Below are 144,179 nucleotides of genomic sequence, written 5' to 3'. Positions count from 1 at the left end.
CAGTCAAAGACCACTGAATTCAATTCTGCCTAGGAATGCATTGTCAATGCTTGTAACACGGATTGGCTTATTGTGCTTTTGGCAGTACTAAGACTTTATTGTGGTCTGATTGCACTATAGCAGTGATAATTTATAACTAGATTGTCTTGTCCTCATCATAAAAATCTAGTTGTCAAATACTGCTATAGCACAGCATCAACTATGTATGGAGGCAGCCCCAGATTGCTGTCATTTTGCAAGTAAATTTCATTAAAATTGTTCTTGAATTTGCAAATAAGTGGAGTTACCCATGGATATCTATTAAAACTTGCATTCTGAATGATAACATAATGTGTTGGATCCAGAGTTCCATTAGTAGAGCCTATTTTCTGCAAATGGTCCTTTCCCCCCACCCCTTCAGTCTAATGTACATCAATGCTGCGTTTGGGAGTCAAAAACAGTGCTGGGTGTGACGTCAGGGGTCTGCAGTGAAAATCACCCTCCCTTTACTGGTGGGAAATGAGGTTTCAATTCCACTCATTGTTTCTGTGGTGGGGAGATTGTTTTGCTGTTCTTCAAAATTTCACTATTGGAATGGTGGGAAGTTCTAAAGTTATCACAGGAAGGCAAAAATTCTGAGTTCATCTACTTAATTTGTGTTCTATCACAGGTTATGATGCATGACTATCACAGAAGAAGTTCATGTCTATAGCTTTTAAGGATTTGATTACATCGTTTTGAAGCCTGATAGTTTTGGAGTCATCCATTTAGAAGATACATCTCCCTGCATTTTTCCAAGCTTTTGTTCACTGAAGAAGGAACATAAATAAATTGACGTGCTCTATTAACACACAGCTGCATTACTGGAATATTTACAATCTTCTATTTACAAAATTACTGCGTATATTTAGTTGGTAAGCTTTTATTTAAATATGTGGACATGTATTATCAGTTCTTGGGACCTGAAGGGCTATAAAGTAGTTAACTGTGTTGTGGTGAAGAAGGTAGGTTTTGCCGAGGTTTTCATATATTCTGCTTTATCTGTCAATCCTTGTTTGGTTATAAAATAATTGTACTGAGCAAAATTTGATAATGGTTAGCGCATCGCAAAAATATGTCCACTTTTAATGTAAGCTGCTGTTCATCTGTAAAATACTACATAAAGAAGCCATAATATGTAAATAAATAGTCACCTCCACACATTCACACATTCCATCCTGTGAGGATATTTGTTCTAATGGGCTGCTGCTTCTTTCTGGAATTAAAGTGGGAAGGAGGCTCAAGATGTCACTAGTACTACACTGTTGAAAGAACATAGTGCTAAGACTGACTGTTTTGAATCTGCAGTCCCACAAGCTCTAAAGCTAGAAGTAAGAAGTAGAAGGTTCCATGCACAACTTCCACAGCATAACCTTGTATTAAACACACATTTAGCAGTAAGGCTAGCATTACTAAGGCTAGTGGATAGAATTACTGAAGGCTAGAAGGGAGAGAAAGTGCTATATAGGCACTTGTCATAGGGCTGCACTATGACAGCCATATGCAGGATTGTGTTTGAAGAGCACTGGGAATTTGCTGTTTGCTTGGATGCAATGTTTGTTTAACAAGTGGCAGACGTAAACTGAGAGCCCAAACTGTCATAGTTCAGTGCACATGTAAGATGGGAGGCCTGTGTATGCATGGCATATTGTCTTTGAGCTGAAATTACTTGTACGAGAGGGGCATGGGAGGCTTACCTGGAACTGGTCCTTGAAATTGTGGGGTCATTTGTGTGCATACACTGATGGAAGACACGAAGGCTATATGAGCTCTATAACAATTCCGCTGCTCTATAACAGTTCCTCTGCTGGCACTGCACTCAAACCTGGATGAATCATGCCTAAGTTCCAGTCCTAAGGCTAATGACAAAACATAATCATTTGTACATACTATCAAATTACTTGGATTTTACATTTTTTATTACTGTAGCATTAAATATTGCTTTAGTTAGTCTTCTGTTCAGCACAAGAAAACTGTGCCGTATTTCTAGTATTACTATAGAGCTTTAAATTTCCTATTGGGTATATTTAAGAACAAAAAATACCTTAGAAGGCTTTGTGTTATGGAAGTAGGGTTGTACTTAATTACATTAAATATAAACTATTTCCTTTTCAAAAACAGCAAGATGATTCCTAATGGCTATTTGATGTTTGAAGATGAAAACTTCATTGAATCATCTGTTGCCAAGCTAAATGCTTTGCGCAAAAGTGGCCAGTTCTGTGATGTTAGACTCCAGGTAATGTAAAATGACTGGGTATTTGTATTTTGAGGTTTTCAGTACAATGGAACATTCAGTTGTGGGACTACAGAATATCCACTTATTTCGGAAATAATCCTTTAATGTACAAAGTGGGAAGAAAGAAAAGTACTCATGTCCAAGGCCTTGAAAAACAAGAATATCTTTAACTGGTGTCTAAATCTCAAGAGAGTTGGGATCAAGTGAACAGATACAAGGAGCAAGTTTCACAGCTGTGAAGGCCCTGCCACTAGAAGCCACAAACACAAGCTTACAACAATAACATTCTTACAGTATTTTCTTTTATTTAACATTGTTTTAAGTATGTTTGTATTTTAAGTAAAAAAATTAAATATCATTAATTGACTTTGCATGTGTCTTCTATAAAGTGTGTATCTCTAGTCCCTGGCATTAATCTTTTAAAAATTTTAAACTGGGGGAGTGGCTGCCTTTGGCTGGCGAGCCCGCAGCGGACTCTGCCACTGCGGGGTGGCTGCCTTGGCTGGTGAGCCCACAGCAGACTCACAAGCCCAAATTTGGATGGGGAGATGGCTGCCTTGGCTGGCGAGCTCACAGCAGGCTCACCAGCCCAGATCTAGACTGGGGGCGGGGGACTGCCTTGACTGGCAAGCTCGCCACAGACTCACCAGCCCAGATCTGGCCAGGGAGGTGGCTGCCTTGACTGGTGAGCCTGTAGCCCTCTCCCAGCCCAGGAAGACAGGAAGAAAGGGAGACAGAAAGAGTGAAGCAGCTAGGAGAGAAAGAGGGGAAGAGAGAAAGAAAAAAAGGGAGAAAGAATAAAGATTTAAGTTTATCTTAAAAGTGCTTAATTTTCACTAGCATAAACTGAAAAGATCCAATCTTTTATCAGTCAGTAAATAACTTCATAGCTTTGTAATATATTCAGCAATATGAATCAACTTACATTTTAAACATGTTTTACTTTAATAAAGGTATGTGGACATGAGATGTTGGCACACAGAGCAGTACTAGCTTGCTGCAGTCCTTATCTGTTTGAAATCTTCAATAATGACAGCGACACTCACGGAGCTTCCCATGTGAAGTTTGATGATCTTAATCCAGAAGCTGTTGAAGTTGTGTTAAATTATGCCTATACAGCTCAGTAAGTGGTGGTTTTTGTTACATATATAATATGTATTTGATATTCTAATATTCAGAAAAAATACTAAACATAATTATATAACTTTAACAGATTGAAAGCTGACAAAGAACTGGTGAAAGATGTATACTCTGCAGCAAAGAAGCTGAAGATGGAGAGAGTCAAGCAGGTATAATTTCAAGCCTCTAGAAAGTGGTGTGGTAGCTATCCTTTTATGGCTTGAGGAAAAGCTTTATTTTAAATGAGCATCTAAGTGATTACGTGCTGGAAAAATATCTGAATAGGCACGTTAATATATGTTCTGAATACATAATCAGTGATTATATTGTATGGACTTCAGAATTCTTTGGATGAGTTTATATAACTCATGTCTATGAAAGCACTTCTGAATAAACTCAGCTGGATAAATATAGTATTTGAACTTTCACTCAGAAAAATACATGGCAGCGTTTGCTGTAACTTCAGCAGATAATACTATTTTATGTGAACTGCCCTTTAGTAGCAAAAATTATGAGGATTAGAACTTTTTAAAAAATTTCAACTAAATGTTGTAGAATGTTACATATATTTGAGTGGATGTTATGTAGATTTCCAAAAACATTTCTCTGTCATAAATAAAAACTACATCAGTTTCCCAGCAAGCAATGTCATCTATAAACATGAATAATACAAAATAGTAGGTTGGACTCAGAGCTCATGGAAGAGAGAGATGTGGCCCAACTCAAAGACAAGGATTGATCGCAATCTACCAATATAGTAAAGTGTTGCATTAATTTAAGAAGCTTAATAAAGCAGTGTTTTCTTCTTGTGGATTATTTTATAGCTTCATGATTGCAGAAGAGTCTCATAAAAATGGGATAATGTTCAAGCTATTTTAAATTAGTGGGAAATGTGATAATATGCAAAATGTAAGTTGTCTTGAATGCCATGGCAGATTCATATTTTATAGCCCACTAATATAAATAGAAAGTGTGCTCTTAGTGTAGGGAGCCTCCATTTAAATCAGCACATAACTGTTATGCCCTTTTTCAAGGTTTGTGGAGATTATTTGCTCTCCAAAATGAATGTTGAAAGCTGCATCTCGTATCGAAACTTTGCAAGCAACATGGGTGATTCACGCTTACTGAACAAAATTGATGGTTACATTCAGGAGCATTTGTTACCTATCTCTGAACAAGAAGAATTTCTGAAACTGCCACGCTTAAAGGTCAGCAATGTCCCCTCCTTCATTGTGATATAAATGCAGGTTAAATACATTAATATTTCTTGGAAACGTTAAATGGGACATTAAAGGATGTTGCCTAAAAGTAATAATAACAGGTTTTGTATATTTTGAATAGCTCTGTTCATCACAGTTACTGATTCTATGTCCTTTATCTAGAAGTAGCAAAGTGCATGCCATTAGAAGGAGGGAACTCTCCCCTGTGGATATTGTAAGGATCCCTGGGGTGCAAGGCACCTGTGTGCCCAGACCTGCAGTGTAGTTCCCTGAGAAGCCTAACACAGTGTGAGCGGTGAAGGACATATCTTGTCCTGGCTACAACAGTGTTCCCACGTGCAACATTGTATTATTCCTCAGATGGCTCCAAGCCACTGAGAAGGGTAAAAGAGTGCAATCAGAAACTCTTCTGGGAACTAATCTGCTTCCGTATACTTATGGACTCCAGTTGCTGGGATGGGGGAGTTCTAGCCTCCTGTCAACCTTGCCCCTGTCTGTATAGCCCTGTCCTAGATTCCATTTCTTGTGCATGCTAGAATGTTACAGGATATCATTTATATATAGAAAGATTCTATTCTTGGTTGTACATTTGTAGGGATTAGTTACACCTGACTGGTGAAATGGTATAGTTCCTTATGTTGGCTTAGTGATTGTATCGTAGAAGGGCATGTGTGATGAACATTAAACCCTCTGTTTTGTTTTTAATTCCAGCTGGAGGTCATGCTTGAAGACAACGTTAGCTTGCCTAGCAATGGCAAACTATACACAAAGGTAATCAACTGGGTGCAGCGCAGCATTTGGGAGAATGGAGACAGTCTAGAAGATCTTATGGAAGAGGTTAGTCTAAGAAAATGAGATGTTGGTAGTACATCATTAAGTTTTTTTCTCTGAAATTAAGGTTGATCCCTTTTCTTTTTTCTTTTTTTAAAAATGAAGAATTTAAATTTTACTATAGGTATCCCTAACCTGAGAAACTAGGGGGGTTCCAGGTGAGCTACTGCGTAAACTGTTAAGTCTGGACTTCTGATCTCCCTTTTTTTTTTTTTACTCATTATACTCAAATATAGCATGTAATTTTTTAAAGATGGGGCGGTGGTTCTAAGGATATATGTTCTTAATGTATTCCTTTACAGGGTTTTGCTTAAAGAGCAAAGTAGGTAAAAGGTTCTAATGGCTGTTCCTCCCCATTGATTTATCTCCCCATAGGTTTATTAACAAAACTAGGACACCCAAGGCTGAAGAACATAGAAGAAACTTCAAGTGTAATGACACGTAAAGAAGCAGCAGTCCTGCCCCAGTTCTCCTAAGAAAATCCGCTGTGGGCAGAGAACGATGATGATGTTTAATGGTGTTTACTTCTTTACAGGATATCTTTACTTTTGAAAAAGTGTTGTGTATAAAATGGCCTTACGCATAAGCCCAAGTTCTAAAATACCAGTGTTTAAAGAATTGCAATTGTGTTCTACATTTCAAACTATTTAGAGAAATTTAAGGGAAAAATATCTTTCCATGATGGCAAATTAGATATATCTCACACTCAACATTTTATTTATTAAACATCTTTACTCCACACTCATAGCCAAGGTTCTCAAGGCAGCTACTCCTGTACTTACAGTTCTGTGTAAGTAACACCTTTGTTTGCTACTTCACATATTCTGCTCTTTTATACTTTTCTTAGAATCCCAAGGGAATGGTCAAACTTCCAGTTGCAGTTCTGATACATTTTTCTGAAGGGCTAGTAGGACCCTTTTTATAAATCCAATTCTGCTTGATTTACATATTATAATTGAACAAAGAAAAATGTTGTATTGTGCAAATAAGAAACTTGTTTTTAGGTAATAACAAAAAAAATCTTGTTTGAGTTTGTTACCCTGTATAGTTTGTTCTTCTAGATAATGTACATTGTACTTGTCTCATTCCTTAATGTTACTGTACTGGGAAAACAGAAGTCAAGGAACCTGAAGATTTCTTTTGAGCTAAGAAAGCAAGGATCCATCACCTGATATTTGAAGATCTTATCATCATGAAATCAACTTCCCTTTTCAATTTTGCCATTCTGCTAGATTGAGATAAGATGACCTGAACCACACCAGAAACCTTGTGGAGTCTGTGTATTATGTGCCAGTAGTTAAGTAGCTGTGGAGACAGTAGCCACATGGGTGTTCTGTTGTTTTGCAGGTTCAAACGCTGTACTACTCAGCTGATCACAAGCTGCTTGATGGAAATCTACTAGATGGACAGGCTGAGGTGTATGGCAGTGATGATGACCACATTCAGTTTGTGCAGGTACAAATTGCACACAGTCTGAGGTAACCTCAGGTAAAATTGGAGAGAGTAGTGTGGCACAACTAAAAGGTTGTGTCCTACAGTAACAGCAGGAGGCAAGTGTTGAGCAGATGGGGAAATAGCTAATATAGATGGCTTTTGTGATCTCTGTTTAGTTTGAGCTGCAGTTTAACAAAACTAATTTGTGTTAAATGTGTAACAACCACGAGGCTAGTGATTGGAGATCAAGTACGTTTGCTGAATGTTTTGCAAAGTATGCGAATAACAAGCCAAAACAATAGGCTACAAACATAACTTGGGGAAAACGGGAATAAGGAGCGATGAAGCTTTTGTATTCAGTGCTTCAGTATATAATGCAGCCTGTGGAAATAATTTATTCAGTATGTGACTAGGAGGATATCCTGACATAACTCTAGAAATCTCTTTTCAGAAAACTAGTAAAAGGCACAAGCTGAATGTGAGCAGAGCAAATTTGTTATTTTGAGAATAGTTTCACATCTCGGATGAGCTGCTATTCCTGTCAGGAAGCAGTAGAAGAAATTTAATACTGTAGTGCTATGCACTGGTAACTTCATGAACGACGTTCACTTTCTGGATTTAGCCATTACTGCTGTTGTGTGTTGGTTTCAAAAGTAACATACTATTTTCAGTTACAAGTATAGAAGAACTGAGAAAATGGGAAACTAAAAAGAAAAGTAGAATCCAATTGAATGTCGATCATTGTTGAGTTTCAATGTAAATTGGTGTTGACCCAGGAATTTATAAGAAATTGAGAGAGATGGTTTTATAGTTATTGTACCAAGTAGGGATGTGCACCTCAATAAAATCAGTAGTTTTCAGATCTGGATATCAGGGAGCTGAAAAATAACGGTATTCCCAGTTATTCAGGTTCCATATACTGGTTTAGTATTTGGATCTGGGGTTTTGGGGGATTCTGATATTATTCACCTCCATTATTTCCTTGGGAGATGGGAGATTGGAAACTTGCAAAGGGTGGGTGGGAAAGGACCAAGTTGCCTTGAAGAGCTTTAAAGTTTAAACTGCTGGCTCCAAATATACCTGAATATATCTGTGATGGGATTTACCAGCTTTGGGAGAAATTCTGTGATGTGTGTTCAGATCTAGATATACCTAGAATATACCAATAAGGTTTTTTTTGGATTAGCTATATCCAAGTGCACATCCCTAGTAACAAGTATAGCTTAACTGTGATTTAGTGGTGCAAGCGCTTCACTTCAAATGGTAAAATCTTTCCTGGGAGATGCTGGTTAGAAGTCAATTAGTTACATTTTCTATTCGATATACATAGTAGAACTAAGGTGTAGATCTTTTGAAGATAAGCAAGAATTGTGACTTTGCTTTTAAAAAATTGCATCTTCAGATGTGCTACAAGTTATCTGTAAATCATGATGAAATAGACTAAGAAATCTTTGTGTTAATGGTTTTTAAAAAACCCAAGATGATTTGCAGTCCTTGTTGTGCAGACTGTAAATCATACATAATCTGTATTGACAAAGATGCTGTGCTATACAGCTTTGTTTCTTGAATATGAATAATACTTAGGTTTGCTTCTTTTTAGCAAGTGCTGTCCCTTGTGGAGTTTTAGGAAGAGCTTAGCAGGACTTTTGGGCCTGTACAGGGTTGCCTTTATTAATACAAGTATTTAAACAAAATATGTGCTTTATCTTTTTAAAAATATGGTGAATTCATGTAATTTGGTCTTCAGACTTATACAGGCACAGTTGGCATGGTTGTACATACTTGAAACTATTGTAGTGAGGATGGTCCACTGTTTACAGCTATATTTTGAAGCAATGTGAGGGTTTGTGTCCTTCACCAATACAAAGTATTACACGGCTTTAAACAAAGTCAGTCATTTGATTAAGAAACTAGGGAGTAATAGAGCAGGTAGAAAAAATAAGCGGAATACTGAGGAAATGTTTTTGTGAAGTAGAGGTCTAGAGTTCATCATGCTGCTAAAATGTTGGTTCATCATGTTCCTTCTATAGATGTACTATAAATAAGGCTTTACAGAGGGAGACCTTTTTTTCTTAGTTTGGTGGATTAATCCTGATCAGTAAAGGCAAACCAAGGTATGCTCCCTGGCTTTCTGTAGCTGCCTTTTGATTTTGCAGAAAAAACCACCACGTGAGAATGATCTCAAGCAGATAAGTAGCAGTTCTTCTGGAAGTCTTTCTCCAAATGCTGCTCTGCAGAGTCCTAAACACGAGTGGAAAATTGTTGCTTCAGAGAAGACCTCAAGTAAGCAGAATTTTGACTGAATGATGCTTTCCCTAGACCCATTATTGACATCTGTGTTAAAAACGTGCAAGTAGTGGAAGACAACAGCATGTCTTCAATTTGTACTTCATTAGTAAAATCTTGGCCCTCTCTTGTTGGAAACAAAATAAAACTTGGCCATTGGTATTGAATACAGTCTCATTTGTGTTCTTCAGATAACACCTACCTGTGTCTTGCTGTTCTGGATGGTGTGTTCTGTGTGATTTTCCTTCATGGGCGTAACAGTCCCCAGAGTTCTCCAACCAGCACTCCACGATTGCTGAAAAGTTTGAGTTTTGAGATTCAACCAGGTGACCTTGTAGAAAAGTCCATGTGTCCTATGCAGTATGCTCGATCTGGGCTGGGGACAGCAGAACTGAACAGAAAGCTCATAGCTGCAGGTAAGCAGTAGGTCTGCATTCCCAAGTGATAAAACATTTTGCATATTTAGACTATAATAGTTGTTTGGCTGACTAATTGTTATCTTTGGGCTTTCTCTGAGAAATTAGCATAATGTGATCTGTTCAGTATTGAACTACATCTTGCACACTTCATTTTATTATTAGGAGGCTATAACAGGGAAGAATGTCTGCGCACGGTGGAATGCTATGATCCCCAAAAGGATTGCTGGACTTTCATTGCACCAATGAGGACACCAAGAGCTCGGTTCCAGATGGCAGTTCTAATGGTATGTGTGGAGTGAAGAGCCCCCTGAAGAGCCCAATAACACACTGCTTCTGTTTATGTGCCGGATAGGTTCAGATTTGTTACAGACATTGAAAAGTATATCTCTTAAGGAATATAACATTCATCCTAAGCTAGTGTTACTCTGTAGCTTGGGAGACCCATGTGGCTCTTGGACATGCTACATGTTGCTCTTCCTCACTGTGGCACCCTTCCCATGTTCCAGAACATTGAACAAGATCATTAGCTGATAGGGCTTGGGCTTGGAAAGTGGTTCTCACCTTGAAACAGCTGCTGTTGTAGGGACTAGAGGACAGGGTAAGATTGTGGGCCTCCTTTCAAGGATGGAAGTAAAAGGTCCTTTTCTGCTCTCATCTCAGCACTGGAGCAGCTGCCAGGAAGAGAGCAAGCTTATTGTAGTGAAGAGAGAGTAAAACTACCACAGCAACCACCCAGGAAAAGAGAAAATTGGCCATAGTGAGCGTGAGGGAGTACTCTCCTTTCTCCACAGCCATCTGGTCCTTCTGGGCACACTGACAATCTCACTCGCGGAAAACTGAAAGCCAGCGATAAAAGTGCTTCCCTTCACTCCAGATAGACAAGGCTAGATAAGGTTCAACAATGATGGTTCAGCACAGATGTACATGCACAGATGTACTACAGTAATTAAAAAAGTTAAAAAGTTTTGAATCATAATAGTTGTATCTTATTGTATGTGTGTTTGTGGCAGCACACAGGGCATACAGTAATTGTTTGGCTCTTTTGGTTGCTGGTATCTGTGAATGTGGCTCTCTGTGACCTGTGGAGTATCACTCCCCTAAGACTTATAGAGCAGACATACAGGTTCATAGCAATTGTGTGCTTGTAATATAACTTTTCTTCGGAGATTTCCATAGCACTGATTGTTTACTAATAGAGCTGACTAAATTCTAAAAGGTCAAGGTCCCCTGTGCAAGCACTGGGTCATTCCTGACCCATGGGGTGACGTCACATCCTGACGTTTCCTAGGCAGACTTTGTTTACGGGGTGGTTTGCCACTGCCTTCCCCAGTCATCTTCCCTTTATCCCCAGCAAGCTGGGTGCTCATTTTATCGACCTCGGAAGGATGGAAGGCTGAGTCAACCTTGAGCCGGCTACCTGAAGCCAAATTCTGTTGAGATAGAACTCAGGTCGTGAGCAGAGTTTTTGACTGCAGTACTACTCTGCGCCATGGGGCTGCAGTACTACTCTGCGCCATGGGGCTCCTTGACTAAATTCTAAGCATGCATATTTCATCTGCATAATTTAATGGATTAATATTATAGTACTTGGGGTTTTTTTCCAACTAAGGGCCAGCTGTATGTTGTTGGTGGGTCAAATGGCCATTCAGATGACTTGAGCTGTGGAGAAATGTATGATCCAGAAATAGATGATTGGACTCCCATTCCTGAACTGAGAACCAACCGTTGCAATGCAGGTAGAATCTACAGATCTCTATAAAGCTTATTGTTTCTAAGTATTCAGATGATGAAGGTGGCTTACTGATTGTTTTTTCCATGCCTAAACAGGAGTATGTGCTTTGAATGGAAAGCTGTATATTGTTGGTGGCTCGGATCCTTATGGTCAGAAGGGATTGAAAAGCTGTGATGTCTTTGATCCAGTAACAAAATCATGGACAGGCTGTGCTTCACTTAACATTCGTAAGTCCATAACGTGGTGGTAGTTTGAAAGATTTTTACATAGTTCTTAAAACCAAAGGTATGTATAGTAATAAGTGGTAGTGTCTCAAGGGTTTCAGTTTCATTTGTTGCAGAGAAAAAGGTAATATCCAGTCAGAATCACTTTAAGCTTGATTATACTGATTGGTTACCTTGAGTATATTATTATTAATTGGCCAGTGCTGACTCCTACCATTCTTAACTCCTGTCAAAATGCCAAGAGTCATACCAGGCAAGTTGCTGGGAAGTATTGTGATTATATCTTTCCCTCAGTAGGGCAAGTACTGGTTTATTGGGGCTGTTCCTGGTCAGGAAAACAGCAGGGGAAGAGGTTTGATCATATGCACCCCAGCACATGTTGTGGTCCTGAAGGGAATCTTTTCCCAACATGCCTGATTATTGAATTTTTTAAAAAATGTGTCTTCATAGAATAGGCTTAGCCCTACCATAGCTGTTTTTAAGAGGCACTGGTGCATTAATATTTGAACTTTTATTTCTAAGCTCCTGTTTTGTTTTGATGTTATAGGTAGACATCAGTCTGCTGTAAGCGAACTTGGTGGATATTTATACATCATTGGGGGAGCGGAGTCTTGGAACTGCCTCAGTAGTGTGGAGCGCTACAATCCAGAAAATAATACCTGGACTGTAGTAGCATCTATGAATGTGGCTAGGCGTGGCGCAGGAGTTGCTGTACTTGATGGTAAGTCTAGGGAAGAACAAAAAGCAGCCCTCTGCCTGGGAAGAAAACATTTATTTTGTTGTGTGGTATCTCCGTAACTATCTTCAGAGTAGCCATAACTTGAGAATTCATGCCCTGTGTTTTGATGGTATAAAATTTCCAGAAATATTTTAGCTCCCAAAAGTTCTGATTTTGGGAAAAATTGGAATACATGTAATATTTTCTGATCAAAATTAATCTACTTTTACTGATTTAACAACATAAAATGCATCATTAATAGCTTAGCAAAGTACAGTTTATATCTGGTGGAATACTTATTTATTTGTTTTGTTTTCTATAAGAAAAATTTAAAATATACCCCATACTTTAGGTGTTGCAAACTGCTGCACCCTATGCTACCATAGTAAGCGTATCTTTAATTTTTGCCATCCGAGAGGTGGGAAAAATAAATATTGAAGGTAAAAAGCAAATTGTGTAATAAACAAAAGAAAGTGCAGTATTTGAACTCTCCCATGGATTCATGGTAGGTAGGACCACCAGCATGTTTGGATATTAAACTATACTTTATAACGTTTGAAAGGCTCCCCAGACAGCTAGCACAACAAATAAAAAAGATGTAAAATGAACTTTGGATTACTTACCGTAAAGGTTCCTTCTGCTCTGAGGTAAGGAGGGCATCTTGCAACATGGGGCGATTCCCACTGGTTGCTCGGAGGCCAGATCAAATTTCAGCTTCTTTTTTTCCTGGGCTGGAATTGCCCACTCCTCAGTTCAAAGACTTCCCAAGCAACAATGAGACAGGAGGGAATCAGAAGACATACCTAACTAGACAAAAACCAGTATAGGTGCCAACGTTTAGACGAAACAGAGTGAAGGACAATACAAGGACTATTCAGGATCACTAAATTGACCTAAGTTGTCCTTCTCCCTTTAAGTATTCTCAAACCTTGATTTGAGATTGTTCCATGGCCTGCATGTTGAGCTTTGCAACCATATTGCCAAATTTTAGTGACTTCTTTATCCACCGTATTCATTTTTGGGTGGGAAAGATACCCTCCTTACCTCAGAGCAGAAGGAACCTTCCCAGTAAGTAATCCAAGGTTCATTTCTCACTCTGAGGAAGAGGGCATCTTGCAACATTGGGACCTCCAAGAGCTGTTTTCTTCCACCATTTGCAGTGGAGCTCTTCATGCAAAGGCTGCATCCACTGAATCAAAGTAATGTAGTCAGTATTGCCTAACTAAGGTAATATGGGAGACCATGTTGCCGTAAGCATAGCTCCCTCATCAAGGCTTGGTTATCGAATGCTTAAGGAAAAGGAGGAATGTGCTAGGTGTAGAGTGCGCAGCGATGCCTGTTTGATACATTGCCCAAGAGACTTTGCCTTTTCCCTTCGTTCGGGATGGTCCAAGAAGAGATCGAAACATCGGACCTACTAATGGATTGGTTGCAATTTATATAAGTGCAAATAGAACCTGCAGATTGAACATGTGTCACACCTTCTTAATATGCTATGGCTGTGGACAGAATAAGGAAGATGGATTAGTTTATAAAAGGAGAAATTTTCCTTTAAGGATGAAGGTAGGAACAGGGCATGATACTATTTTTGTTTTTAAGAAATACATATAGACCCTTCCTAAACAATAGGGTAGCCTGTGGGTTGACATGACTGGATCGGGACAAGGCTTATCAGGAGCCACCTAAGTGTGACTTCCTTCAGTCTTTTTGAGGAATCAGCATGCAAGGCTGCGCCTCCCCCCCAGCTGCTGCTGGGGTTGGGGGGTACATTACCGAACGATGAAAAACTCAGCCGGAACTGTCTGTATCAGGAGCCTGCCCTCTGGAGAGCTAGGCGTACTCTCAAGGCTGCATAAGACTGAGCTGTTAGCCTGGTAGTCTATTTATTTGCCAGGCCTTTTCTGGCGCTCTTTCTTGTGGCTGCAGTCACCTTGCCTCCGCTGTCTTCCTTTTTGCCATGAAAACAGCTGCGAGAGGTTTCGTCAGTTCTCCATTTTGCCATGAAAACGGCTGAGGGAGGTTTTGTTGCTTTGCAGCTATTTTCCCAGTGGTAGGAAATGAACTGAGAAGTGGGTGATTCCAGGCCAGGAGACAGTAAATTGAAATTTGATCCTGCCTCCCTGAGCAACCAGTGAGAATTACCCAATGTAGCAAGATGCCCTCCTCCTCAGAGCAAGAACTTTTCTCTCTGTTGCAGTTTTTTATTTGCATGGTATTTTTAATGCAAAGGTATTCAAAGCTGGAAGCCTACTGCCATGTGTGTATGAATCAGGTTGTAGATGTTTTTTCTTTGTATCTTTTCCCCATCTCCAGGTGGTTGTAGCTGGGTAGAAAATGGGAGTGATTAAGGTGCTCAGTATTCTGACTTATTCATTCACTTCTCTAGTGACACACAAGAACAAAACTTGAGGCCCTCGTTTGGATTATGCCATCACCATCTTTAAAAAAAATATCAAAGGTTTCCTTTTCCTTTCCCTAGATTTAACAGCCACTAGCTATCCATCAACCACTTCACACTTTAAAAAGGGGAATGCTATAAAGTTAATGCTATAAAGTGAAAAGTTGAATCAAAGGTTCCATACTCTTAAGTATCATTTTTCTATTGCCATGTTCCCTTTTTATTCATTTTTCAAATGGTGCTAATTCTGGCTGTTTTGCCAATGATACGCATAAACCTATGCACAATTGAGGTTGTTTACGTGTCGGATCACAGCTGACTGGGATAAATGACAGGGGAAAATAGAGGCAGAAGTCCCTTAAAACTTGCAGGCCATTTCTACTGACGGCAGATAAAAATGTGCCGGGAAAGGTGGTGTGCAGGAGTGAGCCTAGGTGTGAAGCACAACAAGCATCTGCATGAAGTATCTGAGTTAGAGGCATCTGAAGGAAGTAGAACATTTAGCAAAATGTGCACTTCTGTAAACTACTACTAATTAAGAGTCTGTAATAAACTCTCTGAAAGGGGAAACGTTAAATGATGTATCGTCCACCGTGCTGTGTTCTAGGAAACTTTAGTACATAGAAATATTTGCCTGTGTGTGTGCTGTTGAGACTGTTGAATGCTCGTCTGCTAAACATTTACTCCCTTTCACTTCCTAGGAAAACTTTTTGTTGGTGGTGGCTTTGATGGTTCGCGTGCAGTCAGCTGTGTGGAGATGTATGACCCTGCCAAGAACGAGTGGAAGATGATGGGCAGTATGACCATTCCCAGAAGCAATGCAGGTTTCGCAAGTGTGGCCAACACTATCTATGCAGTGGGCGGATTTGATGGCAATGAGTTTCTGAACACAGTTGAAGTCTACAATCCAGAGACAAATGAATGGAGCCCATACACAAAGATTTACACATTCTGACTAACATAAGTCTCCTTAAAACTAACAGGCTTAGTGATGTAATTGTTTTAGTAGAGGTACACGTGTGAATAGGGGTGGGGAGGGTTTAAAACGTTGCCGCTAGCAACACAAAGCTTTTGCATACTATTAACATGCTGTACATACTTTTGTTTAGAATACATAATTGGTGTTTTGTGTATTAGAATTTGTTACTTTTGTCTCTGGAAGTTGGTAATCCTGATAATTAAAAGTGATGACATAGAGTTTCAAGAGCTTCCCCCAATGTCTGTTTTGCCAATTTGCACACATAAATACTTTACCTTGTTTCTGGTGCAGAAGTAGTATTCAATGTGAGCAACTGCTTTTTAGGCCTTGTTTGGGTTTTTATCTTCAGTAACTGGAACAATCTAACAAGCCTTATTTAAATAGATAAATGGCTTTATTAAAAAAGCTGTCACACCTGCCAATTTGACTGCCTTTTATAATATTTTATATGTGTATGTGTATAGTCAGACTATAATATCCAGAAATGAAATATGAGATAAATGGATTGAAGCAAAGAGACAATCTCAAAGTTTATAGACTGGAGTGAGACTTCATTTTCCACTGTGTGAGAAAGCTTTTAAGTTTTTCCCCTCTGCTATAATATTGTATGAATAGTATGCAATATTGATTTTCAACAGATCAGAGTAGAATTTCTGAACATAGCTGCAATGCGAGTGGAGAAAAATCTGGCTTTGAAATCTGGCAACTATAGAGTGGTTTTCTGTATGGCTGTTTTTGTTACAACTAAAAATAACACTTAAAGCTGCAAAATGTGTGGTGTGTTAGCAAGGGTACCTATCTGAAATCTTATTGGATAAGTTTGTATCTTTCTACTGCAAGTTGGAAATGTGTTAATACAATTATGCTTTCACTTGTTTAAAAATGGCTGTTTGTATTCTTGTATTTTTCCTTTTTTATCCTATTGTAACCTTGTACATCTTCATGGGTGCCATGTTAGCACTTGTGTTTTGCATAACCTTAGACATACTCTAAGGTGTAAAGAAATATTATATAGCACAGGCTTTGCTACACCAGTTGCATTTCTTTCCTGAATCAGGTAATATATTAAATAATTTTCTGGAATACTACATAGCGTTGTTGCAGTTATATAGAACTCGTCTTCTTCCATGCTCCTCTGCACATCTCAAATTTATGCTTTCTTTTCTACCCACACTTATGTACTTGTACTGTTATAGCTGCAAAGGCAGTTCCCTTTTCTATTTAGATATACATAAAAGAATAGGGTAAATCCCTACCCCAGTTACATTTGTTTGTTTTTGGTGGAATGTAGAGAGAAATGGAAGTACAACTCTTTCTTCTTCATACATTGTTTACTAATGTGCAAGTGACAATATCCTCGTTTTGATTTGCCACTTAGTTTTCTTCGTATACACAGAAGCACCTGGTGCACAAATTGGCCCCCACATTTTTTCTTTCCTTTAAAAAAAACCTTAAGAATAGACATAAAGACAAAAATATATCAGTGGTGGTGGCTCTAGACATAAGTTTCTATAAATGGTTTCCAAATATCTAAAAACAAGTCCATGTGCAATTGCCATCTATATGCCATACGTTCCAATGTTGATAAGAGTTCGAAGGTCCTCAATCCGTTGTTTACATGAGGTGGGTTTTTATCTTTCCAGTGTTGCACAGAGGGTTCATTTTCATTGACCATCAGTTAGCTGCCATATAGTTAAAAAGACATCCTAAAAAAAATGGACATTCTAATACAAAATTTGATGAGTAATAACCAGAAAAACCAAATCACTGGACACGCCCAAAACATATGTTTAAGGGACATATCTGGTGAATTACAATGCTGAGACTACTCATTCCTTTGCTAAAGAGTCTAGTATATCTTGGACATAATTTTTTTGTTGAATTACTCTCGGCTTAAGATCCATGGAGAGAGCAGGTATAAGCTTTAAGGCCATATCCCATTACTTTGGCAAAACGGTGATTTAGCTCCTTACTCCATTCATTCCTGAGACATCGTGTTTACTATTAATTGACATCAAATATTTATAAACATTGTAGATTTTGTTTTCTGGCTTGCTTCAAAATGACCCCCCAAATATACTGAATGTGATATTTGGATGCCCCTTTATCCCTATTCATAAATGTATTTGTAGGGGAAACCCCCCTCCCCTTTGAGTTTTCTCAGAAACCACTGTTGAAGGTCTGGGGAGAGGCAGTCCCTCCTAATGCTTTGGGGAACATCAGCCTCACCACAGAGATGTTCTTGGAGGTAGAAAAATACCACAGGCATAAAATTTGCAATTTTAAATGTTTTTACTGTAGTGTTTTTCCTTGTCAAGGTATGTGTTCAGACTCCGGCTATTTGAGTATTGTCTAACAATGTGTTCTGTAACCATGAACTTCTTGTGTGACAGTTTTCTATCTTTCCATTGCATGTAAGAGAGATTCTAGATGATCCTTTACCATCGGCTGTTTTGGAAGGGAAATATAAGAAGATCCCTAGATCAGAGAGGTTATATCCATGTGGAACAGGGGACATTGAAACCATTGAACATGCACTAATATGTTGCCCATTTTACCATGAAGTTAGATCAAAGCTTATTTCCCCCCTACTTGATAAATTCCCTGATGAGTCAGTTGAGCTTTTGGCAAAGAAGCTCCTATTGGGAGAAGACCCTCAGCTTATGCTCCAAACTGCCATGTTCTGCGCTGTTGCTATTAAAATACTCAAAGCTTTATTAGAGAATGATTGTTAGAATATTTTACAATTTTATTAATGTGATAATTTTAACCAGGGGTTGCTTTTATTGATCGTACACTTTTATATGTACGAGCAGTCTGTGATTCTGCGGTGCAAAACTATTGTCTGAAAATTTTGATGGGTTGGCATGTGATTGGTCAGTCAACCGTATTAATAAACTTGACTACTGCTTTTCAAAAAGAATACGAGAAAACTGGCTCGGTAAACAAATTGTTCTCGCTCTGGTAAGGAGGGCGTCCTGCAACATTGGGTGATTTCCACTGGTTGCTCAGGGAGGCAGGATCAAATTTCAACTTCCTGTCTCGGGCTGGAATTGCCCCTTCCTCAGTTCATTTCCTGCCTTGCAAAGGGAAAGCAGCTTCTGTGCAGCTCTCTGCTGTCTTAGGCCTTCTCTTATGAAACCCTTTATTTTTTCTACTTCTATTCCTATAGGCCTCTGTCTCTCATCTATACCTTTTTTCTCCTCCAGCTTACTAAATTTCTCCTCTGCTCTATTTTTTTTTGTTGGATCCTTATCTGACAAACTATTTCCCGTCAAAACAAGGTGGTAGACGTGCTATTCGACTGATAACATTTCTCGAGAATTTGGGCCTGGGCTTACTCGTGGCTATGCCTCAGCCCCAAGACACGCCTTATGGAGCAGAGCAAGGAAAGAGGAGCTGAAGCCACTAAAAGGAAGAGAGTTGGCTCGACACAAAAAGGCCCCAGCCTCCAGTCACTTCCAGAGAGTTGACTCATTAAAAAGGCAGAAGAAAAAAAAGGGGCTACAGCCTTTGGCTACTTCTCAAACCTTTCCATCCGCCAGGAGCAACAAAAACCTCCCACAGCTATCTTTACAGCTAAACGGAGGAGGAGAGCCAGGACCAGCAGCGAGGAAACCTCCCACAGCCATTCTTAAGGTAAAATAGAGGAAGAAAGCGGGGGCGAGCTGACTGAGGCCACAGGAAAGAGCGCAGACATGGCAACTGGCACAGGCCTACCAAATAAAGCACCCCCTGGCTAACAGCACGGTCCTGTGCGCCTTGAAAGTTCACCTGGCTCTCCAGAGGGCAACATTTTGAAGCAGATGGCTCTGGCTGAGTTTTTCATCATCAAATGGTCATGTACCACCGCCTCTCTCCGGCAGCGGCCATTGTGGGGGGGGGGCACCCAGCCTTGCATGCCAAGCTCCCCCTGCAAAGACCTTCTGATCAGGAAGGCATAACAATGGGACCTCATGCTTATCAAAGCCAGTCCCGTGGATAAGGGTCTTGTAAGGCGGCTAGGAAGTTTATCCCTTTGGACACCCATGCCAGCCATATGGCGCAGTATGCTCCCTTCCCCCTCCCACCCCTCATGATGAGGTAAGGGGGTTAGGAAAGTTCCTTTCAATGGGACAAACCAACAAATTGAGGAATAATAACCAATTTCTCTATGAAGAGAAGTTACTATTCCCTGCTGGGCACGGCCCTTAAGGCACAGCTCTGGCCGAAACCTTGAACTCTGGAGGAACCAGAGCAAGGTGTCTTGGCCTAGGGCTCTAATGTTTTCACATACCACATAGCCTCAGTCAAACTAGTTCCACTTTCACCATGTCTGAGTCCCTGGACAAGGCTGAAAACAAAACAAAAACCCCTGAGCAGATCACTGCTAACATTACCAAAGGGCCTTATACTTTGGTTCCCTGTGTCATGGCTATGCCATAGGTGACTTTGGGGAGGCGCCTCCCTAGGGGAGCTCCCCAGCAGAAAAGGGTTTAATAAGGCAGCTAGGAAGCTTATCCCCTTGGGAACCCACCCCAGCTGCATGACACACCTTGCTTTCTACCCCCTCCCATCATTAATAACGAGGTAAGGGAGGGAGGAAAGTTCCTTTCAAAAGGGTCGAACTGCAAAATTGAGGTGTAATCACCAGCCTCTTCTACAAAGAGGAGTACTGTTCCCTGCCAGGCATGGCCCTTATGGCACTGGTCCTGTAGAAAACTCCAGATTCAGAGGAGGAGCCACAGCAAGGCATTTTGGCCAAGAGCTCTAAGGTTTTCACATACGGATAGCCGCAGTTAAAATAGTCCAGCTTCCAGCATGTCTAAGTCACTACTTAAGGCCAAATGGGGGAAAACCCTGGCAAAGATCACTACTAACACTACCAAAAGGGCCTTATATCTTGGTCCCCTGTGCCATGGCTATACCGCCGGTAACCTTTGGGGTGGCGTCCCCTAGAGGAGCTCCAATATCAGGCTTACTAACAGTAGATGTCTGGGGTTCAACCAAGCCTCCTTTGTTAGGAGAGCAGTCTTAGCTCCTGAGAAGGCACACAGGCACCAGTTTCTGCCATTCAAACAACAGTGTCCTCAGCCATTATCACTAGAGTTGCACCACAGATAATCAGTTAAACCCAAGACTGTTGCCCAAGGGCAAATCTTGATCTTACAAGGGTCACCTTCCTTGATGTATCCCTGACATCATGATTTATTTACCCTTCTCAGCCACTTTTCCAATATCAAGGGATTCCATATCTAGGGACAAGAGTAAGACCGTGCCCACACATTTGTAGGGAGACCAGGGTTTTCCACCCACAGTATCTTTTCACCATTTCTATCTCTCCCTACCCCAGCAATTACCAGAATAGGGGATATACAGTGGTGAAACAGCAAGGGTCCCCCCCTTGGGGGGGGTTTCCTTAAGGATAAGCTCTCTCTTAAGGATTTGCTCTGATTGAACTGTCAGAGCTTGCCGTACATTGAAGCAGTGATGTCAGGTCACCCGAGATGAGGGGAAGATTAAACCAGTCTCTACATTTTTGGCTTTGTCTCCTTCCTGACCCCTAGACTCACCCAATAATCAAATTCAGTCATCTCTCAGAGCTCCATTCTCCATTAGGACCGCTTCATTTGATCCTGGCGGTCATTCAAACACTGGAAGGGGCCCTCCGCTTATTGCTATATGGAGCAATCAAGCCAGTACTCTATCGAACACACATTAGGTGAAGAGACTCTGCCTTTTCTCTGTTATTAAGACAAATGTAGATTGACGTGACATACTAAACTTTAAAAGCACCAACATGTCCATAGTACAGAAGTACTTCCATAGGGAGACTTGGTAGGTCAATCACTGCAGTTCTTCACCCAAGTGTAGTCCTGTCATCATTTGACCTCTGAAAGGTTTTTTGTTTACACGACATAATTCGCAGCAACCACTGCAGGTTTTCCTTGGTTCAATTGCCGGGACCAGCCCTTTTCATCCTGCCCTTCTTCCCAGCATTCGTAGTCCTCCATTTTATCTTCACTGCGACCCAATGCACACTGCTGGCTTTCAATGCAACTTATATAAACATTATTTGGCAAGACAGTTTAGCAGAGAATTGCAATTTACTGGAAGACTGGCTCAAATTACAAATATTTTAAAATGTTAAAAACAACTGCTATACAAATAAATATCTTCACTTAATTGGGTGGCTTGCTTTAAGATAAAAATCAATTATGTTCCTGTACAGGTAACATCAGTAAAGCAATGGCTAAAAAATATTTCTTTTATATAGAAGAGAGTAGGCCAGTTTTTATTCAGGCTTCACAGACATATAAATACAAAAATGTTAGGTAGGTATCTTGTACGGGATTACACTCCCCCCACCCCCAGCATTCAGCTCAAGTTGAGAGAACAGCCATGTGACCTGCACAGGAAGATAACAGGAAATACAACATTCATTTTGAATAGACCAGAATGTAAAATATTTAAAAGACCAGAGAAATAACATGTTATACTGTACACACATGGCACACAAAGGGCGAAAACACTTTAGCCTCCTTTATTCCGTTTCAGCCAGGATTCAGCCAGGATCAAACGCATGTTCGGCGAAAGACATGCATTTGAACTTGGCTAAATCCTGGCTGAAACAGAGTAAAGGAGGCTAAAGCGACCATGCGTTTTCACCCAAAGTTACCTCAGATCCAGGTATCCAGAGTTCTGGGTACTTGGATGACAAGAATTCAGCCACAGTTAAGAATTTTTAAAACTGGCCCATGCTGAATTTTCCCATTGAAATCAATGGATCTGAATCAAAAGAAAGTTTGGCCCAACTCAAGAACTCATGTCTACCTTTATTTATATGAGATAATGTCATAAGAAACTTTTCTTTGTACAGATTAGTGTAGGCTACAAATAAAAAAAATAGCAGTGAATGTGTCAATAAATAGCAAAAAGCTGAATTAAACATTTTTACAGTAAATTATTTTTAAGAGGTGCAAAAAGCATAGAAGCTTTTTACTCTTGCATCAATTCCTTGAACAAATGTTCCCCAGACAAATCAGTTACTGCTGCTCTTGTAAATCAAGCAGAAATCTTTGTAAAAATATAATTTTTTTTCTGAAGCAAGGGACTGCAATCCTATGCATGTTTACTCAGGAAAATAAATCTCACTAAATTCAACTGGATTTATTCCCAAGGAATTATGCATAAATATGCCTTAGGCTAACAGAAAAAAAACCTGTTCCTTCATTAAGCTTCAGATGACTGCAGGATCAGAGCCATCCTCTGTTTTTGGCTTCCAAACCAACAGCTTCGTGGCACTGTTTAATAGCGTGTTCCAGTTGAACTAGTTGGCTACAACCAATTGACAACCGTTCCCTGGAAAGGGTGAAAAAAGAAAAGTTGCAAGTCCAAGCAAATAGCGCTTTTTCAAGAGTGACAACAATTTGACTTTTTTTTGGTTCAAAGTTAACTCCTATCAGGAGATAAGTCTACAATTACATACGCTTAATTTCATGAATCAAAGTAACTAGAGTTGTGTCCAATACCCCAACAAGATTTTTGGGGTATGAGATTTTAAGAGTCAAAGCTCCCTTCATCTGAGACAATCTAGCTCATATCCCAAAAACCTCACTGATCTCTAAAGCGCTACTAGATTCAGACCTAGTGGTTCTACTGCAGACTAATATGGCTACCCTGTGAAATAATCAAAATAGTGTACAATATGCCTTGGACCATTTTCTGTGCTTACCATGGCTTCACTGTAAATGAAGATAAAGCCACGAGAACATTTAAAAGCAACAATAAGTAAGAGGTAATTGTTAGTTGCTGTTGCAGGTATGTAACTCTTGACCTTATAGTTCCACACCTCCTCTTCCAGACACTCATTTAGAATCACCTCTAAACATGTACAAAATGCCATTCCCTCCCCACTGGGTAAGGGCAACTCTCGTGACATACTTGGAATTAAGGAGTACAGGACTTCCTTTCAGAGTAGGGCTCCATCTAGCCATCACAATTTTACACCACCCTTCCTCAAAGGAGCTCAGGCCGGCATACATTATTCCCCTCTCCTCTATTTTATCCTCTCAAGAACCCTGCAAGGTAGGCCAGTGAATACTGTGTGTGACTGGACAAATTTCACCCAGTTTACTCTATGGTTGCGTGGATATACGAATGCAGTGTCTTACTCCGATATTGTCATTATGTCACTCTGGTTCTCTGTGCCGCGTCTGCTTAAAAATAAATATTGCTGCCATGTCCTTTGACAGAATTTTGAGGGAAAATGCTGAGATTTTATTTACTTCATTTATACCTCACCTTCCCCCCACCCCCTGCATGAGGACCCAAAATAGTTTACATCTTTCTCCTCACCTCCATTTTATCATCCCAACCAAACCTGTGAGGGAGGTTAAGCTGATAGTATGCGACTGGTCCAAGGTAATCCAGGGAGCTTCCATGGCAGAGTGAGGATTTAACCTGGATCTCCCACATCCTAGTCTGGCACTCTAACCCCTATACCACACTGGCTGATCAGTGGTATGATGGTATTCCCTTCTTCTTCTTCTTCTTCTTACTTTTGTCACAACTGACTTATGGCGACCCCGTAGGGGTTTCAAGGCAAGAGACATTCAGAGGTGGTTTGCCATTGCCTGCCTCCACACTTCACGTCCCTGGTATTCACTGGAGGTCCCCCATCCAAATACTAGCCAGGGTCGAGGCTGAGAGTGTGTGACTGGTCCAAGGTCACCCAGCAAGAGTGGGGATTCGAACCTGGGTTTCCCAGATCCTAGTCTGACACTTTAACCACTACATCACTATACGCTAAAAATGCATAGAAGAAACAGCCACAGAACAAATGTTGGAGCAGTGGACTCTGATCTGGAGAACCGGGTTTGATTCCCCACTCCTCCACATGAGCGGTGGATGCTAATCTGGTGAACTGGATTTGTTTCGCCACTCCTACACACGAAGCCAGCTGGGTGACCTTGGGCTAGCCACACTCTCTCAGCCCCACCTACCTCACAGGGTGTCTGTTGTGGGGAAGGGAAGGTGACTGTAAGCCGGTTTGAGTCTCCCTTAAGTGGTAGAGAAAGTCAGCATATAAAAACCAACTCTTCTTTTTCGTCTTTGTGGCTTCTGTGCAGTCCCACATGGGAACTGCGTATGTGCAGGACAGCCATGGAGAGTAACTACAAAGCTTCTAGAAAGATCGGCTCCAAAGCAGTGCTCCCCGCTCCCCTCCCTGCGTGACCCAGCCTTAATGGCTTTTCCTGCCCAAAGGGACACAAGTTGAAGGGGTGGGGGAGCATTCTTCAGTTCTCTTTCTGCTGCCACGGTGAGAGGATGTACTTTGAGCTTCTCTTGCCTCGGTCACTTTCTGAGGTGATTTCTTCTCTTTGCTGTCAGCTTTCGTGATTTGGATTGTGCTTCGACTCATTGTTCAAAAAATGCCAGGGCTACAGAACAATGGCATTTAACAGCAAACACCAGGATTGCCTCCTCTGCCTGGGTAAGGGCCACGTTATGGCTTCTTGCTACGCTTGCCACACCCAAGGCCAGGCAGGAGATGGCCACGAGGCTAAAGACTTCCTTGTATGATAAGTCCTTCCAGCTGGACCATCCAGAGGAGCATCCCAGGAGGCCTCGTTCCCCCTCAGTCCCCTCAGTGCCTCCTCCTCCTCTGGCTACTCAGCCTCAGGGGCAAGCTTCGGGTGGTCAGTGTGCCTCTTCAGAGCCTCTCACAAAGAAGGCCAAGAAGAAATCAAAGCACAACACCCCCTAAGCCAAACTCTCTTCGGAGGACAAGTCTGCAACTTCGAAATGGTCTGGGACCACTCAGGTCACTTCCAAACTTTCATCATTGGGTGACCCTCGTAGTTGTTCGGCTTCGAAGTCCCCTCTATATTACTTACCAGTCTCCATCTATATTACTTACCTTCCTGAAGTGGTCTGAACATGATCACCGTTCTTCTTGGCTGCATACACCATCACCTCAACACTGGTGCCGATCGCGGCTGAACAACGCGATACTTGGTACTGTTTCTCATCCCAGTGCCAATCTGACTCACCTCATAGGCGCTCTTCTTTGCCTCATTGCTGCACATTGCCTTGTCGCCATTGGGAGTCTCTAGACCGCAGGAGTGATTCTCCTCCCCCTTGCCATTGAGATTGCAGTCCATCTTGTCACGAGAGTAATCCAGGCTTGTCTACTCGGAGGAGGCTTTGTACACTTTCCCTGTCAGGTCCAGACATGCGCTTTTCTTTGTCGGAGAATGATGTTGTCGAGGTACTGGCGATACCATCAAATACTGAGCAGCATTCTCAGGAGTCCCATTTCTCGGCTCCATATTCTGGCCACACTGTGTGGTCCTCTGGCAGGAGCTGCTCCCCACCGTACACTATCCTCAGTGTGTGTGCTTCACCCACCATCACTCAAGTCAACCAGCGGATCTGCTTCGGCACTGAAGAGGAAGTCTACGGATCGGACTACTTCGTCATCATGCAAGACACAAGTCCAAACATGCCACAACTCCCCCTCCGATTGGGCTGTCACTTCAGGTATGTGGCTTCACTGAAGTGGCAAATGGAGAACATAGGGAAGAGTACTCCCCCACCCCTCCATCATGTATCCCTTTGGGCTGGAAAAGCCATTAAGGCTGGAATGTGCATGAAGGAGAGGGGGAGCGTTTCTTTCTGAGCCAATCTTTCTAGAAGCTTTGTAGTCGATCTTCATGGCTGGCCTGCACATGCGCAGTTCCCATATGTGCCTGCACAGAAGATGACTTATTGAACAAGAGTTACAGTTTGTTTTTTTAAGTAACCAGTGTTTACTCCCCTGATGCATAAATCTTCTGGTCAAGTTTCAACAGTAACAAAAACCTACACTTCTGAACTTAATATCCCACTGTTTTCTACTCCAGAGCAGCTGTACTAAAAAAAACTAGCAATAGAATGTTTGGTGACTGGTGCCAATACAAATCCTGAACTTGGAAAGCAAGCCGAATGTTTGACAACACAGCCTAACAGACTGCCTGTTTGAAAGAATCTCAAGAAACTTCCATGCTGTACAAAGGCATTTATATTTAACATGTCTCCTAATTAATTCTAACCTACTTCAAAGACTGGAAGACTAATTAACTGCTTGATGGCAAGATAACAAAAAGGTCTGACATAGCCTATGTTTCACAAAAATTTAAACGAAGTCTTTTGAAAGAGCACTCTGGCATCACAGGAAAATTGGTTCATTTACTCTAGTGAATTCATGCACTTCACAGGGCAAGCAGAAGCTCCAAAACTCACCTGTGTGCATGCATGCACACAAATCATTAAGCTGCCACTTCAAAATGTTGAGGTAATAAAGAGGAAAGCAGCTACAGATGTTTAAAAAATGTTACCTGTACATCCCCTGGGAAACACAGTCATAGAACTCTTCAGCAGTAAATGTTATGCTACTGTTGACCTAAGGAGGGGGGGGGGAGACAACAGTGACGCTTTCCAAGCATTTCAACATCTCAAATGGCTGATATTGCTTAATGGGACACATTCATCTTGGTTAAAAAGAAAAAAAGTCAGGGACTGCTTCGGATGTCTTTTATTGAAAAGAGGGTTGTACTAAAAGTCACTTTCCAACAGGAAATAGAGTAGGGGAGAATTAGCTTTCTTTCCCCTGGGTTACCAGCAAAAAAAAATGGTGGCAATGAAAATGGGGGCTGAAAAGGTGTATCCCAAATAATGCCAAACTCTGCATTATTCAGGGCCGCTATGGCCCCGCTGCCATTTATTAGCCTCCCTCTCCCTCCCCCCCTCATCCCTTACCTGCATTTAGTTTTGACTCTGCTGCCACGCTGAAGGACTGGAGGCAGGGCTGGCAGCAGAGAGCTCTGCCGCCCAGCCGAAACAAACCAGGGGCGTGGCTGGCTGGGAGTTCTCTGAAAGCAATCCAGGCTGGGTCCAGTGCAAGCTCTGCTGCTGCGCCAAAGCACACTGAAGATGGGGCTGGACACAGCCTGGATTGCTTTCAGATCCACCCCCCTGGCCTTCTCTGGACCCAGGAGAAGGCTGGCAGGGTGGATCTGAAAAGTGCAGAGGGTGGGGTTTCGATCTTTTTCGGGTTCAGATTTATTACCCTGAAAATTTTCAAAACATCTGGGTTTTCCGATTTTTCAAAAATGTCCTGGTTTGATAAACCGAAACCCAAAAAATACCGGAAAAAAATTGTGCACACCCGCTACCTGCGTGGTCCTCCTGCCAGAGGAAGAAAAGGACATTGGTAGAAATGCTTATTTGATGTGAACTAGCTTAGCTTCCAATTCAGTACACACACACCACAAGATTTGCCTATATTACAAAATTTAATTTGTTTTATACCAATTTAATTCTAATGTCCTCCTCCAAAGAATACGGGAGATAGGTATTTACTTCCCAATTTTAAATTTCTTTCTTGTTAACCAAAGCAGAAAGCCTAACTAACTTCACTGTCTCCCAAGCTTTCCTTAACTAATCCCTTTTGCTTGGAAGATACTTTGAATTACAAAAATGAGCCAAGACCAGCCTTGCAGCTGTTAATAAGTATTTAATCACTTCTTGTATTGATGCATCTAGCACATTAACATAATTCAGTCTCAGGGGCCTTGGGTAGTACTACTCTCAAGACCTTTAAAATTGTATCAGCCACCATATTCCAATATTTCTGTGCATGCTTACATGACCAATGTAGGCAACAATGAGCTTTGTCCTTTCAACAAAACTAGCACGCGCCTGAGAAATTTGAATAAATCTTTGATAACTTCAAAGCTTTCCCAAGCAGAACAAAGGATTACACGTCCAGTTTTAAATAATGTAGAGGATTACAATTTCACGCTAGTAAATTTCATCAATTAGCTCCTAGCCCTCACTATGTAAAGGTAAGATCCTGTGTAAACACCGGGTCATTATTGAACCATGGGGTGATGTCACATCACAACATTTACTAGGCAAACTATGTTTAAGGGGTGGTTTGCCTCTTCTTCACAAGAGCTGCCCTGGTCATGACTTTGGCTGGCTCTGTATCACACTCCTGAAAACCTGATCTGAAACTGAAGGTCACCCAGAGTAGAGGCTTCGGTTCCCCGCACCATGCCCATCTCCTGAAATCAGATTTTTGATGACTCTAAGAAAGGACTCTTCACAGGATGTCACTTGCCACCAAATGTTTTCCGTGCCTTATTTTTCTTGCAATTAAGCCATGCCATTTCCCTCTGTTTGGAAGCTAATTTGCATGGACATCATGCTATGCGCCCCAGATTCAAACGGAGCCCCCAGACTTTGAGGTGCCAGCCTGCCAATTGGATCTTTCTGCCAGTCCTCAGCTACACTGAACTTCTGAACCTGAAAACCAATGGACAGCTTGGCTTGCAAATACCTGGAGGATGGGGTGACCCCTTTGCAGGACCATAAAATTGGACCCCCGTCCCAATGTTCACCAAACTTTGGTGTCCGTCTAAGGAGTCCCTTGCAGCTATGCTGCAAATTTGGTGACCTTCAAAAATGCCCCCACAGGAGCTTCGAAAAAAATCCCCATAGGCTATAATGGACCCGAATTTTTTCAATAAACTCAGAAACAAAGCCAAAATATTCCTTTATCTGTATGAGTATTCGGCTTATTCCAGGTTTACAGAAAAAAAATGGGCCCAATAAACCCGAACCTGAAATTTACCAGGGGTTTATTTATTTATTTATTTTGCATGACCCTAGTCGTGAGCAGAGCTTTGACTGCAGTACTGCAGCTTACCACTCTGCCCCACAGGGCTCTCCAGGCCCAATATACAAGGCTGTGATTTGTTTGCACACGTGCTAGCTCTGCCAATAGTTAACTGCCATTGTCTCCTGAAAATATTTTCTTCATTTTGTTTCTGATAAGCTGCTTTGAATTACTGGTATTTCTCTCTGTTGTGATCAACTAACAAATATTAAACCATAAAGGGGGGGGGGAATAAGAGAAGCCCTGATAGTCCATCTACTCCAGCATCCCTTTTCCAACAAGCTGCATCAAAAGGCCCACATGATGGTACAAAGACCAAAGAAAAGTAATGTCTCTAAATATGGAGGACCCATTTCACCAACAATTACAGATTGACCTATCCTCCATTTATTTATTGCACCCCTTTTTAAGCAGTCTTAACTAGTAGCCGTAAACACATTCCATGGTAATGAGCCCTCCTTCCCGCCCTATGTTTTAATTGTTGTTTTTATGTTTTCATAAGTGTATTTTAGGCTTGGTTTAATTGTTTTAATGATGTATTTGGTTTGGCTTTAATAGTTTTTAAGATGCTTTTATTATCCATGTTTTTAATGTGTCAGCCACCTTGGTGGGCAGAAAGGCGAGGTATAAGTTTTCTAAAGAAAGAAAGAAAATATAAGGAGCCACACTAGCTCTTTTGTACCCATTAGCTAATGAAACCAGGCTAGTTGCTCTAGATTTCTCTGTGGAAGTCTATAAGAGGAAGAACTAGTTGCTAGCCAACAAGTATAACTGGCAGTACTATAGATTATGTAATTATTATATACTTATTTTTATTTTATTTATTAAAAGTTGCCGCCTTTCCACTCAGAGTCATTTAGGCAGATCACATAAAAACATTAAAACAATTAACAATAACATTTAAAATTATAAAATAATTCAATAAAAACACAAGTTCAGTTTGTATTCAACAAGCATGGATTCAAGTTCAGTTCCAGGATAGATCCAGCTGCCTCAGAAGTCTTTGGACTGAAAGGCAGTGTAAATATTCTTTCAGCCAATAAGTGGAGATGCAAATGCTTCCTGACTTCTACTGGAAATCCCAAGACTGATTCAAGAGTGTAAAGAGGCAATAGAACACCCACATGCCAACATGTTGTCTCATGTTGATATCTATTGTGGCAATACCATTAAGCCTTGTCAACTGATCTTAAAAGTTGACTGAATCCTCCCTCCCCACACAACTCTGCCTGAATCAGTCAGACTTCAGCAGCTGGTGTGCTAGATTAATACTGTAAGCAGATTTCTAAAGTTTCAACTGTCTAACTCAGGGGTGTCAAACATACGGCCCATGGGCTGGATTCAGCTCCTTGAGAGCTCTTATCCAGCCCACAAGCCAGCCATGGCAGCACCCCCCCTCGATCTGGGCTGCCACCCACCCCCAGTCCCCGATCTGGGCTGGCAAGGCATGGCCCGGCCCAGCCCGACCAAGTGACATTTATGTCATGTCCAGCCATAACAAATGAGTTCGACACTCCTGGTCTAACTAGTGTGTCAACCCCTCAGCTGTTTTGGGGGCCCACTTAATGTTCCCCTTTTCAAGGAAGACATATTCAAATCTCAAGTTTTGGGGCACTCTCTCAAAATCCAAGTATCTGTTCCACATTTCAAGTTTCTGAGTTGTGTGGAAGTTTTCTGATCCCTTCTCCTCAGCATGCACATATAGAATAAAAATACTGCCAATCAAATATTTTGAAAAATTAACCCACCTTGTTTTCAGTTAAGAAGTTATAGAGTGTCCAGATATCCTGAAAGCTACTGTTTGGCATTAAAACTCTGGGGGGGGGGGGAGATAAAAAATAGGCATCAAAACTCCTCATTAAAAGTATTTTAATGCAAATATTCATAGAGTTCAAGTTAGCATTTAGACTAAATATTAAGAATGATAGTGATATTAGCATGTGAAAAGAATAGGAGAAAAGAGGAAAAGAACTGAAAGAGTTTGCATTTCTGAAGGGAATGAATGCATAGCTCAAGGAATGTTAACCACAGTAAGGCCTAATGGCAGGAATCCATGCTTGTGTTAGACATTTCCTTGCACATTCCTTGAGCCACTTTAAGTATGTGAGAGTTTGAGGCTATTTCCACTCAAAGGATTGAGAACAGACTTCCTTTATATATGCAAGGGGGTGGAGTAAGAGAACCCAGATACGATGAGAACTTTAATACACTAGTTTTTCTGCTGGAGCAGTTTCAGTCTCCAACATAACTTACAGTGAAAACTGTACTCCAACCGAAATCTGTCAAAGAATGCAGTGACGGATACGTTATGAGTAGGATTTCAGCATGTACATGCAACCCCGCTTGCATTGCAGCTCCAATGTCATAACCATTCATCCAGCATGGCTCTTTTTGTGAGCAAACTTTACTATTTTCAACTCTTTAGGAAGAGGGACAGGGAAATCCCAAGTATTGCACTGAAATTTCGTTAATATGCTTCAGTGTTTGGCTTCTTAGCCATACAAAGGTATTAGTTCAACCCTTATATAATTCAGTTCTATCCATACTTCTCTTCTTGATGCCAAACTGCCACTTGCACAAATATTCATTCATTTGAACATTCTAAATTCTACAAAAATGACAAACTTCAGAAAAAAAGTGCAAATGGAACCAATTTGTACATGATATGCAAATGTGCATGCATTTTGGAGATCAGTAAACAGAATTCTGGGGGTAGAATTTATATTCTATTAACGTTGTTAATAGTCCACCTTTCTCACCGGGCCTTATAGGCAAGGAAAATCTACAGCAGTCCATCACCAATAGGTACTAGTGGAAACCATTTCTTCCTTATTGTAGACTCCTCGTCAGCAGTCTGCTCAAACATTTCTATGCTTAAATTGCACAATCCAACATAAAGCCTATTTTTATTTCAATTAAGGAATAGACTGGTCAAAGGGAAAAGCCACACTCTGATATTTTTCTACTGTCGCCCTAAATTGCCATTAGATGGCAGCAGACATTTATGTTCCATTAATCTACAAAGAACAATTCTTTTTAAAAAGGTAATACCATATGGGTAGCCAGGTTAGTCATCATCCAGCAAAATAAAAGAGGATTCCAGTAAGCACCATTAAAAACTAAGGAAATTTATTCCGGCATAAGCTTTCATGAACCAGATGTGATGAAGATGAGCTCAGATTGATGAACGCTTACCCCTGCAATGCAAAACATTGCATCAGTTCTGACCCAAATTTTTAATTCTAGCTGGGCCTATCACGCCACCAAACAGCCAGACCTGTGACAATAAAAACTGCGCTGGCCCAGTAACTGTTGCCAACAGAGTTTGTATTAGAAGGCATCTGTTTATATTTGATACAAAACAGAACCGTGGATACTTACCGTGAAGGTCCTTTCTGCTCTGAGGTATGGAGGGCATCTTCTAGCTTGGGTGTTTCCTGCTCATTGCTTAGGGAGGCAGGACTGAAAACGTTGACTTCCTGTCTCCTAGGTGGGGAACTCCCCTTTCCTTCAGTTTGGAGACTTTCTGAGCTATAGGACAGGACAAATAACTAGAAGACAGTCAACGCGGTAGTAAACCATTAAAGGAACAGCAATAGGTGTGAAAGGACAATGCAACTGGTAAACCAGAAGCATGGAATTCTTTCTATTGTTGCCTGTGGCCACTCCGCTTCTTCTCTCATCTGTTCTTCTCTTGCTACTGTGGTGGTTTTTATAAGGTTTTTATTGTTGGTGGTGTGGGGTTTTTTTGGTAGTCATCATGTCAAATCCTTGGAATTTGCTTCTTCTTGGGCAGGTAAGATGTCGTCCATACCTCAGAACAGAAGGGACCTTCACAGTAAGTAATCAAGGTTCCTTTCTCGCTCTGAGGGGGAGGGCATCTTCTTGCTTGAGACTTCTAAAAGCTTCTTATTTACTTGGGTGGGTCTCATTCATCATCCAGGACCTGCTGTAGCACCCTTCAGCCAAAGGCTGAGTCTGCAGAGAAAAAAGACATTTAACTTGTAATGTCTCATGAAAATTGAAATTGAAGACCATGTGACAGCCTTGCAGATCTGTTTGACCGATGCTTGCATGTCAAAGGCCGCTGATGTTGCTGTGCTCCTGATCGAATGTGTGGTGATGCCCCTTGGACTGGAACATTGCTAGAAAAAGTAGGCCTGTTCTATGCAGAGCTTGATGGTGTGGCTGATTGCCACCCTGGACATGTCTTTACCCATTTGGAGCAGCCAAGGATATGAAAAGTGCATCAGACTTTCTTAAGGACTCAGTCCGACAAATGTGGCTCCTCAGTGCTCTCTTAAGATCTAACGTGGGCCACTGCTTTTCTCTATGATGGATTGGCTGAGAGCAGAAGGAGGGCAAGTGAATCTCCTGTGAACAGTGAAAGGAGGAGTTTACCTTGGGCACGAAGGTGGGGTTGGGACAAAGGACGACCTTGTCTTTGTGGAAAATGCAGAGCCCCTTATTGACTGACAGAGCTCCCAACTCAGACACCCTTCTAGCTGATGTCACTGCCATGAGAAACAGCACCTTCATGCGCATCCACCTAAGGGAATTTATCTGAGTGGCTTGAAGGGGGGGGGTTAAGCTGTGATATGACCCTCAGAAAGGATCTAATGTGAGGGTGCCTTGTGAGTATGAAGCCAGAGATAACGGGAACCACTGTGGAAATAGCCACCACCTGCCTACACAGGTTGGGGTCCTTCAGGTTTTGTCTTAGCCCATCTTGCAAAAAGGCTAGGGGTTGTCCTGTAGTAGGATTCAGTGGGTCCACACCCTTTCGCCAGCACCACTGGACCAAGGCCTTCCAGGAGGTATTGTAGTTCCTCCTAGTGGACATTCTTCTGGAGGCTAGGATGGTTTCAGCTACCTCTGGGTCATATCTGAGGTCAAGGAGCCATCTCCTTTCAATGCCAAGATAGTCAGACACAGCCAGCCTGGGTCTGGATGCCAGCCTGGGCCCCAGTGATGCATGTCCGAAGATACTGGTAGTTGCCATGGCTTCTGCATCGACATTTCCATCAGGGATGCAAACCATGGCCTCCTGGGTCATTCGGGAACTATGAGGATAACTGATGCTTTTTCTTGTTGTATCTTTCTGATCACCCTCAGGATGGTGGCCCTGGGGCCATCTGGAGTTGAGTGTGTTGGTCTGTCCTGCTGATGGGTGACGGTACCTGCTAAAGAATATTTGGAACTGACAATTATCCGCTGATGCAAACAGGTCCACTGTGGGCATGCCGAACCTTTCTGTAATAATCTGAAACAGTTCTCTTTTGATTGCCCACTTGTTCTCGTCGATGCTCGATGGCTCAGCCAGTCTGCTTGGATGTTAAGTGTCCCTTTGTCCTTGGGAAGGAAAATCTTATTCAGGCCAGTATCTATAATCACTCCCAGGTGCTGCAGACACTGTAATGGGTTCAGGTGGCTCTTTTCCGTGCTGACTAAGTAACCGTGGTCTTGCAAGATCTGGACCACTTGGTTTGTGTTACTCACCTCTAGGTGCTTGGAGAGTGCACAAACCAGGATGTCAATGAGATACAGGTGTATTTGAATCACTCTTTGATGTGCCAATGCTACCAGCATCACCAGCACCTTGGTGAAGACCCTCGGGGCGAATGCTAGGCCAAAGGGGTGTGCCTGGAACTGGTAACGCTTGTCCATGTAGCTGAATTGAAGGAACTTGTGATGGCCCTTGACTACTGGAACATGCAGGTATGCTTCTGTCAGAGGACAGGAAGGTGCCTGGACACAGAGCTTCTGTGAGGGAACACAGTGTTTCAACCCTGAAGTGTTCTTGAATGATGAACTTGTTGATGTACTTGAGGTCCAGGATCGCCCTCCAGTCCCCATTCTTTTTTGGAATGGTGAAAATGATGGAGTAGACTCCTGAGAAGCGTTCTGATGGCTCAACCTCTTCTATGGCTTGAATCTGGATTAGATGTGATATCGCATCCAAGATCCTTGCATGCTGCTCTGTCCTGAACAATCTGAGGGAAGAAACAAATCTGTCCAGGGGAGTGTGTGAAATTCTATAGCTGTATTGTATTATTTGTAGGACCCATGAGTCTGGGTGAGATAGGGACCACTAGTCCTGGAATAAGTTGTAGCCATCCCCCCACCACATGTGACCTAGCGTCACTGTTTCTCCTGTCTGAAGGGCTTTTTGTTCCTGTCTACATGGTGGTGGAACTGTAAGGGTCTGGAAAATTTGTCCCTCTCTAAAAAGAGCCTCTGCTGTTGCTCTGCCACTGAGGCTTCCTCTGTTCCAACCGGTAATGGGGCAGTGTATAAAAGGAACTAAAGAACGCCTGCTATCCCTACGGAGGTATTTAGGCATGGACTTCTTCTTCTCTTTCATTTCCACCAATATCTTATCTAGTGTTTTTATTATTATTTATTAGGAAAAGGGTACAGAAATAAAGCGAAGGAGGGGGAAATTGGCAATACAAATACAGTATTACATTGTCATACACGTTTGCATGGTTACAGAATCAGAGTTACTTTCCTGGCTTATGAATATAATTAATAATGTTTTTCATAACCTGATAGTCATTATGACCAACTACCATCTACTTTTCTATTACTTAGTCTTGTTTTCAAACCCTAACATACTGATAAAATAGTTTCCATTTTTCATGGGATAATTCATAATTCTGATAATTATTTGCCAGATTGGTCATTTTAGCCATAATTGAATATTCAAAAATGTTTTTCTTTCCATTCTTCCATGTCAAGAAGCGTGGCCTGCTTCCATTTTATTGCTAAAACAGTTCTCGCAGCAGTTGTAGCATATTTAAACAGGTCTTTATATTGCACTGATAATTCCAGTGGAATGACACCTAACAACATGTTTTTTGGATCTAAAGTGAATTTCAATTGGCATGGTTTTTGGAGTTCATGATGCAGATTTCTCCAATAAAGTTGTAACTTCAGGCCAATTAAAGTTGTAACTTGGCATCTTACTCCAAAAAAATTACGTCTATAAAACATCTTATACCAATTTTTGCTTATATCTTGATTGGGTGTAAATTTTAACTCTTTGGTAATAACGATTCTCATTTTTCCATTGGAATAATTTCTCCAAAATTCTGCATCCACTTGATCATGTTTGTCTTTACTTGTTCCATTTCAGAAGTAGCTTGAAGATTCTCCCAAACAGGTGGTCTTGATGTGTCATTATGATAGTTTCAAAGTCTGTTTGTGCCCTAAGAGCACCTGTTTTGAGACAGTCTTGATCTTAATTGTAGATATGTTAACCAATTTAAGTCCTTGTTCTCTTTTTTAAAGTTGATAATTGTTTGATTTCTCCAAATTCATCGATAAGATCTTGATAGGTGAGATATTTATAACATTTCCAAATAGATGGATTGTAGTAAGCTTCAAGAGGAGACATCATGGTGTGGATGTGAGGGCGATCTGGCTGTGACATCATGGTGAGTGGGGATGGACTTATACTTTTTAAATACTTATTCCATACTTTTAAAAGTGCAGGCTTCACATTACATTCTTGAGAGCTCAATTTGATTGTAGATAGAGTTTTATATATTTTTGAAGACCAAAGCAAGCTATGAAATCCAACTAGAAGATCTGCTTTTTCTAATGACAATCTTCTGTCAATGGGGTATTTGATCCAATCTGTTATCCAGACCAAGCAAGAGGCATGGTAATATAGCTTTAGGTTAGGTAAGTGCAAGTCCTCCTCTTTTCTTATCATCCTGAAAATATCTTATCTAGTTTGTCCCCAAAGAGACGGCCCCCCTGAAACGGTTAGAGCATGAGTGCGGAGCTGTCTGCCAGGTTCTTAACCATAGGGTCCTTCGGGTGGCCACATTAGAGGCCATGGATTTGGCTGCAAATACATCTGCCATGAAGGTGACCGCCTTCAGCATTCTAATGGCACCTTCTAAAGCTCCCGTTTTCAGGTGGGATCAATTGTACTAGCTTGCGCCCCCATGTAAAGCATCCCTGGCGATCAGAGAGTTGGTTACCATGGCACTAACCGCTAGGGCGGCCACCTCATGGGTTCTTTTGGTGCCAAAGTCAGCCTTCCTGTCTAGAGGATTCCGGATTGACCCCATGCCATCCTCAGAGACTAGGTCAGAGGTTTGCAGAGCCGCTACTGGAGTGTCGACCAAAGGTAATTGTAGCATCTCACACAGCTTCCTGGTGGAACCTGAAAATTGCCTATTGGACATGGTTTTTTCCCCATTCTGCTTTAACCCGAGTCGCAAAATACTCTGGGAAGGGCACTGAGCATTCATTGTGGCCCTTTTGGCCAGCTGGCTCCTCGCCTGAGTCGAGGTCTTCTGTGAGATCTAAGGCCTGGATTGCCTTGGCCAGGAGAGACTGGTAGTCCTCTCCATTAAGGAGCCTATTCTGCTGCTCCTCCACTGGGGGTTCCTCTTTCTCTGAGGAGAATTCTCCCTCCTCCCTATCCCCCTCCTTGGGCATCAGGGAGTTGTGTGGCGCACTTTCCTGTGATTGGGTATACTGCGCATCTGTGGGAATGGTGTGCATTGCCTCAGCAGGGGGCCATTGCCTTCGAACACCCCCCAGGTTGGACTCCTGTGACTCCCCCAGGCAGGCCTGGAGAATTGGTTCATTATGGGGACAGCATTGGTATGAACCCTGTGAACCTAGTCCCGTTGCAGACCTGTTCTCTCCAGGATCAGAGGAGCCAGGCCCACTATGGTAGGTGCTGTGGAGCACAGGCAGGATAAATGCTGCCGCAGTCTTGCTTGCTTGGGGGCTTCCTGGAGGCACCTGGTTGGCCACTGTGTGAACAGACTGCCAGACTGGATGGGCCTTGGCCTGATTCGGCAGGGCCTTTCTTATGTTCTTATGTTCTTATAAAACCCCAAAGAGATGGAGCCAGAGAGGGCGGCCAAAACATTTGCAACCCCTCCCTAAAGGCACTCCGAACCATCTCCGCCAGCTTGTTCAGAAAGCTGGTTTGGCCCAACCCAGGGTGGACGCAAGAGGTAGATGTATTACCCCTCAGCGAAGTCTGCTCCAGACAGAGATTCTCCAATGTGAGGGTCTTGAGTGGCCTTTCCATGCCTGCTTGTCCTCCCCCATTTTTACCTCCTTTTGGCTGTGGCTGCTGGAGGCCTCTATGACTTGCTGCTCCCTTTTTAGCGGCTGCCGCTTCTCCCCTTCATTTCCTCCCAGTTCTCCACAGCCTTGATCTGTGTGTGAGAGGAGACCTGCCACCTGGTCTCCCTGGGTGAAGAACTTGTCGGCGTCACTCTCTTGGCTGGCCACCATCTTGAATTTCCCTTCCCAGCAGGATTAGGAGGAAAATAGAGGGGAGAGCAGGGTGAGCAGAGTTTGAGAGAAATAGAGAAAGGGTAACAAAGAGGGGGGAAAGGTGTGAGTCATAGTCAAAGTTAGCTGTGGAGCAAACTACTGTGTCCTCTCCCTAGTGAAGCAGGAAAAGAACTGAAGGAAAGGGGAGTTTCCCACCTAGGAGACAGTGTCACAGGCCTAGAGATATGAAAGCCGTTTATTCTCTGCACCTGCTCTGTATTTCTTTCACCAGATAAGCACAATGAGGATTTTTATGCATATATTCAGCATTCTTAACTCAGTTTGATTTTGGAAGGTATGTCCTCATCTTTTAATGATAGGAGAAAACATTTCCTCATTTAAGTCTTGTCTGATACCCTGTACTAATGATTTAATATAAGGTACCTCCTCAACTGGGCTTTCAGCCAATAAGTTACATCAAAGCATAACAACACAGTTCATAGTTCTTATCTCTAAACTGGTCGGAGTCAATACCAGAATAAGACCTGTTCCATTCTCACAAATAAGAAAATAAACGGTCAGCCTGAGATAAGGAGGCTTGTCCTGTTTTTAGATGTTAGGTCCTAACTTTTATCATTTAATTAATTATATAACACACACACATATATAGATAGATACAGAAACCATAATAGGCAGGCTTCTCTAATCTATTGTGTTAGATTACAGAGTCTCGAAAACCCACTTATTGGTAAGTATGGATGATTAATATCTTACACTTTGTAACAGGCATTTGAATCAGATCTGTCAAACTATCTTATTTGACTTGGAACTTGTTTGTATTTTGTTACATTATTTTTAAATTTTATATATTCTTCTAGTTCATATATTCTGTTTGAAACTATTACAATAAAAAGAACTTTGTCTAAGTTCAAATAAGTTGTGTCCTGCTTATAGTAGGTGTTTAAGCTAAGTAAGATAAAATATCACTTCTTAGGAAGGGATTCATTCTAGAAGCTTATTCACTGAACAGCAGAGACTGCTTCAACAGGAAGCTGATGTTTTCAGTCCTGCCTCCCTAAGCAATGAGCAGGAAACACCCAAGCTAGAAGATGCCCTCCCCCTCAGAGAAAGAACATTAACCTTAGGCACATCACACCTTCCTGCAGAAACACTAGTTCCTCTGCATTACAGTGAAGTTCCTTTTATGGCAAAGGCCAAGGACCAGCACTGAAAAGCAGATAGTTGCTAGCCAACAAACCATAATAGGACAACAAATATTTCAGATGACTGAAATTAACCCATCACCACAAGCACCAACACATAACTGTGACACTGCTATACTGAACCTCAGCAAGCATTCCACTATGCTCATTTTATGTACCCACACATAACACACACACACACTTACTGCTGGATTCCTGCAAGAATTTCACTCACAGCTGCCATTAATTTCTGCAGACCTAAGAAAGCTTCTTTGAACAATGACCTGTACTGAGCGGTGTCTATTGCACTGAGATCCAGCTTCTGGAAAACTTCAAGCCTAAGGAAGGAAACAGGGTGAGATTGATTTTGAAGAGGCAAGGTACTACATATAGACAGAGGTAGGGAGGGAAGGAGACAGACAAGCCTGTTTCACTTGCTGACAAAGGCCAGCAGTTCATCTTCCATTAATGTTCTGGTGAATTAGTTTACTGCTGCAGTCACCGTAGGGCTGCTTCTTCGACAATTTTATCTTGTGGTTGTTTATTCAAGGTATTTGTAGGCTGCTTTTCCATACACCTCAAAGCAGTTCCCATATAAGACACAGCCAATATCATCATAAACCCCAACCCAAAACCACCACCACAAATGAGAATTTTAAAAAATCTAACCAATTAAAACAAAAGCTGTCTTTAAAAGCTCTGCTTTATGCCTGTTTCTGAAAAGTGGGTGAAGATGTCACAGTCCTCATTTCTCAGAGCAGCCCATTTTTTAAAGATGGGGCTACCGCAAACTTGAGCCTGCAAAAACCATGACGCAGCCCCGTGTAATTAAATGGGGCAGTTACACGGGGTTTCAGGGAAACATTTATTTAGTGATTTATAGCCTGCCCTCCCCGGTCGAAGCTGGCTAACAGCGGGTAACATCATACAAAGCATTAATACAACGATAATAAAATTAACCACAAAAACTAAATTTAAAACAATAAAATCCCAATTAAAACTTAAAAAATACAAAGTTACAGATGGCGCCTAACCACTACTTGTGCAGCCGGATATTTGCAGCAGGTTTCCCTTCTGTTGACATTAATAATATAACAGGAGGGGGAGAATAGGGAGGCCAGCAGATGATATTCGCGGCTGTCCTCAGCCATAGGCCTGGAGGAATAGCTCTGTCTTACAGGCCCTGCGGAACTCTTTAAGATCGCACAGGGCCCTGATGTCACAAGACAGAACATTCTACCAGGCCGGTGTCAGGGCTGAAAAGGCCCTGGCTCTCATCAAGGACAGCATCACACTCTTCCCCCTTTTGCACCAGACCACATTTCCTCCTTCTGCACCAGACCACCAAGTTGCTCGGCAAGCAAAACAGCTGCACTGTCCCCGAGCCCACCGTCAATACCCCCCTTAGGATTGTGCTGTAAGGTATTTAGAACTTTAAAATTCTCCATAAATATTTCAAATATTGCAATTTTATATGCTAAGTAAGTTATAAATGATGCATTTTCTGTTGTTAAAACAGTAAAATTATTTTAGGCTTGATAGGAAAGCAAGTATTGAATGTATTTCACATTTTCCTGGGGGGGGGGGGGAATGCAAGAAACAAGTTTTTCCCATGGCTTCAAAATTTCCAGAAATTTTACGTCTCTAGTCTGGAATCGACTGTAAGATAAATAGATAAATAATATAAATAAATTTTATTTGCGGCTAATATGCCAGATAAAACAGGTAAAACAGAAACTGGCCATACAGAGTAGATATTTATAGCCAAGGCCAACAAAATTAGGAATCACCCAATTTTACGTTTCCACAGATTAAGGAAGTACATTAAGGCAACGTAGCTTCATTGCTACTGCATAATATTCTGCAACCTGGGTGGTGATTGGTGAGCTGTCTCCCAGCAAAACCCTTTTGGTCCATTCAGCAACTGTAAGACATTTTGCATTGTACACCTTAAATGTCAATGTTAATAGGGCTTGCAATCACATAGGTAAAGCCAGCAAATGAAAGGTTTGCTACAGCATTCTGTATGCTCAGGTAGATATACATTATGGGAGAAACAGCTCTTAGGCATGCAAAGTAGAGAAGGTTGTGCAAAATTAGAACAAGCATACCGTGACACCAAGTGGTTAGGAACAGCTCCAATCTCAGATGATGGTGTCTATCCCTACTTAAAATTATTTTCAGTCTGCTGGTGTTGCTACTGCATGCAGAAATATTATTTACACAACACTATTGGTGCATACAGCACCTTACAGAAGGACAGAGGCATAACAAAAAAAAATCTCAACGAATTAACCAACAGGACTCTTCAACGAGAAGCTTACATGCTAAATACTGACCTGCGGAAAATTTGAGAGGGGCACAAAAGCAAGGTTTAGGTGTGTTGCTGTAATCCAACTAGCCTGCTAAAAGGTAAGCTTAAAAAATGCCAGGTCCATGGTCACTGGGAGAAAAAAGGGTTTATTACCTGTATAGGTTGATTGTATTCCAGACACTTTCAAGGACAGACCAGATTTCTTGGTGCCTATTTCCTTGAGCCGTTGGCTCTGTTGGCAGTGACTTGGCTCCTGCCTCGGTGTGTTGAGTTAAAGTCACATCTTCCATTTTTTCACAGGCAGCGTCTGAAGAATTCTGTCCAGTACCTGACTGAATCTCAGGAAAAACGAACAAGCAAGCAGTAAACGTACTGGGTTTGAAGAGATTTACAATACTGCCACGGTTAAACTAACAGCAGAGAAATCCAAAGCAAGGGCTTTGAAAGAAAGGCTTTCACCCAATACTTGACTAATGCATGTCAAGAATAGCCCATTTTTAAAATAAAAAATAAGACTTTTATGAAGCACTAACTTCTGTTAGTCAAGGGGGAAAGATGTGTATCTATTTATAGTTATGAAGCAGCTACTACAACATGAGCTTTCCTTAATATTTAAAATATCACACACATGCCACAAAGTTAACACATTTACACTCAGCTGGTATTTGAAAGAGTTGCACTTTTCAAAGGAGCTACAAACCTCCAAGCACCCTCTTACACATTGCTTGTGAAGGGTTTATTACTGTTGGTTTTAAGTAACTGACAAAGCAGCTAGAGGTAAAAAAAGGGGGGATAAATAAAGTAATTTCCACCCCCGATGTAGCGGGGGGGGGGGGGGATGCAGAGAATGAGGAGAGGCTCCAGCAAACTCCACAAACTTCATAAAGAATTACAGTCACGTAGGAACCTGGCAATAATTTTATTGCAACCAAAGCTAAAAATGTCCCATCCAGGAGTGCAGATGGCAGCATCCAAGAAGCCTCCCATAGTAGTGCAATAAGCATGGCCTGCCTGCTTTTCTTCAGCCCATCTGCCTGGGGCAATTGTCAGCAGATCAGAGGTACTCAAAGAGAGCAGCACATAATGCCACAGCTAGCAGCCCCCTTTGCTTCATTTTAGGTGAACCTCTGGAGGAGGATTTCCCCCACTTTAGCCAAGGCCTGAGAGAGCTGAGGAAAAGGCCACTCCTCCTCACTCACCCCACCCCATTCCCAGCTCTGAACTTCCAATACGTCATCCAAGAAGGGGGCTAACCTAAGGGGTACAGCCAGTGTGTACAGTCATACAACAAGCTCTCCCAACCCCCTCCACACACCCTGTGCCTAAGGGAGAGCTAGGGTTGCCAGGTCCCTCTTCACCACCGGGGGGAGGTTTTTGGAGCGGAGCTTGAGGAGGGCGGGGTTTGGGGAGGGGAGGAACTTCAATGCCACATAATCCAATTGCCAAAGCGGCCATTTTCTCCAGGCGAACTGATCTCTATAGGCTGGAGATGAGTTGTAATAGCAGGAGATCTCCAGCTAGTACCTGGAGGTTGGCAACTGTAGGGTTGTGCAGACTTGTAAAAAAAAAGAATAATGTACTTATTTCAGAGATGACAATGAAATCGCAATATTCAAATTCCTTAAAGCAAAACAAAAAAGACAGACTTTTACTCTGAACAATTCTAAAGCAGCACAGGCATTATGATCAGGATCCGCCCCTGTAAAAGAACTATAGCTCATTACATGCATAACGCCAAACCATCCCCTTATTTGGATTTCCTCTCATGCTGCTTGTCTTTTGGCAAACCACAGTGTCCTGTACCATCCAAACCAAGCAAATTCTGGCTTTACGGGTTCAGCTGGAACAGCAAATGCTTGCTTGAAAGCACAATCACTGTATTACAGGAGACTCAAGAAGGAATCTGAGAAGGGAGAATGTGCAAGCCCAAGGCTTAGACATGAAAACAGTTTGCTGTTATGTGTGAACTGCACTTATGTCAAAACCATCTCTAACCTTCTCAAGAGTCTCACACAGTTTATTCACTGAAGCAAAGGCCTGCGGAAGGACACCATCATAGTTTGATCTTGAGCTGAACATCTCCAACAGCATTTTGGTTTCCCGAAGCACCTGCTTGGTTGTTGCGTGGCTAGCCTTTTCAGCTGAGTCATTAAAGAGAAGAAATAGAAGAACAGGCAGTGAAAAGCACATATGACCAAAAACAATTCTCAGATGAGTTACATTTAACCACCACTTCAAGAGCAGCAATGCAAAAGTAAGATGCTCACACTGTGCTTTGCCACTACCTGATGGAGTGATTCCCAGCAAGGCACCTGCCAATGTATTTCCTGGTGCCTTTTTGCTACTCAGACAATTCATCTCCCACCAAAACAAAGAGCCAGCCCTGGCTTTCCTTCATCATGCCCCCTTACCTGCATGGTTATTAATCCATGCGGCTCCCGTAACCTCCAGAATCTACAAAGCAAAGATCAGCATTCCTTCCACTGGCAGCAGGTTGGATCAAAACCATAATATTTAACTCAGCGTTAGACATGTAATATACAGTTGGAATCTGCAGAATTGTTGAGACATCAGTAGATAACTCTGTATCAGGAGTGCATTTCCCAAGACCACCTCCAACTTTTATTCAAGAATGTGTACTCTACAAATTTATACCAGTTTGAAACCTGTTTTATGACCTCTGCAGAGTAACTCTGGGATTTTAGTATTTTGTAGGTGCTGGGAATTTCTAGAGACATATAGCTCCCTCACTAAACCACAGTTCTGTGGGAAAGCCATCATAAACAAATTTTAGGTAAGTATATTAAGCATGTCTTTTGATTCAGACTTGTAACTATAGAACATAGAGCATTCTCACGAGTCAATGCAAACATTTCTACCTTTACAGAGCTGCGTTGACAGATATTCAATGGTTGAAAGAAAGCTCCTTGGTATGATCTGTCCAAAAACAGCTATCCAGTGCTTTTTGTAGCACTCGAGTAGGGCTGCTAACGTCCATGGAGGCGTTCGATACACTACCTAGAATAGAAAAAATTAAACTTGGTGATAAGATTTGCATTCTAGAACTGAGTCAGATAGTGTCAGAACCCTATTACTAAGATAACAATTATTCTCTCCTCCTGCCTCGGGGGGGGGGAAGGGTTTGTACATCAAAACAATTCAAAACCTCATCTCTGATCACTGCAATCAAGGGTGCTACTTTTGGCGGAACCCCACGCAGCACAGACTCCTCCCCTCTCAACGGAAATTACATTGTAGAGACGCGAATGACACTGTCCCTAAAATGCTTTGGAATAGGTAATTGAAGCATCCAATGTTGCCCATTATCTGAAATCCTTGAGGGATCAAGGAAATGCTCAGATTTACACCCTCTCATATTGTATTCATTAAAATATTTAAGTCCAGCCTTTCCTCATGGCTCAAGGTGGCTTACAAGTCACAACCAAAATTTTACCATTTCAAACCGATAGAATACAACCCCAGCCACCCCCCTCACCCACCCCAAGAAAGATGCTTGCAGTTTTTACCCTGTTGCAAGGGTTGTGGAATTTATTGATAAGAAGTTACAGGCACACAGGATAGAAGCACCTTGCACCCGGAAATGTGTCAGAGCCACAATTCCTTGAGAGCAAAGACAAAGGACAGAATGTAATATTAAATGCAGAATTCAGTGTTCTGAGAATCATCACTTTTATTTAAAGCTGTGAGGTATGGCTTGACAGTGTTGTTGGTAACACGTGCTGAAATCTAAGCAGCTAGACAGGGTGCTTGAGTAAGATTCCCAGTGGCTGGAGCAGAGGCTTGCTAGCAACAGGGAGGGGCAGGACAATGACTAGTGAAACTAAGAATTATTCCAGACAGCAAGTAAGAATTATCCAGAATAAAATACATTTTACAATTTTGCTCAATTTACTTCATGCTGTGCAGGTTGCTGAATTCCGTTTTTCTTACTGAAGATCTTCGATTGATAACAAGACAAAATGTTTTTTTTCAGCCCACATAATTCATTTTGCAGCACAGACTTCTCTAAAGGAAAATCTTGATGAAGACAGCTGATCAACTCTTACATCTTAGCGCTTTAACAGCATTAGAAACTCCCTAGTTTGGAAGGATTTAGTTTTTAAGGGAGCACAGCCAGAAGAAACACATATGTTACTCTCCCTAGAGTACAACTGAATTCAAGTGGTTTAAGCTAATAATCAGCTTCAAACTTTTTTTTAATGTGCTCTGGAGAGCAAACACTACCTGTATCTTGCCAGTTGTAATGATAAACTATAGTCGTCCGTAAAATAAGCAGTCAAGGAGAGAATCAGAGTACACAGTGGGAGGGAGAAAGCACACATACCTAAGTCTCCATAGTGTAACACCAAACTGTGGTCTGGCATTAACTCTGAGCCAGCTCACTGCCATCAGAATACCACGCGCATTGCAAAAGCATCAAAAGCAAAAAAGATAAGCCCTTGCCCTGCAGAACTTTCACTAAAGATCAAACATCCTAGATTTAACTTTCTAGATTCAAGCAGATGCTTACCATTTGCCCTGTTTTGCTAGAACTGATGTGAACTACTAATAAAAGCATATACTTTAACAATTGTCTGTAACTAAATTGTTACATTTGTATCTGTAACATTCATGCTGTTCTTTTTAATCACGTTTACTTTGTTTGCACGCAAAAAGACAATAACCTCTGTCCACAGGTCTCCATAAGCAATCTTCATTTCTGTTTGCAATATAGATGACAAAACTTCTCCCAAGCTTTTTTCAAGGTCACGAATAATGCCTGAAAGAGGCTCAGCAGACTTCTCCCTAAGGTCCTTGGGCTCTGCCTCTGTTAAGCAAGCACAATGGATATTAAACTTATTCAACTGAAGGCGTTAACAGTTCAGGTAAGAGAATGAATAATTCCATTCCATTCATAGAGCTGCCATCAATGCTGGCTTGCTTTAAAGATTCTCTTTCAAATTTTAGAAATGGATTAACTACAGAGGTCCCTGTTGTCTGAGGGAAAAGCAAGCTTACCAGTGTTTTAAAAATTGAGCTCATACAGTTTCGAACACGCCACTAAGCTAAAAATAACTGAATTTGGCACAATGCACATACAATCGGATAAAGGTACAAGGAACAGCTTGTACCATAGTACTATTTTTAAGACCCAAATATAGTTCCCTGTAGGACTTTGGTACTGTTTAATTAATTTCTTCATCTTACTACAGAGTAGATGGGCCACCCTCTTGTGAAATGTCTTTACAGCCTTTTGATCCATGAAAGACATGGCGGCTAGGGTGATGCTCCACCAGCTATTACAGAGTAAGGGGTGAGAAGTTTTTGCAGACGCCACATCGCTGTACTCCAGTTGCAGCAGCAGCGGAATCAATTACTTGCTCTTCTGCAGATAGAGCTGCTTTTCTTCCCGTTCTTTGAGGCTGCAAGCTAGACAGTTGGTAACTGCTATAATGTCTTCTCCTTTAACCATATATAAGCCCTTAGGAGGCATAATGGCTATCACATACATCTAACACCTAAGTGGCCGGGCACCGTGGCATTCAGAAAAATAGCAAAGCCATTCACAGGCAAAGTGTAGTGTCTCTCCACATTCAGGGGATAGTCCAGATACGTAGAAAAATATGATTTTGTAAATTGACCAAAAGAAAGACAAGGTAGCCTGGTGAGGAATGAATATACTCCAGGAGGCATAAAATGTTGGCAGCAGCCAAGCATCAGTCAAAGGTGTATGTGTGTGAGAAATCAGCCTGTTCAAGCCCCTAAACCAGGGATGGGGAACCTCAGGCGTATGCGCCCCCCGAGGACATATTTTGTGGCCCTCGGGAGTTCCAGGGGGGCCTGCCACAGAGGCGCAGCATAGGACGGCCCTCCCTGAGGATGTTCCTTGGGCCATTACTTGCAGGGGTGCTGCGGCGCCCTTTGGACCTCCTCTCACCGACTGACGGCTGTCGGTTGGCAAGAGGAGGGAGAGGGACTCTTCCCCCAAGGTTGCCCCCTATAGCCGCAGCGTGCAGGAATGCCGGGGCACACTGTAAGCCCCCCTTGCTGCCTGTCAGCTGTTGAGCAGCGAGGGGAGGGAAACAGGCTCGCGGCTCCCAGCGGCAGAGCATGCACGCAGGAGCCGATCGAGCTTCAGGGGGCCTTTTGTGGACTCTGGGGCAGGGAGGGCATGAAGCCTGGGGGCAGGGAGGGCATGGAGGCTGGGGCCAGGTTGCGTGGGGCCGGTGTGTGTGTGTGTGTGGGGGGGGAGGAAGGCTTTTCTCTCTCCCTCTCTGTCTCTTTCTTTGTCTGTCTCCCTTTGTCCGTTTCTTTCTCCCCATCTTTCCATTTCTTTCTCCCTTTTCCTCTTTCTCTGTTTTCCTTCCTTCCTCCCTTGCTGATCCACCGCAGGCTGCGCCTCCCTGGCACCTTGTTTGCTCGGGCCCACCGCTGGCTGCCCTCCCGCCTGGGGTGGGGAGGACCAGGGGAGCCCTCCAGGCCTTCTCTGCGTGGCCTCCCCTGGGGTTGCCAACCTCCAGGTGGGGGCCGGAGACCTGGCAACCCTAGCCTTCCCCCCCCCCCACCGGGAGATCTACACCTGGTATGGCCCCCGAATGATAATATAAATGTGTAAATGGCCCTTGGCAGGAAAGAGGTTCCCCACCCCTGTTTTAAATGCTTACAGAATATTGGAGGATGAGAGATTGGAAGGAATGCAGTAGGATTTCTAATTTATTCCCCTCTCTTGTAATTTTTAAACAACTCCTAGCGTATGTCAACAAAACCTATGATTTCCATTCCTTGTGCTCTAACATCTGGTAGAATTATTAACACTGTAGGAAACAATGAAGGTTACTGGGCAGATAGAAACTTTTATCCCACATATAGAATTTCCAGACCACAAAAAAAGGTCAATCAGGTAGTTTGCAAACTAAAACATTAGGTCACTTTAGATTGTTTTGCCACTAAAACAATGGCCTAAGAAAAACTAACCTTTTTCTGACAGTAGCTGAGTTCTGCAAGCTGCACTATTTACAGCCAGTTTCTGGAGTGCAGCAACCATCTCTGCTTTGCAAAGTGCCTTTACTTCACTCACCAGGGCTTTATTGCACAAGTTTTTATCATCCCTGTGGAAAGAAATCTGCTTTTGTTTTGTGTTCTTGGAATGAGAAGGAAGACAGCACTGTTGTATCTTACCCTGTGGCAAATGTGAGCCAAGGTCCATTATGTTAACTTTCTCTATAAACACTTGAAGCCAATTTAAGAAAGAACTTCAACAGAATCAACATGACTTGCAGTTGACAATCCCATTCTTTAAGCCAGGGATGGGGAACCTCAGGCCCGGGGGCCGTATGCGGCCCCTGAGGACATTTTCTGCGGCCCTCGGGAGCTCCGGGGCCGGGGGTGTTGGGGGGGGAGGCGTGGCGTGGAGGTTGGGGCCTGGTCGCGTGGGGCCGGCGTGCACAGGTGTGTGTGTGGGGGGGAAAGGCTTTTCTTTCTTTTCTTCTTTTTCTGTCACTCTCCTTTCTCTCCCTCTCTCCCTCTTTTTCTGTCTCTTTGTCTGTCTCCCTCCGTCCTTTTCTTTCTTTCTCTCCCTCCCTCCATTTCTTTCTCCCTTTCTCTCTCTTTTCCCCTCCCTCCCTTTTCCTCTTTCTCTGTTTTCTTTCCTTCCTCCCTTCCTTCCCTGTGGATCGGCTGCTTCCTGGCGCCTCATTTGCTCAGGCCTACCGCTGGCTGCCCTCCCGCCTGGGAGGGGGGGAGGATGAGGGAGCGGGGGCGCCCTCCAGGCCTTCTCTGCGTGGTCTCCCCTGTGGTTGCCAACCTCCAGGTGGTGGCTGGAGACCTGGAAACCGTAGTCTCTCCCCCCCCCCGGGAGATCTACACCTGGTTATGGCCCCCGAATAATAAATGCGCAAATGGCCCTTGGCAGGAAAAAGGTTCCCCACCCCTGCTTTAAGCGATACACATTTCTGTGCTCCGCAAGAGGCAGAGATCATGTGTACAAGCCATGTACTTTGTTAGCTGCCTGATCAGATTTTTCAAAGATGGAGAATCCCAAATTCTGCCCCAAAATCATTTTATTTATTGTTTTGTACAGTTTTATACATTTTCAAAACAGTTCACAAAGCAATCCTAAATAAAAATTAAACACACATTGATATCATCTTTAAAAAACACGGAAACAAAGTCACAGAAGTCAGCAACAGATGTATCTTCAGACCTTCAGCTCATTTAACACCAAAGGCCTGGGGAAAAGAGTAGTTTTACTTGCCTTCAAAATGATACCAATGAAGGGGACATACAAATTCCTCCCAGGAAAACCAGTTCCAATCAGCAATTAATGAAAAGGCCCTGCTGCAGATGAATGCTAATATTGTACCCATTCTAAAGCGATATCCTATTGAGTGGAAGGATCCCTATGGAAGCAAGCACCATCTAAGGCAGTTTGGGCCCAAGCTGTTGCAAACTTTAAACAGTAAAAAAACCAGTACCTTCAATTGTGCCTAGAAAGGTATTGATAAACAATATAATTGCTGGAACACTGGTCTGATGTGCTCCCTTCTGCAATTATCTCAAAATCTGGTTGAAGGTCAATTGAAATAGATCAAGATAATCACTGCCATCCAAAAGAAACTGCAGCTGATCCATCAGCATCTTGCCCCAAACAGCAAGTTGGGTATATCATTATTTAGATTAGTTAGATCTATGGATTTTCTGTTTCCAGCTGCAGCCTCTCCACCACTTCCTTCAAAATAGGAACAGTGATAATAATAAATTTACCACTTAACTGAACAAATACATAAAGAGCTCATGGCTGGTGGTATCAAAAGGATCAAGTGGGCAAGTAGCAGATTGGACCTGACAACAGTCTCGGATGACGTCAACTGAAACTCATCCAAGCAACTGCAACTCGCTGAGTCCAACATGACTTCTGGCTACAGGTTTTCTTACCAACAGGGAGTCATACCATCCTGTTCTGAGGGTGCAACCTAGTTCTCAGCACTGTCCCTCGGGGCGGTGCCACAGGGAAGGGCCTGCACCCTCTAAAATCATCGTGCCATCCTTTCAAGATTCAGGGATCATACCCTAGTTGCCAAGATTTTAACTCATAAGAGGGGAAACATCTTGGCTTTTCTCTCTCTCCAAGTCTGTACAAGAAGGATCTCAAATTCTTTGGACTCTTTCTGCAGCAGACCTGGAACTGCCACAGGCAAGGCAAACCACACACCTGCCAAGGCCCTCCTCCTCTTAACACAGAAGTGGGGATAAACACAGGAATTTATTAAGGGATAAAAAAATAGGGGCCAGAACAAATTACCATAGATAAATACCTAAAGGGTTTGCAGGAATTCAAGCACTGAATAATATCAAGGTGTTAAAGCTACAAAGAGGACACTCAAAAGAACACATAACCCCTAACACATCTAGCTTCCTGCTGTTATGATTCCTGTCACCTTTCTTCCTCTCCTTGAAAACGACAGGAAACCAAAACCAACCCTGGCTTTTCTAATCGAGACTCCAGAAACTGAATAAAAATGAACAGGTTTCTTTCCTCCATCACAACAAGATTCTAAATCAAAACGAATACGAGCAATCTGTAAAACATTTAGCAAACAAGTCCACTTTTTGATATTTGTTTAGATTATATTCTATAAGCTTTATAATGGACCTATTGCTGGGTAAAAAGGTAAAGGTCTCCTGTGCAAGCACCGGGTCATTCCTGACCCGTGGGGTGACGTCACATCCTGATGTTTACTAGGCAGACTTTGTTTATGGGGTGGTTTGCCAGTGCCTTCCTGTCAGGCCTCAGCAAGTCGATGCGTTCCTGGCAATAACTTTCCTCCAGACGATGCGAGTTAAAAAGTTTATTTCAGAATAACAGCGATTTCAGCAGGTCAAAGACTTAAGGCTAGCATACAGGTATGGGGAATACAGAAACATATATAGGGTGGATACAATGGGGTTGATTGGATTATTGGAAACAACGGCACAATGCCCAAGCAAACTACCGGTAACGACTTGAGCAAAAGTATGCAGAGTAAAATGCGTGCGTTAAGTGGCAGATCTTCCCGGGCTCCCAGTATTGTATTGCGGGACCTGGTATCTGATCAGCCATTACCAGGGTGGGTCTCCATTGAGCTGCAGATCTTGGGCAGGAGACCAGGTGCAAATGGAGAGGGACGGAGTGCAAAAGGACCCCATTTTGTCCGTGGGGGAAACCATCTTGTTTCTCTCCGGGGCCGGCGGAGAGCCTATCTGACACTTCCCCAGTCATCTTCCCTTTACCCCCAGCAAACTGGGTACTCATTTGACCAACCTCGGAAGGATGGAAGGCTGAGTCAACCTTGAGCCGGCTACCTGAAACCAACTTCCATTGGGATCGAACTCAGGTCGTTAGCAGAGCTTTTGACTGCAGTACTGCAGCTTTACCACTCTGCGCCACGGGGCTCTTTTTTACTGCTGGGTACAGGCCATTTATTTTTATATGCCATGATTACATTTAACAGTCTTGCTCACAGTGATTCAGGCAAGTGTTTGGATCTTAATTCTATCCTAGTTTGAGTATGTGTTAATTTCACACACTCTCAGCCTAACCTACATTACAGGGGTATTTTGAAAATAAAACAGAGAATGATATAAGTGCAGTTGGTTAAAGGACACATGTTTCCTTTTGGCTATCAGAAAGATTGCACCAACACTCCTAAAGGACCTGCACACTTTTCAGATAAGCATTACAAAAACGAGTTTCATTTGTTAGCTATGATGGGACTCCAGAATTTAGCAGTACAGAAAGAACTACTTTTCTCTATCTGAAAACAGCTCTCCAACTGGAAAACAAATGTGTAATGTTTACAGGACTTACGTCAGTAATACAACTTCAGCTTTAGGGAAAAGTTTCTGGTACTGCAGGCAGCATTGCAATACACGATCATCGTTGTTCTCAGCACTGATACCATCTACAAATTCAACAAAAATAGATCAGTATGTTCTAAAAGAAGCTGTGTACTTAATACAGAAGAACGTATTTAAGGAGCTCTAGAAAGTCAGATAATACTTTGTCCTCTAGTTTCCCCTCTTGCAGTATTATGGAGACACCATGTTCAGAAACAATAGACTCTCCCCGATTCATTCAGTAAGTTGTTCCTATAAGAAAAATGGCAGAAGGAACATGCAAACCTGAATCCTGCTTGAAGTCTCTCCCAAGGAAAAATATGTGAGCACTGTTTGAACAGGCACAGAATCTTTTTTGTCATTTCTCACAGTACTTTCTCCATACTGTTACATATCCAAAATGGTTTGCATGGAGCAAATATAACCTGAAAGACCCTGAAAACTAACCACTTGATTCTATCCAAGTTTACTCAGAAGCATCCCTTTTTATTTCCCAATGACTCTTTAGAGTTCCACTTGTCGGCTGTGATTTGACAGCACGTTACAAACACACATTCACGAAGACATGCTTCACACTCCCGGATAGGCATGATTTGGGCAGGTAAATCAATTTTTACACAGTTAAAGTACATGTTGTACCAAGAACCTTTTCAGACCATAACCCGGTCTCTTTTGAGTGGAATAATAGACAAGCTTTTAGATGGAGATTAAACAACAGACTGCTGAAAGATGAGAAATTACAAGCGGAAGTATCTACTTTAATTAAAGATTTCTTTGAAATAAATATGAATGGAGAAACCACCTTAAATATAATTTGGGATGCTTTCAAAGCTGTGGTTAGAGGTTTTATGATTCAGAAAAATACAGCATGGAGAAAACAACAGTTATTATTGACTAATAATATACTTTGGGATCTACAAAAACTGGAATGAGAATTGACTTCGGAATTACAAAAGGAACAGAGAACTATTATTTTGCAGAAAATAGATGCTCTTAAACATCAATTAAACTGGTGGTTTCTGAAGAAATGAATAGAAATCTGAAATATGCAAAACAAAGATACTTTGAACGTGCAAATCGACCTGGCAAGTTTTTGGCCAGTCAATTGAGAGACTCTTTTCAAAAAAGAATTATTGCTAAATTGCATACCTCAAAAGGACTACAACGGAAATACAGAGAGAATTCGTATCTTTTTATACTAAATTATATCAAAAAGACGACATATCAAACAAGAAGATGGAAAAAAATTTTACATTCTACAAATATTAAAAAACTGACACTAGCCCAACAAGAATCTATAGAGGAACCAATCTCATCAGAAGAATTAGAAGAAGCTTTTATTAAACAAAAAACCGACAAAACCCCTGGACCAGATGGAATAACCTCTTTATTTTACAAAACATTTAGACCATATCTGCTAAATCCATTTTTGATAGTTTGCAATACAATATTAGATACTGGTTCATCTCCTGAAACATGGACACATGCCTTCATTTCTTTAATTCATAAGACTGGAAGAGACCCTGAAAAAGTAACTAACTATAGACCTATTTCACTGTTGAATGTAGATTATAAAATATATGCCTCTGTTTTATCGGCAAGAATTCAAAAAATAATTAAAGAGTTGATACATGAAGACCAAGCAGGTTTTGTTTTGGGAAGACAAATAAGAGACAATCTTAGGGTACTTCTAGATGCTCTAGAGTACTATGAACATAATATACAACATAAGGCGGCTTTTGTTTTCCTTGACGCTGAGAAAGCGTTTGACATCGTATCTTGGGACCATGAAAAAAACCTTGAAAGAAATGAACTTTGGTGAAAAATTTAGAAGAGGCATAGATGCTATATATACTAAACAACAGGCAAAAATATTGGTTAATTAGTCAATGTCACAAAATTGTAGTATACAGAAAGGGACAAGACAGGGGTGTCCGCTTTCTCCTTTACTTTTTATTTTGATTTTGGAAACATTGTGTTGTAGAATCCGTGATTCAGGGGACATACATGGTCTGAAAATAAATAAACATGAATTTAAATTAAGAGCATTTGCCGACGATCTTCTATTGATTCTAGATGATCCCAATCAATCTATAAATAAACTGAACGAACTATTGGATTCTTATAGTAAGGTTTCAGGATTTAAGATTAATCAAGAGAAAACGCAAACAATATTCAAAAACCTCTCTGGAGCAGAACAACAAGATTTCACAACCAAGACAGGTTGGGAGAAAACCAACAAAGTGAAATATCTTGGAATTTGGATTTCTACTAAAAATGCGGACTTGATTTCAAATAATTACACTAAGTTATGGGAAGCAATAAAAAAAGATGCTGATATGGACAAACAAAACACTCTCTTTGTTGGGACGTATTTCAACAATACAAATGAATATACTACCAAGATTATTATTTTTATTTCAAAATCTCCCTATAATATCTCAAGTAAAATACTTTAATATTGTCGAAGGCTTTCACAGTCAGAGTTCATTGGTTCTTGTAGATTATCCGGGCTGTGTGACCATGGTCTTAGTATTTTCTTTCCTGACGTTTCGCCAGCAGCTGTGGCAGGCATCTTCAGAGGAGTGACACTGTCCTTCAGTGTTACTCCTCTGAAGATGCCTGCCACAGCTGCTGGCGAAAAGTCAGGAAAGAAAATACCAAGACCACGGTCACACAGCCCAGATAACCTACAAGAACCAAAATACTTTAATGTTTGGAAGAAAGATATATTGAATTTCATCTGGCAAGGAAAAAAACCAAGAATTACTTATAAATATTTGGTGGATTCAAAAGACAGGGGAGGCTTTGCACTTCCTAATTTTAAAATATATGCTGAAGCGGCTGCTTTAGTATGGCTGAAAGACTGGATGGATTTAACCAACACACTTCTACTGGATTTGGAGGGCTTTGACAACAGAAGTGGTTGGCATGGATATCTGTGGTATGAGAAAACTAAAACTCACGCATCATTTCTGCAACACAAGGTTAAGTCATCTCTTTATAGAATATGGACTAGATATAAACACCTACTGGAAGAGAAAACTCCACTATGGATTTCATCACAAGAAATGTTAACATTACGCCCATTAAGACCAGCCCAATTTCTTACTTTCCAAGACCTTTTAAAGTGGGAAGGTACAAAATGTTCACTTAAAGAATATGAAGAAGGATTTATTAACCTGGTTTCAGTATCATCAAATTAACTCTGTTTTTCTCCAAGATATGAAGAGAGTTTTTTGTAAAAGTAAATCAACTTTCCAGAAACTTTTATTGGATACTAATGACCACCTAATATCTAAAATATACAAGTTATTGTTGGAAATTTGTTGTGAACAAGAACGGATAAAGCCAACTATGATTAGTTGGGCACAGATGTTAGGTCATGATATAATGTTAGATAAATGGGAAAGACTCTGGTCACGAGATATGAAATCCATTCTTTCACAATCATTAAGAGAAAATATATATAAAATGATGTATCGATGGTTTTTAACACCGAAAAGACTTGCAATGTCCTATGACTCAATATCACCAAAATGTTGGAAATGCAATAAAGACATAGGCTCGTTTCATCATATGTGGTGGACTTGTGAAAAAGCCAAGACTTATTGGGATATGATATATAAAGAAATACGACTGATTTTACAGTGTAATGTAACTAAGACACCGGAGATGATGTTATTAAGTATGATACTGGACACTGTAATTACTCAAAGGACATTTTTGATATATGCCACCACTGCAGCAAGGTTGGTATATGCAGCTAAGTGGAAGGCGACGGAAATGCCAGATAAAATGACTGGATACAAAAGATGCTGGAATTGACGAAGATGGCGAAACTTACAGCACTGATAAACCAGAAAGACAATTTGCAGTTTTGGGGGGAATGGGAGGCATGGAGAATGTATTGTGAAAACAAATTTCAAATGGGGATGTTTAAAGGTTATTCCTTAATCTAATCCTTTAGTTACAATCCTTTTATTTGGTATTATTATTAGGTAACCTTATGTTATTATTTTAATTGATAAGATTTTAGTGTTTAATATAATATCAGGATTAGTACCTTTAGGCAAAAGAGTACACTTTCTATAATTAGATGGAAGGGGTGGAGGGGAAGTCAACATATGTTCAATTTAGATTTAAATTTGTTTAATTTAGATTACTAAATATGATTATTATTAACAACGCTAATTGTGTTTTTTAAATTATCTCTTTTTTTATAGTTGTTAAATTGTTGGATTAACATATGAAAACAATAAAAAAATCTTAAAAACAAACAAACACACATTCACGGAATATGTCCCAATTTCAATGGAGCTTTCCCAAGTGTGTAGAGAATTGTGACCAAAAGTTTTCAAAGATTGAACAGTTAGTTACTTTAACAGATATCTGTACCATCTTCTTCCCAACATGGGATCCAAGATAGCTGGACAACTTCAAGCTTTCCTGGATGAAGTGAATTGTTTAGATCCTTTCCAATCTGGGTTTAGGCCTGGTTATGGGACTTAAACAGCCTTGGTCGCCCTGGCAGAAGACCTCCATTGGGAGACGGACAGAGACTGCCTGTTGATTCTCCTGGATCGTTCTCTCAGTGGCTTTCAATACCATTAATCATGGACCACCCTTCTGGGATCGCATTGGGAGGCACCATTCTGTGATGGTTCCAGTCCTACCTGGAGGACAGGTTTCAGAAGGTGGTGCTGGGAAATTGCTGCTCAGCCCCTTGGCCCATGGGGTCCCACAAGGTTCCATCTTGTCCCCTATGTGTTTTAACATCTACATGAAGCTATCGGGTGAGGGCAACTGGAGATTATCACCAATATGTGGATAACACCCAGCTCTATCTTGCACTTCTAGCTAATCCAGGGGAGGCTGCAGACATCCTGAACCAGTGCCTGGAGGCAGCTTTGGAATACACACACACACACAATAAACTGAAGCTTAATCCCAACAAAATGGAAATGCTACCGGTGGATGGAAGGTCTGACCCGGGATTAAGGTGTCACCCATTCTGGATGGGGCTGCGTTCCCCTTGAATGATCAGGTCCATAGTCTGGGGGTGCTCCTGGATCTTAAAGATAAGCAGGGGGTAGCTATGCCAGGAGTGCCTTTAAGTAGCTTCAAATGGTTAGCCAACTGAGACTTTTTCTGGGCAGAAAAGATCTGGCCATTGTGATGCATGCCCTGGTTACACTTTGGTTAGATTACTGCAATGCACTCTATGTGTGGCTGTCCTTGAGCAGTGTTCAGAAACTTCAACTGGTACAAAACGCTGCAGCCAGGATGCTGACTGGAAGGGGTCATAGGGACCATATCACTCCAGTCTTGTGCCATCTACATGGTCTCAATTTGCTTCCAGGTACAATTCAAGGGCTGCTGTTAACCTTCAAAGCCATATATGGTTTAAGACTAACATAGCTGGGGATTAAGGCTTTTAAAATGCAATTTTAGTATGTATGGTTCGATTTGTGAACTGCCATGGGTAAAAAGCAGGATATAAATTTTGTAAAATAAGTAAAGACAGCTTACTAATCACCAATAAAAACTATTAAGCAAACTAATGCACAAGTATAAAATGATAAACTGCTTAAAATACAACTAGCAGCAGTAGAACAACCAGATTGCCATAGAGTGGGCAATAACAGAAAAGGTGGTAGAGAAAAGAACCTTTAAAAAAAGATCTTTAAAAGCTTGGGTTCCTGTACATTCAAAAACACTAAAACCTACACTGTAAGCCTAATCTTTATGGGGAGGTGCAGCTCCTTCACAGAAGTTTCATGACCAGATGTACCACCCACCAACGGTATCTTGGTGTTAGCGGATCCAGCTTCAGTTTATTAGTCCCCCACCAATAAAACACCATCTTCATGTACCTATTCAAAATCTCCACTGTTCCCCATGACTTTAATGAAAAGGAGACACAGAGCTGCATTTCATCAGCATATTTATTTATTTAGCTTATTTAAAGCCTGTCTTTCTCACTGAAACTCAAGGCAGATTACAGAGTACCGAGAGAGACAGAGACAATGTAATCACACAGGACATTATCTATTTATTTTATTTACTTCATTTATACCCTGCCTTCTCTCCCCAATAGGGACCCAAAGCAGCTTACATTGTTCTCCTCTCCTCAGTTTTATCCTCACAGCAACCCTGTGAGGCAGGTTGGGCTGGGGTGAGCGGCCCAAGGTCTCCCCAACAAGCTCCCATGACAGAGTGGGGATTCCAACCTGGATCTTCCAGATCCTAGTCCAACACTCTAACCACTACATTACACTGGCTCTGGGCACTGAATTGACCATGCTATAAGACTAAGGGCACAAAATTGAATACAGCAAGCTACAATATGGCCACATCGCATAAGAGATACAGTAAACAATGCAAGTGAACAATGCAACAGGACTAGGAATACAAAATTAAGTGACAATGTGAGCCGTCAACTGCCCACGCTGGCACAGTGAAAGCAATGCAGAAAGTGGGATTACAAAGGTATAAGCAATGCAGTACCCTCTCCCCACTCCCACATGCAGGGGCACCCACTGGAATGCAATGCCTCCTAGCCTCATCCCTGGCAAGATATCCAGAAGGCATAAAGTTATACTGTGATTACAAACAAAACTGAAAGAAAATACGTTCCATTATTCAGATTAGATAGGGAGGTGCCAACTTTCACATTAGCCAGACTATGCTGCACATTTTTGACAGAACCCACCACCTTCGGTACGGCTTACGTGTTTGCTGAGAAGCAAGTTGCATAGATTGTCCCCACAACTTCGAATCCTGGTTTTTCAGGCACGTGTGGATGAAGTGTACAGCAGGGATTGCTTTTTGGGCAACATTTGCCAATATTCTTCCTTTCTTTAAATGGTCCAGTTCTTGTAAGACCACCCAGGGGATGACAAGCCCAAATTTGCCAATACCTGAAACAGAAGAAAAATGCTGTTTTCTTCCTTATAAACATACACTACTAAGCATGGTATTGTTTTTATATTAAAAACTGGTTCAGCTATAGACCAGCCACCCGCTTTGAACATTTTTAAATAACTCCTGCTTCCAATATGTCCATTTAACTACAGATATTATAGGCACTATTTAATATTCTTCCATTTCCGGTATATCAATACTGTTCTGTCTAATCAATAGAAAACCAAATTAGAACAAGATAATGCCACATATTAGTCAGTAAATACACCCCTTTCTTCCTATTCTCCTCACAGTTTAAAAGAAAAGCCGTTTTCAGAATGTATCAAACTCACTCCTCAGAATGCAACAGGTTTGAAAAGTCAGTGTTCTACCAGAGAGTTTTGTAGTCTCACAGAAATATGGAAGCAGAGCAAGGGTTTTCATGTTATTAAGCTCTGCCTCCCTAACTGAAGAACAGAAAATATTTCAACCTTCTCAAGTCAAGCTTGTAGCCAGGGAGAGGTTAGGGGGTGCCGAGCCCCACTTGGACACTAACTCGTCCCACCTTTTCTTTTCATTGTTTTGGTTTGCAACATGACAGTTTGCCTGTTTTCAGGAAAATTAATGACTAAAACTCAGTAAAGATTTTAAACCTCTCCCCCCTGACTGAACACCGGAAAGAGTTATTGCAGGATGCAGAGAAAAGATCCTCTCTAGCCCCCTGCCAATCTCAGACCGGGGGGGGGGGAGTTACAAGAGCAAGTGCTCTGCTTCTTCTCTCTGGATGCCTCTTCCAATGAAAGTGAGAAATAAGGCATCAAAAACTTGAGGGGCTGTAGCTCAGTAGCAGAACATCTGCTTGGCATGCAGAAGGTCCCAGGTTCAATCCGTGGCATCTCCAGTTAAAGGGACTAGGCAAGTAGGTGATGTGAAAGACCTCTACCTGAGACCCTGGAGAGCCGCTGCTGGTCTGAGTAGACAATACTGACTTTGATGGACCAAGGGTCTGATTCAGTATAAGGCAGCTTCATGTGTTCAGCTCAACAGTGAAGGAGCCATGCAACTCAACTTTGTCTGTTCAAGGGCCAGAGAGCTAAGCCTATTGAAAAAGGCAGTGGCTTTAACTCTATTACACAGAAATAAAAGCTGCTTTGTCTGTTAGAGAAGGTGCAAGATAAAATGTTTAACTAGCAATACAAGTGGGAGAGAAGATGCTTAATCATCAGTTTGAATGTACAAATTGATTTTTGACTAGCAACCTAAACAAAGGACTAGGAAACTTTTAATGACTTGCCTGATCACTACACATCTAAGACAGAACATGCCAGTTCTAAAGACACACTACGTATGATAGACTCCGTTTATTTTATCTTTCAGCATCACATTCTAAGGACCAGAATCAAGAAAGCTAAACTACACAGATGCCCCCAAAGCAAATGAGATGGGTTTCAGGACTGTAGACTGTACTTCTTGTTCCAGTGATTACATGGACACTTAGTTTTATCTTTAGAGTAAGGAATAAGACCAAAAATTACTACTTTAATCAGTCTGTTGTGCTGAAACTCAGCTTTGTGTAGTTTGTATTTTTGAAAGAGAAGAAACCAAATGCCTGTGTCCTTCTGTAGTAAAAAGAGGAAAGGAGGAATAGAGAGACAGCAAAGTTGCCACCTTGTGTGCATCCCTTTGCCTGTCAAATCTGGGCACACCCTTCTCAAATTTGGAAATAGTCCTATCCCACATAAATCTAAAAAAAAACCCCAGGCAATTATTCTGCTGATTGAGCTTTGAAAGTAACAGCAAGTAAACCAGAGAGCAAGGCACAAAGGCTAATTTATCATTTGAAATGACCTTATAAGGTGAAATTTAGGGTATTTTCTTCTAGCAGAAGCAAAGTGCACCCAACGGGGTATGGAGCAACAATATGGAATACCTAATTCATGCAAAGCAACAGCTATTGGACAAGATACATATTCTCTATGTATTTCAGCTATGCAGCTAAGTCCACGCACCTGGGATATCTGTATTCTTCAAAGACTTGATGAGCTCTAGGTGGCTGATCAGTATGTTAGTATCAATCACAATCAAAGTATTCATGTCAGAAAGGCTCCCTGTTTCAAGAACAAGCAGCACAGTAATTAGACATTTAATCATTTGGATTCCATGTTTATTCCTCTTTCCCATAAAGGGAAAACACTTTACACAGGTATGCTTACTAGAAGACTTGTTTGCTTCCTCATCTGGAAGATCAATCTCCATGCTGGTCAACTCTCCACAAGTCTCCACCACAGGCAAAACTATCTTTCTGTCAACACGCGCAGCATGCAAGTCTTCTACTATCTGCATCTGTGAGAACAGCAATATAACTGTAAAATAAACAAACCATTTGCACATTTTAATCCATTAAGGCTAGGAGTTTAGATATAGGTGACCCTGCTTCAGGGTATTTTTAGATTCAAACAGGTTAACAACCTATCCACAGCCACAACCTTTGGCCATGGATAACAATCTTATTCACAGAAAGAAGCAGCTTTCTGTGCTCTTCCTGCCTCCTTCTCTCTGCTTTCCAAACTCAGAACTGGCACAGGAATAATTGGGAATGGGCGGGGGGGGGGATGGGAGAGGGAATCTATTAAGCATGGGTAAGCAATTTGGAGCAGGCCATGGGATCACATACTGCCTCCCCCATTCCCATCTGCTATGTCCAGCCTTAAATAAAAATTAAATATTTTTTCCCAGCACTAACATCAACCATAGTTAAAGATAACCACGTTCTCTTCTGAGCCACGATTCTTTTAACAGAATGATTAGATGAGTGGCAATGTTAACCTTGCTCAGTGGAAACAATTCATACAGGAAAGATTATGAGAGGGACAGGGAGAGAATGCAATCCCCTAACTATGCTTAAGCGATCATCCCGATTATGCTTGTACCAGCCCCACATATGCAAAACCTATGGTGTTTATTATTACTGGGATTATTTCTGCTGAATGTTCATTTAGACCTACGGTTGCCAACTTCCAAGTGGGGGCCTGGAGACCTCCTGGAATTAAAACTGATCTTTAGATTACCCTGGAGAAAATGGCTGCTTTGGAGGGTGGAATTTATGGCATTGTGCAATGCTGAGTTCCCTCCCCTCCCCAAACCCTGCTCCATCCAGACCCCATGGAGGGGGCCATGGCTCAGTGGTAGAGCATCTGCTTGGCATGCAGAAGGTCCCAGGTTCAGCCCCCGGCATCTCCAGTTAAAGGGACTAGGCGAGTAGGTGATGTGAAAGACCCCTGCCTGAGACCCTGGAGAGCTGCTGCCGGTCTGAGTAGACAATACTGACTTTGATGGGCCAAGGGTCTGATTCAGTATAAGGCAGCTTCATATGTTCACCTCCAAATCTCCAGGCATTGCCCAACCCGGAGCTGGCAATCCTTGGTAGGAGAATACTTGATCTAGGGGAACAAGCTACCTATGGCTAGTCACAGACACGTGATACTGCTACTAGATTTCTTTACAAACCTATTTATGCTTCTCGACAACAAGCTACAGAGCCAAGGACGAACAGTTGTGGCTCAGTGGGGGAGTGGCTGCTCTGCATGAAGAAGGTCCCAGATTCAATTCCCACATGTCCATTTAAAAGGATCACATGGTGATCCTTTCCAGGTAACAATAACTTGAAAAACCTCTACCTGAGGTCCTGTAAAGCTGCTGCCAGTCTGAGTAGACAACACCTACCTTGAAAGACCTATGACCTGACTCAATATAAGGCAGCTTGATGTGTTCATGTGATTGGAAAAGGTAGAGGTTTGGAATGGTGTGAGCAAAACACTGCAGCACAACATAGATGTATAAGACTAATAAAACTACATAGCCTCTAACCTCTTGGTCTGTACTGGTAGTTTCAGTAGGTTCAGCAAGGCGAGAGTGATGTAAATCTCTGGTGCTCTGTAAAGAAACAACAGTATTAGGATTTTATTTCATTAGGCTGCTTTATGTCTGTTAGCCAACTTCGGTATTTGGTTTCTGAACAGAAAGGGGTAATATAAATAAAGAAATATGTTGATGTCACACCAAAAATGTTATACCGTAGAAAACAGCCTGAACCCCTAAGATTGCGGGCCCGAAATTTTACCAGGAGCTTGAACCAATTTCCACATTGATTTCTGTTCTACAATAAAAGGAGCTACGAGGGGTGGGGGGTGTAGAGGCCTATGAAAACTTTCCAGCCTGCATGTTTATCATTTCTAGAGCACAGAAACAATAAGTGAAGTCTGTGAAATCTAGACAGTTGTGGCTTTCAAGTATTTCACTAAAGTCATGCTGATAAATAACCATTTCTTCACAGAGGCTGACGTGTTTTCTGTTGGTAGCAGGAATGTCTGCAAACATTGCATGACGTTATACCTGCTTGTAAATATTTCACTGAGTAAAGCACAATACAATGCTAGTCATGCACGTTTTTGCTGAAAATGGGAGAAGAGGGAATATTTTCCTACCAGAAACTGATAAACACAACACCAAGAAAATTATAAAAGGTCTTGCATTACTCAATATATAAGTACAGTAAGGAATTATAAAACTAGATAGTTGGATTTGTATGTATATTTATTTAATTAGACTTTTATTCCACCCCTCCCCCAGAATGTAGCTTGGGACAGCAGTACAGTAACAATAATAAAACCGTAATTTCAATAAAATCCAATTAAAAACTCAGCAAACAGCAAACTAATGCTTTTGGGATTAAAAAACCAACAGTGTTGACGTTAGAGTCCACCAAAATTACATTAGTGGAATGCCTGGTGGAATAACTCCTTCTTACATGTTCTATCACAGGCTCAGAAAATGGATTTAGACATGGTAAAACAGAGAAACCGCAAATATCATATCAGTGAAAGACGCGACTGTATGTGGTTGGTCACATTAGCAAGTGAGAAGGAGCTTGACTATTTCAGCTCTTCATATTTTGTTTTAGTTTACCTGATTCACATGCAAAACTGCTTCCTCCCATTTCTTTCTGCGAGTCCTTGCATTACAAATATCATCGACCGCATCAAGACGTTGCTGTTTCTTCTGCTTATGATACTTCCAACCTCTGGACTGTTCAGTCAAGGGAACATGTCTCACCTCCTTGTTGCTTTTTCTGGGTAGCTCTGGCGAAGTGTGCTTCGTTGTTTTCAGAAGCGTTTCTTTGCATTCTTGTATGAACATCTTCTGACCTGAGACATCATCAAAGGCTGAATTTGGGTTTTTGGAAGGTTTCTGTGGTCTGCTGAGCATACCCACATTGGAAGGCTTTTTCTTATGGTGGGAAGAGCACAGGGTAGGAAGCACGGTTTCCCCAGACTGCTCCAGGACACGCTTCACTATGATTTCTTTTAGTTTGGTACGTTCCACTCTGACCTTCTTTTTGTTCTTCTCCCAGCTGTTTAGGACCTTCAACTCCCTTTTCCTTCTTTGAGCATCAGATTCACTGCTGGCATTTGATTCACGGCCTTCATTGCTAGGAAAGGCTGCTGTAATATCCTTATGGCTTCTTCCATCTCCCTTACGTTTGGCCTTATTTTTAAAATGTAAAATGATCTTTTCATGCTCAGCAGGAAAGGAATTAAAACTACTGCTGCTGGTACCTTCTGAAGTCTCTTTTTCAAAATCTTTAGTAGTATCTTTGACATCAAGACTCCTTTTTGTTTTGGTATATCCAGCACCATCAACAAACCTGCAGAATCATCATGGAGAGGAACTATTACAAAGGAATTGGTGACAGTTGAGAATTTGGTTGAAATGCAGTTTCTCAAGGATCCAAACACAGAGTTTTGAAATATTAGTTACAAGAGGGTCGCCTGTGAGGTATGAAGGGGAAGGGATCAACAGCTGAGAGTATTTCCACCTCCTCCTATAGCGCAAGACAGCTCGGCAGCCTAGAGCAGCAATATAACACCTAGAACTATGGGCTTCAACTCTCCCAGAAACAGGACCCAAAGCCGAGCAAGCAGACCAAGAGTAGGAAACCAAGCCAAGCACCAGACAATATACTGCAGTGAGGAGTTCAAGGTCACTGCAGCATTTGAGGCCAAGCAAGCCGCAAGCTGTTAATCTGGCCCTGGACCTGAGTGGTACAGTGCAAAGAGGAGGATATTTTTTAATATCCCCTTCCTATGCTGCATTGGAGAGTTCGGGTGGAATGTGTACCTCCTCCTCCCTAAAGTGTCAGGGGCTCAAAGAGGGCCAATTCTCCCTCCTGCACTTTAGTTCACCAGCTCACAAACATTCTGTGACAGAAATCAGTGGGATTTCTTCTGTGGGGGGGTAGGCATTGACACAGTCTTGGCTTATAAATTTAATTTCATCAAATCAAACCAAATGTAAGGCGTACAAGTGAATAGCTTATAACTTAGCTTGCAGATGCCAGGCAAAGAAACACGAGGAGTCCCGGCACCCAGAGGGCAGAGAGAGATCAAGAAACAGGGATTCCATGGAGGGGAATAATGGACTGCCAGGACCCCCGCCTCTTCCACATTAACAGGCTACAAGCTGACCTAGCCAGTTGACTTGGTCAGCTCATGTGAGTGAATGGAAATTTGGTAATGGGATGTTTAAGATGCAACATCACCCTCAAGAAACTTGTACTTTGTCTGTGGGTCACCTTAGTTCACCACTCCTGAGAGGGGAAATTCATGGGTGCCTGCAACAAATTTTGCCCAGTGCTTAGAAGCTATAGAAATTCAGCCCCAACAATGTCTCCCAAAACTCAAAGATGCAGCCCTAGAGTGGTCAACTTGGGTTGAAGTAGCTGTTGCAGCCACATTAAAAGGCGTACTGTAGCAAATAGGCAAAACCCAATCCTCTTCCTCTATTGCCAAGAAGGGACAGGGTAGATCTCACACCCCATTTTGCTAGGAATAGTTTATCCTAAGGGCCCCTATGAGGCCCTCACAAAGACGAAGGGTGTTGATCATGCATCTCTCACTGCTGGGGCTCAGAAGAGATGCAGGCAAATGTGAGTCTGAAGAAAGGGGAGAAAAACTCCAAAATTTCCTTCGGACACAGTGCATGGTCAGGAGTGATTTTTTTCTTAAAAAGGAGTCTAACTTTGGATTTTACAGACTCACAAAAGCAGCCACCATTGGAGAACGGAAAGTTATGATTACTGTTTAAAAGCACAAGATGTCACTCTGACTCGGGGAAGGAAGCCAGCAAACAGTTTGCTTCCCTTCAGCCTGTACCCAAAATGGGGAAAAAATTAAGGTCCCTGCTCTTCCCTGAGCCAGAAGAAGAGTGGAGAAGCTTTCTTTCAGATGCTGCAGAGAGTAAACTTAACTGGATTAAAGCCAGACAACTACTAACTGAACTCCACTCTTTAATTATGTGAAATAGATTTGTCTAAACTTTAAAGCTGTATAGAGCCCCGTGGCGCAGAGTGGTAAACTGCAGTACTGCAGTACTCTGCTCACGACCTGAGTTCAATCCCAACGGAAGTCAGTTTCAGGTAGCCGGCTCCACTCAGCCTTCCATCCTTTCAAGCTCGGTAAAATGAGTACCCAGCTTGCTGGGGGTAAAGTGTAGACAACTAGGAAGGCAAACCGCCTTGTAAACATAGTCTGCCTAGTAAACATTGTGATGTGACGTCACCCAGCAATTGATATACCGTAATAATATTTTTAAGTTGCTGGCCTTAATGGCAAAGAACAGTTTACCTTTGACTCCACGGCAGTACCTTGGTATTACATTTACGGACTTCTGCCCCTTCATATTTCTGAAAGAGAATATTGACTGCAATTATAACAGCCTCATAATAAATATGTAGCAGCACTCCAGTCTTCCACAACAAATGCATCACAGCAGAGGGGCTGTGTGACAGGCCTTTTCTGACTACTGTGGGGACACACACAGTCACCTATGGTTTTCACAGAATCATAGAAACATAGAGTTGGAAGGGATCACCAGGGTCATCTAGTCCACCCCCTGCACAATGCAGGAAATTTACAACTATCTCCCCCCACACCCCCAGTAACCCCTAATCCATGCTCAGAAAGTGGCAACAGAAACCCTCCTGGACCCCAGGCCAATCTAGCCTAGAGGAAAATTGCTTCCTGACCTCAAAGTGGCGATTAGCATTACCCTGGGCATGTAAGAAAGGGCCACAAGAACAAAGCACTGATGCAACACTTTCTGCCATCCCTCTCATGATTTGCCTAAGTTCACAGAATCAGCATTGCTGTCAGAATGCCATCTAGCCTCTGCTCAAAAACCTGCAAAGAAGGAGAAACCACCGCCTCCTGAGGAAAACTGTTCCACTGAGGAACTGCTCTGTCAGGAAGTTCTTCCTAATGTTTACCCGAAAACAATTTTGATTTAATTTCAACCCGTTGGTTCTGGTCTGACCTTCTGGGGCAACAGAAAACAACTCTGCACCATCTTCTATATGAAAGCCCTTCAAGTACTTAAAGATTTTGGGGATCTAGGTTTCTTTTAAACTAGAAACCTTCCCCTCAGTTACCAGGTATTCTAAAGGTAGCAAGTGTATAGTCTTTGGGTACGCTGCCGTGAGGTAAGTTTTGAGGTGCACAAGGAGATTATTGAGGTCACTAAGGCAGTATTAGTACATAAAACAACTAAAAAAATAATTATTCATTTACAGGTTGGTTTAAAGGAACAAATCGGCAGCACGGGTCTCCAAGTAGTCAAAGGAAAAACCTAACAACTGGAAGGAGACCCTAACAAGTGGGATATTTATTTCCCATTCATTTTCACATGCAGAGCTGCTAAGTCTGAGAGCCTTGGTTACCGTCCACCTGAACTTGGGCGTCAGATCAGAGGGCCTCTGAGCTTAATGAGAGCAAACTGGGAAGGTGTGACAAGCACACAATGCCCAAAGAATGTGGCTGAGTACTTCTATAATTTGCAAAGCATGCTTTCATTCTGTTTTTCTTCAATTAATTCAGTTTGGCTTTAATTGACGCTATATATTGTGCATCACCTTAAAATTTACCCCAAACATTGCTAATATAAAGACTACCAGGAGCTTCCTTTTTGCTCTCAGGCTGTAAGGGAACTGTGTATCTCCATTGGCATTTGAATGATTTTTCAATTTGAATGGTTTCTCAGCTGGTCTCTGTATTTCCAGTGAGTGAAGGAAGAGTGGATGCCATCAAACTGATTCTTCCCAGAGAATGTACAGTAACCTAACACCAGCAATAGCTTTAAGCTATTTGTCTGCATGCATCTCACAGAGGATCACAGATTCATAGATTTGGAAGACCCAGCAGGGTCATTTAGTCCAATCCCCTGCACAATGCAGGATGTCTGCAAGATCAGATCCTAACATAGCCTGAAAAATCTGCCTCCCACCCCTCTATTTTTGAAATTTTATAACCACCAGCGTTATGAAGAGTTCTAGTGAGCTCAAAAGTACACACAATGCTTCACGTCAATTTGGTTGGTTCTCATAAAAGGACACAGATTTTGTTCCTGTCCTGTGTAGCCAGCTACTAAACCTCTGACAGTGCAGGCACTTAGAACAGGGCTCTGCAGATGAAGGAAATGCAAGGGAACTGGAAGAGGTGGTTTTTTACATAACCCGGAACAAGACTACTGTGGGCTTGAAACAAGTCTTACTCCTCATTCATTTCAACTTTTAATGGGAAAGACTCTAAGCCACAGGATAAGAGCTGTATACCGTAAACAAAAGAGCTACTGCAAACAGAACAAAAGCAAGACTGCTTCAAGTTACATGGGCAGAGAGGCAAGGTAAGGGGAGGGCAGGAACTTAGGCAATTGATCAAAAAACGCTCAACCCCAGAGACAAAATGAATATACCTCATTGTTTCAACTGTAAAAAGCCAGAGCAGCCAAAACCATTGAAAATTTGACTCTCAAACTGACTTCTGGGCTCATTAAGTTGTTTCAGAACAGGTCTTACATGCTCTACTTGGCTGGCTGCATGGTACAAATGGTGCATCTATGCCCTGGTGGTCCTCAGATTTGGACCAGCATTATTTGTTAAGTTTTATTAATTCAGGCAATAATAATTACGACATTTAGAACAAAGGAAAATACAAAGTTATCAGTGTATAAGTGGCATGGAGTTGTATTACTTCACTAAGCATGCAGACATTCAACTTACATTTCAGCATTTAAATTGAACAAAGCCTACAGTCATAGGGTAACTAAACAATTAAATTATCTAAGATCAGCAGGTGCAAGTAAATATAGATCACAACTAGACAGACATCTCTAGTATATTGTTCTTGACTTTTTTCTTCAAAAGGTCTAAAACTACAAGTGCATATTTTACAGTTTTTCATTCAATAACACCAAAAGCTCACTTTTGTAGCACTCTCTGAGGAAGATGAGCTGGAATGGCTTGACCTCCTGTCACTGGAACTCTTGGAATGCTAAAACACACACAAAACAGAAAACTTTTATCAATCTTTTTTTATCATAATAAGTTAAAACCAATCACAGCAGCGGTGAAACAATGCCACTAGCTCATATGAACAACAAAGCATCACAAATTCCATGTTTGCTAGCATTTACAGTGTACCAATGGCCTAGGAGGAGGGAGACACCAAGTTTATAAAAGCTTCCAAGTGTGGCTGCCCAAAGGCAACTCTTACCACAGGCAAGTGAGTGACTAGATCAATGGTTCTCAACCTGGGGCCATATGGCCCCCTGGGCCCCCCCAGGATATTCCAAGGGGTCAACAGGTGAAAATTGGGGGCCACGGCACGAGACTAGGGGGCCACAGAGGGCTGATTCCTTGGAAAGGAGTGACAAGAAAAAGTTTTATTGAAGCTGTGACCACGTTGCTGACTCTGTATCTAAACACAGGTTTCGTTTTGGAATACAATTTGTACCTTCAATGGACTGAAAACCTAACACATAACTTTCTTCATTGCACTTCTATTCATCATTTGCAACTATGGATTTTTGTATCGCTGAATGGTGGTAGAGGCTTTGTTCTCCCTTGTATGTGAACACTGTTGTTTATTAGCATGTTGTATTCCCTTTTTGTGGGGTATACAACATGCTATACAACATGCTTGCACAGGAGACCTTTACCTTACCTTTAAAAAGAAAATGGGGCTTTCCCCCACAAAGAAAACAGCTATGCTGCGCCAGGAAAAACCTGGCACAGCAACACTGTCATTCAAGGGGACGTTCCTGGGCTGGAGGGCCTTTGGAAGCTAACTACTGTCAGCTCCGCCCCTGGGAATGCCCCACCCCACTCCAGCGCTGCATCTCTCTTCTGGGATTTAGGTCCCAGAGAGACTGCGGCATCGGAGGAGTGGCATGCAGCAATGGAACTGACCCCACTGCCAGCATAAGTGCCTCTTATTCTGTAATAAGAGTCCACTTACCCTGGCGGCGGGGTCACGCCGCCTCCAGACCACTTTCAGCCCCCCACCTCAGGAATGGGCTGTAAGTCTCTAATATGTTACTAGATTTAAATTATAGAGACTAGGAGAAACTGATTGTCGCCTGTCATGACATTAAAGACCAGAGAAAAATTGGGGATTGAGAGAGAGATGGGACCACTGTTGGCTAGTGTTCTCCTATGGGCATTCAGAGTGGATTTTTCTCTTTAACACTAACGAGCACTTTAAGGAGGATATTGAGACGGGTTTTTTTTTAAGTTGAGTAGAATGTAACTCAACACAAATATTTAGGATGAAAAGGTTACTATGACATAAAGAACACATATACAGAAGCCTACAAGCAACGTAAAGTGGTAGAGAAGGCAGAGGAAAGTGATGTGAAGTGGGAAATCTGAGTTTTGGCAGAAGGAAGTGACTTCTCAGGAACAGGAGGAGTTGGATGACCTGCCCTTCAATCTGGACATGACAACCCTAATTCCCAAGGCTCCAGTTTTAGTTAACATAGGCAAGTGCAATGTGCTAAAAAAGAGGAATTACTAAAATTCAAAAAGTGTTTCAGATACCTGAAATACATTAATGTTATTATTTGTTAGTGATGGGATCAGATCCATTTGTGAGGTTATCTCAGCTTGTCTTCAGTAGTAGTCAATATTTCTACATTGTGACTGTAAACTAGTTACAAGTATAATTTTCAGCATTCACACTTTCTTACCTTGCCATCTGAAGTGTCACACTTTTTGTTGGATTTCCTGTTGTGTCTTTGGGACATGTTAAAATTTCAGAATCTAAAAAGACAATAGGATATGAGTTCCAAGATACATTTACAATTATTTCCAGGTAATATTATTTGAACAGCACTAGCCAAATACAAAATTTCTCATTACATGAAATTAAACTAATAATTAAAGCTGTTTTCTTGGGATCAATATTAAAGTTATTGATCAGTTTTCATCCTTATATATAACAGAATCAGACCCCTTGTGAGGGGGGAAAATCAGCTACATTGAGCCAGACTTGGGTCCTTTTTTAGGATTCTGCCTGTTATGATAAAGAGATGCAGGATTACTTAATTAATACTCAGGGAGGTCCTGATCTCAGAGAAAACATTATTTCTCTAGGGATGGAACCTTAAACATTTTCAAGTTCAGGCTAAGACAAATGGGTAGGGTGAGGGTGATCATTTGCCCACCTGCCAGGAAGAAGCAAGATAGATGGTTATTTGGATGTCCTGAACTGGGCAGTAAATGTTTGAGATGTGCACCTTAATGTAACTGGAGAACAGGTGAAGAGCAGCATATGTGGGACCCATTCCGAATTTCATGATAGGGCAAAGTGAAACCCTTCCAGTTGGAACAGAGAGGGTTAAAGGGTCTAGGCATCCTTTCAGAAGCGTGCCAGCCATAGCCCAGGGACAGGAAGCAAATGGAGTGAAGTCTGTCTTGACCAGCCTCTATTTTCAAAGTTCCTACGGGCTTGTGTCCATTCCAGGGAAGGGAATCCCAAGGTAACACCAATGACTGTACAACCTAGTTAGTTTCTTAATTTCTTTGCTTTTTTTTTTAGTTCTGTTAACAACCAGTAGTGCTTTTATATAGCTTTCAATTGTCCCTGTGCTCTAGTAAAATGAGACTGTATTTTGGTAAATAAAGATCTTGTCCTTTTAAAGATCGCCAACGGTGGCCAAAGGTCTCACCCAGGGTGCCTGGCTGCTCATCCACACAACAGACCAGAAATTCCTGACAAGGCTACAAACAATTAAACTGGCCAGACAGGAAGGGGTACATACACATGTGCAAATAGCCCCCCTCTGTGCCTCAATCGGTGCCTCAACCCACAGCAGAGAAATAAAGAGAAGAGCTTGGGTGATGGTGGCAACCAAAGAAAGAAGATTGCGAAGAGAGGGCAGGGGGAAGACAAAGCCCTCTCTCAGTGCATGCAGATCTCCCTGGGCAAAAGCAGCAGGAAGGAGAGGGTCAGAGTAATTTTTGCATTGTCAACTACACATCTGCACAAAAATATGATTCATTATTATTACTGGGGCAGGAAATGGCAAACCCCCTCTGATCATCTCTTTCCTTGAAAACCCTATGGGGTCACCATAAGTCAGCTGCAACCTGACAACGCTTTCCACCACCAAACTCCACCAAGGCTTAAAGAACAATCTGTATATACAGTAGGGATGCTAGGTCCCCCCTGGCAACCAGCAGGAGCTTTATGGGGGCAGGGCTGGGGGCAGCAATCCGTATGTGTGGCACAATAACATCACTTCCAGGTATATCTCAGAAGTGCCAGCATTGCATGGGACGTTCTAGCACTGTCCACCAAAAACTCTATAGAAACCACAGAGGTTTCGGGGGAGAGTGCTAGTGTCCCCATTACAATGCTGGCACTTCCAGGGTAAACCAAGAAGTGACATCACCGTGCCGCACACACAGATCTCTCCCCTATTTCAGCTGGCCTGCTTCCACCCATCAACCAGCTGAGGGTTGGTGGGGAGCCAGAATAATTGGCAGGCAATTGCCCACCATAACTGGGCAAATGGGAACCCTGATATGTAGACAAGACAAAAAATGCCAGATTGGGTTGCTACCTAAAATGGCACACGGAGGGGGAAGGAAGCGTAGTCAGAACTAGTGACAGTACAGGGAAGAAGAGTTCTGAATGAGCAATGGAGGAGATTTCCCCTTCTGTGAGTTGTCATAGGTTCACACTTGTTAATTCATAAAGTTCATAATACTACTCTCAAATATCACTTGGTTTCTCAGTGCAAACATTTGTATTAATACGCTCATCATTGGGCTATATGTATCCAGGACACAAACTCCTGGTAGGCATTACTCCACAGGTGAGTCTGTATAAATCAGACATATTGCTGTCCCTTCTACTGAGAGGAAGCCCCTCCCTATTCTAGTCCTGCCTGACCTCCCAACAGTAAGATTCCAAAACTGCTGCTTTGGTCTTATTTTTTATTTCCCCACCCCCCCCCAAAAAAGCAAGAAAATGGTAACATCATTTCTAGCCCTCCACCTTCCCTTTTTTGAGGTGTGAAAGAGGCCAGATTTCTCCTCCTAATGCCACTATGTCAGCCTACTAAGAGGGTGGCTGCTTCCACATCCTGTAACAAAACGAAACAAAACAAAACAGAAATCTAAAAATACAAACACAAATACAAATAAAAAACCTTTTTCTACACACACACAAAACAGAAACGTCAAATTCAGCTCCCTTCATTCTGAGGTCCATTTAGAGTATTAATAGTGATAGCAGAGTCAGTGAACTAACATTTAAAGTTACTATTAAGTCAAACAATAAACAATGAAGTAATGATGGGAATATGGAAATACAAGTAGGAACATTATTTCTATGCACCTAGCCTTTAGAGACCTGATTCAAGAATTCAATTAATAGAACACAAAAAGAAATCTCTCAAAATTGGCACCTACCCAGACATGAGCTCTTAAAACCTAAAACTGTTAGTGGCACAGAATTAGTAAATATTAAGGGGCTGAAATGCAATTTAATCTGCCTCTAGCTGTAAGGAAATAATAGGATCTCAAGTTACCAGCATCTCAAGTTATCATCATTATAATAACAATCTTATAAGAGCTTAGTATGTCTGTTCAGAACCCTTTAGACAATTTCCTTGTCATCTCTTCAGAGAATCTGCTTGCGGTAGATGCTATACAGAAATAAAGGGATCCCTGTCTGCAGGCTAACAATCTTAAAAAATGAGACAAAAGTAGGAAAAGACTTGAAAAAGAAATTATCTTGATCCACTAATGGACACAAAAATATAATTGCTAAAGACCTTTGTTGAGTGTAGTTTATGACCTTGAAGAGGAAAAAAGAAGATGCCTTTCAGTTAGTCACAGTGCGATAACACTTGTTTTCGAATCCAAAGACCGAAGGTTTATCTCTCATAGCCTTGTAAGTCTGGGATAAGCGAGGAATTGGAGTTTGCATCTGAATGTTGAAGGTCTTAAGTTAGTTTATTTTCTATCTCTTTATACGAGACTCTTCCAGACTTTATACTACATACGTTGTTCCACTAAAGGTCCCTTGCCTTTTTTTTTTTGCAGCATTTTATGACTGTTATTTTTACATTCCATGTTATCCACGTGTTGAAGACCTACTTTTCTGTTCCCTTGGCAGAAATATTTGTTGAACTGATTATATGTTTGGCGACACACTATGAAGCCAGTGTGTCCTTCATCTTGTATCGTTAACTCAAAAATTATCTGTATTCTGCTACAAGTATAATTACAGCAGGAGATCTAGCATGTCCAGTTATGCTGAAGCTAGCATTTTGTTTGGATGACACACTAATTTAGAGGCTGCTGGAATGTTTTGCCTTAAACCATTCTGCTCTGTCTCTTTGTCTGCTGCCTCTCCCATTTGTCTCCATGGAAAAGCCAAGATAATACCTCTAGATCAGTGTTAACCACCAATATTGGAATCAACCAAGTCAAAGAGTATCTTAAGGACCAACATAATTTTGGCACATTTTATGGACTGGAATTCGTTTTATACAGTGCATGAACAGGTTTAGAAAGTGAGATTTATGCGTTTATATAATACCAGTAGAGGCACATGAGGAACTCACAAGAAATGTCCTCACTGGTCCCTGCTTTGTCTTCTGTCTTCTGACACCAATCCCCAGCCACTTTCCCCTATACTTTCCCTCCATCACCTCCTCCCTGCTTCTTCTCTCCTTCTTACCAACCCTGGTCTCTTGCCCTCCAGCTGCCCTTCTTTCCTCATTTTGACCTACCCGTCACCTCACCACTCTGCATACTCAAACATCCCCATCCTCTCTACTTTGCCACCCAGCTCCCTCCTCACCACTCCCTCGATAGGCTGGCCACCCACCCAGCTGAAGCGCCGCTGCCATCTGCCTGCTACAGCGGCTCCCCCTCTCCCACCTGCCCCAAGCAGTGGAGGGTGCCAGCCGTGGCACCTCACCCACCCACAACATAACAACATAGTTATCAAATGGACACAACAGCCAGGATGCAAAGAGCTATGAAACTAGTTCCTTGAGACCAAAGTGGTTTGGGACACAGCCAACAGCTTTTTGAGTTTCAAAGCCGGTTTGACACATGTCATAGAGGTCAGCTGTGCCAAGCAAACAAATGATAGTAGCTCACTGGGCTTGCACAAGCACCTTGAAAACTTCAACAGCTCTTCAGATCCTGGCCCATCTCTCTTGTATGACAGCGCAAATCCTTGCCAGCTGGTGATATCAAGAGACAAGTCAATGGGAAGGGGAGAAACAAGAAGAAAATTAAACAATGATAATGGCTGACTGTTTTCCCCACTGAAGCACTCAATACACAGCAGCAAGCCCTTGGCTGATTCAAGTGGTAAAACCAAGAGTATTGTCTTAATAACAGAAAAATCATATGAAGGTAACTCATGCACAAAGCTCTCACCAATGACAGGTTATCACCACCAAAATTCTTGAACTGTAAGAATCACAACCGAACCCTTCATGCTTAATTAACCTTTTCATCTACATTAAACATTTACCAGGGTCCAAACCAAAAGATAGGAGAGGTTTGATACATTGTCAGGACCCAAGAGACTGCCTGAGCTATTCTCTTGAATACTGATTGATTGCTGGGATGGGTGCAAATATCGAGCCCTGATTAAATCACCTTAGGGTGACACGATGGAGATTAGCTGGCCCCGTTATCCTGCCAGGAACACCTTAGGGCCACGGGAAAAATACAGCTACCAACTGCCTTCCTGCCCAGGCTTGTCACCCAAGATAGATCCCAAAACCCTCTCAGAGGCATCCGTTTTGTGGGGAGCAGTGTCTTGGTGTGGGGAGCCAGAGTGGTGTAATGGTTTAAGAGCGGTAGTTTGGAGCACTGGACTCTAATCTGGAGAACTGGGTTTAATTCCTGACTCGTCCACATGAGCAGTGGACTCTAATCTGGTGAACCAGGTTTGTTTCTCCACTCCTACACATGAAGCCAGCTGGATGACCTTGGGCTAGTCACAGCTTTCTTACAGCTCTCTCAGTCACACCTACCTCACAGGGTGTCTGGGGGAGGGGAAGGAAAGGTAGTTGTAAGCCAATTTGATTCTTCCTTAAGTGGTAGAGAAAGTCAGCATATAAAAAACCTCACTTTTCTTCTCAACTCTTGAGAAGAGTTGCCATTGTGGCACCCCTTACTAGGAGGAGAGGTCTGACTGCTTACAATTGGGTGTGTGTGAAGAAAAACAGTTGTTTCAGGACATGGTTATAAGACCCCATTCCGCAGCTTCTAAAGCAGGGGTGTCAAACATTAGGCCTGTGGGCTCGATCTGACCCCTTGAAAGGTTTTATCCAGCCTGCAAGCCAGCCGAGGCAACCACCACCACCACGCTCCCAATCTGTGCCAGCCCGGCTGCTACGTGGTTAATGCTGAAAGACAACCATGGTGGATTCCTCGTTAACACAAAGCAACAAGTGAGAAGCAAACTTTGCCACAGCTTCCGCACCCTGGGGGCGAGGGCCAATTTCTGCCCTGCACAATCTTTCGCATGGCTCACCCCTTGTGCACTCTCACCACCCAGTCAGCCCTCTCTTTGTTCTCACACGGCTCCATACACCTTGGAAGCCCCAGGCCCAGGTTACCTAGGTGACGTTGTCAGCAACCTTCCATCCTAGTGCCGAGCACGGACGTTCTGAGCCCACCTCCTTTGGCCAGGAAACGCCAATCCGATACCCCAAATCACCACTCTCCGCATACGTATACTAGGTAAATGGGGGAAGGAAGAAGAGGCATTTCTTTAGCCACCTTTTCCTTTAAGCCCAGAAGACAACTGTGGCGCCCCAGTCTCCAAACGGGCCCCCCAAGATTAAGAAAATGGCCCTTTAAGCAGCACCCCAGGAAGAGCGAGAAAAGTAGCTCTCAGCCACCCATACCGAACTGGGCAGGGCTTTCCTCCCAAGGGAGGGGGAAAGGAGGGCAGCCTCCAATCCGATGCTGTGTATGGTTTATGTGGAAGTAAGTCTCATGGATCTCAATGGCACATATTTCCAAGGAAAGATGCCTAGGATTGGCTCGAAGCAAGGTGGCAGCCACTTCCAAAACTTGCTCATGTTCCCTCAGCCTGTCCTTCACTCTCCCCTCGTTTCCCTTGCCCAAGTTGGACTGACTCTTCTGGGGGGGGCCCTCAGGCGCCACCTGGACCACCATGCCAAGGGGGACACAACCTTCAGCCAAGCATCCACCCCGGCTGTTTGGTTGCACATGGGGCAAGCCTGCTTAACTAAAGCGGGGGAGAGAGTAGACCCTGGCCCAGGGGGCTGCAGCACTGGGAGGTCTGCATGTTCGGGGGGGGGATTGCTGTGGTGTGGGAGGGCTGGAGATGGAGGGGGGAGGATATTACTGTCTAGTGTTTTATTTGCCCCCTTTCTGTGCATGTCTAAAACAGGACTAGAGAAGGAGAGGGGAGGGAGGAAGGAACCCTGCCCTTAAAGCAGGGGTGGGGAACCTCAGGCCCGGGGGCCATATGCGGCCCCCGAGGACATTTTTGTGGCCCTCGTGAGCTCTGGGGCCCTGCTGCAGAGGCGGGGCGCAGGGTGGCCCTCCCAGAGAGTGTTCCTGGCGCCATGGCTTACAGCGGTGCTGCGGCGCCCTTTGGACCTCCTCTCGCCGACTGTCGGCTGTTGAGCAGCGAGGGAGGGGGAAAGAGGCTGGTGGCTCCCAGCAGCAGAGCATGCATGCAGGAGCCAATCGGGCTTCGGGGGGGCCCTTTTGTGGACTCTGGGGAGGAGAGGGCATGGAGACTGGGCCCGGTCACGTGGGGCTCTGTGCGCCGCCGTGTGTGTGTGTGTGTAGGCAGGGGAGGCTGGGGCCCGGTCGTGCGGGGCCAGCATGCGCATGTGTGTGTGTGTGGGGGAAAGGCTTTTCTCTCTTTTCTTCCTCTTTTTCTGTCACTCTTTCTCCTTTCTCTCCCTCTCTTTCTCCCTCTTTTTCTGTCTCTTTCTTTGTCTCCCTTCGTCCTTTTCTTTCTTTCTCCCTCTCTCTCCATTTCTTTCTCCCTTTCTCTCCCTTTCTCCCTCCCTCCTCCTCTTTCTCTGTTTTCCTTCCTCCCTTGCCGATCGACTGTGGGCTGCGCCCCCCTGGCACCTCGTTTGCTCGAGCCAACTGCTGGCTGCCCTTCCGCCTGGGAGGGGGTTTGGGGGCACCCTGCAGGCCTTCTCTATGTGGCCTCCCCTGGGGTTGCCAACCTCCAGGTGGTGGCTGGAGACCTGGCAACCCTAGCCTCTTCCCCACCCACACCGGGAGATCTACACCTGGTATGGCCCCTGAATGATGTCATAAATGTGCAAATGGCCCTTGGCAGGAAAAAGGTTCCCCACCCCTGCCTTAAAGGCACAGCAGCATTAGTAATTATTGCCATATTGATCCCACCATGAAATCTCTGTCTAGTGATCATATACCCACAGAGATGTACTGGGAAAAATTGCCAAACTCAGAAATGAATTCCAAGAAAGGTTTTCTGCCTTCAGAAACCTACACAGAGATTTTGGAATTTTCCATAATCTATTGGCTGTGTCCATGAGGTTTCAGAGGAGCTCCAAATGGAAATAATTGATCTGCAGTGTAAGGCTGTGCTCAAGGATAAATTTTCTGAAGTTGGCATTAGCAAATTTTACTAATTGTGGGGTACAAAATGACCCCCAACTTAAGACTTTTGCTGCTAATCTTTTGTCTATGTTTGGAACAACATATGCCTATAATAGCTCGTCTGTAATGAAATGTTAATAAATCAAAAGTACGTTCTTGGCTTACAGAGACACACCTGAACAGCACACTCAAAATTGCTACAGCAACAGACTTTGAGTCTAGATTTTGATGCAGTAGTTCAAAGCAAGAGGTTCCAATTATCAAAGACTGTCAAAAGAAAATACTGTAAAAGTGTTACTTTTTAAAGCACGTTTGTATTTTAAATGAAAAATAATATTAAATGACTTTACCTGTGTCTTCTATAAATTTTGTATCTCCAGTACCTGATATTAAATTTTATGGTACACATGCCCCGGCCCAACCAAGTGACATTTATGTCATATCTGGCCCTCCTAATAAATGAGTGTGACACCCCTTTTCTAGAGTCTTAGAAGCAGCAGGGTTGTTTTTTAAAAAAACAACTTTAAACAACTTAAAAACAACTTAAAACAACACTAAACAACTTTAAAATATTTTTAAGGCCGCAACCATTCTATATACCCATAAAATACACAAGGTACATAAAACATATGCTTTATTCTGTAGTATTTAAAGTTGCCTATGTTACATGTTTACAAAGAGGTAGCCATGCTAGTTTGTTCTAATAATAATAATAATAAAATTTATTTGCGGCTATTATGCCAGATAAAACAAACTAACCTTACAAAGAACAGATTTACAAACCAACGCTAGCTAAATTAAGAATCACCTGATTGTACATTTTCACAATTAGATCAAGGGGATACTCTAAGGTGACGTACATTCAATAACCACGCAGTATTTTGCAACCTGAGTGGAAACTGGGGAATTTATCTCCCAGCAGAAACCTTTTAGTCCATTGACCCTCTCCATCAGCGCCCATTTTCCCAATAAGAGGATCAATAATGTTGGAGAGGCTGTCTTATAGAAGGAACATCTGAAAAAACCATGCTCAATGGTTTCCAGTTCCCCTGAGTTGTAGGGGCAAAGTCTCTCCACCCTGGGGATCTTCTTAAATCTCCCTTCTAAAATGACAAAAGGTAAGGCTGCACTTCTAGCCAGTGTATAAGCTATAATACTATGTGTACAATGCTATGTGTATTCATTTCCAGGGAGTACAGATATGCTGCTGGTGCAGAAATATACCTGGAATGATGAGGTGCTATGAATGCAGGAGAACTCAATATGTCCGTTTGGCGCTCAACATCTTTAACCCTTTGATTTATAATTAGTCTAGCTTGGTCCATAAAGGTAAAAAGGTAAAGGTCCCCTGTGCAAGCACCAGGTCATTCCTGACCCATGGGGAGACGTCACATCCTGACGTTTTCTAGGCAGACTTTGTTTGCGGGGTGGTTTGTCAGTGCCTTCCCCAGTCATCTTCCCTTTACCCCCAGCAAGCTGGGTACTCATTTGACCGACCTTGGAAGGATGGAAGGCTGAGTCGACCTTGAGCCAGCTACCTGAAACCGACTTCCGTCGGGATCGAACTCAGGTCGTGAGCAGAGCTTTTGGATCGAACTCAGGTCGTGAGCAGAGCTTTTGACTGCAGTACTGCAGCTTAACACTCTGCGCCACGGGGCTCCTCACATACCCAGCTGCAAAAGTGCTGAAGGAGCAAGGCCGAAGCTGATTAGTTTATCTCCTATGGCAATGATCCACTTTGACCTGAAGGTATCATACAGTACTAGTGGCAGAAGACCCCTAGGGTTTAGATTAATCCTAAACCAGATATAAAGAGAGGATAAGCAGACCCTTACCTCCACTTTCATCATGCCAGTGACTAATGTCACCATTAAATTATTGGTGTGCATGCAGTGTATGTTTATACATTGTTCGCCTTGTTTTGACTTCATCAACAGCTGGGAGTGATTCACACCCTCGGTAACTGGATCTTGGACATTTTTCACTAAATCTTGTTTTCCATCGAGCTCTCTACAGTAACTGTATCTTCAACATGGAACTCTTCCCCGCCACTTCTGTTTGCCCCTCTCCCTGACACAGAGAACAAAATTTCATGAATCTGGCCAAATGGGCTGCAGCCCCCAAAAGTCTAGAGCCCCGTGATCAGTTCCTTTCTCCCAAAAGGATCTGCTCCATCCATCCTTTATTTGAGATGCAGTTAGTGCCATGACAGGCAAGGGCTCTTTCGGTAGAAGCACCTCTCCCTGCCTTGCCTACTAAAAGAGGCATGCGACTCCATCTCTGCTTTCCTTTTAGGAAACCGTGTAAAGTGGAAACAGTTTAGGGAGGCTTATCCTTGATCTTCTGAATACCCTCTGGGTTACTCTTTGGGTTCCTGATTTGTATTTTTGGATGATTTGTTGTTGGTATTTCACAGTGGGTAGCCGTGTTAGTCTGTCTGCAGTAGTAGAAAAGAGCAAGAGTCCAGTAGCACCTTAAAGACTAACAAAAATATTTTCTGGCAGGGTGTGAGCTTTCGTGAGCCACAGCTCACTTCTTCAGATACTGTGGCTCACAAAAGCTCATACCCTGCCAGAAAATATTTTTGTTAGTCTTTAAGGTGCTACTGGACTCCTGCTCTTTTCTACTCCAGAAAATATTTTTGTTAGTCTTTAAGGTGCTACTGGACTCTTGCCCTTTTCTACTATTGTTGTTGGTATGTTATTGGGAACCACTCTCGGCAGAACAGAAGCCTCATAAATAAAGCTGGCGACGTAACTAATTAATTGTAGGCTTTAAGATTCAAGGTTCTTTGTCGCTTTGAACTCGCTCCTCAGGTCTGCGAGCACCCAAAACAGACCACAGCCACTTGCGTTACAGCCCTATGCTATACTCCAGGCTAAGCCCCCTGATTTCAACGGGATCGGACTATAGTTACTGTGGAAGGGCCGAATTGGGCCGGTGCTTTCTCATAGCGTACTTCTCAGCCATGCGGCCCTGTCGCCTTTCTCAATTAGGAGGCCCTTCGAAGTTCCTGAGAGAACAAAGTTGGAAGAACTGCTCTAAAAAGTACCTTCCAATTAGGAATCATCCCTGAAACGCCGTAAAGAACTCCGCCGCCCCCCCCGAACTTCTCCCTCAGAGTCCCATCAAAACACACACAAACCCTTCGCCGCTTACCTTCTCTGCAGCACCTGACGCGGTCCACGCACCCCCTTTTCAAAACCGATTGCCTGGTCTCTACTCCTTACCCTCCTGGGTGGATTTGTTGTGTCCCGGTGTATGCTGGGAACTGTAGTTTTTTTTAAAAAAAAACCGTTACCACAATTCTCCGCCTCACCCGCGGCAGAAAAAGAAAGAAAGAAACGCTCGAGAACTAGATACCTTTCCTATTTCCCTAGGTGGTTTATTTATTATTATTATTTTAGATCTCTACGTATGTCAGCGTCTGCGTTCTTTTCGTTACGTGCCTTTTTTTTTTTTAGGCCTCCGAACCTTACAGCGGAGCATTCTGGGAGAGGACGTTATTTTTTATTTTTATTCACGTCTTCCGCAAGAAAAACCTTCGCGCTGCATTCTGGGTCATGTCGGGCGGCGGTTTCGCGCGCTGCATCTTGGGTGATGTAGTTTTCAACTTCCCGAGGCGTTACTCGGACGACAGCTGCGCTCCCACGCCGCGCGACCGTAGCCAGGTAGGCTTCTTCCGGCGGGAAGGATTCGTTGGAACGGCGCGCGCCCTTCTTGGAGGCGGGTCGTTTTTTCCTTTCGGTTATTTCCGTTGACCTGCTCGGAAGATGGCGGCCGAGCGAGTAGGGTTGCTACTGCTGCCCTGCGAGCAGGGACGTCTGGAAGAGGATGAGGAGGAAGAAGAGGAAACTGAGGAGCTTAGTAAGGACCGAAGGGAGGGGGGATTCTCCTCATTCTGCTGGGTTGAGGAAAGAGTTTAATCACGTACGCACATTACGTAGCTAGGTCAGGGGAGGGGCCGTGGCTCAGTGGTAGAGCCTCTGCTTGGCGTGCAGAAGGTCCCAGGTTCAATCCCCGGCATCTCCAGTTAAAGGGACCAGGCAGGTAGCTGATGTGAAAGACCCTTACCTGAGACCCTGGAGAGCTGAGTAGACAATACTGACTCTGATGGTCCAAAGGGCTGATTCTGTATAAGGCAGCTTCAGGTATTTCCCAAACATGTAGGTCAGGCACACCTTATTTTTTTGGGAGGCCGGGGGGCCTGCATTAAAACTGGAGGCATGCCACACTCTTTAAACTCAAAAAAAACCTTCATTTATCTGGTAGGGTATGAGCTTTCGTGAGCCGCAGGTCACTTCTTCAGAGACTGTGGCTCACGAAAGCTCATACCCTACGAGAAAATATTTTTCTTACTCTTTTAAGGTGCTACTGGACTCTTGCCCTTTTCTGCTACCGCAGACAGACTAACACTGCTACCCACTGTGAATTATCTTCATTTATCTGGTTATCGCTATTGATCGTGGGGGCGGGGGTTGAGAATGGTGCAGAGAAACAATGGACAACTGCTTTCTGAGGGACAGAAATTCTAGAGCATCTCTATTTTGGAGAGACTGCATGATCCAGTTATGCCTGGGTGTGGCAAAATTAGGTGGTGGAAGCTTATTGGAAAGGGGTGAATGTTTTAATTAATTAAATCTCCCTATCATATTGTTATCACTTGTCTTATACTGGAGTAACTACATACCATTGCTCTATGTGTGTCCTAATTCACAGTTTGAGAATTACTGACCTAGGTCAAATACTAAGTAGTGACTACTCTAAGGATGATGAGAAGGGGGGAGATGAACCCCTTCAAAAGCAATTTATTTATTTACTTAATTTATACCCTACTGTTTTCCCCAATGGGAACCCAAACTGGCTTACATGGTCTCCCAATTTTATATTCATAACAACCCTGTGAGGTAGGTTTGTTGAGTATGTGTGACTGGCCCAAGGTTACCCAGCAAGCTTCCATGGCAGAGCAGGGATTCCAACCGGAGTCTTCCGGATCCTAGTCTGACACTCTAACTACTACACCACACAACAGCTCTGTTTTTCAAGAAAAAACACACACAAAGTAGTAAGCCTAAAACTGATGTAGTGAAAAAACACCCTTGTTTATTTTTTGGTAAAATAAAAAAATCAGAGCCTGCCCACTGTGTTTAAACTTCATCAGGGGGCAACTATAAAAGGAAAAAATAACTTCTTGCCTTTGTAGACAATTCACTATATGTAGGTGCCCCAGAAGAAGATTGTGAAGGAAATTTTCCATGCTCCGTCTCCTCTAATGAGATGGTTGGTGGTGCATTTTCAAGCGTACTCTTTCTCCTCCACATTTACAACATGACAACAAAATCATTTACCTGTGCATACTAGGATTGTTGTCGCCTTTTTCTTTTTTTGCTAAACGGTTCTGATACCTCAAGCTGACTTCCTTTGAGCATGTGCAGAAAGACTTCTCCTTTGGGGGTGGATGGGTTAGAATTTTAGTTGAGTTTGAGGAACAATGTCTCTGAACATGTTTGAGGAACAGTGTCTCTGAACATGCACAGAGTATTAATTTTGGAAAAGGAACCAGCATCTATATTTTTAAAAAGAACTTAATGATGCAATTAATTGAAATGTATGCAGATTGCCTTTCCTGCTCCCACAATAGACAAACAACAACCTCTGAAAATAATTCACAGTGGGTAGCCGTGTTAGTCTGTCAGCAGTAGTAGAAAAGAGCAAGAGTCCAGTAGCACCTTAAAGACTAACAAAAATATTTTCTGGCAGGGTATGAGCTTTCGTGAGCCACAGCTCACTTCTTTAGATACAGCTAGAAAGTGAATCCATCTGTTTAAGTAGAGGAGAGTGAATTCAGACAAGCATTAGTATGTAAATATTAACAGTATGTAAATGTGAATAGCAGGCGTGATGGGATTAGGTGTGGTATGCAGAAGAGTCTGTGATGTCCAGGGGAGAGATGGGTGTGGAGAAATCAGCATTGGTAATGAGCCATGAATGCAAGATCTTTATTCAGCCCAGGTAAATGCATTGTCTTTAGTTTGAATATCAACTGTAATTCAGCAGTTTCTCTTTCCAATCTCCCTTTAAAATTGCTTTGTAAGAGAACTGCTACTCTTAAATCTGCAACAGAATGTCCTGGAAGGTTGAAATATTCTCCCACTGGTTTTTGAATATTGTGGTTTCTGATGTCAGACTTATGTCTATTTAATCTTTGTCTAAGAGACTGACCTGTTTGTCCATTGTAGATTGTGGAAGGGCATTGCTGGCATGTGATGGCATAAATCACATTAGAAGATGAGCAGGAGTATGAACCTGAGATAGTATGGCTGACATTGGTGGGTCCAGAGATGATGTTCCTAGAATCTATATGAGGGCAAAGTTGGCACCTTGGTTTGCTGCAGGCCTTGGTGCCAGAGTCCATGTTCCTGTTAAGTAGTTTATCATCATGGGTGAGAAGTTGTTTTAGGTTAGCCGGCTGTCTGTAAGCCAGAAAATATTTTTGTTAGTCTTTAAGGTGCTACTGGACTCTTGCTCTTTTCTACTCTGAAAATAAGTCTGCCTTAGGTCTCTCAAGTTTGTGTAGAATACCCACCCTCTGTGTGATAACATAATTTTAAAATAGTGTGTGTGTGATGTAAATACAAACCATTCTGTACACAATCCAGCCATTAACTGGTTGTTCATTACCTTATGAACCATTTGTAATTGTAGTTGTCTTAAAGGCATGTTAATATTGTTATGATACACATTGTTATGATACACATGATATAGAACATGTTTACTGTCAACAAAATTCTTAGAACAACAAATTAGTATTATAGTCTTTCAATGAATGGCTTATTATTGAGTTTTAGAAGGTGATGGAAATGGTGAAATTGACAGAGTATGTTCAGTTTTGAAATGGGCAAATATCAACAGACTTCTTTATTTCAGACCCCTTTAGCTGATTTTATATCAGTTGTAAGTATGAAAGTGTTTCATATTGTTTGATTTAAAAAAATCTTTGTAATATTTTGTTTTCTGCTTATGGCATATGACCTAATAAAATTGATTAAAAAACACTGAACACACATACACTTTTGGCTTTACATACTGTTTTTCCTGGCAACTGACCTGAATCGTGAAATTTTGCCAGTTACACTTATGGGAGGGGCTGTGGCTCAGTGGTAGAGCATCTGCTTGGCATGCAGCAGGTGTCAGTTCAATCCCCGGCATCTCCAGTTAAAGGGACTAGGCAAGTAGGTGATGTGAAAGACCCCTCCCTGAGACCCTGGAGAGCCGCTGCCAGCCTGAGTAGACAATACTGACTTGGATGGAGCAAGGGTCTGATTCAGTAGAAGGCAGCTTCATGTGTACAAAGGAATTTCTGCCAAAAGTCTATCAACTCTACCCTTGACCCACAAAATACCACACTGGGAGTATTTATAAACATATAAAATGTATAAATGCACCTATGAATAGGTTAGAGACAGATAAATTGAGATTCTTCTGGCTCAGTCTGATTGTTGTTCACATTGAAGGCATTAGGAAAGTGGGTTTTTTCATACCCTCCAGCATTTTTTCTCAGGTAAGAATAGATGCAAAGAAAGCAGTACAGTTAAGAATCAGCCTTCATAAAATCAGCCTATTGTTAACTGAAATAAGGCATAAACTTCAGGAGGCTGAAATTGGTTCCCAGTTCCCTATTCACATCTCCTAGTTCCTGAATGATATTGAGGATAATTTAAAGGCTTTTAATTGTTCTTTAATTATGCTAGCCCAAGTGGTAAGAATGGTACTGAAAATCTGTCAAGAAGTAACTGATATTAAGCCAGTGTGAAGATGCACTTCCTGTGAAATGTGTTTCAAAGAATTCCGGCTGGTGCCCTTTCTTCTCTTTTAAAAGACAAATATACTGAGCACATTTGATTCTTCCTGCTTTTATTGAGTTGGTCATGCTATTGGCTCAGTGGAATCATTTGGAGAGGAGTGGGAAGTTAAGGAATAAATAGTTAGCTTTCCCTATGAATAAAGCTGGTGCAGATGGAAAGCCATGGTGTGTGGAGGTGGAAACAGAGAGAAAATGCAGAGGGGAAACATGTAATCCTGCTATTTTATTAATGGTTAAAGATCAGGAATGTTACACTGATAGAAAGCCAGTCTCCAAGATGTCTGGCATGTACACATTACTTTTGGCTGCATATTAGCCACTATGTGAAATAATTAGATATGAGTCCAGAAGCACGTTAAAGAACAAGAATTTTGGGGTATACGCTTTCAAGAATCAAAGCTCCCTTCGTCAAATTGGTATCTAGCTATTTTACTGCAGACCAACACATCTACCCTCCAAAACTTTGTGAAATATTGTTTTTCTTATGATATGCAACCTTAGGCATGGTTCCTATTATCCTTTTCTCCTCTCTGTCCCACCTTCACTTAAGTACAGAACCATTAACAGAAACTTCTCCTTTGTTTCCCCTCTCCTGTCTTTTCTCAGCCCTGCATACTAAAGGACAGAACAATTTCCTGAACAATATACCAGCACATCCCTTTATACAAATGTTCTCCCATAGTAATCAGAATTGTTAATTGTGGATCATCTTCTCTGTTTTTTGATCTCCACTAACAACTGTCCCTTTTGTCTGGCAAATTCAGCTTGTTCTTATAGCTTGTGGGAACCTGTTTGCCCTGAGCTAATGCTGCATTTAAGCCTGGGTGTTCTCTTGTAGTATTTACATTTTCAAATAAAATATGCAACATAGCCATGCTATAGTCTGTGTATAGTTACTTAAAGAGGTAGGCTACCAAATTAGCAATAGGGGTAACATATTTCTGAGAAAATTCTTCTCTAATAATGGCTGTCCGTGACCATCCCAGCTGCTGAGTATTGAAGGAATACTGATCATCAGAGTTTTCTCAGATAGATATCCTTTTAACTGAAATTCAAGTGCCCCATGTAAGATTTGCTACTTTATTGCAAGCTTACAGATCAGGGATCTTGATTACCTAAATAATACAGTACATTTACTGTAAATGACTATGTCCTGTGTGCCTGGCATAAAGTGAAATGTCTTGGGGAAACCAAAGCCCATGACAAAAGGAATGGTAATTTTTCTTAATGATTGTAGATATTACTTCACTGAGTCTTCAGTGTTAGGAAATGACTCAATCCAGACAGTCCATTAGGGCTTGGTGGACATGACCCTGCTTTCAGCTGAGCAGATGGGACAAAGGTATTTCTGTGTGTGACAAAGCAGCAGGTTTAGATTTTAGCAAAGTTGGAGAATAACACAGATCCTGCTGTGAGCTGGCTAAAGCACCTGAAGGTCCCGGATCTCTGGAGATCTGACGTGGGGTAGCAGTAAATAAAGCAAATGCTACGAAAACAGCACAGGTCTCTTCCAGAGGAAACCAACCCAGGTAGGGTTTGCTCTTGTAACCTCTCACCTCTGCAAGAATGTAACACTATTTTCTAAATTATCCTTTTGCTCAGTTCAGCAAAGGTGGACAAATGTTATTCTTCTCAGCAATTGCTTCCAGTATCCAAACCTGGGCTTACGTGAAAGTGATTTTTCAGGATACTTCTGAGACTGTGTTAATAATTGTCTTTTGTTTTGGTAATAATGAGTAGAACCACAGCATTTCTTTAATGGTATAACATGCTTCTCATTTTTTGGTAACCAAATGCTTTTATGTATCTGTATTTGAAAGCTAATAATTCTTTTTTATTAAACATGTATTAAACATGTATTGATTATTCAGAATCTGAGTGTCTTCGATTTTGCAGTTTTAAGAAGCTAAACTGTAGAACTGGTACATGTAAATAGTACGGCACATAACTGGTTCCCCCCAGATCTAGTTTGTGGATGTCAAGCTTTTGTATCATTTTACATTGTATTCTGCATTAATAGTAATACACCTAAATTAAAATGTATGCTAAACATGGTTTTTAATTTTGCCCTAGATGTGTCCAGAAAAATGGAAATAACGCAGCATGGTATGGAAATGACTAAGAAAGAAATACAAATTAAAGAGGAAGAAACAGAAATACAAATTAAAGAGGAAGAAACAGAACAAGAAATTAGAAAAGAACCTAACAGAAACCTACTGGATATATCATCTGAATCTCCCAGAGGTTTGCTAACCCAATGCAGAAAACTTTGTGGTGTGTTGGGGATATTTGTAGGGATCTGGTTCTGGAAATACACTCTTTTAACACGCTTCCTCAGATGCAAATGAATAAAACAATGCAGTTATTGCTTCTTTCCCTGGGCTATGTTTTCTAGCAGACAATATTGAAAAAAATATACTTCCAGTCTTTATCCATACTTAAAATGTCTCTTCCAAAATTTGCAGGCAAAACATTAAAGGATAAATTAATGTACCACTTAATTAGTTTTCACACACACACTGTAGTCATGTAAACAGTGTTCAGACCATATTTTTCAAATTCTGCAAAAGTAGGCTAATAATTAGTTTTCACCATGCATGAACTGCTTTTCTATTAAAAATACCTGAATATGTTATTTTGTGCACGTTGTGAAAATTGGTCATAAGAAATAAAGATAAGAGATCATTAAAACCCTGGGGAATATTAACATTAAACCTTGCACTTGGGTAAGAAGGATCAGTAGAGAAAAGTTATGATGGACACGGATTTTACAAAAAAAAAAAAAGCTATGGCACTGATGCTATTTGGGAGAATTATAAGCTGGTCTACTCAAAACTAAGTCCTATTTTATTCAATAGGGCTTACTCTCAGAAAGAGTGTTCTTAGGATTGCAGCAGGAAAGGTTTTTTGACAACTTTTTGCTCAAATTCTTCAGACAAAGCCACACACTTTTGTTTCATGCAAAGCTTATGTAGTAGCAGCAGGCAGGAGAGCTATAAGTAAATGGTTTGGGATCATTGTACCTGCGGGACCGCCTCTCCTGGTATGCCCCCCAGAGAGTTTTAAGATCTGTGAACAGTAATTTACTGGTGGTCCCTGGCCTGAAGAATATGCTGCTGTCCTCAACAAGAGCCATGGCTTTTTCGGCCCTGGCCCCAGCCTGGTGGAATAGCCTTCCTGGTAACGTCAGGGCCCTGCGGGACCTTAAGGAGTTCCGCAGGGCCTGTAAAATGGAGCTATTCCGCCAGGCCTATTCCTGAGGACAGCCGCAAGAAGATCCATCTTTACTGGCCTCCCCATCCCGCCCCCCACTTTGAAATCTGGGGGGCTGATCTGCTGACATTTACTGCTGTTGCACCTAGGTATAGTTCTGCCATCTGTTTAGGGTTTTAAATGGTTTTAATGATTATGGTTTTAAGGATGTACTTTGTCTATATTGGATGTATTTATGTTTTAATTATTGTTAGCCGCCCTGAGCCTGGTTCTCTGGGGATGAGGGCGGGTTATAAATTTGGTAAATAAATAAATAAATGATAGTCCCGGGCTATGTGGTTAGGTCCATGTGCAGAATGTCATAGGTTGGGGGATGCAGAGTATGAAGCTTCCATTTGCTACAAAGCTGCTGAAGAAGTAACACTTGATTATTAACTGCCATGTAACAAAAAAAAACTTTAAAAAATTGAACTGTTTTGTTCTAGAGAAACACATTTCAATTCAAAGAACACTTTCTGATCTAGAAAAACTGGCTGGTCTGAAGGAAGGTGGCATAATCTCAACTGTTCCCCAGAATACAGACCCTCATGTGGCAGGTATTTAAGCTAACTCCAACAAAGAGAAAGGTATGGCTGGGAGAGAATCTGTGTGGTGCTGGACTCTGAGAAGTGCACCTATCCTAATGACTATAGCAAAACAGCTAATCCTGGATAATGAATAGCTGGGGAGGGTGCATCATTGACCTTAATCTGCAAGCCAGAAAAGGGGCCATGCAGGGTAGTGGGTAATGAGCTCTCATTAGGGATCTGCATGTATGGAACAGTGGCTGCATACGCGCTGGTGAATAACAATATTATATAAAACATTTGAGATAAACATAGTTTCATGCACCATTGTGGGGAACAACAGATGTGCCTTTATCCTCTCTACCTGTTGCAAGGTAGGTGATACACTTGAGTTAGTCCTGCTGGGAGAGGAAAATAACTGGCAATGGCATCAGCAGTACATGCATGTGTGGAGGGAGGAGAAGAGAGAGTGGGCATCATACCCCTGCCTAGTTCTGGGCATAGTCAGGTTTAGATTTAGCAAAGCGTACCTTAATTACCTTGTAAAAGAGGTAAGATTTAGCAGCTCAGATACAATGTAAGTAAAACTGCCCCTAAATTGAGACCAAAGTAAAGTAGTCCACATCAGCACTCATTTCCTTTGTAACCTAATTTGGTTACAAGGATGCTGAGTTGCTATGTTTTGATCCATCAAACTTAATTCTTGAACAGCTTGCTTAAAAAGCAAATATGATTGTCTAGGAAACCTCAGAATAGTGTCCACATTAACCCTGCCAAGCAGATGAGGGACAATGCCCTATAAAATGGGTATTTGTTAGGGTTACTGCATCTCTTCTTATTTTGATCTAATTTACATTACCAGGTGGCAAGAAGCCTTGTCCTCTTTGTCCTGAAGACAAGTTCAAAGCTTGCTATGGTCATAAGCTCCACCGCCATCTTCAGAATCTCCACTGGAAAGTGTCTGTTGAATTTGAAGGTAAAGATGGCTGAAATACCAATGTAGATGCTGTTGCGCCACACCGGCTTAAAGTAAAATTAGAGTCATAGCTTTTTGTTTCTTGCTTAGTGCTTCAGGTTCCAAGAAAACCCCCACAATTGTTGGGAAGCTTATTATGAATTAAAGTTTATCTTGACCAGTAAATCTGATTAGTGTTGATAAGATATTTTTCCATCTACAGTTGGCTTAAAATGAAGGCCGTGCAGCACAGAACTTACTGTCTGTGCATGTATCATTCTGAAGTGACCAAGCCCTTTCTACATTCCAGGCTACAGAATGTGCATCTGTCACTTACCTTGTCGCCCTGTGAAACCAACTGCTGCTGGAGACCAGGTACTACAGCTGTAGTTGTACAATGCTCATCTTTTTACAAAAGCTTGGCATAATTAAGAACGTTCAGTTTCAGTAATGACCTGACAGGTTTACAGAGTAGCTAACAATGACCATATACAAAAACAGGCTGATAAAGCCAATGACTGAAGGAAGCAACAAACCATGCCAAAGGCTAGAAATGAGAATCAATGAACAAACCACAGTATAAAACACCACAGATCAAGAAAAGAACTAATTAGCTCCAAAAACCTTCTGAAAAGAGGTATATTAATTAAGGCCTGCAAAGAAGGGGCAATTGGTCTTTCCTAGGCAAAGAATTCCATAATCTTGGCCTTCCACCTAAAATGTCCTATCCTGCATTACTGCCCACTATATCACAGATGGCAGGGATTAGGGAGAAAAACCTCTACTGATAATTTTATTTGTTAATTAAAATACTATGTGCTGCCCCTTCCTGTGGCTCAAGGTGGCTTACAAATCACAATTAAACCCTAATGATAACTTAAATTTACAAATGTGGTTTATGTAGGTGTGTGTGTAAAGTGCCTTCAAGTCGCAGCCGACTTATGGCGACCCCTTTTGGGGTTTTCATGGCAAGAGACTAACAGGTGGTTTGCCAGTGCCTTCCTCTGCACAGCAACCTTGGTATTCCTTGGTGGTCTCCCATCCAAATACTAACCAGGGCTGACCCTGCTTAGCTTCTGAGATCTGACGAGATCAGGCTAGCCTGGGCCATCCAGGTCAGGGCGGTTTATGTAGGAGAAGTCAGTAATTAACATATTCTGTTGAGTATTTTGGATGGCTTTCAAGGGGAAGACCAGACCGTGAATGAACCCAGAAACCAACTCTGAGCTAATGAATATGTTTTGGCATGAGGTTTTATCATTAAATTGGCCTTCCCCTGCTAATAGTTATTTATATAATTAAATTGGTCTCCTCCACCACTGTATTCTGAGCCAACTGTAAGAAATCATTAGTTAACCCAGAGACTAAGAGCTTTACTTTCAGACACTTCTCATCCATTCTCACCTACAAAATTAAGGGAGGAAAGGAAATGCTGAATACATGCATCCTTAATCATAATCTTTATACCAGTATCTTGTATTTATTTTTGGACAGGCTAGAGGGATGCTAGTGTGCCCATTTTATTGTTTGTCATTTATATAGATTGTTTACATTCTATAAGAAGTTACTTTAAAATCCTTACATTTACCCTACACTTTGCAGATTAATTAAATGGCTTGTCTAATAAGCATAGCCATTATACTTTGTCCTGTCTAAAATTATACCCTTTTGAAATGGGATAATAGCAGCATATTGGGAATTGTAGAAAGTAAGTTTTTATCGGCTTGTTAAAAAACCTATAACAGGTTGGCAAAACAAGATTAGAAGTCAAGTTATTTCTTTTCACCTTATACAGTTGTTACATTTAAATTAAGATAGGGAAAAACATGAAGAGAGACAATTCTGCTTCCTTTCATTCTACCACAAACCACTGAGTCCAGAAAGCTGAATCATGACCCACTAGTCAGATCACTGGACATTGTGGGTAAAACACTAGACAGACAGCCCAAAGTGGAGTAAGACTTCGTTTCTGGTTTTGAGACTGTAGCTAAGGGGTGGTTCCTGAATAAAGACAAAGTGTGTGTTTGCCCTTTTTAATGCATCAACATGGTAATGGTCTTTAGAAACCTGTGGGCAACTTACAGACAGTAAAAACTGAAACAATGAGATGTGTATGTGTGTGTAAAGTGCCATCAAGTCACAGCTGACTTATGGAGACCCAAGCAAGGAGCTTTCAAGGCAAGTGAGAAGCAGAGGTGGTTTGCCATTGCGTTCCTCTGCAGAGTCTTCCTTTGTGGTCTCCCTTCCAAGTACTAACCCTGCTTAGCTTCTGAGATCTGATGAGATCGGGCTATACCATTCCACCTTCCCACTCTCCAAACAATAAGATCATTATAAAACTCGAATGATGAAATTAAATATAACTAGCAGTGTGTAAATCGTTATCTAAAATAGTAAAATACACCATATTCCACTTCAAAAGTGGAATTCAAAGTGACCCCTCGTACACAAAGCCATCTTCTTAAAAGTCACGATAGAGCTGGTTGTTGATGAGCTTCTTGGTCAAAGGAGTTTCATCACAAGGTCAATACCATTGACCTTGCCTTGCTCCTAATTTTGCCAGTGTAAAGAAAGGTCTCATAGTAACACACAATCTTAAATATCAGTGTGCAGATGGGGTAGGTATTGCATAGGAGAAGATGCTTCCTGAAGTATCCTAGCCCAGCCATTTAGGGCTTTAACAATCATACCCTGTATATTGAATTGCATGCCCAGACGAACTGCAGATTAGTGGAATTCTTTCAGCACAGTTTTAGTGTGCAACTCAAACCCACTAATATATGGGAAGACACAATATGCAACATCAGTAGTTTCTGAACAGTCAGCTCCACATAGAACACACTGCAGTAGTCCAGCAAGACTTAAAAGAGTAGCAACTTTATTAAACAGTTTAGGACAGTTTATCTTAGAGGAGGGAACAAGTTAAATCCTCAGTATTAGAATAATAATTAAGAAATCTCATTAGATCTTGCTGCTAATGAAGATACTGTGTTCTTGATGACATCATCCACAGTTGAGTTCAATCAATCAATCTTTAATTTACAGTCACTTGACCAAATCAAAATAGCATATGATCACTATAAAACAATATTAATTACTCAACAAATCCATAGATAAAAATTATCAACACAATCCCAATAAAATCCCATTTCTGAAATAGACCATATTCTAACTTCTAAAAGGTTTATCTAATAGCATTTGCTATTTATAACTTACATCTTTCCGTGCCTTATATATAGCGGCACAAAGTTCAGACACACATCTCGAGATTAATGGGTTACTATCTTCCAAAAGTCGTTGAGTATGAATTTCATCAGAAATGAAGGAATATTAAACACTTTAGAAGCCTTAGAACTCTCTTTACACAGTTGCATTTAATGGTTGTTTATTCTTATCCTATGTAGTGTAATCATAATATTGAAAAGCTTTTCTGATAGACTTTATCTCTGCTTTCAATGTATGCTGTAGATATCCCTAAAGATGGGAGCCCATTACCACTGCATTATCTGTTCAGCAACCATTACCCGAAGAACTGATATGATAGGGCATGTTAGACGCCATGTTAATAAAGGAGAAACTGAATCTAGGTATAGCTCTGGTAAGTATTTAAGCATCCCCATTGCTTCATTATGAAGATCTTGCATTGTGTTCATTGCATGGTATAGATAGAATGTGTGATGCAGTTAGTGTGTGGGAATATATCATCCTGCCTAAATCAGCAAATTTGAAGCCATTTGAAAGGATTTTCCGTAGCTTCTAATATTATTTTAAAGACAAGGCATTTTGGTAGATCTTTCTTTATTCACCTCCTTTGTCCAACATAGATTAATTATTCTAAGATGTTGGAGAGCTGTGCACGATGAAGTAGTTCTAGTTTTGTATAGTATATGCAAGACAGAGCACAACAACCAAACCTCCTTTCATGGAAGGAGAAATGTCATGCAAGGATCATATTTCACAGCCAATTGCTTGCCCTCAGAGAGAGTATTGTCCCTAAATTATCATGCCATTGTTTTTCTTGTAGTACTCAAACTAATCTCCATGATCCAAAATAGGTTTGAAAGCCTTTGTCATTTAATATCCAATAGTGATCTGAAATACCTTCAAAACTTCAATTGCATATGATTACATTCCTGCCTCCCACACACACCGTGTACAGAAGGATATGCTTGAAGGTTTGAATCAAAATAAAATTTAAATAGCATGGAAGTTTCTCAGCATAAATCAGAATAGTTTATTTCTAATTTTGCTAATGTGATTAACAGTATTCTTATTGCCTAAGAAGTCCTTTTTATGACTGCTGTATTCTGGGTGACCACTAGCATAGATATAATAATCCTGGCTGCTTCTTGAACATCATAGAAAGTCTGCACACACATTCTGCTTAACACTGTTTCTTCCATTCTGAAAAATATTCTTAGCCCATGCTCCAAAGTCTACACATGAAGTTCTGAAAGAAGCAGACACAGATATACAAGTCCTTCCTAACTATTCTACACCACAGAAAACAGATTCCTATTTTAATCCCAAAATGAAGCTTAACAGGTAAGAGAAATCATGGGGGTTTAGGAAATTACTCTGGGGAGCATTTAAAAATATTTTCATTACACATTTTCAAAGTCACAGAAATCAGTAGATGGTTGTTGTTTCTGTAGTACAGAATCAGAGACTCTTGCCAAAGGCCAGTCAATGTGCCCATGGCTGAAGAATTATTTCAACCAAGATCACAGCTCATCAGGCACAACGTGGACATTGCTGGCAAAAAACTGTGGGTTGGCTCCCAGCTGTGGTGGCTGGTATCCATTAGGGCTGGTAGGGCAGAGGGCAGGGCAGTCAATAGTAGGCAGAGCCAACTAATTCTGTTTCTGTCCCCAGTTAAGCAGAGCAGTACAGTCCCTTAACACTTAACTGATCCCTATGCAGGTTCCAGTCTAATGCAACTTCTCCTTTAGCTGTGTTTGCAGCAACAGTGGGAATACCCAGTTCAAGAAAGAAATCCTGCCACATGCCCCCCACCTACCAATAAACACACTAATCAGAAGAGTAAGGTTTATGAGACAATGAAGGATATGAGATTAAATGGTGCTGGTTTCAGGGCAGAGACTCTCAGAGCCCCAGCATCTTTGCTTTCAGAAGGCAACATTTTCCAGAACCTCTGGCAGCAAAATGCTTGAGAACATGTGCAAAGTGCCTGTAATTGACTACTAATGGTGCAATCCTATGCATGTTTAACCAGTAGTAAGGCCTCTTGTAATCAATAGGATTCATTCTCAGGCAATTCCAAACTGGATTGAAGGAGGTTTGGTTTTCCTTGGGTAAGGAACTTTATATCGGGAGCAGGGTGCTCCTGCTTTCCATTCTACAAATGAGTTACTGAATGAGTTACTTTCCTTCACCCTTCTTAGAGCCAGGGAAAAAGCTGAGACTATTTTTTGCCCTCACACTAAGTTGCTGGTGCAGCAAAATTTCATTGTGAAACTCATCTGCATGAATCCTCCTCTCCTGAATTTAGTAAAAATAGTGGCCTCCTTCTCATTTGAAGAGGGAGGGCTAACTATCCTGAATGAAATAGGCATGTATAAAAAAAACCCACCCTGGATTTATTCTGTTGTGCAGGCCGGATCATGAATACAGAGGAAAATGGAGGCTTGAAAGAGACAGTAACTAGTTCATTGAGGTTTTGATAGACATAACATTTCTCCATCTGAAACAGTCCCTGATGACTCAATGTTTTCTTTCCCATCCCTCTTCCCTGAGAAAGAAGAAACATTAACAGGCCTAATAAGTGGATTCTCGTAGATCTATTGATCAGTCAGGCACTTGGAATCAACCACAAGGACCTTCCCAATGAACTAATGTACTGGTATGGATGGACCTGGCTTAAAGGGAAAGAAAAAACTTCTACCGCTATAGGGAGGGACTTGCTTGCCTGCAGTGCTCAGTTAAAAGACAAGACAGAGGCTGACTTAGCCAGCAACCTGCGCTCCCTGGACTGTCTAGTAAGGACAGTAAGGAGGCAGGCAGGAGGGGGTGGGGGCCGCCTTCGTAGATGGGCCATTGGCCCTGATCAGTGGGTCCTAATGGACAACTCTCTGTTGAATCCAATGGTTCCTTTCTGCTAAGTGAGAAGTCTTTCTGTTATCAGAAGATGTTGTACTAGATCCAATATCGTGCACTGTATTTGTGTTGCCATATTATTATTATTTTTGCCATCAAGTCACAGCTGACTTATTGCAACCCTGTAGGGTTTTTTCAAGGCAAGATATATTTAGAGGTGGTTTGCTGTTGCCTGCCTCCACATCCCGAGCATGGTATTCCTTGGAGGTCTCCCATCCAAATACTAGGTAGGGTCAGGCTGAGAAAGTGAGTGACTGGCCCAAGGTCACCCAGCAAGCTTCCATGATGTGAGTGGGGATTTGAATCTGGGTTTCCCAGGTCCTAATCCAACACCTTAATTGTGGGAGTTTATCAAAAACCTCAACCTGGTCAACTACCAGACTTAGCACGACAATAATAACAATATGATAACTATAGGGGGAACTTTTTTGATGTTATTCTGCGAACTCTTTTTAGAAAATGTCATTAAATATCAAGCAAGAATAAATAACAGATGTATATTTTTACAGTTTTCATCAGGATTCATTTTCTCTTCTTTTAGGCAATTGATAGTCTGTGCTTTAGCTGTTCTAGCTGAGGAGCGAAAACCTTTGGAGTGTCTGGATGCATTTGGAGCCACAGGTAGTATCTTGTTCTGGACTTGGATTCACTAAGTATTCTTTGTAAAAGTAGATTGTATTCACATTATGTCATATTCTTGGCCATCCCAGCAAAGGAGATACTAATAATGGAAATAAATGGAATAGAATTCGTAAAAGTCCTGTTGCTTTTGACAGCTGTACTCAGAGCAAATATCTCAATATTTTGTAGCCTTAGAGGAAGAAAACTCATTTTGTAGCATGTATGCAGAAGTTAGAAGAATTTGTTTTTCATTATATGTACTGAGTGTACATTTAGCTCTCTAGAAATTGGTTTAAAGAAACAGGAAAAATCTCTCACCATAGTGCATGCATATAACTGTATTACTGCATGTCATTTGCCTTCTAGGTATAATGGGATTACAGTGGGCAAAGCATCTTGGAAATTCTGTAAAGGTCACAATTAATGATTATAATGAGAATTCTGTAACGATGATACATGAGAACTGTCATTTAAATAAGATGAAGGTGGTGTCCAGCAGCAAAGAGGAAGATGACTGTGATGAAACAGTGGAAGAAGGGGAGGAAAACTTCCCTACCATTGAGGTGACACAAATGGACGCCAATGTCATCATGCACTTGAGAGCATTTGATTTCATGTAAGTTACCTCTCATATGAACACTTTCCTTCCCTGATGCTTCTCAGATCCTCAGAGGAGCATAGCCCAGTGTAGAAGATCAAAAATTATAATACTTTTGCAAAGACAACACTGGTTTATTGACATTGACAAAACTTGACATCTTATGGAATATCCAACTATTGAAAAAGGATATAAAATGGAATAAATTCATGAACTGGATATTGTAGTAGCATGTTGCCACACCGTAAGAAAGTTTGCAGAAATTAATTGGTAAGCTTTATTTATTTAGAATTATTTATATCCCTTTTTAAAAAATTGATTTGTCCAAAGGAGTGAACAGATGGAACAAATCAAGACAGTTAAGCAGTTCATACTGCTTCCATTGCTTCTGCACACTGTAGGCCTGCAGAACTCTTCCAGGTGGTCAGGGGCCTACTGGGTTCTAGCCTACAGGAAGAGGTGGACTGCCCTGCAGTTTGCCGTGATAATTGTACTAAGCACTGTGGATAAATCTCTCGCATCCATTACAAGTTGGACTCAACATTAGCAATGACTGGATTGGATAGTCCCAGGGTGCTGACTTGTCCAGCTGTATGGGATTCTTTCAGCTTGTTCAGTCATGAGACAGCATTCTTGGAAGTTTAAGAACTACTACCTGCTTGTACAACTCTTGCCCCTCATGGCTACCAGAGGGGAGGATGGGTCCAGATGACAGTAAATACCTACCAAAGTTATGGGGTGGTAGCCCCTGCCTTGAAGCGAGCAGTGGTGCATCCCCCAATACGCAGATGACACTCAGTTCTATCTCGCATTTCCAGCAGATCCCAGGGAGGCTGTGAAAACCGTGAACAGGTGCTTGGAGGCAGTTTAAATGGATGAGGGTTAACAAGCTGAAACTTAACCCTGACAAAATGGATGTGCTACTGGTGAAGGGGAGGTTTGACCCAGGAATTGTAATGTCTCCTGTTCTGGATGGGGTTGCACTCCCCCAAAAGAAGCAGGTTGGTAGTCTGGGGTTGCTGCTGGACCCAGGTCTCCTATTAGATAAACAGGTGGCAGCGGTGGCTAGGAGCACCTTTCATCAGCTTTGGCTCATGAGCCAGTTGCAGCCCTTCCTGGCTAGGGAAGATCTTGCGATTGTGGTGCCTGCCCTGGTAACATCTAGATTAGATTACTACAGTGTGCTCTATGTGGGGCTGCCCCTGAAGACTATCTGGAAGCTACAGAGCCCAAAGAGATGAAACAAATAGGTACTGTCCCTATATGACCTAAGTACATTTTGTTTGATTTCAGACAAGAGTATGTATATGATCAGATATGTGCATCTCTAAAGATTCTTACTTGGAAATTAGTTCTGTTGAAATAAGTGGGTTAAACCCTACAAACAAAATTTAAAGGGCAGTAAAGATAGTTTTCAGAGAGGAAAGGCGATCAGATGCCTGATTCCTCTTCTCTCTACATCCCCCACTTGCATGGCATTTTGTCCACAAAGATCCCCCAACTCCTCCCCCCCAGAGTATGAGCTGGGGGTATCACAATGGGCTACTGAGAGAACGAGAAGGTTTGGAACATCTTGCTGCTCCTTGCAATTTGTAAAACCCTACCCAGTGAGATTTACTTCTAAGTAAATTTGAATAAGATTGTTCTGTAAATCTTGTGTAGGAGTTTTAATGTATGTTTATATTCTCTTGCCCACCCTACTCAACAGACATCTGGACCCATTTGGATCGTCAGTGAATTATCTAGATGCAGCTTTCAGAAATGTAAGAAATCTTGGCATTGTGTCAGTGACATCAACAGATATCAGCTCTCTCTACGCCAAGGCTCAGCACGTGGCTCAGCGCTACTATGGTTGCAACATTGTCAGGACAGAGTATTACAAGGAACTGGCAGCTCGTATGGTAGTTGCTGCTGTGGCAAGGTAAGCTTACAGTTTCTGAAGGACAATTGTCTCACACTCTAGTATGAGATGGAAGAAGCATTCCCCCCTCCCTCCTCCAGTTGAATCCTCTCATATAGACTGCGGAAAATTGCATCTTGCTTTCCAACAGTCTTCAAGAATTAGCTAGAAAGGTGCACACTGTAAAAGCAAATTAAACAGTTCAGTTCAGGACTACACAACGTGGTATACGTTGCCAACTTGGAAGGCTTTAAGATGGGAGGGGACATGTTCATGGAGGATAGGGCTACTAGTCAAAATTACTGTATTTTTCACTCCATAAGATGCACTTTTTTCCTCCTCAAAAGTGAGGGGAAATGTCGGTGCGTCTTATGGAGCGAATGTGCAGACTCCCGCCAGCTGGCTAGGCGCGCCCGAACACAAGCCAGCGTTCTCCGCCCGGACGGCCAGCTGGGAGGCGAGGTATTTAAACAGCCTGAGGGGGAGACGCTGCCGTCACTCATCCTTCGCTCAGCTTGGGAGGGGGCGTTTCAGGGCCGGGAAGCGCGGGGGGGAGGTTTAAACCCCCACCGCCCCCCTTCCCGGGAGTCCTCACAGGAAGGAGGCCTGGGCCGGGGGTCGAAGATGGTGGTGCTGGGGCGGCTCCTGCTTCTGCTGGACTCCTGGGCGGCCGGCGCTGGAGGTAAGCGGACCAGCGGCCTGGTTTCTTTCGCCGGGCGGGAAGGAAGGAGTCTCCTCAGAAGGGGCTCCCCTCCCCCCGCCCCGGCTTCCCCTCCCCTACCATCCCCCCTCCCCCCGAGGGCGAAGGCGGCGTCTCCCCTTCAGGCCTACCCCACCCCCGGCCTCCCTTTCTTCCCTCTCCCACTTCCCGCTCGGCAATCCCTGCTGCACGGAGGTCGGGCGAGCGGAAGGGAAGGAGGGAGGGCCGGGCGGATTGTCCCGGCGGCGGGATCCGGCCTCGCTCTCCGCCCGCCCCGCCCAGCCTCCGTGCAGCGAGTGTGGGGGGGAGGCGGAGGCCTGGCAGTGCCGGGCTCACCTGGGCCAGGGGCAGGTGGGAGCAGAAGCGCCCTGCGGGGACTGAACCAGGGGCCTCCTGCTATGCCCAAGCAGAGGCTCTGCCACTGAGCCACGGGCCCCTCCTTGTGAAGCTGCCTTATGCTGAACCAGACCCCCCCCCCCTCGGTCCATCCAAGTCAGTCTTGTCTACTCAGACTGGCAGCGGCTCTCCAGTGTCTCAGGCAGAGGTCTTTCACATCAGCTACTTGCCTAGTCCCTTTAACTGGAGATGCTGCTGGGGATTGAACCTGGGACCTCCTGCATGCTGAGCAGAGGCTCCGCCACTGAGCTCACAGCCCCCTCCAAAATACACATGAACACATGAAGCTGCTTTCTAATGAATCAGACCCCCCACCTCGGTCCATCCAATTCAGTATTGTTTACTCAGACCGGCAGCAACTCTCCAGGGTCTCAGGCAGGGGGTCTTTCACATCACCTACCTGCCCGGGCTCTTTAACTGGAGATGCCGGAGATTGAACCTGGGGCCTTTCAAGACCCCCCCGGCCCTCTTCCAGGGAGTCCCTAGAAGCCAGTCGGGTCCCCGCCCAACAGCTGAACCTCGGACCGGGAAGTGGGGGGAGGAGGTAAAACTGTTCTGCGCTGCCTAGGCAGGCAGCGCAGAGCAGTTTAAAGACCCCCGCCCGGCCTCTAGGGACTCCCTGGAAACCGGACGGTGGTCTTTATTCGGCAGAATATTTTTTCTTGTTTTCCTTCCTCTAAAAACTAGTTGCGTCTTATGGAGCGAAAAATACAGTAATACTAGTCATGATGCACACAGTGTCAGAGGGCCATTATACCAGGTGCTGTGAAACACAGGCAGGATGTTGCTGCAGTCGTCTTGTTTGGGGGCTTCCTAGAGGCACCTGGCTGGCCACCGTGTGAACAGACTGCTGGACTTGATGGACCTTGGTCTGATCCAGCATGGCTTTTCTTATGTACACTAAGCTCAATACAGACCAAAAGCCATGTACTGGGACCTGCCAGGTACTCTACAGTCCTTTTTACAGTCCCCAACAGGCATTGAATGAACTCCTGGTGGATGCTGTATATGGCTTGTACATGGTGTTCAGCTTGATGGGTTACCAGTTCTGCAGGTCTGGAGAACAGCAGCGCAAACATCTGGGAGAGCTCTCTGCTTTTAACCTTGGCTAGTAGCAGGAAACAGCTGGCTCCTGATTGTTAGTAAAGAGATACTGTGAGTTCAACTTCAAATATTAGAGGTGAAGACTTGCCCCTCCCTGTTTGTTACAGCTTTCTCCTCCAGCTTGGAAATTTAATCAGACTTCCCACAGCTGCATGCCTAAGACAGGAGGAAGCTGTTAGAACCAAGTTCATCAACCCTCCTCCTTTTTATGCATGTCTTCACTGCAAGTTCACCTTCATTCCCCCCTCTCTCCAATTTCAACCACATGGCAAGACATTTAGAGCTGTTAAAATGTGTCAACCTGTCTAGTGTTGCAACATTTTTATCAGGGTATAATTGTAGGTGGTAGAACCACCTAGACAGCTGGCAAAAAGATAAGGCCAAGTCCCATCTCCCTGATGATTTATTTTATTCTTTGAATACTTCACCTCCAATCTGAAATTAAATAGCCCCAATATAGGATTTAGCAGCTCAATAAGGACTAGGGTCAGGGCATTTTTTGGACAGATTTTTAGTCATAGGTGCCATTTCAAGAATGGACTATGTATTTAAATAATCAGTTCTTAGGCTTTGGATTCCTGATATAGTACTCTTTTTATTGTACTCAAAGGGATGTGGAATGGTATAGCGTGATCTTGTCAGATCTTGGAAGCTAAGCAGTGCTGTTACTTGGATAGGAGACCACCAAGGAAGACTTTTCAGAAGAAGGCAATGGCAAACTACCTCTGTTTAATCACTTGCCTTGAAAACTCTGTGGGGTTGCCATAAGTCAGCTGCAACTTGACAGCACTTTACATGTACCCATTCTACTCAGAACCTAATCAGATGGAATTGGGGGCTGTCTACTTTATTGGACAGATGTTATAAACAAAAGCCAAGGAACCAGCACTTATGTATTTGTGGTATGCTAGCGCTGGAGGATTTAGCCCATTATATGTACAACCAAGGAGCAAGTTTCTCACTGGTATATTAGCTCGTTTAAGCCTTTATTCTGATAAAGAGAAAATAATATTTCTGCTATCAGATGTTGATGATCATATATCTTACAGAATGGCACTGTACGCCCTGGCAGCAAAGAAAATAAAGGCCAAGGCTGTCTCTTCAAGAGCAGTTACCGTATATACTCGCGTATAAGCCGAGTTTTTCAGCCCAAAAAAAGGGCTGAAAAAGCCGGCCTCAGCTTATACGCGGGTCAATACGGTAGATGGGGGAGGGAGGAGGGAACTTGCCATCGCCGCCGGGCGCGCGCGGCTCCCCCCGCCCGGGGGGGGCCCTCCTGCGGCCGCTGGAAGGCCGCGCCCCCGCCAGGACCGGCCTGGAAGGGCCTTCTGCGGCCGCGGGGGGAGGGGGGGCCGCTGCCGCCGCCTTCGCTGGGCCTGGAGCGAAGGTAAGCCTGCTGGGGGGGGGGGGAAGGGATTATAAGACGACCCTCGGCTTATACGCGGGTGCCTAATGTTTCCCCATTTTTGGGGAGAAATTAGGCGGGTCGGCTTATACACGGGTATATACGGTATGTAAAACTGATTTTGTTTGCAGCTGTTGTTTGTATTGTTTTATCAAAATTATTTATTTTAAGGTTGTTTATATTACTGTAATTCCAATTTTATAGCCTGACTTTTATTATGTATATTTATGTCATAATGTGTTATATTTGTTGGTGTTTTGTAATGGCCTATGGCCCTATACACATAAATATATTCATTTATTCAAAACCTAATCAGATGGCATTTATTGATGTAAAATGCAGTAAAAGTAGAAAATAAAAGATAGAAAGTCATGCAAGGAAATTGAGTAGCTGTGATCACGCAAGTTTCACAGTCATTATAGACATTCAAAACCAGCACAGTGTCTAGGAACTTCTAGGGATAGCCAGATCTGTGCACAAAATAGGATATCTAGGAAGAGTAAGTTTCCGCTGAATTCCCTTAGTGATGGCATGTCTTCTTTGCAGAGCTGCTGCACGATGTAATAAAGGCATTGAAGTTTTGCTTGCAGTGGCCTTGGAACATTTTGTTCTTGTGGAGGTGAGAGTATTGAGAGGACCCTCTCCTGCAGATGACACTGTCAAGAAAATTCGGTACCTCATCCATTGTCAGTGGTGTGAAGAGAGAGTATTTAAGAAAGAGGGAAACATGATAGAAGGTAACCATCTGTTTTAATATGCATGTAAAAACGATCACACTCTGTTTTGGTTCTGTGGTTGTTGAAAAACTAGTCTTAACCAAGTTGAATCACTGTTTTAATATTGTGGGTCGCATGATAGGCCATTCAACACAAATTAACGTTATTGTTTTTATCCTGCTCTTCCTTCAAGGTGCTCAGGACAGCAGTGCCCCTCCCCCATTTTATTACTGCAACAGCCTTGTGAGGTAGATTAGACCATGCATGTCTGTCAATGCTGATCAGGAATCCAAAACTCCTGTACAAGTCTATCATTATTCACTGTACCACACTTCCACCGAGGATAGGAATTGCCTACCTGTACACCTTACGTGAGGTGTAATGAAGAGAGAACTAATCCAACAAATCAGCTTTCCAGATTGGCTTTTCTGAATGGCCTCCCACTGGATTTTGAAAGAGCACCCTGATGTCATGGAATCCATTCTGAATCCTTCTGCGCTTAATAGCAGCTACTGCAGGCAATTTCTTCAGGCACACTTGATAGTGTTCTAACTTTGCATATCCACTATATTCATAATTTTTTGAAAACAAGAGTCACATGTTTGCTTATAAAATAAATGCTAATACTTTTTTCCCCTACAGATAACCTTTATCGGCAGCTCCCTTGTGACTGCAACAGTAGTATGACAGGAAAAACAGCAGTTGAACTCGGTCCTTTATGGTACGTAGTTTCTCAGTCTTCCAACAGCCAGGAAGGCATCACTGATGCCTGCCAAAGGGAAGTGAGATACTTAAAGGGTTATGAAAAGTCACTTGATCTCTTTTGAGCCCTGTACCGGGGAGACTCAAACATTTATTTCTTCGTCGAAGGCTTTCACGGTCAGAGTTCATTGGTTCTTGTAGGTTATCCGGGCTGTGTAACGGTGGTCTTGGTATTTTCTTTCATGACGTTTCGCCGGCAGCTGTGGCAGGCATCTTCAGAGGAGTAACACTGAAGGACAGTGTCTCTCAGTGTCAAGTGTGTAGGAAGAGTAATATATAGTCAGAAGGGGGGTTGGGTTTGAGCTGAGTCATTGTCCTGTAAGTATCAAGATAATGTGCTAATGAGGGTGTGGTATGTTAATGTGGAACCATTGTATCCTGAAGTGATCTGTTAACATGTGGAATCCAAGGCTAATCTGCATGGCTATTGTGGACTGTAGTCTTTGTTAGTCTGGAGGTTTTCAGGACAGGAAGCCAGGACTTATTCATTCTTAAAGTTGTGCTGATGTTTATGAATTTCAATGGCTTCTCTGTGCAATCTGACAATTCTACCAACTATTTGTATAAAGGGTATTTTTAGCTAACACCACAGTCTCTTTGCTTGTCAACGAAATATTTACGCTTATTGGTACAAAAATAGAAGGTTCATATGTGCTTTCCTGTATGTGTCATATGGAGCTGCCTTATGAGATGGACCAATGGTTCAGCAAGCTTAGAATTCTATCCTCTTGACTGGCAAGTGTTCCTCAAAGTCTCAGCCACAGACGTTTTATATAGGCGCTTCCCCTTCTCTATCTAGCAAAATGGTAGGCTGTATTTACCAGAAAGGAAGATGACTCTGAATGTAAGATCATCTCCCTTTAAAAGGTTATTCATAAAAGGGTTTTAATACTGTACATAACTGTAACTTGTATACAAATTTAAGACAGTACATGCGGAAAAACAGCTTCCATTTCAGATATTTTGCACAATCTCAGAGATAATTTTTTAAAGATTTCTAGCTCTTAACTGCTTCAGAGATCTTAAAGACATTGTTACATGAGGCCCAAGCAACGCTTGTGGAATTACTTCAAATCATATCCCCATTAGCCTTTGGAGAAGGTATAGGATCTGTTGGTACAGAAGCTGAAATCAGATGACTTGAATAAGCAGATAGATGTAAAATTGTACTATTTATCCAGGTTGCCAAATTCAGCTTTTTCTGGCTGTACAATTTAACTTTAAAAGTTGCAAATTATATACTTCACAAATACAGAATGTGTGATAGTAATGCATAAAAAAATTCCTGGTAGCCCTATTGGACTGAAGAAAAATCTAAAAATAAATTTATGTAATACCATTTATTTTGACCAAGCAAAATGACACAAAACAGTCTCCAAACTTTCCAGAACTTTTCTGTAGGGGGATGTTAAAATGATCTTGGGGACTTTTTGTCTGCTGCAGTTTGGGGAGGACTGCAGAATTAAGAAGTGTTGCAGTGCTTGGCACAGCTGGTACTAGGCATCCCTGCTCTGCAGGAAAGGAGGTGACAACATTGACAGCCTCCGTTGCAGATAAAAAAACCGTAGTTAATCAAAATTGTTTAGCACTAACTGGAACACACAGGACCCTTAAAAGGCCGAGAACAGAGGGAAAGTACATTACCTGGAAGTGTTTTCCTAGGTTGTCATCTTCCAGTTGAAGAATTTCAGCCTGTTTGTTGAATATAGGCTGTTCACTGGCTCCAGTTTTTAAATAAACCTCTCTAAAGAGATTCCATAGGGCCTGTATGAGAAAGTTGTTCTGCCAGGTGTTCTGTTGAAGATGGTTGAGGCCAGTTTTCTACTACCTATTATCAGCCCTGCCTGTTTTTGACAGCAGTCTGGAATATGTTGGTTGTCAGATGACAAATGATCATGTTTTCTTCTGATGCCTGAGCTAGGATACTATTTTATGGATCGTATTTTAAGATTTTGTATGTGTTATCTTTATAATTGTATGTTGTGAGCCACCAGGAATCCTAGGACCCAGGGAATGAGTCTAAAATAAATGAACGAAGAATAAAAGACTCAAATTGTTATTTTCCAGGTCAGGATCCCTCTTTAACACTGGATTTCTAAGAAGAATGTTGTTTGAAGCAGTTCAGTATGGTTTAGATGATATTCAGACCCTTCTAAAAACACTAATCTGTGAAGCAGAATGCACAACTCACAAGCAATTTTCAATACACGGCCCCAGCAGCCATAACAAACAAGGTGAGAAGATACAATGACAAAGTTTTTCAAAACCATTTAGGTTAAAAACTCCACCTGGATAAACTGTACAAAGCAGTGGGTAATTAACAGCAATAGACCCAATTATTATTACATAATCTTGTTAATTGGTTGGATGCTCATAAGCGTCAAATTCTGAAGTTTTTCAGCCTTGTCATGGTTGCTTTAGTTATTATTCAGCTAAGTCAGATGTTCTTACTCAAGACCATGTCCAGTCCAGTTTCCTGACACAGCAAAATGCTGCTGCGAACCCTCCATTCTGGCTGTAGTATCACCTTTCAGTAAAAGAAGTAACTTGCTCAGTTTTGAGCGCTTTGAGTAGAAAGGTACCATGGGTATGAAGGGGCATGTTTGTTGGTTAGTAAAGTGGACCTCTGTGAGCTACTCTACTAGCTTCATCCCTTCTATGTTCCCTTAGGATGAAGTTTATTCAAAAATACTCATAATTATGTTGACGCACTGTTGTGTGCTGACAAATACAATATGTATTACCATGTCTATCTACAGTAGTGATATAGCTACACAACCTGTTTTCAGCACACATGGCCAAAAGAACATGTCCCTGCCTACACGTGTGATCTTATTGCAAGAAAATGTCACATCATGCATTTTTCTGGAACTCAGTAAGCATCAACAGCAGACACGATCTTGACCAAACATCCCTTTCTGCAAGACTCAAGCAAAGGATCAGCCCTCAGCAACTTCTCATGTACTTGTATTAATCCTCTCTCCAGAACATTGGCTTCCTGCTGAATGCTGGAATAGTACACAGTGGAAGCTCTAACTACACCCACAAAGCACAACACTGATAGTAAGAGCCTGTGGCCCTCAGTTTGAGTACCTGGTGACATGCAATATATTAACATACATGGCACACAACCAGACAACTAGAAGTGTGTGAAGGCTTCTGAGAAATACAGGTGTCCCCCTAAATGGACAGAACTAAGATTTCAGCACACAGCACTCCAATGAAAGCACTAATGCATAGTGAGTATGCATTGGCAGCTGCTGAACTGGTTGTGGAATCTTAGCCCTTTTGTGGTAAAAAGTTGTGTTTTTTACATAAGCATTGTTTCAAAGACACTTCTCGTCCCCATGCAGACCCAAACTCATTCTGATCTCCTTGTATTTTAGAAGAGTGTGGTGTGTTTATCAAGACACCAGATGCTGCAACAGATTACTACGTTGTACACGGTAGGTTCCAGTTGGTAGAACATTTAACCGGGTGGCTAAATGAGGTTGCCAAAGGGATGGCATGCAGCCTTCTACAGTAACAAGTTAGCTATAAAGCATATGAATCATACAGATTTTCTGTTGGAGGGTAAAGCTGAGCCCCCACAGTACCAATCTGTACTTAAAAAGTTATTCTACCCTATTGCTGATACAACATCTTTAAATCTGTCCTATGTTCTAGGAAAAAGAAAAAGTAATGAAATGAGCCAAAATGAAACAAAACGACAAAAGCTCGAGAGTAACGTTGAACATCCTGCCTTTTATTACAATATCCACAGACACAGTATTAAAGGAATGAATATGCCAAAGTAAGTAACCTATTTTAAAAAATACAAGTGAGTGAATGGGGAGGAAGCATAAGAACATAAAAGCGTGGTCCAGCATTCTGTCACTCACAGCAGCCAACAGGTCACAGAGGCCAAGGCTTTCTCCTGATGCCCTTTCCTAGCACTGCTGTTCAGAGATTCTCTGGCACTTTATGGAGGTTTCCCTTTACTCACTAGGACTAGTAGCCACTGATAGACCTATTCTCCATGAAGCTAATTTCATCTTAAAGCTATCTATGCTTGTGCCCACTACTGCAATTTCACAATTTAATTACTGGTTGAGTAAAGAAATATTTCCTTTTGTCTGTCCTGAACCTATTTGCCCATCAACTTCATTGGGTACTTGCAAGTTCTAGTCTTATGGGAGCGCAACTCATGCATAATTTTATAAATATATTATTTTCTCCCTTAATCCCTTTTGTCTGAACTGAAAAACCCCAGATTTTTATCCTTTCCTTATAGGAAAGGCATGCCAACCATTGAATCAATAAGGGTGCGCTCTTCTGATATGTTTTTGCTCTGCAATATCCTTTTTGAAATACAGCAATCAGAACTGTACACAGTATTCCAAATGGAGCAACATCCTAACTCTATAAAAGGCCATTATAAGACTGGTCATTTAATTGGCAATCTCTTTTGTAATCATCCCCAGCATGGAGTCTGTCTTTTGCACTGCTGCTGCTGCGCACTGAGTTGACATTTTCATTGAGCTATCCACTTACAACCCCAAGATCTCTTTCAATCTTGGCCAGTTCAGACCCCATCAGCATGTGTTTAAAGATATGGTTTTTTTAATCACCTTACACTTGCCTGTATTGAACTTAATTTGCCACGTTGTTGTCCACTCACCCAGTTTAGACATATCCTCCTGTAGCTCTTCACAATCCACCTTGGTTTTCACCATCATGAATAATTTGGTATCATCCGCAGACCTGATTACTACACTGCTTACCACCAATCCACATCATTTATGAACATATAAGTAGCACCAGCCCCATTACTGATCCTTGTGGGAACCTCACTGTTTACTTCCCTCCATGACAAGAACTGTCCATTTATTCCTACTCTACTTCCTGGCATTTAACCAACTGTTATTCATCATACATATATTTTATCTTTTCTCCCCTCCAGGTTAAATAAATTCTTGCATTACCTCTCTCAAGCTGGGTATCGAGTAAGTCGAACTCATTTTGACCCCATGGGCGTTCGCACTGATGCCCCCCTGGTACACTTTAAATCTATTCTTGTGAAGTACAGCACACCCACTTACGTAGGAGGGCAGTCTGAAGGCTCTGTGCAGGCTTTGGAGGATTCCCAGGCAGGAACCGAAGGCAGCTTCACAGAAGAAAGCACGTAAAATGACACTTGCTAGAAAAGGTTTGATTTTTTGAATTGAACATCTATTTCACGAAGTACAGTTGAGCCAGTGATCTCTAGACAGTGTGACCTGCTGACCTATTTTAACTGTTGGATAGTTTTAGAACAGCACAGAAGAACAGGCACCTCTTACGCTCTCCGAAGATTGTAGTTCAAATTTAAGTCGTTATTTTATTTTAATGCTTGTTCTTTTTTCAGTTATTGAATTCTGCAGCTATCCTAAACCTTTCGTTCAGATGTATAATAATGTTTAAGAGGATGGCATAGCAGGGGCCCGGGATACCAAATATTTGTGTAATTACTAGAACTTAACTAATAAAGTGTTCTATCTTTTGTTGAGGATCAATTTATTAAGAGCTTGGAAATGGCAGAAGCCTCTCCTTTGGCATTATTTTGGGATTTCCAAGTAGCATACTTAGTAGCAACTTAACTCTCCTAAGAAGCAGTAGCTGGGGCAGCAAGACTGACTCTTCAAGTTTGTCTTGGTGTAAATAACCAAACAATGAATCATGCTTCCTTTTATTTTTACTTGTGCACTGCTTCATTTGGGCAACGTATGAAGCAATAATGATCATTTATTTTCTATATAATGAATTATGCAATAATGATGTTTCTTCAAATACAGCATCAAGAACATGTTTTTTCTAAATAACGTGGGTGCTCTGTTAGTGTACTAAAGATCAGATATTCAGTGACATCAGCAGTGCCATGTGATGAATATTGGCAGAAAATTCTGGCTGTTTCTGCTCAAATATAAGCAGCAGGAGGAAAACTTGCAAATGTGATGTGGATAGAAATTAGCGTACAGATGCTGTTTACATACTGCCTTATTTCTTCCTCTGAAGCAGAATGGTATATAGTACCAGCCTCAATTTAAAAGTACTTTATTTCCAGGCATGGTGACTGTATTGCTGTTAGATACCTTAAGTTAGCAGTTCTTGTGAACGTCATCCACTCCCTTCTGGACCTATGTTACTTGTTGGATCCCACAGTCTGTTCCACAGGTAAAAATCCTTGTGTGCAATTATATACATACAGACTGCCATTGAAAGTGGACTAGAACACGATCTTTAACCCCTTAAGCACACAGAGAAAACAAAGCAAGAGCCCTCTGAGCTCCATTCTTCTGCTCATATCATGTTTGGGTGATACAAACAAGACGAGGAAGAACCATTTGACTCTACAAATCCAATGTGGTTCCACAGCTGAGGGACAGCCTTTTATGCAGGTTTTGGTACTGGGGGGGGGGGGTTGTCAGCACTTGCATGTATCAGTTCCTGGAATCAGACTCCTATTTTATGTGCTCTGTGTCCCTGCATCACCATTTCAGCATCATTGCTCTAAATCTTACCACTCTATTGCAAAATACCAACCTTACCAAATATGGCCCCAACACCAACATCTACAAGTTGTTATCAAAGCTGCAATGAGGCACACAGCAATTAGGGCTTTTTTGATTAAAACAACTACTTTATGTATTTTAAGTAAATATAAATATTCAGTAAATTCACTGTAACATGTAAGTAAAAATTCACATTCTCCCATACTTTAAGTTGGGAACAATACACACCTTAGGTAAATAAACTTTCAAATTTTTACAGACACTATCCTGCTTATAGGGCTAAACCTTAGATAAAAATCACAATGCAAATTTATGGTTCTGCTGCAGCTGATGTTAGCCCATACAAAAGCATTTTTCACAAAAAGAAAACCGATTATATTTAGTGGACATGCACTATCAAGCTATATAAGTTGTACATTACACCAAAAGTACTCAACAAAAATCAAATTGACGTGGTACACCCTCCCTCCCCACTCCGACTTCTAGTAATTGTAATTTTCAGGGCACAAACTGCAAACATAATTTAGGAATACTCAATATTTTAGAGGTCTTAAAAATAAAAAGTACTGTAACAACTGAGCTCTCCTGCAAGACAAAAAAAAAATTGTTAAAAAATCATCTCCTCCCCTAAACTGTGTAGAGCCAGTTTAAGGGAAAGCATGATTTCTAATTACTTCACACACAAAAATCATAAGGAAGTAGAGGATTAGCCTCTCTTCCTAATTTCAAGAGGCAGAGACCCAGATACTGCACTTTTAGTAAAGAAGTCTCTGTTTTATCATCAGCCTTACAGAATGGTGACTCAGTAGATGAAGACAACAGCTATGGCTAAGATACATTCCCAATTCAACAAAGCCAATCACTGCTATGTCTAAGCCTCTACACAGAAACTAAATGCCAAGTTCAGACTGTTGAAAAAGTTGCAAACTAAAAGCCACCTAATACTTTTCCATAAGTGCCAGATGTTTATTAATATGGCTAAAATATTATATTTCTCGCACAAAGAGTTATCATGAGCATGATTGAGAAAGGTAAACATTTTGTGCTTTTAACTTTGCTTGTTTTGCTTTTAATTAGTTAGCTGCTTGATACTGAAGCATCCCAAGCTAGCATCAGGGATTGTTTTTCTGAACCCTTAAGAGGACAATTTTAGATATAACACTAGTTCCCTATTAAGCTGAGAGCCAGCTTCAGAAACATGTACTCCCTTCCCTGCAGTGTTACCCAGAACAAGTTTACCTGCCACCCTCTCATTGCCAATCAGAAGTACATCAACCCAGAGTTTAGCCACAAGAATAACCACATTGGGAATGGGGTTCAGATTGCTGGCAGGAGGGGAATTTGCACCAGGGTACGGAGTACACACACATTCCAAACACTGGCTCCCCATCTGGGAACACAGCCAGCATTACATGAGAACCACTCATTTATTTACAAATAAAAAAAGCCTCTCCTGGGCAATGTGTGGGAGAGTTGTGAAAAAGAAAAAAGAAAAAATCAGCTACTCTGGCCCTGCAGCACCAGCTGTTTTGTTATTCTTTTTACACATCACATGTAGTCAGTTACTAGAAAAATGATTCTAGCCATATGATGTAACCTCCCTACTATTACCTCTTGCCAATACTTACCAAAGTGCTGGCCGAACTCTGCCACTCTGAAGCCAACCACCATGATACCCCCCAAATACATTGGCTGCTTCTAATATTACACATATGAAACAAAACCCACCAAATTAAAATGCATGTTTGACAGCAACAATGGAATGTACAGATCGTTCAGTCCTCTGGGGGGGGGGGAGACATAAATATCACACAAAATACTGTCTAATTGTAAAGAATATTCACCAAGAAATCCAGGTCTCTCTCAGCAGATGTCCATGATGCAAAGGATGGTGTTTCACTCAAAGTAAGCCAGAGCTATAAAAGCAATTACAGTTCCAACTCAAAGCTTCTGTCAAGCTTATTTGTGTTCCTTTGTTGGCGCATAGTAGAGTTCCATAGGCTTATTCACTTTCCAGTACTTTTCGCTTACCAGCTCCAAGGAAAAAGAGCCATTTAACACCTAAAAACAAAGTTACAATTGGAACCAAAACCAGAAACAGAAGATTATTACATGTGAAACTGAATCAAATACATAGCCAGAGAAACAAAGCATTGACACAGCACATCGTAAACATCATTTAGAAAACAGTGTTTAGTCACATTCAATCTATAAATAGGCTAATATAAACCAGCTGTCAACCCCACTGCCAAAGCAAAAAAGGTTCACACAGAGGATGCTTTACTAGCTTCCCACACTACACTCCAGTTCTTTTATAAATCCATCATTTAGTATGGAGCATAATAGTTCAGCAGTAAGTTATCCATTCACTTGGGACAGGCTATTAAAAGGAGCTACATTTCCAATTAATGTTAAAAAAATCCAGAATACATAAAACAAACAGAACTCCAAGCCTATTAGGGCTCAATACCAAACCAAATGAAATCTCTTCCGGCTCAATACCACCCCAAGACTTGGATTACTTCTGACTTTGGATGGCAGATACTCAGAACGTCAAAGCCTAAAACTTTGACAAAAGCCTGAGTGCTTGAATGCAGTTGGACCTGATGTTTTAAGACAACTTTCAAGTTGCACATGCTTTCCTGCCCACAGTATGTCCTTCCAACTAGTGCTAGAAACATTTACAGATCTTAAACTGGAGTAGGAGTGATACAAAAATTAACTAGACAACTTTTCCTCCTTGTCAACCATAAAAACATAGCTTACACGCATCTCAAATTTCTTACATGCTTTCTTATCAAGTACATGACATAAAGTCATAACTGTGACATGGTGACACATATCTTAGATGTTATGATCAAATGGTGAGTGGAAGAGAACGACAGTTAAGACAGTCATAAGAACCATATTCTGCCAGGGGTTTTTCCCAAACGTGTTTGAACTGCTGTGCCAAGAAGCTTATAGCTGCAGCTTTCTAAGGTAAGAATAAAAGGTGGCTATCCAGTTTGATGCCACCAGAGCTTTTTTTAAGCTGAGTGTCTTTTTGTATTCCACCCCCCCAAAAAAAAAAAAACATTGCAAGAATCAAAGTTTGAGTATGCAGAGAGTTAGGGACTTCACTGTAGAAGTTCCAAGCAGCCACATAGTACAAAGTAAAATCCAGACAAAATCCATATGTATCCACTTTTTCCTTTCCCCACCTTTTAAAAAGGGACCCATGTGTTCTCGCTCTGAGGAGGAGGGTATCTTGTAGCTTGGGGGTTTCCTGCTCACTGCTTGGGGAGGCAGGACCAATTTTTTTCAGCTTCCTACCTCCTGGGCAGGAAACGCCTTCTTCAGTTCATTTCCTGCCTCACAGGGGAGAGCAGCTTAGAGCCATAGCTCTGTAGCAAATTAACTTTGGGACTAGGAATTAGACTTCTACCTTCAACTTTTTCTATCTTTTCCTACGGTTCCAACCTTCTGTCTAGTAACTTTTGCCTTAGTTGCTTTTCTGACTCTCTCTCAGCCCTCGAATCTCTTTTGTTCACCTCCCCTTCCTCCTTGGCTTCACCTTGGAGCAATAAAATGGCCACTGGTCGTGAGTTCTTTGACGGTTTTCTTTGGGCCAACGATCAGCCCATTGGGCATCTAGCTGCCAGGGCACAGCAAGGCCAAACCTCCTCTAGCAGCTGTGGTAGTGGCAAAAAGGAGAGAGAGAATGGTGGAGAGCAGCAGTCACACAAGCAAAAGAGGCATTTGGCGACTGAGAAAAAAGGGCAAAACCAGCCTTTGTAATGCAAATTACTCCAATTGATGCGGGATGGGCCCCAAGTGGTAACGACGGCATAAATCCCCCCCAAAGGCAGCTCAGCGGAACAAGAATTTTCTGAAGAAGCATCAACGAGGGGTTCCAAATGTTGCAATTGCCTTCCCCAGCCCCATCTATCAGGGATCCCAGATTTCCTACCTGTGCTCCCCACACATTGAGCCAGTAGACCATGATAATATTGGACAAGACCAACCCTTTGCTAGCACGCAGTGCCTAGCAAAAGCTGAAAGGAAAGCTATGCCTGAGGACAAGGGCAACCAGCATCAGGCTTCCCTTTCCACCGAATGTCAGGGGACAGACAAGGATGAGGAAAGAGGAAGGGGAATTTGACTCTTGAGGAAGAAGGAACAGCCCCAGAGGAACAACAGAATAGGCTTTTCAGTTGAGAGGACTTTCAGTCCCTTCTGACCAAAGCCATTATGGCCTTAGATCTAAATGAAGACCATGACACCTCAGGAACCGGTGGGCAAGAAACCCAGACCAAAAGGGGTCAAAGGAATTTTTCCCCAGGCTCACCTTGACTGACAAATCTGTGCCTTTCCCTGAGTTCTCTGGAAACCTTGAAAGAGCAGAATGGGAAAAGCTAATGGTAAACAGGAAGTTTCCGAACTACAAAAAAGCTATATGATCTGGCCTCCCATGCCATACAAATGTTACAATTGCCTCTAGCAGATGCCCCGGTAGCTGCATTACCAACTTCCGTCTTGCTATCGGAGGACGTTATGGGGTCCCTTAGCGATCCACTGGACAGAAAAGCTGAATTTGCTACCAAAAGGGTTCATGAAGCATCGGCTCTGGCAATTAGGGCCTCGGCTACTTCCTCCCTCATAGCTAGAGCATCCATTGCCCGAGGTCAAAAATTAATACAGCTTATTCCACCTGAAAATAAGAGGCTACATGAAGGGGCAAATAGGATGCTGAAGGCAGTAACCTTTTTGGTGGATGCCTCCTGAGATAGTATGGTCTTTGCAGCTAGGTCTATTGCTGCCAACTCGTCCACCAGAAGGGCCTTACAGTTAAGAGCTTGGCCAGTGGATCCACACTAAAAATCCATTTTAATGGCTTATCCCTTTCAAGGGGTACATCTTTTCAGGGACAAGCTGGAAAAATATTAGTTGAGACAAAGGATAAAAAAGAAAGCCATGCCAAAGCATCTACGCAGAGACAACAGGGTCTCTAACACTAGTAGCTCTTTTCGCTCCTTCCACGCTCTACCGGGGTTCAAAATGGATCAGAGGAAACCCCAGTGGTACAACAACAGAGGTTCCTTTTGTAGGCCGTCCCAATTCCAGCTGCAGTGTTCAGAAAGGAACTATAAGCAATTTAGACAAGGGAAACAGTGACACCAGGTCTTAAGAAGTGGGGGGAAGATTGCTACACTTCCTGAATCAATGGTTACAGTTGCAACCAGATTCCAGAGTACTAAAAATAATCCAGTTGGGTTACCTAAGAGTTTCTAACTATTCCTCCAGACAGATTTGTTCTCTCCCCCAGATGGCACAAGACAAAAAAGCATTTGAGAACTACACAGTCAATACAACATCTGCTTCAGATCTGCAACGAAGAAGACGTCAATCCATTGGAGGACTACTTAGGGGTGTACTCCATTTTCTTCACTGTTCCAAAAAAGAATGAAAATTGGAGGGCTGTTTAAGGCCTGAAGTATGTCAACAAGTTTATATTTCCGAAGCACTTCCGTATGGATACCTTGAACTCCATCACTGAGGCTCTCTGACCAAATGCTTTCCTGTCATCCATCGATCTGACAGAGGCGTACCTACACATCCCTATAAACAAAGATCACTGCAAGTTTCTATGCTTCTGCTACATGTAGTACCAATACTAATTCAGGGATCTTTCTTTCAGCCATGCTTCAGGTCCGAGAGTGTTCTCAAAGGTCCTGGTGATGCTGGTGGCCCTGGCTCCTAGACAAGGTATACAAATACACCCATACCTCGACAATATCTTGGTATCTGCACCAACCACGGAGATAGCAGTACTCCACACTGCCGAAGTGGTTCAGATATTGCAAGAGCACCCTCAACTCAGAAAAGAGCCATGTAACACCTGTGCAACGTCTACAGCACCTGGGGGTGATCATAAACACCAGCAAAAACATTATTTTCCTTCCAGGGAGAAAACAAAGTCACCTCCTAGGCCCGTGTTGGCAAACCTATGGCACGCATGTCGGACTTGGCACGCCGAGCCCTCTCTGTGGGCACGCGTGGGTAAGTTGAGCAGCCGTCGCGTCTGACTTTCCTGGACTCCCCGCCGCCCAGCTTAGGGGCTTTGAACAAACATTAATTGTTCAAAAGCATGCCAAATGCAAACTTTTACCTTTCAATAAAAAGTTGTTTGCATCATTGAAAGCTCGGTTATTGTGTTTTCCTTTTAACAAAAGATGTTAATGTATGTGTTGTTTTTTCTAAACTAAAACCTCAGTATTCAGGTTAAATTGCCGTGTTGGCACTTTGCGATAAATAAGTGGGTTTTGGGTTGCAGTTTGGGCACTCGGTCTCTAAAAGGTTCGCCATCACTGTCCTAGGCCAAGGAGATTATGCGTTCCAAACTGACTCGACTTTCAACGTTGACCAGCCTTTTTGGGTCTTACGCTGTCTTGCATCGACTCAGTTCCATGGGCATGTTTCCACTCAAGGCCCATGCAGTGGTTCCTGCAGCCATATCAATAGGAGATTATACAGAAAACCAACATACAACTCAAGATACCACTGTCTCTCAAGCAGTCTCTGACCTGGTGGACCAGACCAAAGAATCTGGGAAAGGATTGCTTATACATTTTCAAGAAGCCAACTCAGATTTTCACTGACGTCAGTCTAACAGGCTAGGGGGACTCCTTATTAGATCTTCTGGTCCAGGGTCTGTGGTCCACCGAGGAAAACAAGCTGAGCATCAATGTACTGGAATCAAGAGCAATATACATAGCACTTCTAGCCTTTCAACAGCAGATCATGGGACATCACATCTTAATAAGAATGGACAACATCTCTGCGAAAGCCCATGTCAACAAACAAGGGGGCTCAAGGTTGTCTTTGCTTCACCGGGAAGCCAAGAGCATTCTGACTTGGCCAGAATCTCATCTGGCTTTGATCAAGGAGGAGCACATTCAGGAGACACTCAACACTCAAGCAGATTGGCTGAGTCATTAAATTATCGATGAGAATGAATGGTCACTAAAGGAAGAGTTGTTCCAGAGGATTGTGTGCCAGTTTGGTATGCCTCTGGTGGATCTGTTTGCATCGGCTGTAAATCAACAAGTTCCGAGGTTTTTCAGCAGGTACTATCATTCTGCGGCGGAGCAGACAGATGCCCTCAACTCCAATTGGCCTCAGTGACTGTTATATGTCTTCCCACCACTACCAACCATCCCGAAGGTACTCAGGAAGATCCAGCAGCAGAGGGCATTGGTCATTCTTATTGCTCCGGAATGGCCCCATCTACTGTAGTTTGCATCCCTGAAGGAGATGTCCATACAGAGACCATGGAGACTTCATTTCACCGGACATGCTTTGACAGGGACCAGTGTGCCACCCGGACCCAGGCTGGTTGTGTCTGACTGCCTGGGTATTGAGAGGAGCTGGCTTCTAGAAATGGGCTGTGACCCTGGAGTGGCAAATATCATCCTGGCATCTCAAAGAAATTCCACCAGAAGGATCTACATCATGTCAATGAAGGCATTTGTTAGGTGGTGCCAACGGAAAAGAGTGGATCCAATCAGTCCAAATGCAATAAGTAAAACCATTAGATAGTGCATTCAACAAGAGTATATCAAAAACAAGGTCCCAGTTCCGACAGGTATCACTGCCCACTCAGGAGCGCAGCAACATCGGCTGCCTTTGATAGGCAAGCTTTAATGCAAGGCCACCACGTGGTCATCCATATCGACGTTTGTAAGACACTATAAACTGAATAGGTTTTCATCAGCAGATGCATCATTTGGCAGGAGGGACCTCCAAGAAGTGATAGAAGATAAATGAGACCCACCCAGAACAAGAACAGCTTTTGGAGGTCCCAAGCTACAAGATGCCTTCCTCTTCAGAGCGAGAATGGAACCTTGGATACTCACTGTGAGGGTTCCTTCCTGTCTGAGGTATGGAGGGCATCTTGCCCGCCCAAGAAGAATGGATTAAACAAATGGGCTGGACAATTAGAAGAAAGACGGATGACCGAGTTAATGTAAATCCATCATACTGCATCAAATCAATGTGAAGAACCACAACAGTCTATTAAAAAAAAAGAGGAGGAAAAGAGAAGATGCAAGATATGCAATTGTTTTTTAGGGAGAGAAGATGTTCCGTTACTTCACTTCTTTGGATTATACTCCCTTTCTGGTTAATGTTTCTCTTTTCAGAATTTCTCACCTGTTACTGTTTTCTTCTCAATGTTTGTCAAAATTGTTTCTGAAGTTATTTCTTCCTGTTCATCTTTGTGGCTTCTGTGCAGTCCTGCATGGGAACTACGCTTGCACAGGCCAGCCATGGAGAACTGACTAGAAAGCTTTCAGAAGCTTCAGAGTGCCTGGAATGCTCCCCCCACCCCGTCCCAAGCTGAGAGCGAGCCGGCTTTCCTCCCAATGGTCAGTCAGAGAGAGAGAGGGAGTTTCCTGCCCAGGAGAAAGGAAGCTGGAAAAAAAATTGGTCTTGCCTCCCCAAGCAATGAGCAGAAAACACCCAAGCTACAAGATGCCCTCCATACCCCAGAGCAGAAAGAATCCTCACACTGAGTATCCAAGGTTCCATTCCATTAAGTGTTAGAGAAACATTTGATGGACCATAGATTTTATATTCACAACAGTGGCTGTTGTTCTCAGCCTTCTTCTCATACGGCCAAAGCTACCAAACAATTCCTCCCTGGGCTCCAGTACTTTTCAAGCCTACCAGTCTCTCCAACAGAACAAAGCTTGCACACAGTTTTGTGTCACTTTGGTTGGTCTAAATAAATGGTCTTAAATAGATTTTTAAGGGCTTCACTGGCTTCATTCTATCAGTTTCAGGACGAGCTGATCTACACGTATACAAAACAGCCGTCATGGTCACCTAGTGCCTCACCTAAAATGGCCAGATTACTCAAGGTGAGCTGCTATAGAAAGGAGACACAGAAGCTGGAGGAAGCATTCACATCCCACTGATTCCTGAGGCACTGGAAGCGGCAGGCTGCCTATTTTGTCCCAAATAATAAAACACTAAATATTGTTATATAGAAGAGTGGCCTTTCTAGCAAATATCTTATTTTTCTGGAAGACTGATACAGGTATGAAAATTCTATAAGAATAACAGAGGAGCTAGAATGCCAGATGTGATTATATTTGCATTTTAACCTTCCCCCAACAAGTTCAGAACTGCATTTTAATCTCGCAACAACCCTGTGAGCAAAGACAACCTCAGAAATGGAGACCCTGCACTATCTACTCAGAAGGCTTCCTAGCTGAGCAGAGATCTGAACCTGAATTTTCTCATCACACATCCAAACCCAAAGCACTGAACACTTCTCTGGCTCCATTTATCAACCTAGGCACATACACACTTGAATTTACTACAAAATGAAGCTTTATCCCAGTTTGCAGAAAAATGCATGTAAGTTAGCTAAGCCAGCCAGTCACAGAAAGAGCTGAAGTACCAGCATATCTCAAGGCTGTGGCACTTCCTTTTGCCCCAATTACATTTCCAGCTCAACCAGCTACTCACAGTGAACTGGCCGTTAGCTGTAGCAATATAAATCGTGTACTGCTTCTCACTCGCTGTTTCAAGATTCATCTGATTAGATTCTCCTTTGCTTCGAAGTTCTTCCAAGGCCAGTCTCACAGCTAGATACTTGGATAAGTGATCAACTGTGGCATTGCCAGAGGTCTTTATATATCTGCAACAGAAGTATACATGTAGCTATAAAAAGTTATCGTTATTTATATCCCATCTTTCCCGGTGGCTCAAGGCACCTTACAAATAAATTATACAATAAAGCTCCCAAATATCCCGTTTAAAAGCTCTGATAAAATAGACCTGCAGTGCTTGCTAAACATTCTAGGGATGGTGCCCCATTTATCTACTCAGGCAACCTACTCCATAAGGTGGGAGCAATGATGGAAAAAACATGTGCTCTGGTAGATGCCAGGCAGGCTACCCTAAGTGGCGGAACAGCTGGCAGGTAGCAGCCTGAAGACTGCAGCTGGCACAAGAGGGCATACAGGAAGAGACAATCTGTTTGCTATATGGGTGTTAAGCTGAAGGTCATAACCAGAACCTAGAACTGGACTCAGAAACAAACCTAGAACTGGTCGCAGAAACAAACCGGCAGCCAATGTCGCTGTTTTAGGATGGGCAAGGTTATGTTCCATCAGTTAGTTTCTGATCATAATTAGGCTGCTGCAGTCTGAACCAGCTGCAGTTTCCAAATCGTCTTCAAGGGTAGCTCAATACAGAGTGCATTACAATAATCTAACTGCAGGGCTACAAAAGTATGGAGTAGTATGGCCAGGTCAGCTTAGTTTAAGAAAGGTGAGGATTGGGAAACCAAGTGTAGCTGACAGAATACATTCTTGAGCACTACAACAAACCACTTTTTCAAAAAGCAAGGCAGGGTCCATGAGCACCCCCAAGTTCTTAACCTGCTCTGCAAATGACTGCTTCACTCCATCCACCAGAAGTGGATCTACTCCCTCCAAAGCAGCATTATGTCCATCTTGTCTTGATTCATCCTATTCCACTTTCGTTGCTACAGGTTCACAAGCAAAACAATCCAAGCCAAGTGTGATGGGCAGCATCCCAGCACTTAAGAGTTTAATAAAACACACAATAGGGAGCATTTCAAAGAGCCTAGCATGCTACCATTCACAATGTAGTTTCTAAACTCAGGATAACTGCTCCTACTTACCTTGTCTGTGCACTATCATCATTTTCCATGAGGGTAGGATGCGGTCTGAAAACTAGTTCTATTTCACTTGCACCATCCAGTACTGGGTCTATAGCAACTGTCGTATTATTATTGTCCAGTTCTAGCCCAGAATCATCCGATGTTTTGGTCCTTTTGTTACTTGGCCCTGCTTCCTGATTGCTGTGAGTTGAAGCGTTGCTACAGTGTGAACTATCACCATTGTCCTCTGCACCACTACCGTTCTCTATCTGTTGCTTCTTGCCTCTCTGTAGTCTAAGGAACATACAGAACAGGTTCAGAAAATCACACAAGCCTGTCAACCAGTTATATGCAGAGTCCTAGCACTAATGGAAATGTGTTAGTCAATCTTAAATTCTTACAGTGAGACACAGGGTTGAATCCTACTAGCTTTGCCAATGACATAAGAGGGAGAGGGGCCCCTTTTGCCCCCAGAAGTCATATGCTGGGGAGAGATCATAGGACCCATGTGGACAAAAACGCCATATACCATATATGAGAGGGCTACATTGAGTGGCTGATTTAGACCATCCTCCCTTTTTGTGCCAGCCGAAAAACAAGATCTGTCCCACAAAACCAAAGAATAAGTCTATCACACAGTTTAGTAAGGTTCACAGAGCTCAAATAGAAGGCTAGTCAGTGCAGACTACGCAGAATAGCCATCCAAGAGTCTTAATGAGCAAGTGATGTGCAGATGTTTTGCAGGCAACTAAGCTGTGCTGCTATTTTTTTTTTATTCCAGGTGAGCCACAGGCAGGTCAGTTTGAAAGCAGATGAGTAACATGGCCAGCTTTGATGGGAAGTCACAGGGTCTTCTCATGTTATCTCGTATAGGGACATGATTATATCAGAGTTACAAATTCATATTCTTAATAACCGGGGATTGTGAAGGAAAGCACAAGTCAATAGGATGGTAACAGGATTGAAATGCATGAATGTGTGAACCCCAGTCAAGACAGAAAGTGAAATCTACAGCCCAAGCCTGCTAGGAATGTGCTCTAAAAAATACATTTTCTTCATGTAAGATTTTAAAAGTCAATTAAGCAAGCAAAATGTATTAAGGAAGATATTTCTATAGATCTGTGGTGCAACCACGTCTAATACACGGTTCTGAAGAGCCCAGTCTCCATTGGCAAAGCATGTTCATTTACAGGTTGTTTAAGAGAATGGATAGAGACATTTCTCAAATAATGAGGGAAGCACAAATGAATTGATCTACTTCCTTTCACTGGGAATGCTGATCATTTTATAGAAGGAAAAGTGCAATGCTCTGTAAGGAGAAACTTCAAGGAAAACATGGGAACTCTTCCCAATCAATGAACAAATCACATTCACTATGCTAAAACATACTGTGCAAAATGGGGTTGCTTTTCTGTACCCTGACAAAGTACAATTTCCCAGTTGACTCATTAAATACTGCACAATATTTGTGTGTACAAATACCATTTAAGGAACAAAATGTGCTATTCTAACCAACATTATACTTGCAGCCAGTACATTCCAAAAAGAGGTGTAGGTACACTGCTAGAGTGTTACTTATGGCAAGGAGCTGTAGATATAACGGCTTGACATCTGCCAGTAACAGAAGGAAACATGCCAGAACTTATTCAAGTTTTACCTTTCACACACCTCCAAGTTAATAAACCCATGAAGATGCCCTTATACCAGGTCAGCTCTTTGCTTAATCTAAGCAAGTATTTTAACTGGCAGAAGCTCTCCAGGGTCTCGAGAATGTCTCTCCCAGCCCTGCTACCGGATTCTTTTTTTAAATTGGAAATGGCAGGGATTGTTGAATTTGGAAACTTTTCCTTGCAAAGCACGTGCTCCACTGCTGAGCAACAGTCCTTTTCCCCCTTACAGCTTTAACGGTTCAGAACCTCCTACCTGTTCAAAGCCTGAATTTTCAGGCCCTCCTCAATGCTGTGACTCAGAGCTTGCTGGTTATTGTGCTTGCTGATCCTTGCTAGGACTCTCTCCTGATGAGCCTCATATTCATCACGACTAGGATAGATTTTACTGATGAGGGCATCAAAGTTTGGGTCGGGTCGCAACGACCTTTTCGAAACAAGCTTTTTACGACATGTAGGGCATTCCTTGTTTCTAAAAACAGAAGAAAAAAAAGCGAAAACCAGTGCCACAAATATGTCCTTCATTCCATGCTTTGTAAGCTAAGAGTTTGCTGTTTGAACCAATGCCTAGACAGCTTTGTAAAATAAGAAGAGTTGGTTTTTATACGCTGCTTTTCTCTACCACAAGGAGTCTCAAAGCAGCTGACAATCGCCTTCCCCCCCACACACACACACACAACAGGCACCTTGTGAGGTAGGTGGGGCTGAGAGAATTCTGAGAGAAGTCTGTCTGGCCCAAGGTCACCCAGCAGGCTTCATATGGAGGAGTGGGGAATCAAACCTGGTTCTCCAAATTAGAGTCTGCCGCTCTTAACCACTACACCGCACTGGCTACTGATAATAAATACTTTGACATGTGTAAACTGAATGCATCAAGACTTATTTTTGCTTCACTCTGAGATCACACATGTCAAAAGTTGTGATTCAAGATACAGCAAGCAGAAGTGGGGGCAAAAGACAGAGGGAGGTTCAAAGTGTGGCCCAGGCCCTAGTGAGTGAGGGAGGGGAAAGGAAGAGGAATTCCTTGTGCACCCCTTCTCCCCGGTCCATACAAATGATAGCTTGTAATATAGCACACTGGATAGTGTTAGACTTGGGCCAGAGAGGCCTGAGTAACTCTGGATCCATCCCCATCTCTCCAGTGATATTTCTCCCAGAGTTGTTGTGAGGATAAAGGGGGGGGGGGAGAAACAGACACTAACAAATGCACTAACTAAAAGTCCTCCCTCTCCTCCAGTGCTGCAAATAGAACACCTTTAGAGTCTTGGTACTGGCCATATGAACAGCAGGACAACTGAGGTTGGGGGAAAGTAAAGCAAATGCCTCCAACAGTGTACCCAGAATCACAAAGGTACTGTGCAGGAGCTGTAGTCCAGATTTCATGTGTAACTTTTTCCTTACTTACCCACTCCTGAGGGCTGTGATGATACAGTCAGCACAAAAACGATGGAGACATTCCTTTGTAGTCATGGTGTTTTTCAACATATCCAAACAAATAGGACACATCAGCTCACTGTGGAGGCTTCGGGGTGACACCACTATTTCCAAGCCATCTGTTATTGCTTCCTAATAGTAAATAGAGCTCTCAGGCAACAGTAACTTAAACCTGGCCAGGATATTATCTTAAAATGTTACACACTGAAAAATGTTTTTCTTAAAGACTCATATGTGCTTCCTATTTCATGAGGTGAAAATCCACAATCTGAGCTTTGTTGCACCATTTTAGATTACAAATTAGAAGCAGTTGGTTTTATACCCCATTTTTCTCTACCTTTAGGAGTCTCAAAGCAACTTACAATCACAATCCCTTCCTCTCCCCACAACAGGCACCTTATGAAGTAGGTGAGGCTGAGAGACTTCTAACAGAACTGTGACTAGCCCAAGGCCACCCACCAGGCTGCATGTGGAGGGGTGGTGAATCAAACCTGGTTCTCCAGATTAGAGTCCGCCACTCTTAACCACTATACCATGCTGGCTAAACAAGTCCAGGGGGCAGGGGTTAAATCACATTCACAACCATGCTGCGTCCCTTGCAACCTAAATGAAGATGTAAAAAGCAACCCTGCAGTACCTGAGGTGTTCTCTGAAGTTCATACAGGCTGAGCTCCCACGTTTTGCTTAGTGGCTGCGTTCCATTTGTCTGCACAGCCTGAGACATAGCTTTAAAAGACAAAAAACAACAACATCAAAATCAAGCATTTAAATAGGTTATTAGCACTGGGCATTTTCACTCAAGCATATTGGGGTGGATTCAGACACAATTTGGCCATTCTGCTGTAGTATTGGTGTGTGTGTGGGTAGATGCCACATGATTGAATCATGCACAGCACCCTTTTAAATAACCCAGCTCTAGTAATCCCTGCCATCGTAGTGCAGAATGATTGCAAAGGAAGAAAGAGTGAGCACCAGAGGAGGAGAAGGAGACTGGTGTTCCGACAACATCCCTCTGATTACTTCCAGTTTAGACACATTCTCCCTAATTTCATACAGAAGGTCTTTTAGTCCAGGGATACCCATCAATGGACTACAGAAACATTAGAGGTAGCTCTCCAGCACACATTCTAATCCACAAGCGCCAATGAACACATGGGATTTCTCAGTAAGGGCCAAACTGCACATTTGGGTTTTTAAGAGTTGGGTCTGGGGAACCCCACAGCCGCTGCAGGGAATGGCTTTTTAAAGATGAAGGTGAGCCCAAATGGGCTCAGAATGCCACTCCTGGGGGAGGAAAGGCTTCTGCCTCACCCCCAAGCTATTTTCCCATTTGGAAACAGCACTGGGTAGGAGTCATTTCTCCACTTTTGCCACTTCGTGTGAATAGAATACTCCATGTGGAGCAGCAAAAACAAGGAAAAAACTCCCCCGCCCCAAACTCTGCACAGGCAAAATACCTTGGGGGAAAGGCAGGAGCCCTTCCTCCCCCAGTGATGACATTATGAGTCCATTTAGGTGGTGGGTCTTTTTTTTTTTAGAAGACATTCGCTATAGCTGCTTTGTGGCTGTACACAACCCAAGTTGTGTCAGAGGCTCCCGAGTTAACTCTTTAAAAACCAAAACGTGTAGTTTGGCCCTGAGAGAGTAATGGAATCTAAGCAGCTTACAGTTTCAGTCAGATTGTGGAACCCAAAAGTAGATTTGTTTCCCATAGGAAAAAAAGAGATTGTGGTGGCCCAGAAACAGATTGAAGCCATTCTCCACTATGAAGCAGGAAACTCCTAGGGGGCAGGGAATGAGAAAGAGCCCCTGAATTCTTTCTACCATTACCTCCTTTGCTAAAAATCCTAGTCATTCAGGTATAGATTGTTCTACGTTTATTAGGTAAGAAGTTAACCCCAAACACAGGAAGACGAGAAATGACCTAATTTCAACATTACCCACACAACAGTTTATAACAGGATTTCAACCACCTCGTTATTAAAACCAAAGTTGCATAGAATGGGTTTGGAAGTGTGAAATATCCTATTTCATTCTTGAGTAATCAAATTCTGATACAATGGTTACGCCTCAACATCACATCTTGATTCTAGAATGGAAGCTACCACAGAACTCTGTACGAATCAAATTATAAGTGGACATGTTACACAGAGAAAGGAATATGTCGATGCAAAGCAGCAGCAGCATTTTTATGCAATTCCAAGTTGGATGCCATGTGGCCTTATGTCTCATCATTTTCTATGTGGTGCTGAAGTGTCAGATATGCCACTTTGCCTATTTCATAGCCCCAAGTGTGTAGTATTAAATTGCTTCAAAGGCGGCAGGGGGCGGCATTTCCCATTATCTTTCTAATGAAAACTGTTTTGAGATTTGCTAGTCTAATCCACACCTTTCTGAATAGCTAATTAGAAAATTAACTTGATACCATCTAAAGTTATCAGTATATACGGTAACACTTCTTTTAAAGTTTTGCATGAAAACTGTTCTATACCCCTGGGTCTTTCCTTGAAGGCTGCATGTTCTTCTTTTTAATTGCTTTTTATTGCTTTTATTGTTTTTTTTAGTGTAGCAAGTTATTTTACTATTTTGTCCTAAGCTGCCTTGAGAATTTAGGTGAAAAGGCAAGGGGCGGGGATCACTAAATAAATCCCCTAATTCCTACCAACATCAGATCTGATTTTCTAGGGAAAATAGTTTAGATACCAGTCCATCTGCCTCTGAAGTTTTTTTAAAAAACAGGCACAGCAGAATTTCTCATGTTAAACATAAACCAGGAAGAGAAGAAATTTAAGCATTCATGAATTCAGAAGTCGTTTCATTATGTGAAGGATAATATAATAGTATTTGTCAGAAGACACTAGTAAGTTAACTTTTTTGAGCCTTACATTTCTCAATGCCTGAATCATACCAATTTATTTACTTTATTTAGATTTTATTTTACCAACTGGCAAGTAGATTATCACAGTGAATTTTTTTGTAGTTTTCCTTATTTTAAATGACAGATCTGCTTGTAAATTAGCATCCCGTAAACCACAATATACACTCTTGTTGCCTTTTCAGATCCCTCCCTCCCGTTGCAATTAAGACAACATAGGAACTGGCATTTTATTATTCAAAACAGTGCAGAGCTGGACTTTTTACACCACAGCCATCAGTAAGGCTTTAGTGAACATGTTCTGTTGCTTGGGGGCAATGAAGAGCCGGATATTCATATAAGGATAGATCAGACAAAAGGCTCCGCAGGCAGGCAGGCAGGAGGTGAGGATCCAACTAAATGTATCAAAAAGACCAGTGGCATCTTAAAGACTAACATTTCATTCAATATGAGCTTTCATTAGCCGCTGCTCATGTTGTCAGATCTGTCTTGAAATCAAACAGAATCCTACTCTATGGGGCGGGTTATGGGAGGGGGGCATCAACCAGGGAAGTTTACACAAAGGAACACAAAGGTACAGAGAGAAGAGAAGCCGTTGGAAAGCCAACAGAAACCTGAAAGCATACTATTGGGGAGACAGAGAACATCCAAGATGAGCAGCAGAAAGGAAAATACTCCATCAATGCAGAGTAAAGAGCCATTGAGGTATAAGCAACCAGCCTTCAATCACCTCCCTCTGTCCTCCATTCAGTTTGAGATTTTAAAATTCTGAACTCTAAAATGTAAGCTACCACATAGACTGTCTACTTAGACACAACTACTTCAGGCACAGACACGGAACCTACTGAGTTTTTGCTGGCAGATATTTTCCCCTATGTCAGTTGTCAGGTGGCTATTTTTGCCTTATCATCTTTTAAAATCAGAAAAAAATATTTTACTCGCTAACCTTGATGGACACTTGGTTAAACTGTAGTTTTAGGTTCTGTTCTGAATTTAACCACTTTTGGCATCTAGTATTTTATAGTTGTACAATTTATTTGTATTTTATGCTTATGATTTTGCTTTTATGCTTGTTATGACCATGTGATTACAACAATAAACTTAAATTAAACCACAACTACTACCTAGCCTGACAGCTAAATAGCAGTATACATTCCACAAAAACAGGTTCATGTGTTCTTGACTAATGGGAAACAAAAACCATATATATATTATGCAAATGTTTTTACAACCCTAGCCCATATACCTCTAATAAGAGGTCTATCATATTGTACACAGTTCCTAGGGTGCAAAAGTACTACAACAGACAAACCTGAATGTTGCTGCAATTCAAGCCGAGGTTAATTGCCAGGTCTTCACAGTGCCTAAAAGTTGCATTAGCCAATCAGTCATACCTGATTAAACTCAAAAATCCTGCTCAGAGTTTCAAAGAAGCAAAAGCTCTATACTAATAAGAGTTGCACAGTTCTACCACATAAACATTCACCAAATACAGTAAAATTCCACTATGGGCGAAAACGCATGGTCGCATTATCCTCCTTTAATCCCTGTTTCAGCCAGGATTCAGCCTGGATCGAACGCATGCGTTTCGCCTAATGTGCGTCCGATCCTGGCTAAAACAGGGATTAAAGAAGGATAAAGCGACCATGCGTTTTCGCCCAAAGTGTCCCAAGCAAAAACCCACCTATTGCATATTGAAGCTGCAGGGCGGGAAAGCCTCCAAAATAAAATCTCATGACCTCAGAGAAACCATACTTTTCTTTCCTCATATCCATTTCATTAATGTCTGTTCAAATGTACTGTGGCTTAAAAAAAAGCACGAGCAACAACTAGAGTGGCAGAAAATATCACCACTTTCCCTCCCTACTAGAAAGCCAAAGGCAGGACAAACATGTAACTGTAATTTCACAACCTTCAACATGTAGAACAGTTAGCAAGTTATCACTGTTACGGAGATTAAAAGTAGGTGTGTGTATAAACCTCCTAGGATTACCGAAATTTCTAATTGGAATCCCACCATGTATTTATTTGATGTTTATCCTATAAGGAACACAGGCTGGCATACATGATGGGCTTCTTCCCCAATGTTATTCTCACAAGCGCCCTATGAAGTAGGTAAGGCTGATAGAGAATGACTGGTTAGGGTCCCAATGGCATGCAGAGAGGACGACAGAACTGCCTTTCCTGTAGGCACCTCTGTGCCTGGTAGGAGAGGCAGTTCTGCTGCTCCCTCTGCATGCCACAGGGACGGTGGCTGCCCTCCTCACACCCCCAGTCATGGCCCAGTGACTGGTCCATGGTCACTGAGTTTCAGGGCCTAACTGGGACTTGAACCTTGTTCTTCCCAGCTGTAGTTTAACACTCCCAGCTGTAGTTTAACACTCCAACTGCTATACCACACCGCAAGATGTTCCAAATTCAGCTTCATACTTTGCTTTAGGATAAATCTGGTGGGGACAGTCTATGGACGGGCAGACTCCCCACCATTTTAGTACTCTTACAGTACTTTGGCTTTCCTCTAAGTTATTCTGACATTTCAAAATTCACTTTGAAATTTGCTTCTGGAGAAGCTTCAGTGGGAGTTCTAGTAAAGACTAGTATAAGAATGCAACAGACATACATGCAGCCTTAGCACACAAAGATAAAGAAATATATATTAAGGATTCAACATACTCCTCCACTGTCTTCAGATTACCTCAAGGAAGGTATTTTAGTTTCTTTTAAAAACATGCATTATATATTATTTTGTGGGACAAAAGCCTATTCAATCAACAGGTATTAGAGTTTAGAATACATAAGTAGTACTTGTTTATTTATTGTATAAATATAAAACTACTAGGGAACTGTTAGTCTTACCAATATTTTTTTAAAACACATACCCCTGAACATTTCTGTGAATTATGTTAAGCAAACATCTGATCTAAAGCACAGCCAAAAATATTCCTGTATGTTTTAGATCCATTTTTCCCCACAACTAGAATCTTGGCTGCAGCCAGTGTTAGGAAATGTAAGACCATTTGTAATCTCACACGGCTTCACCAATTCCTTGAAGGGTTTGAAGTAGGAGAAAGGAAATGAGCTTTTCCAACTGTAGTATACCAATTTGTAGCTGACAAGAGGGATATAGAGGAGGGAAATGTAATGCCTTTAACAAGTCTGCACTGTAACAATTTTCAACACCTGCAAATCCAGTGAATATCTCATTCTTTCCTACATTACTGGTCCTTTGGCGCTGGCTTGCTCAAAACTGTCAGCAAGTGACTCAGGGAGATTCAACAGCCATTGTAGTGTAAAGACATGGAACCAAGAAGCCCAGTTTAAAATCTTCACTGACCACTCAGCCATGAAGCTCAGCCAACAGCCCGGGGCCAGTCACTCTCTCTTAAGCTATACAGGGCTGTTAAGCAGACATAACAACCTCACATAAGAATCTAACCCATTATTCTGCTTCAAGCAGTGGCCAGCCTGTGGCTTCTTGTCCATTTTAAATCACAGCCTGAAAGCAACAACCCTTTCCCATTCATCATAGCATCAGGTGCTTGGAGACATACCACTTCTGAACAAGAAGGATGCATTTGGATAGGGCAACTAATGGCTGCTGATAGGGCTACCTTTCATGATAGGGAACATCCAAAATCCAATGGCTCTAAGTATACAGAGGGTAGGATTTGAACTCTTGGTTTCAAGAACATTGTGCTATAGCAGTTGGCTTAACAGCCCCTACACGGGTTTTGGTACCACATGACTCATGCTGACTGGATGCCCCCAATACCGTGACTAAGGAAGCCCAATGCTGACATGCTTGTTTCTGTGCTGAATGCCACCGGGGGCAAGGGACAGATACTATAGCGTTTGTAGGGATTTTGTTCCCTTTCTTAAATTCCTTTTATAGAAGATAGTGAAGCAGATACATTGAGAGCCTCCAGTTTTCAATTTGTCAGCTTAGATGCCTGGAGATGAAATCATTGTTTCATTTTCAGGTCACTTCATATAATGCACTGTTAACTTAGGAACCAATTACCATACATATCAGTAGTTATTATGGACATGTGCCTGTTGCACTCGTTTCTTTCAGGATCAAGCCCTCACTGTTGCATTTTTTTGAAAGGGAAAGCTACAATTTATACATGTGGAAACTATAACTAATACTTTATGTAGACATGTGTGCACAGCCTGAACATGGGAATTGCCTCCCAAGTCCAAAATGCATCATATGAAGTGATCCTTAGATTTTATTACATTTATCCTACCCTTCCTGAAACAAGCTCAGGCTGTTCAAATGGTATCCACCCCACTCCGCATCCACACAATGTTGAGAGAAAGAGGTAACGATTTTTTTCTGAGATATTGGGAAGCCTGCTATGACACTGTGTGAGCACTCCAACAGATCATTAAATGCCACACAAAAAGAGAGTCACAAGTACGACTATGTAGAAAGCCATTCAAAACTTCACTACTATCAAAGTTTCTAGCTTCCCCCAAAATTCCCTGATGTTTTGTCCAAGGAGGAACACCAAATTTCAGTGTGAATTTTACCACAGGAAAAGTTTCAACAACTTCAGTCGTAGTACTAGATTTACTTGAATCTTAACTTGTTACCTGAACTTCAGTAGCTGTCTTACTGACCTGATCACGGAAACACAGACACTTCTTGTTCAACAGCTGCAGAAACTAATCATCAACAGCACCAAAGAACTCAACAATGAACCACTTCTTTCTCCTGACTAGTTCTAATATATCTTGAGCGCAGGCAATTTCATCTAGAAATCAGACTCCAATTTATGCTTTGTCCACTTGACCTTTTAGATAGATAATCTTATTTCTGTCACAGACAGGTCAGTATGCTAAAGCCACTTCAACTTCATGTTTACACTCAAGATGGGGAGAAGATGGCTACTAAAACTTTTCCAGGCAGTTAACACAGAGTGGGTTCAAACGCACAAGATGCAGCAACAAATCCCCCCCCACACACACACACACTACAGTTACTAGACATCGATTTTTACAACAGCAAAATGTATTAAGAAAAAGAAGAGGAAGACAACAAGGTCACATCACCTTGGTTCAGATCACTGTTGAGAAAATAATTAAGCTGCATTTGGAAGGAAGGGGAGAGAGACAATACTGTACAATAAAAATTAGAACAAGAAGCAGAAGAAACAATTTCACTCATTATACCAAATTAAATCACCAGCAATCTTATTAGGATTTAAAATTACATTAGGCAAGACAGTGTTTCAGTAATATTGTGCGTTCTACTGCATTCCTTATTGGAAGCACCTTACTGGATGAATTGGTAGTATTTGAGAATGTTTTCCTCAGAAGCAAATGAAAAAAGAAAGTGTGATTAGTTATGAAGAAGTGTTTCCTGAATGCCTGACAGTTGAGACACAGTAGTTTCCAAATCAAAACTGAAGACACATGTCATCCTTCCATACACTAAGGTTTAGCGTATCAGTGAGAATCACCCACCCTCTAAGAATCCCACTCACATTTTCTGCATGATTCACTGATCTGAATGTTTCTCCTGATTGGAAGGAGGCAAACCTAGCACAGTCAGCCACATAGACCCACAACGGACAACCTCCTGAAGGTACATAATTCTAATGAACATCTGCAACAGGAGTGACTGACTGATCCAACTGCACTCCATGCAGAAGACCCTGCCTGCCCTCACTAATTAGAAAGAGGGAAACCTAATAGGGTACTACCATAAACAGGCACAGTACCACACAGTCACTTTACCGTTCCGATGCGTCCACAAAAAGGATAAATGGAATCAGCCTCATGTCAAAATCCAGCAACACTATGAGATGTTCCTTTTCTAGAAAGCTCCACCGAGACTCTGACACCCTTCCATGGATCCTGCCAGAGCTCAAAAATCTAACAAAGTATCAAGGGAAACCAGACACAGATACGCCGAAGTTCTTATGAAGTGGGCTTATTCCATGAAAACATGTACTTGAATAAAATTGTGTTCGTCTATCAGGTGGCACTAGATCCCAGCTTATACAATCTCCCCCAGCAGTTACTCTGCTGGCTCTATCCTTTGATTTACAGTACTCATAGGACAGATTGGCATCAAGCAAGATGCCGACAGGCATACACTTTCCTCTCTAGGTGTAATAAAGTCCCTCCACATCCCCTAGTAATCCACCCGTGAGCACATATACTACACCATCGGCAAACTGGATCATATAACTCCCACAAAAGCTACCCGACTTCCAATTTTCTCTTTGTAGTATATGAATGCAGCCAAGCAAACTAAATAAAAAGATAATTCGCAGTGGGTCGCCCTGTTGGTCTGTCTGCAGTAGTAGAAAAGGGCAAGAGTCCAGTAGCACCTTAAAGACTAACAAAAATATTTTCTGGTAGGGTATGAGCTTTCATGAGCCACTGGACTCTTGCCCTTTTCTACTAAATAAAAAGAACTGCTGGTGCATTAAGCAGGGCAATCCTAGGCACAGTTATTGACTCGACTCTAAAGTCATGGATGCCAATAGGCTTGAACTGGAATAACTGTGCAGAGGCTGCACAAGGGGCATCCTCCTCTGATGAACAGTTAAGACTTCGACGCCCCCCCCCACCCCAATCTGGAGGAGACGCTCATGACAGCCGAAGGGGGCCGCGATGGAGGAAGACAATCCTCGCCACGCATCCCATCAAATGAAAAGGAGGGGAATGAATGGGAGGCATGGACAATATATTGTGAAAATGAATTTAAATTGGGAAGTATTGAAGCTTATGTTTTGCCCTAATTCAATTGATTAAGGTAGAAATATTATTAAGATTAAAGATTTAAAATATTGTCGAAGGCTTTCACGGTCAGAGTTCATTGGTTCTCGTAGGTTATCCGGGCTGCGTGACCGTGGTCTTGGTATTTTCTTTCCTGACGTTTCGCCAGCAGCTGTGGCCGGCATCTTCGGAGGACAGTGTTACTCCTCTGAAGATGCCAGTGTTACTCCTCTGAAGATGCCGGCCACAGCTGCTGGCGAGACGTCAGGAAAGAAAATACCAAGACCACGGTCACCCAGCCAGGATAACCTACAAGAACCAATTAAAGATTTAGTTTTTAAGAAATGTAATCCGATTTATATATGAAGTATTGTATTGAATTAGAAATTAAATGCAAATGACAATAAATTAAATGCAAATGACAATAAAGCTATCAAAAAGATAGAGGAGGGAGGGGGGAAGTCAACGTAAACATATGAACTAATTAGTTATATAGAATAGAGAAATATTGTTTATATCATATGATTACCTTAGCGAATGATGGAAACTACTGCACTATAAAAAAACAATAAAAAAGGTTATAAAAAAATGAAAAGGAGGGGCGCGAGCGGCCGCCACCACCACCACCAGACTGGGAAGTCGAAGGAAAAGAGGGGGGGGGTGACCCGACGGGCAGGAGATCTGGACCGGACACCCCGATCCCCCCCCCGCGCTTACTCGAGAGTAAACCCACCAGCGGCCTCCCAAGTCAGCGCGCCCGCCTGGGGTTTTTTGCAGAGGGCGAGGCCGGGGCTGCCACCACCCTCCCCGGCGCCGCTGAGGGAGGCTCCCCTCCCCCCCTTGGAGACTCAGCGACACAGACACACAGCTGAGCGAGCCGCCTCCTCCTCCTCCTCCTCCTCCTCCTCTCCTCCTCCTCCTCCTCCTCACCGGCCCCGTTGCTCGCCCCCTCTCGGAGACACGCCCGCTCCCGTCCCCCGGCTCGGCTCTCTTGCCGTGGCCGCCGCCTTCCCCTCTTCCCGCAGCCAGGGCTGAGGCCAGTCCACAACGGCCGCCTCCGCTCCCCTCCCCCACCTGGAAGCAGCGCAATATGGCGAGCGGCAGGCAACCGCCTCCGCCGCAATGCACGCCGGGAAGAAAAAGGAGGGAGGCGTGGTATTCAGGGCCGCCGAGGCCTGAAACGGCCGGGGGGGGGGGGAGGGAGGGGGGGAGGGAGGGGAGTCTGCTCACCGGCGCCGCCTCTCTCTTCACTCCTTTGGCAGGCTGCAGGCGCCGCCCTCTCTGCCGGTTTTTTTTTTAATTTTTATAACATTTTTTATTTATTTTTTATAAAATTTCCATCATTCATGAACATAATTATAGGATACAAACACTATATCGCTGTTCTGTGTAACTAATTAACTCAAATATTTACATTGACTTCCCCTCCCACCTCCTCTTATCTTATTGATAACTTTCCTGTCACCTTTGCGTTTAGTTTCTAATTCAGTACAGTACTTCATATATAGATCTGGCTACAGTTCTTAAAATCTAAATCGTTAACCTTAATAATGTTTCTGCCTCGATCAATTGAATTAGAACAAAACATAACCTCCAATACTTCCCAATTTAAATTCATTTTGACAGTATATTGTCCATGCCTCCCATTCTACCACAAGTTCGCCCTCTCTGCCGGGTTTTTTTTTTTATATAACATTTTTTATTGTTTTTTTATAGTACTGTAATTTCCATCATTCATTAACATAATTATATGCTATAAACAATATATCGCGATTCTATATAACTAATTAATTCAAATATTAACATTGACTTCCCCTCCCACCTCCTCTATCGATAACTTTCCTGTCACCTTTGCATTTAGTTTCTAATTCAGTACAGTACTTCATATATAGATCTGGCTATATTGTCCATGCCTCCCATTCTCCCACAAATTCGCCCTCTCTGCCGGGGTTTTTTTTTTTATATATAACATTTTTTTTTATAGTACTGTAATTTCCATCATTCATTAACATAATTATATGCTATAAACAATATATCGTTATTCTATATAACTAATTCAAATATTTACATTGACTTCCCCTCCCACCTCCTCTATCTTATTGATAACTTTCCTGTCACCTTTGCATTTAGTTTCTAATTCAGTACAGTACTTCATATATAGATCTGACTACAGTTCTTAAAATCTACATCATTAACCTTAATAATGTTTCTGCCTTGATCAATTGAATTAGAACAAAACATAACCTCCAATACTTCCCAATTTAAATTCATTTTGACAGTATATTGTCCATGCCTCCCATTCTCCCACAATTTCACCCTCTCTGCCGGGTTTTTTTTTTTAAAATAACATTTTTTATTGTTTTTTATAGTACTGTAATTTCCATCATTCATGAACATAATTATAGGATACAAACACTATATCGCTATTCTATATAACTAATTAATTCAAATATTTACATTGACTTCCCTTCCCACCTCCTCTATCTTAATGATAACTTTCCTGTCACCTTTGCATTTAATTTCTAATTCAGTACAGTACTTCATATATAGATCTGACTACAGTTCTTAAAATCTAAATCGTTAACCTTAATAATGTTTCTACCTTGATCAACTGAATTAGAACAAAACATAACCTCCAATACTTCCCAATTTAAATTCATTTTGACAGTATATTGTCCATGCCTCCCATTCTCCCACAAATTCGCCCTCTCTGCCGGGTTTTTTTTATAACATTTTTTATTGTTTTTTATAGTACTGTAATTTCCATCATTCATGAACATAATTATATGATATAAACAATATATCACTATTCTATATAACTAACTCAAATATTTACATTGACTTCCCCTCCCACCTCCTCTATCTTATTGATAACTTTACTGTCACCTTTGCATTTAAGTTTCTAATTCAATACAGTACTTCATATATAGATCTGACTACAGTTCTTAAAATCTAAATCGTTAACCTTAATAATATTTCTGCCTTGATCAATTGAATTAGAACAAAACATAACCTCCAATACTTCCCAATTTAAATTCATTTTGACAGTATATTGTCCATGCCTCCCATTCTCCCACAAATTCGCCCTCTCTGCCGTTTTGTGGCAGCGCGCCTTCACGCAGTCTTTTTGGCTCCTCAGCTTTTAAACTTCGGCACGTTTGCCTCAAGAAGAAAAAGTGGTTCCTGTGTGCCGAAGCCGCTTGCAGCACTGACCTTCCATCTCAACAACAACCCTGTGAGGTAGGTTCGGCTGAGAGAGTGAGTGGCGGGTCGGTTTGCCATCCTCCAGGAACTGTAAAAAATACAGTACTGATGACAATAAGCTGAAGAAAAAACTCAGTACAATTCACTGTATTCAACAATTCGTTAACAACGTGCTAACAATAAGACAACCACAATAAAGTGCAAAAATTACACACAAATATAGTTATTTACAATATAATTATCACAAGCATAATAGCAATCTCCAATAAACCAGGCAACAGTCTATATCCAAGGCAAAAGAAGAATTCTTCAAATCCAACTGTGGACGACAATGTCAGAATAAATGGCACGAAGTCCGAAAAAAAATCCAAAGAAGGAGGGTGGTTAATGAATTGTTGAATACAGTGAGTTGTACTGATTTTTTTCTTCAACCTCCAGGAACTAGCTAGAGACCTCCTGTTACAACTGATCTCCAACCGCTAGAGATCAGTTCCCTGGAGAAAACGGCCGCTTTGGCAGTTGGACTCTACGGCACTGAAGGCCGTACCCAAACCCTGCCCTCAGGCTCCGCCCCAAACATGTCCCGCCGGTGGCAAAGAAGGACCTGGCAACCCTAGTGACTGGCCTAAACTCATCCAGTGAGCTTCCTCAGCAGAGGGTGGGTTTGAAGGCTGGCGTTCCTAGATCTTAGTGTGACACTCTGACCGCTGGCTCTCTGCACCAGACCAGCTTGCCCAGAACTAGTTCCCAATGTGCCTTTGCTATGGACACTGGTGGGAGTGGGGTTGGAGTTGGCTTTGATATGCCGACTTTCTCCACCACTTAAGGAAGAATCAAACCGGCTTACAATCACCTTCCCCTCCCCGCAACAGACACCTTGTGAGGAGAACTGTGACTAGCCCAAGGTCATCCAGCTGGCTTCTTATATAGGAGTGGGGAAACCAACCCAGTTCAGCATGTTGGCGTCCGCCGCTCATGTGGAGGAGTGGGGAATCAAACCCGGTTCTCCAGATTATCGTCCACTGCTCCAAACAACCGCTCTTAACCACTACACCACCCCAGCTTTAGTTCAAAAGACTGTGGGCTTGCCAACTTCCAGGTGAGGCCTGGAGATCTCCTGCTACTACGACTGATCTCCAGACGACAGAAATCAGTTTCCGTGGAGAAAATGGCAGCTTTGGCAGGTGTTTTCTATGGCATTATACCTTCTGATTTCTTGTTTGCAGTCTCCTTTTGTTAGATGATGCATCCAAGGAACAGAAAACCATGAACAATGTCAGTGTTTTCATCAACCTTAAAGTTGTGTGATTCTTCAGTAGTCAAAATCAAAATATTTTTATTACAGTGTTGCCATTCTAAAAATACTTAATAAAACTATCCACAATTCACGTTTATACATTAATTTAAAATACAAAATGTATATCCATCAAATTAGGTTTTACTTATCTCCCTAAATTAAAATTAGACCTATCTATGAGGAAACCTTTGAGAGGTGAACTTTAAATTCTATTGCACAGAACCTAGCTGTGGCTAAGGTAACCTGTTCTTTTTTCCCCACCAGAAGAGTCTGCAATATTACTGATTCTGAGGGCTCTATAGGGCCTTTCAGCGAAGGGAGAATGTACTTGGTACGCGCCTCTTCATACTAGTAGTCATTATTTTTGTCTTCTTGATGTTCAGCTGTAACCCTGCTTTCGCACTATCTGCTTTAATCTTCTTCATCACTAGTCGTTTCAAGTATTCACTGTTTTCTGCCAGTAATGTGGTGTTATCTGCATATCTCAGACTGTGTTAATATTCCTTCCACAGATTTTCACTCCACCTTCATCTGAATCTAATCCAGTTTTTCTTATGATATGTTCTACATATAGATTGAAGAGATAAGGAGATAAAATACATCCTTGTCTAACACCTTTGCCAATTGGAACCCAATCTGTTTCTCCATATTCCATCCTAACAGTACCCTCTTGTCCAGAGTACAGCTTCCTCATCAAAACAATCAAATATTGTGGCACACCCATTTCTTTTAAAACCAACCATAGATTTTCATGATCCACACAGTCAAAAGCTTTGCTGTAATCTATGAAACACAAAGCTGATTTTCTTCTGAAATTATGCTCCTGTAACCAACGTAAATTTGCAATATGATCTCTAGTGCTTCTTCTTTTTCTAAATCCAGCTTGAACACCTGACATTTCTCATTCCATATATGGTAACAGTCTTTGTTGTAACATTTTGAGCATCACTTACTTGTGTGAGAAATTAGGGCAATTGTTTAATAATTGCTACAGTCCTTGACGTCTCCTTTTTTTGGAATTGGAATGTAAATTGAGCGTTTCCTGTCTTTGCACCATTGTTTTGTTTTCCATATTTGTTAGAATATTATTGTGAAGTTTTTTAATGGACTCCGTTTCTGAAGCTTGGAATAGCTCTATTGAAATCCCATCTACCCCTAGTGATTTGTTTCTCCCCGTTGCTCTCAGTACAGCTTTCACTTCACTATCTAAAACTGTAGGTTCTTATTCAATAGTTTCTTCTCTGAAAGAATCTGTCATGCTTTCATCTCTCCTGTATGGTTCTTTAGTGTATTGTTCCCATCTTTTCTTTATTTTGTCCTGTTCAGTTAATGTAATTCTGTGTATATTCGTCATGCCTAACCGTGCTTTAAAGTTCCCTTTGATTCTTTGGATCTTGTGGAACAGGTCTCTTGTTCTTTGTTTTGGTTGTTCTTTTCTATTTCTTTATACTGGTTATTATAATAGTTCTGTTTGTCTCTGTATGCAAGTCTCTGGAACACTGAATTTAGACTTCTGATTGTACTTCTGTTACCATTTACTTTTGCTCCTTGTCTATCTTTAGCAATTTTAAGAGTTTCCTCAATCATCCATCAAGGCTTTTCATTTCTTTTGGCTACACAAATAGTCTTTGTGCACTCTTCCTTGATAATATCTCTGGTTTCAACCCACAGTTCTTCTGGCTCCTATTCACTTGCACTTAGTAATGCAAGTCTGTTCTTTACATGGTCATTAAACTCTTCAGAAATGCAGTAACTCTTGATATCAGCTACATCCCAGAAGGATGTCATAGTTAATGGTATGCTGGGATGTCCAAAAGAATCAACCCTCCCTACCTCTCTCCCAATGAAGGTCATTAACCAGGGTGACCAAAGCTGTTCCAAAACTGGGTCTGAAGCCTGAGTGCAGTGGATCTAGATACTGTAATCAGATTCATTCAAGTGTTGGGAAATATGAGAAGATTTTACTTCACTGAGGTATACAAACCTCTACTTTTCAAGCACTCATGTATGTGTATATTGATGTTGCTTCTCAATACATTATTCCAGTTATCATCATAACAACCTTATAAGGTAGGCCAGTATTGTTATCCCCATATTGTAGTTGGAATGCTGAGGCTGAGAAATAATGGGCTGCATAAGGCCATCCCAATGATTTTTTACACATGTGAACAACCTCCATAAAATGGAAAAATTAGGATCCTCCCCCGAAAAAGGTTCCCTTTATACACAGATATGAAAATTAAGTGTGTGTAATACACAGCAACTTCTCTTATCATACAATATATTAAAATAACTTCAGAAATACCAGTTTTTTTTCTTCATAAAGAAATGGGACATAATGGCCACAAAGAAATTGCCCTGAAATGACAATAGAGCACCTATTTCTCCTGCTGGGGTAAACATATCGGTATCTGTATGGACTAGCGGCTCCACAGATGTGTTTCAGGTTGGAAAATGTCACAGAACCCCACTGCCCTCACTGTTGTCTTGATTTGAATCAGGTCTCTGTGACCCAGAAGTCTGAAGAAAAACATACTGGGAGCTCCATTCATGAAACTCCAAGCATATATTTTTGGGGTGACCCAATGTGCATGTGTGTGGGAGGTGTAATGTGGGAGAAGAGGTATGATCCAGTAGCCACCAGTTACTGATCTCTCTCCTATTATACTACTCTAAATTCAGCAATAGCTATAATGTGTGTCTGCATTCTTTGAACTCTTCTTTCTCCTTCTGCCAAATGCTGCCTGGATATGGACTGCAGGAAACAAAACCCACCCTTAGTTGTGGGCAATAACCATCTAAAATTGCAGAGTACAATCATTGTATGATTACTCTCTGCCATTTTTAACACTGATGTCTTCTTCTGATCCTCTGAGGGCCTGGAACCTCTTCAGAAGGAAAATACGGAACAGAAATCAGAAAATGCTCATACTCAGCTGTGATTTGCTGCACACGTGATCTGCTGTACTTTTTTTTCTAAT

The 144,179-nt window shown here is 42.1% G+C and overlaps 4 protein-coding genes across 4 annotated transcripts; 2 read left to right on the top strand and 2 right to left on the bottom strand.

The window, feature by feature from the left end:
* Positions 1-2,136: 2,136 nt before the first annotated feature.
* Positions 2,137-15,876, top strand: IVNS1ABP (influenza virus NS1A binding protein). Its single transcript, XM_056844173.1, has 13 exons — positions 2,137-2,254; positions 3,208-3,377; positions 3,468-3,543; positions 4,408-4,581; positions 5,305-5,430; positions 6,772-6,879; positions 9,015-9,141; positions 9,336-9,560; positions 9,726-9,847; positions 11,173-11,299; positions 11,391-11,522; positions 12,067-12,240; positions 15,337-15,876. Exons 1-13 carry the CDS (start codon positions 2,144-2,146, stop codon positions 15,588-15,590), a joined length of 1,926 nt encoding a protein of 641 aa, XP_056700151.1. The 5' UTR covers positions 2,137-2,143; the 3' UTR covers positions 15,591-15,876.
* A 6,957-nt stretch (positions 15,877-22,833) lies between these two features.
* Positions 22,834-72,024, bottom strand: SWT1 (SWT1 RNA endoribonuclease homolog). The gene is made up of 18 exons (XM_056844717.1): positions 71,950-72,024; positions 70,185-70,253; positions 67,554-67,612; positions 64,837-65,575; positions 63,739-63,804; positions 62,085-62,214; positions 61,881-61,979; positions 59,700-59,888; positions 52,937-53,030; positions 49,066-49,199; positions 46,776-46,918; positions 44,970-45,108; positions 44,086-44,231; positions 42,244-42,428; positions 39,983-40,114; positions 31,068-31,134; positions 26,975-27,039; positions 22,834-22,955 (listed from the first exon to the last, which is right to left on the bottom strand). The coding sequence occupies exons 1-18, from the start codon at positions 72,004-72,006 to the stop codon at positions 22,850-22,852; spliced, it is 2,619 nt and encodes an 872-aa protein (XP_056700695.1). The 5' UTR covers positions 72,007-72,024; the 3' UTR covers positions 22,834-22,849.
* Positions 72,025-89,761: 17,737 nt separating this feature from the next.
* TRMT1L (tRNA methyltransferase 1 like) lies at positions 89,762-111,949 on the top strand. The gene is made up of 15 exons (XM_056844716.1): positions 89,762-89,972; positions 91,427-91,537; positions 92,370-92,483; positions 92,773-92,837; positions 95,931-96,060; positions 96,884-97,007; positions 99,121-99,200; positions 99,567-99,816; positions 101,507-101,719; positions 105,850-106,040; positions 106,662-106,740; positions 108,849-109,015; positions 110,168-110,227; positions 110,448-110,574; positions 111,724-111,949. The coding sequence occupies exons 1-15, from the start codon at positions 89,771-89,773 to the stop codon at positions 111,947-111,949; spliced, it is 2,139 nt and encodes a 712-aa protein (XP_056700694.1). The 5' UTR covers positions 89,762-89,770.
* A 3,060-nt stretch (positions 111,950-115,009) lies between these two features.
* Positions 115,010-137,646, bottom strand: RNF2 (ring finger protein 2). The gene is made up of 7 exons (XM_056844208.1): positions 137,628-137,646; positions 127,725-127,813; positions 127,059-127,219; positions 125,910-126,125; positions 124,008-124,280; positions 122,825-122,996; positions 115,010-115,372 (listed from the first exon to the last, which is right to left on the bottom strand). The coding sequence occupies exons 2-7, from the start codon at positions 127,809-127,811 to the stop codon at positions 115,271-115,273; spliced, it is 1,011 nt and encodes a 336-aa protein (XP_056700186.1). The 5' UTR covers positions 127,812-127,813; positions 137,628-137,646; the 3' UTR covers positions 115,010-115,270.
* Positions 137,647-144,179: the final 6,533 nt, after the last annotated feature.

Source organism: Euleptes europaea, chromosome 2 (genome assembly GCF_029931775.1).
Source record: "Euleptes europaea isolate rEulEur1 chromosome 2, rEulEur1.hap1, whole genome shotgun sequence".
Classification (NCBI taxonomy): Eukaryota; Metazoa; Chordata; class Lepidosauria; order Squamata; family Sphaerodactylidae; genus Euleptes; species Euleptes europaea.
The sequence above is the reverse complement of the archived record's forward strand: the minus strand, read 5'-3'. Positions and strand labels throughout refer to the sequence as shown.

Excerpts from the sequence above, each read along its gene's own strand:
- TRMT1L (XM_056844716.1), top strand. The coding sequence starts at position 89,771 with ATGCTAAACATGGTTTTTAATTTTGCCCTAGATGTGTCCAGAAAAATG. Across the intron at positions 99,201-99,566 it reads GGATGCATTTGGAGCCACAG|GTATAATGGGATTACAGTGG; the intron begins GTAGTATCTTGT and ends TTTGCCTTCTAG. Across the intron at positions 110,575-111,723 it reads AAAGGAATGAATATGCCAAA|GTTAAATAAATTCTTGCATT; the intron begins GTAAGTAACCTA and ends TCTCCCCTCCAG.
- RNF2 (XM_056844208.1), bottom strand. The coding sequence starts at position 127,811 with ATGTCTCAGGCTGTGCAGACAAATGGAACGCAGCCACTAAGCAAAACG. Across the intron at positions 124,281-125,909 it reads AAAATTCAGGCTTTGAACAG|ACTACAGAGAGGCAAGAAGC; the intron begins GTAGGAGGTTCT and ends TATGTTCCTTAG. Across the intron at positions 115,373-122,824 it reads CAGCTAACGGCCAGTTCACT|GTGTTAAATGGCTCTTTTTC; the intron begins GTGAGTAGCTGG and ends CTTTGTTTTTAG.
- SWT1 (XM_056844717.1), bottom strand. The coding sequence starts at position 72,006 with ATGTCCCAAAGACACAACAGGAAATCCAACAAAAAGTGTGACACTTCA. Across the intron at positions 31,135-39,982 it reads ATTCTTGCAGGAATCCAGCA|AGTTTTAATGCCAAACAGTA; the intron begins GTAAGTGTGTGT and ends CCCCCCCCCCAG. Across the intron at positions 22,956-26,974 it reads GTTTCCCAGGGGATGTACAG|GGAACGGTTGTCAATTGGTT; the intron begins GTAACATTTTTT and ends CACCCTTTCCAG.
- IVNS1ABP (XM_056844173.1), top strand. The coding sequence starts at position 2,144 with ATGATTCCTAATGGCTATTTGATGTTTGAAGATGAAAACTTCATTGAA. Across the intron at positions 3,378-3,467 it reads AATTATGCCTATACAGCTCA|ATTGAAAGCTGACAAAGAAC; the intron begins GTAAGTGGTGGT and ends TAACTTTAACAG. Across the intron at positions 4,582-5,304 it reads TGAAACTGCCACGCTTAAAG|CTGGAGGTCATGCTTGAAGA; the intron begins GTCAGCAATGTC and ends TTTTAATTCCAG.